Source organism: Lepidochelys kempii, chromosome 1 (assembly GCF_965140265.1).
Source record: "Lepidochelys kempii isolate rLepKem1 chromosome 1, rLepKem1.hap2, whole genome shotgun sequence".
Taxonomy (NCBI): Eukaryota; Metazoa; Chordata; order Testudines; family Cheloniidae; genus Lepidochelys; species Lepidochelys kempii.
Genome location: NC_133256.1, coordinates 19,209,689 through 19,353,867, shown reverse-complemented (window position 1 = coordinate 19,353,867; position 144,179 = coordinate 19,209,689). Strand labels below are relative to the sequence as shown.

The window sequence follows — 144,179 nt, the reverse complement described above, 5'->3', positions numbered from 1 at the left end:
GAATTGACCTCAAGGCCACACTTGTGAGTCTTAATACATCCATGCACAATAGAACTGCACTAAGGTGGTACAAGCAACCTTAATTCTGGTGTTTCCTAACATGTAAAGGCCTGCTCTACACATCGTTCTTTATACGTATATAGCTATTTTGGGTAGGGATGCATTCATGTATTTATTTTTAACCTAAATAGTTGTCCCGGCACAACCTCTAGTGTGGACACATATACATCTTTATAAAAGTGCCTTACACCAATATATAGCTTATTCCCCTGTCTGTACTAGAATAGCTATACTGGTACAAAGCACTTTTACACTGACATGACTGTGTCCATAGTAGGGGGATTGTACTGCTTTAACTACACGAGTAGAGCTCAAGCCGTACAACTTTCTAGTGGGAACAAGCCCTTGCTCACCAACACACGTGCACCTTTATGCTGAATTAAAACAAAAAAGTAAAGCTCTTAAGAGAGAGGAGACATTGCCTCTCACAGGAAAAATGACACTCAGACACTTCGCCCTCAGATACTATGGTGATGGAGATCAACTGAAAAACCTAGATAAATAGCTCCCGTATTCTATGTAGACTAATGAATGCCAGCGCAGAGGTGTCATGGGGTTGCTGGCCCCTTTAAGGGGAGCCAGGGCTCAGGCTACATGTGGGAAGCTAATTGAAAAGGAAAGAGCCCATGTAGGCAGTTGATTGTCTATCAAGCACCTGACTTTGACCAAAGGCCATCAGGTCTCAGTTGCAAGGAGGTGCTCTTGGGGACAGGAGCTCTATGTTGCTGCAGGAGAAGGAGACCTACAGCCTGTAAAACACTCTAAGCTGTCAGGTAAAATGATGCAGTAGAAAGGGTACAGCTTTAGCCCCCAGCTCAGCCAATCAGCATTGAGACTCTGAGGGGCAGGAAGCGGAGGGCTCTCACCAGTAAGTCAAATCATCAGAAGATCTGATCATTAAATGAACATATCATGGATGGATTAGCTTTGGCTGTAACGCTAGCATTTAGATGCATCATTTATAAGCACAATAATCAGATCTGTATATACTTCAAAGGACTTAGTATTATCTACTGAGCTGCATTCACTATAGTTAGTTTATGTTGCTTTCCGGACTTCTCTTCTCCTTATTTGTGGTTTAAATTAAAAGGTCAGACAGCCCAAGTTTTAAAAAGCTGTAGTCCTGGCTGCTGTAGCCCATTGGTTATCCTACTCTGAATTGCATTTTGGAATGATTCATTCCCTAAAGATATTATGATCATTTTTCAGCTACAACCACTATTCATTCATTTTCTCTGGAGACTCCTTGGTCCACTTTCAGCCTATCAAGTACACATAGAAACATAGAATATCAGGGTTGGAAGGAACCTCAGGAGGTCATCTAGTCCAACCCCCTGCTCAAAGCAGGACCAATCCCCAATTTTTGCCCCAGATCCCTAAATGGCCCCCTCAAGGATTGAACTCACAACCCTGGGTTTAGCAGGCCAATGCTCAAACCACTGAGCTATCCCTCCCCCCAAAAGGGACATGTGAGATCCCATTTCAAAGAGGCATGTATCCCTGAAATTCTTCTGCAGACTTTTCATCTACTAATTGTAAGCAGGGAACTAGTTCTCTTTTTTCAAACAAAGCCACAATTTTAAAATCTTCCCTGAGTTTAGCTGTGGTTATAGAACCATATAGTGCATTAATTGTGAGAGGTAGCAAACTGTGTCACATTTTGCTACCTCAACCAGAAAATGGGAAAGGTGAGAGGTAGCAAATTGTGACAGAGCAGCAAAAGAGAGCATACCTAGGTGTCAGTAACTGTTTCTGGAAGCAAACCCTGTCAGTGGTAGGTTTTGACATCACACCCTGGCACCTGGCAGGAGGCGATGGTTTTCAAACTGTGGGGTGTGTGTCCCCCAAGGGAGGCACACCCCTCATTTGAAAACTGTGCTAAATGGAAGGCAGAAATCTGGGGAGGTACATGCCCCCACAAGCCCCCCATGCATTACCTCTAGGGGGCACAAATATACTTGCTTGCTTGGGCGCTAAAATGCTCTGGTCATATGCACTTACATCACACTGAATGACAGACTTCATCTATGCACCAGCCATGGGAAGTTGAAATCTGTACATATACCTAACAGTCATCACATAGACATGAGGGTACAAATCCCAGAGAAGTCCTCTCATCATTAAATTGGTGGAAAAACCCTCTCCAGTATGCAAAGGAGTAGAATTTTTCCTGCCTTCCGTGACATTGGATGGGGTGCTTGCCTAGACCATCTTCAGACTCAAGGTGTCTAGACTCCCAAAGACACCTGCCTTCACATAAATGTCCTAGAACATAAGAATGGCCATACTGGGTCAGACCAAAGGTCCATCCAGCCAAGTATCCTGTCTACTGACAGTGGCCAATGCCAGGTGCCCCAAAGGGAGTGAACCTAACAGATAATGATCTAGTGATCTCTCTCCTGCCATCCATCTCCACCCTCTGACAAACAGAGGCTAGGGACACCATTCCTTACCCATCCTGGCTAATAGCCATTAATGGACTTAACCTCCATGAATTTATCCAATTCTCTTTTAAACCCTGTTATTGTTCTAGCCTTCATAACCTCCTCAGGCAAGGAGTTCCACAGGTTGACTGTGCACTGTGTGAAGAAGAACTTCCTTTTATTTGTTTTAAACCTGCTGCCCATTAATTTCATTTGGTGGCCCCTAGTTCTTATATTATGGGAACAAATAAATAACTTTTCCTTATTCACTTTCTCCACACCACTCATGATTTATATACCTTTCTCATATCCCCCTTTAGTCTCCTCTTTTCCAAGCTGAAAAGTCCTAGCCACTTTAATCTCTCCTCATATGGGACCCGTTCCAAACCCCTAACCATTTTAGTTGCCCTTTTCTGAACCTTTTCTAATGCCAGTGTATCTTTTTTGAACTCAGAGCTATTCATCTAGCCTGCACAGCAACTCTTTCCATGTTACACAGACTAACAGTCCAGGTCACGTGAGACAACACAACAGCAAGGTTTTATGTCAACAGACAGGAGCACGTTCACCCCACCTTTTGCCAAGAAGCTGTTAGTTTCTGGAACTGGTGTGATCATCACCAAATCACACCAGTAGCTCTGCAGGTATACAGCATGTCCATGTGGACCAGCTCAGCAGGCAATTGTCAAGTAACCATGAACGGACCACCAGGGATACAGTTCCACACGTGGGTTTCCCACAGTAAACCAATTCACTATAGACTGGAACAAGAAGCATCAAATGTTCCATTCCATTCTCTGGCAGATGTTTTCCTCATCTTGTAGATTCCAAGGATAACACATGCTTGTCTACCAATCCTGTTTATGCTGTGGGTCTTGAGGAGACTCAGGACTCATCAATAATGATCATGCTAGCACCAGCTTGTCCCGCAGTTCTTGTACTCAGACCTGATTTACCTGTCAACTTAGCCCCCAATAACACATTACCTGCCTTAGCCAATGCGATCTCCCAGAATGAAGATCAGATGCTTTATCTAGACTCAGCATTGTTGCATTTGACAACATGGATAGCAACATGGCTACCACAACACTGCAAACAACATGGACAGTGGCGAGTTATCTACTGTTGGTAGATGCTGCTCAGCCGACATCCACTATATATTAGTGCACAATAGGTAGGACTCTACTAGGCTGCCCTACGTAACTAAATGAAAAGTCCTCTGTTTGGACAACACACCACCACTCGTCTTCCTTAGAAACTCCAAATTCCTCTTATTTTGGACTATCTGCTATCCCTCAAGAATTCAGGATGATCAGTAAGCTCCATAAGGGTAACCTTGTCCGCAATACCACTACATCATCAGGATTACACCATCTGATCCCTCCCTACAGTTTCTAGTTTCCTCAAGGTCCTCGTTCATGTGTTTCCCCCAGTTCAGGAGTCCCCTCTTCCTTGAAATACTAATATAGTTTTTAGCCAGGTTAATGGGCCCTCTTCTTGAGCCCCTTCCTCATTGCTACATCTGTCAACGAAGACAGCCTTTTTAGTAGCTAGAACCTCAACCCAAAAGGTACGAGAAATACAGGCACTTCTGGCTGATCACCTTACATCGTGTTCCATAAGGACAAGTTGATCTCATAGGTCTCACCCTAGATTTTTACCTAAGATTGTTTTGAATTTTCTTACCCTAGCCCCATTCCAACCCGGGGGGCGGGGGGGGGAAGAGAGGGAGAGGAGAGAGAAACTGCACATCCTTGAGGTAGTTACAGCTCTTTTGTGTTACCTTGACAGCATATTGTCTTTTGAGAACTGCCCTATGCTGTTAGTAGCGTTTGCAGATACAGTAAAAGGCCAGGCAGTACTTACCCAAAGACTATCTAAATGGCTTTCTAGTTGAATTAAATCATGCTAGATTGGATTCACGCAAGCTGGTTAGAGCCGACTCCACCAGAGCTCAGGCAGCCTCTGAAGCAAGAGTCATACCCATTGCAGAATTCTGCAGAACAGCTGTATAGGGATCAGTCCACACTTTCACCCAGCACTATTCCCTCTACAAAGCTTCCATATCTGACAGCTGCTTTGGCAGAGCAATAACTGAACAGGTCCAACCTCCTGATTATGAGGTCACTGTTTGCTCGTCACCAGAAGTGGAATACATGTGGACAGGCTCTAGTTAGTTACTCAACAGTAACTGTGGTTGTTTGAGGTGTGTTGGCCATGTGTATTTCACAATCTAGTCTCCTTCCCTGCTCCTGCAGTCTTAGAATACCTAGATTCTGTATTGGTAAAGGAACTGAGCAAAGGTTGGGCCCACTCCATTTATACCTTCAGGTGAGGTGTTGGGATGGGCATCAAGGACACTGACATGGCCCCAACTGGCACTGCTTGCCAAAAGAATCCAATTGTGTGGATGGGGCTGGAATACAGGTGGACAATTACTCAAAAATGAAATACCTAAGCACCCTAAATACATCCATGGTCAATTACCCACTGTCAGGGTTCCCTCCCCACTCTGAACTCTAGGGTACAGATGTGGCGACCCGCATGAAAGACCCCCGAAGCTTATTTCTACCAGCTTAGGTTAAAAACTTCCCCAAGGCACAAATCCTTCCTTGTCCTTGGGTGAGTACTGCTGCCACCACCAAGTGAGTTAGACAAAGATTCTGGAAAAGGACCACTTGGAGTTCCTGTTTCGCCAAAGTATTCCCCCAAGCCTCTTAACCCGCCTTTCCTGAGGAGGCTTGAGAATAATCTACCAACCAGATAGGTAAACAAGGTGAGCACAGACCCAAAGACTAAACAGAACTTATTATAAAGAAGAAAAAAAGTAAAAGAAGCACCTCTGTAAAATCAGGATGGAAGATAATTTTACAGGGTAATAAGACTTAAAACACAGAGGATTCCCCCCTAGGCAAAACTTCAAAGTTACAACAAACAGGGATAAACCTCCCTCTTAGCACAGGGAAAATTCACAAGCTAAAACAAAAGATACTCTAACACATTTCCTTGCTATTACTTACTATTTCTGTAATATTAGATGTATCATTTCAGTAGGAACTGGATTACTTGCTTTGTCTCTGTCTCAGAGAGAACACAAACAGAGCACAAAAACAAAGCCTGTCCACCCCCACCCCCCAGATTTGAAAGTATCTTCTTTCCCCATTGATCCTTCTGGTCAGGTGCCAACCCGGTTAATTGAACTGATTAATCCCTTACAAGGGGATTCTGTACCTCTGGCCAAGAGGGATTTTATTTTACTGCATACATAAAGGTTGTTACCCTTCCCTTTATATTTATGACACCCACTATGTAACAGAGGCACATCAGATGTTGAAGAGGTTTTTGAGAGGGGTTTTCAATCCAGAAAGGTTGTCTAGATCTGGAATTGATAACCTCCATTAGTAATTGTACCAGTTCATATTATGGTTTAGTAATATGCTGGTAGTGTCTTTTGTCCCTAGTGATTAATACAAGTGACCATGAATAGACTGGTCTCCATGGGAAAAAAAATGTTTTTAAATGTTCACAAGTCAAACAGTGATTTGTAGACTTAAAAATTCCAAGCACTTCTACAGTTTTGATGTCACTTATATCTTTATGTACCTAGGAAAGCCTCATGTCAAGGGTTCCTTTTAAATAATGAAAAACATCACCTCAAACTCAAAGGGATTAAGGGGGCAGTGGTGCTAATCAAAGGTGGCAAGGATCATGACCTCAAGAGTTGAAAGAGGTTACCCCCCTCTTAAAAGTTGTAAAAACACTAATCCCTGTTTCACTTAACAAAACATTCCCCGCTCCCCCTCCCCAAAATGTTTTAAATGCAGCTGAAATTGTGACTAACAGCTTCAACACTGGGTTCTAGAACAGTAGAAGCTTAATTTCTCCACAGTGGAATGTACTAGTTCTCCAAACCCAATGGGGGGAATTATATCCCCCAAGTCTCAGAAATATCCTTTTTTGCAAGGCAAATTCACTAGGACTTTGCAAAGTAAACCTGAATTTGGCCATTAGTGTTTAAGCCTAGCTTAACAGTTTTAAAAGCATGCAGTGTAAGTTCCTTAATAAATAATTCCTTAAGATGTAAAATACTTCAATTTCCACTCTCACACAGGTTTCAGAGTAACAGCCATGTTAGTCTGTATTCGCAAAAAGAAAAGGAGGACTTGTGGCACCTTAGAGACTAACCAATTTATTTGAGCATAAGCTTTCGTGAGCTACAGCTCACTTCATCGGATGCATACTGTGGAAACTGCAGCAGACTTTATATACACACAGAGAATATGAAACAATACCTCCTCCCACCCCACTGTCCTGCTGGTAATAGCTTATCTAAAATGATCATCAAGTTGGGCCATTTCCAGCACAAATCCAGGTTTTCTCACCCTCCACCCCCCCACACAAATTCACTCTCCTGCTGGTGACTCTCACACAGTCAAATTAGGTAGATGTGGTATATCTTGACTTCAGTAAAGCTTTTGATATGGTCTCATATGACTTTCTCATAAACAAACTAGGGATGCAACCTAGATGGAGCTACTATAAGGAGGGTGCAAGATCCCGACGGGGGTGAAGAGTTGCCCGGCCTGGGACCTTGCTCGCACGCAGTCTTATCCTTTCCTTTGTGAGAGGTTGGAGATCGACCTAACACTGTCTTCTTGGGCTTCTTGGTTGGAGCCGTATGGGGACCGGTGCTGGCCAGTGGATGGTCCCGGTGGGGCACTGTGTACTGAGGTCACAGTGCTTGGCATCAAGTGGGAGCATTGCTCTGGTGCCAGGGTGAGGGCCAACTCCATAAGGAGCACTCCAACGAATATCACGCTCCTTAGTCCTTGGCTTGAAGGACTTGCGAATTTTGCACTTTTGACTAATGTGCCCTTTGCCCAAGCAACGCAAACAACTGCTGTGTGGATCACTAATGGGCATGGGCCTCTTGCAGCAATCACAGGGCTTAAAGCCTGGGGACCAAGGCATGCCCCGTCCCAAGGCAAAGTCCCGTTCAGGACCTATAAAGCCTCTTAACTATAGCTAAGGGATTTACAAATACTAACAGAAAACTATATACACTATAATTCAAGAATTAACTAGTTCGTACAAACGAGCAGCAACAGCACTAGCTGAAGCAGCAACGGTTCCAGCACCATCACTGGCAGCAAGAAGGAACTGAGGGTGGGGCGAGCCCAATGGCGCCCTATATACCGCAGCATGTGAGCACCACTCCAGGGGGCGCCGGAGTTAGTCCCCTACAAATACTGCTGAGGAAAAAACTTCTGGCAAGGGTGCATATGGCAAGCACACCTAAGTTGAATGGACATGAGCAAGCACTCAAAGAAGAAATTGGGTTTATTTAGTCTGGAAAAGAGAAGACAGAGGGGACATGATAACAGTTCTCAAGTATTTGAAAGGTTGTTACAAGGAGGAGGAAGAAGGAAAAACGTTTGCTTAACCTCTGAGAATAGGGGACAAGAAGCGATGGGCTTAAATTGCAGCAAGGGAGGTTTAGGCTGGACATTAGGAAAAACTTCCTCTCCGGGTGGTTAACCTCTTCCTTCTCTGGGTGGAATAAATTGCCCAGGGAGGTTGTGGAATCTCTGTCATTGGAGATTTTTTAGAGCAGGTTAGACAAACTGTCAGGGATGGTCTAGTCCTGCCCCAAGTGCAGGGGACTGGACTAGATGACCTCTCGAAGTCCCTTTCAGTCATTTGATTACCCCAAAGCCCCTCATGAAATAAAGAGATTCAAACTCAAATATGCTTCATTCTATTTATTACATGTTAGAAATATTAACATCTCATGGTATCCGGTTTACCATCTAAATCCAGTCATAACCAACAAAAGAAAAATGTTAACCATGTTTCAAAATGAGCACTCTTACATTCATTTTCTCCCCTGTAACTTAAAGAAAAAATTGTTCAGCTGTACTAAATTCTTACGTTTGACTATTTGAAAAAAGGCATTAAAAATCTGCTTTAACAAGCAAGTATACTGGTTTGTTAATCAAATGTATGTTGGCAGTTGTAACCACAATCAAGCCCACAGGTTGTTTTACTAATTTTCCCTTCTATCCAAAACTGTCTTTTTGGTTACTTTTATTTTTATATCTGGTTATGTATGCAAGTTTGTTCAACTAAATTTAAATAGAAAAGAAATTTAGGGTTTGCTGTTTGAGAAAGTTCCTGCATTGTTTTCCTTATAACCCTCCTATGAACCCAAATAACTTCCTTCAGTTATTTTATATTTCAGAATCCTACTTAGCTAGAAGTCTAAATTGAGGTCTCTGTTTAATTCCACTTAAGCTGAAAAAAGTACAGAAACTCTTCATTCGATGGTGTGCATAAACATTACACTCCATATATAGCAAAAATATCTTTTATTTATAATTTACATTTCCACAAGTGAAAATTGTACATTTTTTTTTACATATACAATTCCATTCCATTAAATTTGCACGCATCTACAGAACTTTCACACAATCGACACCTGAAACTGTGCAGGCAATAAGAAATTCAAATACAAAAATGTATTTATTAACCAAATAATAGCTGGGGCCCTGCCCCATGAGAACATTTTATTTATATAAAAAGTATTTGCCTTCTAGAGTCAACACAGCAGCTCTTCTGTTCTGTAAAAAAAAATCATACCTCTCAGTTTAGTTAAACTGGTTCAACCTTATCAGTTTCTGTTTTAATATCTGTAGATGCAGGTGTGCTCTCTTCCATACAAGTAGCAGGGGTGTCGACAGGTTCTTCTTTGACTTTAGGACTGTTACAGGGCTCCTGTATTTCTTGTTTGACAATGTTCAACATAATATTTAGTGGGTTTTCCACAGGGGTCTTGCTGGGAGATGGTGTACAATCAAATGATGATGTCTGCCAAATGAAAATTAACAATAAATATACAGTTTTACATATCACTAAGACAGTTATTTCCTTTGTGACTAAAGGAGAGGGAGAAAAGTTATAAATGTTGCTTCACAGGATGTGTTAATCTGGTTATTGAAAATGCAAGTTTCCCCCCTCACCAAGATTCTTAGAGAGCTGGTTTGTTCTGTAACATTCTTACCTTAGCAAATATAGTTTAAAAACAAACCTAATGCTCCCTAAATTAGAATTATTACATCAAACAAATAAGGGACAAACATGTAGTACAGTGATTTTCACTCAAAGATCTGCAGACTATATCTAAGGGGTCTAAAAAAGGTTGTCATTACCATATAACAGTGGTTTTCAACCTGTGATAAGCAGACCCCTGGGGTTCATAGACTATGCCTAAGATTTCCAAAGGGGTTCACACATCCGTTTGAAATTTTTTACAGGTCCATGAACAAAAAAAGATTGAAAGCCATTAATGTAATATACTGCCATAAACCACAGTACACTCCTCACTAACCCCAACGCAACAATTTGAATTCCTAAATTCGTAAACAGCTAATGGAAGTTAGAAACTAAAAACACATCAGTATCAATTTACTCCATTCAGCAAATTCTTCAGATTTAAAAGCTTTAACCCCATATACTTGACCTATATATTCTACTTATGGCTTCTATTTACTGCTGTCTGATATGCAAGATGATATGCTATGTCACAACATCAGAAATAAGCAATAAGCTTCCCAGCTAGTTCTGAATTATAACTTTTCCATTACCATCATTCTTGCAGTTCCTTGTCTAGCCACATGTGACAGAAATGGGTAGCATGCTCTGAATACATTCTCTCAGTACAAAACTATATATCACTCAACACAAAAATCAACGTCACAATAAAATATTTGAGCAGAAATAAAAATAGAGATGCACTTGCCTTTTGGTAATCTTCATAACATGATGGATGGTAAATCTAAAAAAAGAAAGACCATGTGACTTCTCTACATATTTGCACACACAAATGCATATTTTTTAGCAGTTCTACAGGTTATGAAATTAGGTTTGCAGAACAGTTTTGATTATGCACTTCATTGACTCATCCCCTAGCTTCCCTAAACATTCACTTTTGAACTAAAGTCTTCCATGCTTGGCTTCTAATGCCCCAAGGTAATCTGAGCAAAATATATTTTGTCCTTAATGCTGACCATAAATGTAATTTCTCAACCAAAACTTAATGGTAAGGTTATTAGATTGTATCTTCCACCAACACAAGGCAAAAACAGCAAGGAATGCAGTTTAAGCTGTGAATTCTCAAGACCCCAACTCCACTTATGAGCACCCCTTCTCAGCCTCAACTATCTCCCTTCCCCCATCCGGAGACTCAGAAAGTTATAATGATTAATACAGGGTTGGTGTGACTTTCATATGTTCTAACTACATATAAATTTAACTTAAGAATGGCCATACTGGGTCACACTAAAGGTCCATCTAGCCCAGTATCCTGTCTTCTGACAGTGGCCAATGCCAGGTCCTTCAGAGGAAATGAACCGAACAGGTAATTATCAAGTGATCCCGTCGCCCATTCCCAGCTTCTGGCAAACAGAGGCTCGGGACGCTACCATTGATGGACCAATCCTCCAGGAACTTATCTAGTTCTTTTTTGAACTGTTATAGTCTTGGCCTTCACAACATGCTCTGGCAAAGAGCTCCCCAGACTGACTGTGCATTGTGTGAAGAAATACTTCCTTTTGTTTGTTTTAAACCTGCTGCCTATTAATTTCATTTGGAGACCCCCCCTTTTTTGTGTTACGAGTAAATAACACTTCATTATTTACTTTCTCCACACCATTCAGGATTTTATAAACCTCTATGATATCCTCTCTTAGTCATCTCTATTCCAAGCTGAAAACTCCCAGTCTTATTAATCTCGCCTCATACAGAAGCTGTTCCATACCCCCAGTCATTTTTGTTGCCCTTTTCTGTACCTTTTCCAATTCCAATATATCTTTTTTAAGATGGAGTGACCACATCTGCACACAGTATTCAAGATGTGGGTATACCATGGATTTATATAGAGGCAATATGATTTTCTGTCTTATTATCTCTCTCTTTCCTAATGATTCCCAACATTTTGTTAGCTTTTTTGACTACCACTGCACATTGAGTGGATGTTTTCAGAGAACTATCCACAATGATCCCAAGATCTCTTTCTTGAGTGTTATCAGCTAATTTAGACCCCATCGTTTTATATGTATAGTTGGGATCATGTTTTCCAATGTGCATTACTTTGTATTTATCAACATTGAATTTCATCTGCCATTTTGTTGCCCAGTCACCCAGTTTTGTGAAGTCCCTTTGTAGCTCTTCGCAGTCTGCTTTGGACTTAACTATCTTGAATAGTTTTGTATCATCTACAAATTTTGCCACCTCACTGTTTACCCCTTTTCCCAGATCATTTATGAATATGTTGAACAGTTCTGGACATGGATTTATATCCTGGTGTAAGTGAGGTATGGTGTCAAAATATAAATGGTGACTGGATTTTTTTCATAATGTTTAGGAAAATTTATATAAAGGACTAAACTATGTTAGTGGTTATTGTAAACTAGTTACAATTTTTTATGTATAAGTTACTGAACTTATGTCTACATGTATTTTATTTATGGTGCTGCTGCATGGTGTGCTGAAGCCAAGTATATTTGTGCTAACATATCAGCACTTTAAGAGTACCCCCTATGGTGCTGATGTTTTGGTGCACCATGGAACCTAAAAAGCAGCAGAGTAAACTCTTCAAGAGTGAAGACAGAGTGGGCTGCCCTCCACCACATGCCCCTTTGCATATTCATGCTATTTCCTCATCTACCCTGGCTTTTAGTAACCCCAAAATGTCACACGTAAAAAAGTAATATGCTCAGAATACCTTTTCCTCTACCCTAATAGCATTCTTTAGATGCCACTCTTCCTCTTCCTCATCCCAATATTGTTCAAATTGCTCTTGGCAAATTTCACAGCTCTGAAAGATGGAAAAGACACAGTTATGTAAATTTACAAACACTTATATAACACTTTTGTGCTTACCAGTTTCTAGAGAAGCAGTTAACTACAATTTACTAAGAAAAGGGGACTTTTTAACAATCAAGGTAAATATACTGGAATACACTGCATTCCTATGTATGCACTGTAGAGTTAAAAGGGTAACATAAATGGACACTATTTACTAATTTAATTGCAATTTGCGAACCGTGGACTAATTGTAACTGACAACTAGATTCCACATTCTTGATTTACTGTTAGCATCACACAAAGTTACTATGTTTTCTAAATTAAAAAACCAAATCTCCAAGTTTATAAAGGCTTTCATTCAGGGGAAGGGTAGCCATCACAACAGTTTTCTGCAAGTCCTGTATGCACCCGGTAGCCAACTGTTATGAAATTCAACAGTGTCAGCTAATCCAGGTAACAAACTTTTGTCCATCTTTCTATTTTGCCAATTAAAACAGCTCATATTTGATTACATAACTTCCCTCCCTAAATAGAATTCAGAGATGTTTGTCATGATTTTGTTGCTATTCGGTTAGAGTCATAGGATATCAGGGTTGGAAGGGACCTCAGGAGGTCATCTAGTCCAACCCCCTGCTCAAACGCTTAGGTACTTAGTTCTTCTTACTCGGCCCTTAATAAGGCCAATTTCTATTGGCCTCAATGGAAATTTCTCCAAGTAAGACCTGAACGAAAACACAAGTTAGAGAGCTTGTGCTTTGGCAGACTGAGAATGTTTTTGGTTTGTTTGCCTCTATCATCTCTTCTACTGCAAGTCTGCTAAATACAAGCTTCAGCTTCCACACCGGTACATTTCTAATCTGTATTTGTTAGATATAAGGATGAAACTTTACAGTTTACATAAAATACTTAGGGATAAAAAGAAAAACTGCAAGATTGCTCAGAAATTAGACCATTCCCCTTATGTAAGCTAATCAAAGACAGTTTAAATGTGCAAATTTACCTCATCTACTCCTGCTGGTCCAGCAGGAACACTTTGAAACTCTTTTTCTTTAGCAGCTTCTTGTGTCTTCAATACAACTTCTTCATGTACTTTTTCAAAGAACTGGCTCTTTGCACGTTCCTCTAGATCAGCTATTTCTTCAAATTCTATCCAGTCCTAAGGAAGTTAACAAAAATAACATTCAAGCCTTCTTCTCATTAATCATAACTTTTACACATTTAAAAATACAATTCCCCAAATTTGATATTTGAGAAGGTGAGAGACCATTTTTAATAAAAGGTGTCAGTTTGACTGGACTGGAAACTGAAGCTCTCTCATTACAGATACAGCATGACAAGTAGCAGTGTAAGTTTCCCACACTGCTCCATTGTGCTTCAAGCCTATTCTAAAGGGACCACCCTTCAGAGCAACAGTGTAGTTCAACATCCATCCCATTCCAATCACTGCTCTCTTCTGAGATTATCAAAAAAGCTGTCAACGGTTTTAGACTATATTAGTTCCCCCTATACCTTTCTTTTATGTTCTTATAGCCACTGTCAGAAAAAAGAGGAGGGAGAAATCGGAGAGGGTTAACTACCAAAGGCCGAATTCTGTGCTGATTTACATTCCATGCAACACAACTGAATTCAGTGCAATTGCACAGGGAATAATTTTGCCTTCTATTCATTCAGGCACATACAGAGAAAGATATTATTGAATTACTTACTGTTAAACTGTAGTACCACCTTCTGTGAGTAACTTTTCTGCTAATGTCCTTTTCAGTGCGATTTTGTCGGTAATGCCAGTCCAAATGATCTGCATATACATCCGTCTGTGAAGTTGTAAACCTCATTCCACAGGAGTAACACTGAATACCAGTGTACAGTCGATTTATAACACTATCATAACGCCTACAAGAGAAAAAAAAGCAAATTGACACGAATGCTAAAAATATTTGGCCCAAATCTGCAAACCTTTGTGCACATGAACAGTTCCACTGACTTTGATGTGCATTTAAAAATATTTGGTCCAATTAAAAAAATATGCATCTTGTCGAAGAATTAAATGTTTATAAATATATTTCACATGGAAGTTTTTATGCAAATGATATGACATTAATGAATACAATGATGAAACTGACAGTTGTATCCCTTCTCCCTCCTTACTCTATCGTGATGTCTCACAATCTTGTACAATTAAGTTCTCAAGTTGTCTTGAAACAAAGACAATTAAACTACCTACATATTAGTGTCATGATCACCCATAGTGCACATTGAGCACCCATTAGTACACGTACTGTTTTAGTTCTTCAACTGTAAAGTTAGTGAGGTCTGGGATGTCTTGATCCTCACTCTGCTCCTGGTCATCCTCCTCCTCCTCAGGAGCTGGCTGGGTAGAAGTTTCATTCACTTCTAGAATATACAGATGGAACACTGTCAGTTTCCCAAGATGTCATTCTGAAACAGTTCCACTTATTCAAATAATAAAATGAACATGATAACGCCAAATACAGCATTAACCAATTCAACCCGGTGCTGTAACAGCTTAAAACAAAGGTACACAAATTAATAACTAGGTGTACAATTTGAATTTGGGCAAGCGGTTTTCAAGTGACTTCTCTAATTCATCCTAACCCTTGGTTTGGAAAGTAATCTATGAAAGCTAAAGCAATTTCAAACACTGACATATTTTTAAAAAATTGTTTTGATTAAAGCAAACAATTGGGGGATGGCACCAAGGACAGACAGACTGATGCATCTGCAAGTCTGGCTATATTAGTCAGCTAAAATCTACAAATTAAACTGGTCAATAGCGGAAATTTTAAAAGGAAGTTACCAAACAAAGTTCACTTCATCATGTGCACCAAGATGGTCACTCCCAAATTATGGGACTTCATATAAACACAAAAGAAGTTCTTGGTTTTATTTGCCATAAAAAAATCATTAAAACACCTATTACATAGAAAATTAGAGTACTTGTATATAAAGATTTTTACTGGGAGTTTTTCACTGCACTTTTGTGTTAAAATGGACGGTAAGAGGATAAATGCTACACATACGTGCTGAAGTGGAATCAGTAGTTTTTGACACTTTGAGGATTCCTGTTGAAAGCAGTTTAGAGAACAACTCATTTACATCAAGCTGGCCAAGGTGATTATCAGGATATGAAAGTGGAAGGGATCCTAAGGGAAGAAAAACAGTAATGCTACATTATTTCTGATGCATTTGAGAAAATCAAGCCTTAATATATGCCATCCTGTTTATTTTAATGATACTCATTTAAAATATTTTTTTTGAAAAGTTAATGCTTTAAAGAAAATAGAAGTTGCTAAATACAATTCTCTGTTGTTCATTTCTGACTCAGCTATATTCCATTCTATACATCACCACCAAGAATATTTTATCACCCAAGCCATTCGCTGAGAGAAAAGAGTAGCCCTCAGATAGAATGGCAAAATAGAGGTGCTTCTATTTGTCTCATCTTTTTCTCTCCCCTCACTGCTCCCCCCATTTTTCAGCTTTTCATTTACCGAATTGTTTCCCTGTCTCTCCTCCTTTTGTTTTGTGCCTTCTTGGTCCTTTTTTGTTAGTCAGCTTTCCTTTGCAGTCCCTCCCTCCCTCCCCTCATAGTATTAAGCTTTCAAAGTGTTGATCTGTCTACCACCCAAGGTACAACCATGCATACATGCTCTACAGGTTTCTGGAATGTGTTATTTTCTTAGTCTGAATCAAGTAAATATTTACGCTTCATTATTTGACTTTGTTCATTTATTACATTCTGGAAGCCTTTCATTTTGGGCTCTGATTTGCAGGGATGAATTGCACAACTTGGCATATGCAAATCAGCACTATGGTGTTTCCATTTGTCTTCTCATACCCACACAAAGGCAGACCATTTTCAGCATCATAGCATACCAAAAAACATGTGGTTACATAAACTAATCAGGACTGGGCCTGACTGATACTTGAATGTGAGACCGCCAAAAGAATTAAAGTATTCAGAAATTTTGTATTTATTACAGCATTATAGAAAAGTATTACTGAAAAATTGTATTTATTAACAATTAAATGGCAATCTTTCTTGAGTTTGTACTGAACCAAGGCCCCAGAATAGTGCTAAGTGGCAACATGCTGTTGAAAGTAATGTGCTGTCCTTTAGATGAGATGTGGACAACCTGAGTAGCTAAATTCTGTGGTTTCTGATTAACAAAGTTTGAACACTAGTTTAAAATAGCCAGCACACAATTTCCGTACATACCTGCTTGAGTCTGAACAAAGCTTCCAGGATTTTGTGCAAGTACTGGTAAATATGTTTGTCCTTGACTGTAAGGTCCAGGTTGAGAAGACACAGATAGACCAGGAACCTGTAAAAGTAAAAAGTTATGTACTTATTTCATAGCTATTGGAATTATAAATTCTTCTTACATTTTACTATTAACTCCTAAAGTGTCCCCAGTATACAACAGAAATGTAGGACTGGAAAGGACCTTGAGAGATCATCTAGTCCAGTTCCCTGCCCTGAGGATGGACTAAGTATTATCTAGACCATCCCTGACAGATATTTGTCCAACCTGTTCTTAAAAACATCAAAGGACAGAGATTCCACAACCTCCCCACGTAATTTGTTCCAGTGCTTAACTACCCTGACAGTTAGAAAGTTTTCATAATGCTCAACCTAAATCTCCTTTGCTGCAATTTAAGCCCGTTATGCCAGTAGTCCCCAAACTTTTTACCTCACGCCCACCTCTTACCTCTGTTTACCCTAGCTGGGGGCAGGAGCAAGGCCATGGCTCTGGGAGGGGAGGACATGGACGGGGTAAGGGGCTGAGGCTGGGGCCAGGGCTGGCAGCCAGGGTGCGGGGCTGGCAGCCGGGGCCAGGAGTGGAGTTGAGTGGCACTCACACCCTGCCCTCCATAGGGGCTGCCCCAGGTCCCAGCTGCCCCCCCACACCCCGAACATTGCACTCCACAGTTTGGGAACCTCTGCATTATGCATTTACCTATTTATATCCATGAAGGGGGAATGCCTCCGTACGTTTTTGAAGGCTCCTTGTAGTTTGACAACACAGCATTTCAAACTATATTTTTATTGCCAAGCATATGGGGAGGGGGGACACACAACTTAATGAAATGCAAAGGTCCTTCCATGCTTACTTGTTTAATAAGGGATACTTGTTTCTTTTAGCCATCAGGCCTGCACATTTTAAATTCATTTTCCAATACTGACTCACCATTGCTCTTTTAAATTGTTCCTTTTCACCCAAATTGGACATTAAAATATAGGTGAATGCCTACCCATCTAACTTCCAAGTAAACTCCAATATGAAGTAAATATAATCGGATTTTTAGCTGAAAATGTAAATGGTACCAGTTATACCAAAAAATAATGGAATCCAGGATGCCTCCAAAAAAGCAGTAAATGCTACTGAATTTCAGAGGGGAAAAGTAATTTTAATAATTACTTCCGCTATAACTGCCTTCTGCAATCTGATTAATAATTTCCTTCAGCATATATTTTTGGATTCATGCCTGTTGGTTTTGGTGTTCTTCTTTAAAATTTTACCACTGTAAGTGGTATGAGGACACCTAACTACTGATATTCATTTAATTAGTAATTCTTCATATCACATTCAATTTATATCCTGAGAATGAAGAACGCTTGTAGAATTCAAATTTTCTAATCAATTTGTTATAGATGGCTTTGTTATAGATGTTTGACACCAACTCCAACTACTGAAGAGAATTTTTGCAAGACAATCATCAATACTGAAGCCAACTGACCACACCCACAGATGAAAGATGTCTGCTAAACAAGCACATTTTGTCCAACAAATAGTTTGAGCGTGCCAAAATCCTGTATTTCCTAACAACCTCCCTCATGAGGGCACTAAATTTTACAGCACTAATAGGGCTAGCTGAAATAACCCTGTGTGCACTATATGCCCTACATGTATCCACACCAGCTTTGTCCTACTTATCTACACCTGTTAAGTACCATTTGGCCTTTACTTCTCTTGCAGAAAGACCAGAAGTGTTTATATGTACCTAAGTTTAATGTTTTCCATGGAATTCATTTTGTGCAAAGGGTAGTTAAAATACTGTATGTGATTTATAACTCCAATCATAGCTATTTTTGCATTCAAGTGGGTAGTGGAAATAGACCAGTTTCATTATTGTTTTGATCAGGTTACACTTTCAGGTAACACTGCAGGGGAACTTTTAAAACATGCTTGGAAATACGTGAACCTATAAAAAAAACAAAATTTTTCTTAATAGATTAGGATGTTTCTCTAAAAAAACCAATCGGGAACCAAAATTATCAGACTATGTCCCTTTAAAATTATGACTGTAGACAATTACTGATACACCTCTACCCTGATATAACGCTGTCCTCGGGAGCCAAAAACTCTTACCGCAGGTATAGGTGAAACCGCATTATATAGAACTTGCTTTGATCCGCCGGAGCGCTGCTTTACCGCATTATATCGGGTCACGTTATATCGGGGTAGAGATGTATATTCAAATTAAGATTTTTTAAATTTGAAACCATCTGTAGGGTTCCTGTCTCCTAAACCCTCTTAAAGTCATAAAATTTTGCTATACAGATGTAGACAAGTTTAATGCTAAACAATCTTACCTGCTGTGGTTGCTGAGTATTTCCTACTGACATAGAATTAGGCAAAGTATTAAAGTTTCCATATTGAGGACCCTGAAGATTCTTGTCATCAAAATAATGTCCAGATGCTCTGTTAAGTGGATTGGGAAAGTTCTGTGCTCCAGGGCCAGGTGGCCCATTAAAATTTGGTCCTTGAGAGGCATCAAACATTTCAGGTCTCTGGAACTGCATACCATGGGATGGTCCGTTGTAAGTCTGATTGGGATGTTCACTGTATGGACCAGTTTGCCCGTAAGATTCCAGTCTTGAGGCAGGAGGGTTAGCTACATTTTCAAACCTTGGACCTTGAAGACCAAGGGGCATTGCAAACCTTGAACCTGGCTGGTGTTGAGGACCATCAAATCTTTGAGGTATTGGTGTATCGAATCGTGGCTGCTGACCAGGTGGTCCATCAAACCTAGGAGGTGTCTGTTGACCAGGTGCCCTTTCAAATCTTGGGCCAGGTTGTCCATGTAAACCATCAAATCTTTGCAAAAGGGATAGCTGACCAGGTTGACTATCAAATCTGGACGAATGACAGCCATCGAATCTTGGACCAGTCTGACCCAAAGGCCCTTCAAATCTAAGTCCACCCCCCGTCTGGACTGATGGACCCTCAAACCTAGGACCAAGTCCTGGCTGGACGTGTGGACCTTCAAACCTGAGACCACCCCCTCCCTGGACATGTGGCCCTACCGACTGACCATGGGGCCCCTCAAAACGCAGACTTCCTCCCGGTTGACCATGTGGCCCCACGGGCGGACCATGTGGCCCCTCAAAACGGAGCCCACTCCCTGGTTGACCATGGTGCCCCATTGGCTGGATATGTGGCCCCTCAAACCTGAGCCCACTCCCTGGTTGACCACGAGGCCCCATAGGCTGACCATGGGGTCCCTCAAATCTGAGTCCACCCGCTGGCTGGCCATGAGGCCCCATAGGTTGACCATGGGGTCCCTCAAACCTGAGACCACCCGATGGCTGACCATGAGGCCCCTCAAATCTGAGACCACCCATAGTCTGGCCTACAGGCCCCTCTAACCTGCGACCACCCACAGGCCCCTCAAACCTTAAAGCACCCCCTACTTGCCCCAGCGGGCTTTCAAACCTTAGTGCACCCCCTGCACCTACTTGCCCAAGGGGCCCCTCAAACCTGAGGGTGCCTATCTGCCCTGGTGGCCCATCAAACCTCAGGGCACCCCCTCCCGCTGCCTGTCCCAGTGGCCCATCAAACTGAGAGGCAGGTCCTCCTCCCACCTGACCTAGTGGCCCTTCAAACCTCAAAGCAGCCTGTGCAGGTGGCCCTTCAATTCTAGGGCTTGAATTATTAGAAGGCCCATCAACAAAATGACCAGCTTGTCCATCTCCCCCTCCCCTTGCAGCAGGCTGTCTAGGTGAGCCATCAAATAGTGGTCTGTCTTCCATGAGTGCACCTAATCTCTTCTTTACGTCAATGCCTGCAAATCTTGATCCTGGACTCTCTATAAATGGTGTTTTCTCTGGATCTTCATATCTAGGTCTCTTGAAACGTTCACTGAATGGGGATCTCGGCTCCTCTCGAACACCTAAAATTTAAAAAAATAGTTACTTACTGAAATTCTGCAAGATACTTAACCTCAAGAATATAAAAATAAAATATGTACCACTCTGTCCAACCATCTGTCTTTCTTCACGATTATCAAATTTGCAGAATCCATCTCCGTCAATTTTCTGAAATTCTGGTATACTTTTCCCTTGTTGCCTGAGTGCATCTCTAAATTCATCTGATTCTCCCCAGCTATCGTAAGGATCGAAGTTTTTAGAACTTCTTGTTCCTTTTGACGGATTTTGCTCATCATGTCTTCGCCGGCTCTCAAGTGGTGAAAGATCATCAGCATAAGGTCTACTGCCACTTATAGGAGAATGCCGTCTTGACCTTTCTCCAAATTGCTCTTTTCTGTCAAATTGTCCTCCACGTTTACCTTTTGTTTGCTCACATTCTATTCCAGAAAGCAATGCATCAGTCAAATCATACCCTAAAATATCATCAGGATCTAACAGATCAAGTCTTGGAAATGAATGCTGAACTTGTGTTCTTTTCAGTTTAGCTTTATGTTCATAATACGTTAATTCAGCATCAGACAGAAGGGGTTTCTTCTTCATACCACATTTTTCTTCTGTAGGACTATCCCACACATTGCATCTGTGCTTTCCTTCCTGATATTGGAACAGTTGACGAATCTGATGAGCCACAACAAGGAACTCATCTTGTGTTATTTCCCCAGATGTCAAACGTTCATTTGCCTACAATGTACAAAAAATGTAAACAAATTTTAGATTTAAAAAACTTTTTTTTTTAATATAACTACACAAAACAGGTCTAACAAATGAAATGGTGTGGCATTACACATCAAGAATATAAAAACTTATTCTGAGGTACAGAAGGTGGTGAGAGGTAGACAGCTGAAAGTCTCCGTGTGTAAAGATAAAAGGGAGAAAAATTAGTGATGTCATGGAAGCAGTCTACTATAGACCACCAATGTAGGAAGAGGAGGTAGATGAAGCATTTCTAGAACAAACAGATATCCAACACTCAACACCAGACATCTGTTGAAAAAGTAATATGGCAAACACAAAATTTCCAGTAAGTTCTTGGAATGTCTTGGAATTAATTTCAAAAAGTAGGGCAAGTAAACAAAGGGAGAGCCATTTTAGACTTAATTCTGACCAACAGTTAAAATGGTGGTAAGTATGAAGGTGGTAGGCAATATGTGTGGAAGTGATCATAAAATAATAGATCCAGAGGAAAGAAGGCACGAGAGCAGCAGAAAAAGGACAATGGACTTTAAAAAAAAAATAAATCAAACTTTAACAAACTCGCAGAACTGGTAGATAAGGTCCCCTGGGAAGAAAATCTAAGGGAAAAAGTTGTTCAGGAGAGCTGGCAGTTTCTTTAAGAAACAATACAGGTGCAACAGCAAACTACCCCAATGAGAAGAAAAGACAGGAAGAATATTAAGGAGTCAATATGGCTCCATCTGGAGCTCTTTAATGACCTAAAGAATAGGAATAAATTGTCAGTTTTTAGAATGGAGAGAAGTAAATACAGGTGTCCCCCAGGGTCTGTACTGGAACTAGTACTAATCAACATATACATAAATGATCTTGAAAAAGAGGTAAACAGCGAGGTGGCAAAATTTGCAGATGATAAAAAACTACTCAAGATAGTTAAGTCCAAAGCAGACTGTGAAGAGTTACAAAGGGACCTCACAAAACTGGGTGACGGCAACAAAACGGCAGATGAAATTCAATTTTGATACATACTAAGTAATACACACTGGAAAACATAATCCCAACTATACATATAAAATGATGGGGTCTAAATTAGCTCTTACCACTCAAGAAAGATCTTGGCGTCAATATGGACAGGTCTCTAAAAACATCCATTCAATGCGCAGCGGCACTCAAAAAAGCTAACAAAGTTGGGAATCATTAGGAAAGGGATAGATAATAACATAGAAAATACCATATTGCTTCTGTATAAATCTATGGTAAGCCCACATCTTGAATACAGCATGCAGATGTGGCTACCCCATCTCAAAAAAGAAATACTGGAATTGAAAAGGTACAGAAAAGGGCAACAAAAATCACTGAGGTATGGAACAGCTTCCATATTAGGAGAGATTAGTAAAACTGGGAGTTTTCAGCTTGGAAAAGACGACGACTAAGGGGGGATATGATAGAGGTCTATAAAATCATGACTAGTGTGGAGAAAGTAAATAATGAAGTGTTATTTACTCTTTTTCATAACATGAGAACCAGGGGTCACCCAATGAAATTAATAGGTAGCAGGTTTAAAACAAAAGGAAGTATTTCTTCACACAACGCACAGTCAACCTGTGGAACTCTTTGTCAGAGGATGTTGTGAAAGCCAAGACTATAACAGGGTTCAAAAAAGAACTAGATAAGTTCTTGGAGGATAGGTCCTTCGATGGTTATTAGCCTGGATGGGCAGGGATGGTGTCCTGAGCCTCTGTTTGCCAGAAGCTGTGAATAGGCAACAGGGGATGGATCACTTGATGATGATCTGTTCTGTTCATTCCCTCTGAAGCACCTGGCATTAGCCACTGTCAGAAGACAGGATACTGGGCTAGATGGAGCTTTGGTCTGACCCAGTACGGCCATTCTTAAGAGGTTCCTAAAATATATTAGAAGAAAGAGAAAAACGAAGGAAAGTGCAGGTCCTCTACTTAGCGGGGAAGGAAAGCTAATAACTGGTGACATCAAGAAGGTTGAGATGTTTAATGCCTATTTTGCTTCAGTGTTCACTAAAAAGGTTAATGGTGACCAGATATTCAACACAATTAATATTAACAAGAGAGAAGGAACACAAGCCAAAATAGGGAAAGAACAAGTTAAAGAATTTTAGATAAGTTTGATGTATTCAAGTCAGCACAGCCTGACGAAATTCAGCATGGGATACTTAAGGAACGAGCTACAACAATCTCAGAAATGTTAGCTATTGTCTTCAAGAATTCGTGGAAGATGGTTGAGGTCCCAAATCACCAGAGAAAGGCAAACACAGCATCTATCTTTAAAAAGGGGAACAGACAGGACCCTGGGAATTATAGACCAATCAGCCTAACTTAGATACATAGAAAAATACTGGAATAAAAGTATTAAACAATCAATTTGTAAGCACCTAGAGGATAATAGGGTTATAAAGAAAAACCAGCATTGCTTTCTCAAGAACAAATTATGCCAAACCAGCCTAATTTCATTCTCTGACAGTGCTAATGGCCTAGCTAGTGGATGGGCGGGAAGCAGCAGATGTGCTATATCTTGACTTTAGTAAGGCTTTTAACAGTCCCAGATGACATTCTCATAAACCAATTAGGGACATGTGACAAATGAAATTACTGTAAAGTGGGTGTACAACTAGTTGAAAGACAGTAAGTACTCCAAGAGTAGTTATCAATGGTTCACTGGCATATCAAGTGGAGTTGCACAGGGATAAGTCCTGGATCCGGTACTATTTAATATTTTCATTAATAACTTGGATTATGGAGTGGAGAGGATACATATAAGATGTGCAGATGACAACAAGCTGGGAGGGGGTTGCAAGCACTTTGGAGGACAGGATTAGAATTCAAAACAACCTTGACAAATTGGAGAATTGGTCTGAAATCAACAGGATGAAATTCAATAAAGACAAATGCAAAGTACAACACTTAAGAATGAAAAAATCAAATGCAAAACTACAAAAGGGGGAATAATTGAATAGCGTACAGTACTGCAGAAAAGGATCTGAGGATTATAATGGATCACTAATTGAACAGAAGTAACAACGTGATGCAGTTCCAAAAAAAGGCTAATATCTGGAATGTATTAATAGGAGCGTTATATGAAAGACAAGGGAAGTAACTGTTCCTCCTTATTTGGCACTGGCGAGGCCTCAGTTGGAGTACTAAGTCCAGTTTTGGGTACCGCATTTTCAGAAAGATATGAACAAACTGGAGAGAGTCCAGAGGAGAGTAACAAAAGTGATAAAAGGTTTAGAAAACCTGACCTATTAAAAAACTGAGAAAATTTAGTCCTGAGAAAAGATGACCCAGGAGGAACCTGAAAATAGTCTTCAAATAACTGTTACAAAGAGTACAAGGATCAATTGTTCTCCATGTTCACTGAAGGTAGGACAAGAAGTAACCGACTTAATCTGCGGCAATGAAAATTAGATTAGATATTAGAAAAAGATGCTAACTATAGGGTTAGTTAAAATCTGGAATAGGCTTCCAAGGCTGGTTGTGGAATCCCCATCACTGGAGGTTTTAAAGAACTGACTGGACAAATGATCTAAGTTTACTTGGTCCTGTCTCAACATGGAGGGCTGGACTTAACCTGTTAAGGTCCTTCCAGCCCTACATATGATACTAATTATAACGTTACCTTTTTAAGTAGCTCTCGTTTGCTTGCAGAAGTCAATTCTTTGGGAATCTGCAAATTGGCATCCACACTTAATCGATGCTGTTGCTTTGGGGCTCGAGGTGACAAAATTCCTTTACTGGCCGCCCAGATCTCCCTGTGCCTCTGATGAGGAGATTTACTAGATACTTGATGTTCGTCATTCTGCTGTGGACTGAAAATAATAAAATCAGGTTACTTAAAATATACATTGTTTCTTTATACAAGAAACATTATTTATTACATTCACATTAGAACTGATTCCATCTAGATCTGATGTGCTACAGCCACAACAGAAACTCAGCATCAATGATTACACTAGTTTGCCAGTAAAAATGTTTAAAGGCCCCCGTTGCTTTGATATCTGAATATTGCACGCCAATCCTGCTTCTACTAGAGTCAATAGCAAAACTCCCACTGATTTCATCAGCAGGATCAAGCTCAAAATCAGTAACTTACTTTTTACTTTCCTCCCAACCAGATTTCCATCTTTTGCTTGATTTGGAACTTTGCCAATTTTCCACATTCTCCTTTGGTTCTGGAGTGGACTTTGTAGAATGCTGATTTGCAGTTTCCTGTGGTCTGTCTTCTTGAGTTTTTTTCAATCTCCTTGGATCTCGTGTATCCTGTTTAAGGTTCCTCTTATTAGAATTTCTTTCTTCCCTTGTAGTTAGTGTAAACTCTTCAACATGAGATTGCTTAGGCCCTGACTGACGGAGCTTTCCAATTTTAGGAGTTGAGGAAGTAGGAGACAAACTCCTCAGTCTTCTTTTGGGTGATCTCCTCTCTCTTCTCTTTGGTGAATGGGTAGATGGCGATCGAGACTTAGGAGAGCGTGATCGGGACCTTTTTCTATTACTTGATCTCCCAAGTTTTCCACCCTGTTTTTCTGACTCTTCTGTAATAGAGTCCTGTTTTTGAACAATACCATTAATTACTTTATTTCTGCTGCCAACAGGTCTGTGTTCAGATGTCTTATGTTCCTCTTTTTCTTTTCGCTCCATACTTTTCCTCTTTTCCTTTGTGTCATCATCTTTACCATCTGGCTTCTCCTGAAGATGCTTTTTTAATCTTGGATCTCTTTTACTAATTTCAGATACTTTTATACCCTCACATTCTTGGCTTTTAGCATCTTTAGTATGGGATAACTTGCTTTTCAAAGGGGATGGTGATTTAGATTTTGCATCTAACTGATCAAGTTCTTTCTTCTGTGTTTTCTCACTTGATTTTAACTTTTCTTGCTTTGACAAATTTTGTTTTTCAGCCTGCAGTGTTTTGTTTGCCTTGATATCAGACTGACTTGTGGTAGACAGAAATTCTTTCCTATGACTTTGATCTTTAACATGAGAAGAATGTTGAGCCATCCTATTAAGACGAGGATCTCTGTTTACTACTTTGATATCATGAAACTGAGAAGATGGAGATGGTCTGTTTTTTTCAGATTGCACAGAAGTCTGGTGAGGAGCTTTGACTGTCATATGAGGAGTCTGTGAAACATGTTGTTTGGAAGATGCTTGAACTGTACCCATGGTGGTTGCCCCTTGTTGAACACTAAGAGAAACTGCCTAAAATGGGGGGAAAAAAGAGTTAGCATGTAAAATATAAGCCCTAAACCAGTGTTACTCAGCCGCACTGCACCTTGAAAATCAACTACAGAAGAAAAAGCTTCGAAAGTTAATGATTAAACCAGTTAAATACAAAATAATCACGCCTAGGACCAGTCCTCTAAGCACTTGTACTGAAATGCAGTAGCATTACAGAAAACAGAAATGAAGATCAAGTGGAAAAACAATGCAATATCAATGCTACATAAAAGACTACTTATATATATATATATATATCTTTCAAAACGTGATGTAAAGTTTTTCACTATTGTATTTCAGGGTTTTTCCATCTGATCCCAAGAAATCATGAAAAAGTAGAAATTCAGGATACGAACACATGATAGGCATGGTAAGACTGACACATTTGCCTTTTGGGAGACAAACCTGACATGTGTGTTGAAAATATTTATATAGGCTTCCTGCTCCAGTCTATGTTAGAAACAAATGTTTTGTTTTCAAAAAACGACTGGGATAAAAATTGCTGAAAATACATGGTTTGTGTGCTTTTAACATGTATATAGTATAGTGACTACTACAAAAATGGGAGGGTTGGCTCTGTGTTGCCAGACATATATCACTTTGGGAACGCAAAAACAACAAAAATTGTAAATTGTAATAAAAAGTCAAGTTGCAATAAAAAGCCTTCCATCACTCCAGTTTTGAATAAAAAAACCACTAAGATATTTGGAAGTAATACATATTTAATCCTAAAACCCCTAATTTTACAATTAGCTCCACGTTGGAAAATACCACTGCAGGAACATGGCCTTATTCTACGACAACTTGGCTTTCCCAAAAGAGAGAAAACTGCCATACTCCACTACATATACAGCGAACAGTACAGCCAAGATATTGTTTTATAAATACTTCAAACAACAAAAAATTTCCATTTGTTTTGTTCAATGTATGACAAAACTAATTCCCTACTCACCAACTGGGCTTTAGTCTGTTCCAGCTCCAGCTCTAATTTTTTCTGTTGAAGTTCCAACAACTGTTTTTGCTTTGCCAGCAGTTGTTGTCTTATTAGTTGCTCTTGGGTCAAATTCTTCTGAATTTCAGGAACAGCTGGAGGAGTTGAGGTACCAGATGAACTGACTGTAGAAGTAGGTGCAGGAGATTCCTCAGCCTACAAAGAAAAATAATTTGAAGGACATTACAACTCTTGGAGGGAGAAACAAGTGGAAGAGGTTCAAAATTGTAACCGAATCTCATTTAACTGCTGTATGGATACTTTATTTCATTTGTATTACAATTTACCAACTATAAATTAGTTTTTAAATTTCATGAAAAAAATCATTAGAACATTTTAAAATGTTGCGCAATTCAAATTTTCAAACAGTGATTGCTTAAAAACTATCATTTAATACAATTTATAAATAGGCAATGAATATTCAGCATTTTAGTTAAACTCCAATTTTGACATGTGAAAGATAAACCCAATTAATCTTTAAATAATTGAGAACTGTGTCTTACCTGGCTGCCTATACAGATCATCTACTTCTTCAAAATTCTTTAATAATGGCTTACAAAGTGTCAGCAAAATGGGACACGTAAACAATAAAAACTGTGTATCACCATCTGCTCATGCAGAAATCACATTAAAACTTACCGATTTATTTAAAAACTTAGGATTCACATGGATGCTAGAAGTATTCACATTTGGGGGTAGAGGTTTAATTGGCCAAGCAGGATCTAATGAGTTGACTCTGACATCAAGGGCATACAGTTTCTTCAAAGGGAAAATTTCATCCCATGTGGAGCGTAATTTAAATAAACTTTTCCTAGTATTTTCATCCACCTAAAAACAACAGAACAATTCTATGGCTTGTTAAGTTAATATAAAACAACTTTAGCACATGCTTAAAAAAAGATTATAATTTCAGATATTTTATTCTATACCTGCACTAACTTAGAAACTTTATCCTTTCATAAAATCTTTAATGAACACAGCTGAGTATTTAGAACTAAGCAAATTGTTCTAAGAAACATACAAATATACCAACAGAACCAAGTACAGCACCTGTCCAATGTAGGTTTTAATTGAAGAGCATATGTCAGTTATTCTATGAAAACCTTAAAACAGCACAAATGTATATGTGGATTTGCTGCTTGAAAGGCATTTGAGGGTTTCATAGCATGTTACCATCCTCCTTAACAGGCTTTTCATTTTGTATATCAAGATGCTCAAATTTCTTAATTTTGCCCAATTTCTGTAAAAAAAAAATTTAAATACTGACAGCCAAAAAACTATACAATATATAAATCTATAGCTATTGACAAAGTGGAAACTGCTAGCAAATCAGAGAACTGCCTTCTAAATATTCTGATTTACTGAGCTTTCACATCATTATTTAGACATTTGGCTTGTACATCACAACGTTTTGACTCTGTTTTTACTCAACTACAACATATCATTGGGAAACAATTTGAATAAATGTAGCAAAAATAAAATTACCTAGAAGTCAATTAAAGTTTTTTTTCAATTGTATAAGGACATGGATCCATAAACTAGAGTGCTAAATCTCTAGTGTATCTATCTTTTTATAAACGCTTTCAATAGTTTCAAATATCCTATCATGAGGTGAATTAGAAATTTATATTAAAAATATTCAACTCTTATTTGCTTTATTAATAAATGCTTATAATATGAAGACCCTTAACTCAATGTACCTCAACAGCTGTCCATAGTTCATGTTATTTAAGCCAATAAATTTTTGTTTAGACAATTTTTACTGCAGTGCTAAATTTATCAATACAAATTGATAAAAAACATACTATAATTTGAAGTTTCAAACTAAATTGAAGCATTCCAAAGAATTCCCATCAATAGTGTGCTCTGTAATCCTTAAAGGAAAGATCTACCTATTTTTTCTTAAATACAGTAGTTTGAAATTCACAGCAAAAATAGCTGCAAGGATTGAACTGAAAATCTGACTACTCTTGCTAGTGACCATCTTACTAATAAGCAAGATTTATAACAATAACAACACTGGAATCCAAGACAGTATCAACTGGCTTCTATCCATTTTAATGCCAATTTAACTATTAAACGTGACATCCATTTAGTATTTAGGTATTAAATAAGCATTAAAACAGAATATAATTGGGAGTGGTTCAAAGTAAGGGATGGTAAACCTATGAAGCTCAGAAATGTCAATTATAATCCACAGTTCTAGATCCTGTTGCACTGGAAAAGCATGGACAGAGCTTTTACTGGTCACCTGTTATCATGATTTAATTCACAAGGCTTTACAGAACATGGAAATGTTCCTTTAAATAGTCTACGTTCATCAATTCAATCTATTCAACAACTATTCACAAAGTAAAAATTAACATTTAAAAAGATACATATGAATTGAAGTGTTAAAAGAAACATTGAGATCCTTAATGGGATGTAAAACCTGAACAGAAAATGCTAAATATCCACCAAAAATTTTAATTAATTTTATCTGCTAAATTTATGGGATGATATTTTATCTTGATATACAGAAAATTACATAAGGTAACTCATTTCCAGTTTGATTTAAATCCATTAAGACCCAATCCTTCAAAAACTTTACTCAGGTTTGCCTTTTTTCCTTGGAAGAATAGTCCCAATTATTTCTTGTGATTAAGGATGACAAACATGAACAAAGAGTTTGCAGCTCTGGACCCATAACTTGATCACAACATTGAAACAAAACACTCATGTGTAACATGCTAGTTTTACTTTCTTAGAAAGCCTTTCACCATAGGCCACTAAATGAATGTCAGCGTGTCACTGACTTGCATTCTTCATAGTTAAGCACTCATTTTTGCCACTCCAGGTGCAAAAAATTTAAAATGAACAACAAAGTCAACTTCAGCTACAAAAGGCAAAAATAATCGCCCTCTCAAAAAGAGAGAGAGAGAATAATGTCCAAGTACTTTCTTTGCATAAAGGGCATTCACTATCTTTAAAAAAACAAAATAAAAACAACCACCATTTAAAATAGATTAACCTGTACCACAGCAATAGATCTTACCAGGTAAGTGTTATATTACATGACAGAAAAAATGCTAATATGAACTTCTTTAGTGAGATATACTACAGAAGTATGTTAATTTAGCAAAACTTCACTTCATAATCACCATGATCTGATAACCTCTCTCTTAGGTACTTCTAACAGCTTTTCTTTTATATGTAACAGTGTAGTAAAAGACAAATTAAAAAACATATTCATTGTTATACTTCACCATGCAAGAAAACCCAACGCTGAAAGGCAAATATTTATTTATACAGGAGACAACTTTGATTAGACTACAGAACTTTCTGAAAGCATATGTACCTTTTCAAATACACAAATAAATGTTGCAACTAGGTTTTTAGTAAATGCAGTAAGATACTCTCTTCCAACGTTCTTGACAATGGAATCCATAAGGTACATAACAGGAAGCTTCTCTGTAGAAGGAGCCTGAAGTAATAAGAAGAAACTGAGAAGTTTAGTATTACAAACACATTTGAACATTTTTAAGATTAAAGGATAACCAATCCCAAAAATACAGGTCTCTATTTTTGGCTGACATTACAAAACAAAGGATTATTTTGTACAACTGAACTTGGGAAGTTTATTATCAACAAGTACCGTGCTGTGTGTCTACCAAACAAAAACACAAACAGTTTAGTTATTTGTTTTAAGTTTGTGTATGAAATGACTTTGGCAAAAAAAATTAGCACACCAGACAGTGTTACTATTAAGTGTTTGAACGTAACTGTTTCAGGTACATTTGAAAGATTTTAAATTAACATGAAACCACTATTAGTTAGTGCTGGAACTTCTAATAATTGTGACTTGTAACTTAAAGCTGTTTATCTAAATTTCAAGTTAACAGAATTCAGACTTCTGGCAGAAAGGCCCCAAAAATGTAACTCTGTAGATGTAGATTATATGTTGAATACGACAGTCTTTTTGTAACCTACATTTGGAATAAAGTTACGTCACCGCAATCCAAACGAACGAGGAGTCTCGGCCTCCTATAGCAGTTGTAGTTATTCAGTCAGATTTTCAAGCTGTATGCAAAACATGCAGCTAAAACAAGAAGTTCTAAACCCAAACAAAATTCAACTATGAGGTTGGTCATGGGAGTACGGATGAGCTTGTCTGGAAACCAAGATTTTCACTCAAGGTAGTCTTCAAACTCCGGACTCTCCATTGTCAAAGGAGCAGGAATTTTTTTTTAAGTTCATACACAAGACTGTTACTTAGTTTGTGCAGTAGGACTAGTGTGGTTGTGTTGAGACTGGTACAGCAACTTCCAAAGCAAATGAAGCCTTGTTGGCCTAACCCCCCAAAATGAATTTTAATGTCTACTATTGGCTTTCACAAGCAGAAGGCACAGCAAACTTCCAGAAAGCATCAGCAGGTACACAGACTTGTTGAAAGGACAACGTAAAAGGCACATGTTGTGTTAACTTTCCTCCTCTTCCACAGGAACATCCATTGATAAAACTTTCCCCATCTACCATCCCACAAGTCCATGTATAAATGTCAGTACATTTACTCATAGCTAAGTTTAGACGGGGTTATCCAGTGGGTCCATAAATCATTCGACACCTCACTTCACAAAACCCATTGTCCAGACAAGCGTGTGGAAGTGCTCTTGCTTTACAGTTTTATATTTAGTACCTTTCCCGTTAGAGTGGCTTAAGAAAACTGCAGACAAAATTAATATAGGTCATTTTGAGTCTACAAGTCTTGTATGTGGGTAAATCAGAGCCAAACTATGTTGTGTTTTCACTCTTAAATGTATTTTTATTTATAACATTTTCAAACCATTCCACTACCATGACCTGAAGCTTGCTCAAAGAGGCAAATAAGGGGTAATTTCTTCTTAAACATTAAATCTGGTAGCAGCCTAAAGTAATTTGTATACATACTGAAAAATTAAATTAGTATATGGCATGTCTTAATATGTAATAGGAAGGTGCAGTTAAAATATAAAAACTAATTGTGGTAAATGCACAATATGGCTTACATCATCAGTACACTCTCTCATCTGGGTATTGAAAATGTGCATATTTTAACACTATTGTGTGAAACAGATACACCTCTGGCCGTAGTAAGCCAAAGACTAAGTGTCCAATGCTGCTGGATATTAAAATGGCTGGGATGGTTTTGGTTTCTTCTTAAGGTAGCTTATTAAAAACCTTTTTAAATTCTGAATGGCTTGTTTAAAAAAAACAGGAAGATTATAATAATCAAAGTCAGATTTCAGTGAAACACACACAGCTGTCTGACCAGCCCTTATTCCCAAGAGCTACTTATACAGTAGGAGCTATACATTTTTCCATTTCATCACTGAGTGTGTTTGCACACAGGCTCAGTATACTCAGCTACGCTAAAGTCTGAGATCTTCTGGATCCTTTTAACTAATAAAGTCATTTTAAAAAGTGTCACTTGCATTACACACCAGGTTGTGAAGTAATCACACGTGGAAGTACTTCAATCTGGTAAGGAAGTCAGCCTGTTTTAGCATTGACTCATGTAATTTAAAAGACTTATATAGAAAACCCAACGCTGAATACTTCAGTCATTCAGGTATTATATTTTAAGAACCAAGGCTTAGATAAGGCTGGAATTTTTAAGTCTTCATTTCCGGAAGTGTTTATTAGGTCAATATAGTTATCAAGTTCTCCATTAACCACAAGAGTGAATCCTAGTTTGGAATGTACTATGGTTTTCAGATGCCAATACAGTTAGAATACAGCACAGAACTCTTTCTATTAGCTGAAAGATACCCACAAGACACTACCCAAAAGCCAGGGGAGTGCAGCATAATAACCAGAACATTGAAGAATACTAACTATAAGCTTGTTTGCACAGTGGGGTTTGGCCTTCATTAGAGAACGCTTGCTGTTCTCTTTCAATGAATGTATGAAATTTGTTGCTGAAGATGTGCGTCTCTGTGGGGTTTTTTTTATTAGTTTTCTGAAGAATATGAACCTTAAACTCATTTTGATATCTGAACCCCCAGCCATGTCACTTTTAAACACTTAACAAATAACCATGTAAATAATATTGATTTTGGAAACAGATTCTGCACTAAACAATGGTAAATAAAAAGACAAATACATATTTCACACGTTTTATTTACAAATTTTATAATACCAGTCACACAGTTCAAAACCATTTATTAAAATGTAAAGCAAACCACTCAGTTTTACACTGAACAGAAACTGTCTCCAGGCAACACTTTTTTTTTTTTTTAAAGTGGCTTAGTAAAGGAGGTCAATTTCCCAGGAAGAACTAAAAACTTGCCTTATGTAACCAGTCACTAACAGTAACTAGGCAAAACTAACCATAGATACAGGATTTAAAACATCTTTAAAAAAACAGGGAGGCTCTAAAACCACCCAAAAAGGAAAAAATTCACAGCATTGGTATTTATGACAAATTATTTAATATGCACATCCATTGCCCCGTATTAGAAATAATGATGAAATCTATCAGATTGAGAAAGCACCCCCCCAAAGAAAAGGCAAAGCCCAGCCCCTGAAGACATTTAGAACTAGTCTGGACAACGGTCTGGAGAACCCACCGTAGGTAGCCATCCTGCTCTGACTGTAAGATAAATAACTTTAGAGGCCTTTCCCTCCCCATCTAAATTTTACAATTTTCCCTATGATAAACCTCAATTTAAAGCCACAATACAAAAGCCCTAGACCACCTAATAGCAGAAGGAACAGGGGAGAAAGAGTCGGTTGTGTTGATGGGGGCGGGGATGAAAAGGAGCTATTTTACTGGAATTAAATTCAGGGCTAGTTAAAATCCTCTGCTTAAAAAAATGTAATAAACCCCCATGTGCCCATGGCTGACTGATGTCAGCAACTGCCTGGATTGGGCTTTGAGGAAGCATCCTCTTTCCCCTTTGTATCATGTGCTCTCAGGCGCCATGTTAGGATCCTACAAGCTGCATTTCTTCTCCCCTGCCCCGACCAATAAGCTTCTCTAACCAAGTTAGATTACACACACCCACCACACTAAGCTTCTAGTGAAGCAGATAGTCTATAGCCTGAACAGACTCCCCACACCAAAATAAACTTCTCTAAGGAAACAACCCCATCACCACCACTGGAACTTCTCTAACCAGAACAGATGTTCGCCCTCGCTCTGCCTAAATAAACTTTTCCTCATCAGAGCAGATTCTGCCCCAGCCCCACCCCACGGATGTCTTCAAAAAGAAGCAGGGGAAATAGTCCTGTCTTTCAAACTATGAGGGAGTTTCATTTAGAAACTAAGAAACGGGAAATCTTTCTTCTACAAAATTCCGATTTATTTTCATTTATTTAAACTACCCAGAAAAAAGCTACGATTTTGTGTCCCCCGCTCCACCCGCCCCAGAACGTGGTTATAATTGCACTACAAATGACTGAACTGATGGGTTTAAGCGTCAAAACAGAGCCACTGAGTATCATCCCCACAGCCAGGGGACCCCGGCTGCCGGGCGAGGTGGTCCTATGGCCCCGTCACTGCCAGGCCGCCATGTTGTCTCTCGGATTTACACGGGCCTTCGTTCCCAATATCTATGGTCCGCTCGGAGCGGCTCCGGGGGCCGATTCCCGACACCTCCCCGGACGCCAGATTCCCTGTCACAATTATCCCCGTGCTCGACAGCACGCTAGTGTCGGGGCGGGGGCGGGGGGCTACTCCTCCCCTGCCTGCAAGGGGCCTACACTCGGTGTGGAGAAGATGAATCCCCGGTGCCTCGCTCCCTGCCCGCGTTTGGCACTATGGCTCCCCGCCTGCCTGCTCTGGGCCCGTCCTTCCTCCCTCCCCGAGCTCCCCTGATGCTGGCCCCGGAACCCTTCCCCAGCCCCCCCCCCCAAGCCGCCCCCCCGCCCCCTCCGATCCGTCCCTTCCTCAAATCCCCAGTCCTCCTGCCTGCCCCCACCTCCGTGGGCAGTCACCTGCCTCTAGCGCCCCGCCACCCCCCGCGTCCTGCTATCCCCGCCTCCCTGCCTTCGCCTAGTCCCCCTCCCCCGGCTCCGCCAGCCCCCCGCCCCGGGCTCCCCGGGCTCCCCTCCACACACACAGGCGCCCCCCACGCCCCGGCCTGCCTCGCCCCTGCCCGGCCTGTCCCCCCAGCAGTATAGGTAGGAGTAGTAGTCGGTGGAATATAAAAACCTTGGCGATTTGCGCCTCGATCAGGGAGACGATGTCCTTGGCGAAGGGCACGTTCTCCTCGGCCAGGATGGTCAGCATGTTGATGTGCGGCTTGCTGTTGAACGTCAGGTCCTCCAGCGACGACTGGTAATCGCGGCACGCGTCCTCCCGGGCCTCGGCGCCGCCTGCGCTGCTCTCCGGGCCCGACATCCTCCTCGGACCGGGGCCAGCGACAGGACCCGACCCACCGACCGAGAGCCCCCTCCCCGCGATCCCCCGCCGCTGCCGCCGCCGCCGCCGAGCGATGCCGCCCCTCGCCGATGCCTTCGGGATCTTCTACCGCATCCTCCGGGCCGGGGCTCCCGCTGCTGATGGTGCCGCCGCCGCCGCTGGTACTACTGCCGCCTCCCCAGCCGCCGCCGTCTCAATCTTACACACACAAAATGGCGGCGGCCGCGACTCGCGAATTTCTTCTTCCTCCAACCGTTGCGTCATGTGAAATTGTTCTAAGGGGAGGGGGGCGGGCCCTTGGGAAGCCCCTTTTGTTCCCTTACTGTGTTCTGGTTGGCTCAATGTTAGACCTCGCTTTTTCTGATTGGCTCCCTGGTAACGTAGCTACTTGTGATTGGCTATTTCTTCACGTGATTGGTTCTCGCACTAAACCCCGGGTCCTCTTCGCCGCTCTGTGTTACAATTGGTTGGTTTGTTTCTTCCCTCATTCCTGATTCGTTGTGGCTTTTAATCCCGCCTCTCTTTACTGGTTTAAATTTTGATTGGTTCTCTCTTGTAAACCCGCCCTTCCCCGAAGTTCTAAATTATGATTGCTTCTTCCACGTAACTCCACCGCCTACACCCGTACTTTTCTTCAGCTGCCTCGTCAAGCGCTGTGTACCATCCGAGACCTAGTTTCCTATTGGCCAGTCCGTTCGCTCAGCTGTTGGCATGGCAACTCGGGCTGGTCTGAGGCCTACTTAACCACCCTGAAGCCTGGTGGCTTGCAAACAACGCCAATAAAGGCAGCCAAGTTTGTGCTAGACGCTCTGTTGTCCTCACAACATCCTGCGTGGTGTCAGACACCAGTGCTAAGGGAGACCCAGACTATACAGCCTGCTCTGTCCTGTTGTTCTTTCAGAGCCCAAGCAGGCTGGGCTGGCGCCTGTACTGCTTCCATGTGGCACTAAGCACAACTCCTTCTTCCATCCTCATTCACGCCTTCCCAACAGCCCCTCAGGCTGGCCAGAGGTGCTGCACACGCCCTGCAGTTGTCCCTGTTTCAGATGGACAATCTGTTTTTCAGATCATCTTTTACTATAATAACTAAGCACTGTAAACGATCATCTTTTACTGTAATAACTAAGCACTGTAAATGATTGTAAAAAACTACGAGAACAGCCCATAAATGAATCAATTCTCATACAACTCTTGACCCCTCTCATTTTGAACATAGTTTTGAGCTACACTATTAAATCATCTGATGAAGTGAGCTGTAGCTCACTGTCATAAATATAAAGGGAAGGGTAAACCCCTTTGAAATCCCTCCTGGCCAGGGGAAAGCTCCTCTCACCTGTAAAGGGTTAAGAAGCTAAAGGTAACCTCGCTGGCACCTGACCAAAATGACCAATGAGGAGACAAGATACTTTCAAAAGCTGGGAGGAGGGAGAGAAACAAAGGGTCTGTGTCTGTCTGTAGTCGTCTTGGCCGGGGATAGACCAGGAATGGAGTCTTAGAACTTTTAGTAAGTAATCTAGCTAGGTATGTGTTAAATTATGATTTCTTTAAATGGCTGAGAAAAGAATTGTGCTGAATAGAGTAACTATTTCTGTCTGTGTATCTTTTTTGTAACTTAAGGTTTTGCCTAGAGGGGTTCTCTATGTTTTTGAATCTAATTACCCTGTAAGATATCTACCATCCTGATTTTACAGGGGGGATTTCTTTATTTCTATTTACTTCTATTTTTTATTAAAAGTCTTCTTGTAAAACACTGAATGCTTTTTCATTGTTCTCAGATCCAAGGGTTTGGGTCTGTGGTCACCTATGCAAATTGGTGAGGCTTTTTATCCCACATTTCCCAGGAAAGGGGGGGTGTGCAAGTGTTGGGAGGATTGTTCATTATTCTTAAGATCCAAGGGTCTGGGTCTGTAGTCACCTAGGCAAATTGGTGAGGCTTTTTACCAAACCTTGTCCAGGAAGTGGGGTGCAAGGTTTTGGGAAGTATTTTGGGGGGAAGGACGCGTCCAAACAGCTCTTCCCCCAGTAACCAGTATTAGTTTGGTGGTGGTAGCGGCCAGTCCAAGGTGTAATATTTTGTACCTTGGGGAAGTTTTGACCTAAGCTGGTAAAGATAAGCTTAGGAGGTTTTTCATGCAGGTCCCCACATCTGTACCCTAGAGTTCAGAGTGGGGGAGGAACCGTGACACTCACGAAAGCTTATGCTCAAATAAATTGGTTAGTCTCTAAGGTGCCACAAGTACTCCTTTTCTTTTTGTGAATACAGACTAACACGGCTGCTACTCTAAAAACTATTAAAGTTATACAGCTATAACTTGGACCGTGTCTACACGAGCACTATACTGTAATGAGGTGGGTGAAACCTTGTTATGGGTTGAGTTAAAACCTCCTTCAGGGGCAGGCAGATGTATGAACGAATCCTCCATTTAAGATAGTTGTAAGAGACAGTTACGAACATAAGAATGACCATACTGGGTCAGACCAATAGTCCAGCTAGCCCAGTATCCTGTCTTCCGACAGTGGCCAATGCCACATGCTTCAAAGGGAATGAACAGAACAGGGCAATCATTATGTGATCCATCCCCTGTCGTCCACTCCTAACTTCTGGCAGTCAGAGGCTAGGGACACCCAGAGTATGGGGTTGCATCACTCATGGACTTAAACAAAGCCTAATAGAGACTGCCCAGAAACTAGCATCATAGGAGCAGACTCAGGGTTCAATGTGTATTGTGACCAGGAGGGTGTGGGTGTGTGATAGAACACACAGAAAAGAAGCTGGGAACACACAGGACTGTCTGGGAGAGGTAAAAAGGCAAGAAAGCCAAGCACCAGCATGTGAGCATGGTGTGACCCTGGAAAAACCCAGAGACTGAGGGCTTGTCTACACTTGAAATGCTACAGTGCAACAGCTCTTGGCTATAGTGCTTAAGTGTAGAAACTACCTACGCTGAGGGGAGGGTTTCTCTCATTGGTGTAGGTAATCCACCTCTCCAAGAGGTGGTAGCTAAGTCATTGGAACAATTCTACATGGGGATTTAGGTTATCTTAACTACGGCACTCTGGGGTGTGGATTTTTCTATGGATTTTTCACCTGGCCAACATACTTAAACCAACCTAATTTTCTAGTGTTGACCAGACCAGTATTACATTAAAGTTCACTGAGGCTATGTCTACTCTACCACTTATGTCGGTATAATTTATGTTGCTCAGAGGTGTAAATAAGCCACCCCCTGAGAAACATAAGTTACACCAACCTAAGCTTCTCCCGCCAACATAGCTACTGCCACTCGTTGGGGGTGGATTAATTAAATCAATGGGAGAGCTCTCTCCCATCAGTTTAGAGCGCCTACACTGGAGTGTTTACATCTGCAGCTGTGGTGCTGTAAACTTTCTGGTGTAGCCATAGCCTAGGAACCTTCAGTCCTTAACAGCAGGATCTGCACATGGAGGGGGGGAGGGTAAATTTAAAGTGGATTAATTAAACCTCATTAAACCCCTGCGTGTTTAATGTGGTTTAACTAATCCAATTCAAAAATTAGTTTGTATTAATTTTCCTGAGTGTCCATGTAGTATAGACAAGCAAGTGTGTCAACACTAGGAAGTAGCATATTAATCCAAAATTGGTGTGCTGACTAGTTCTGTGAGAGCACTGCATCGGTTTGTTCATAGTCTGAAGTTCAGCTTTGCAAGCAGATGTATTAGACATTTATTTTTAAAAAGAAAACTAACATTCTGTAGGAAACGTCAGAGATACCAAAAATTAAATCTTCAGACTGCAAAGAAATTGCTGATTTCTGGTTATGAATGATTCGTCTTTACAAGAAGAGGCAGACAGATAGCCTTCAACCTTGGGTCATGGTTGTTGGCAAACAAAATCCCAGATGGGAAAAGACCAGTTGGATTCACTTGTCCATGCTCTTGTCAGTCCAGAATTGTCAGTCCTACTGTATATTCTCTTCTCCAATCTCAGAACACTTAACATCCCTTTTTATTATTTCTGTCTTCACTGCTATGTGTTATATCTCTCAATTTAGCACCATCTGTTTGTTTAATTACTGTGCTATTTGCATTGTCGTCCAGATTGTTAATAGAAATATTCGTAAAATATGGTCTGAAAGTGATCTCTGTGAAACCTCACTGTACATCTTCCTTCTTGAATCCAAAGCAGCCCATCATTCATCTTTAATCACTTCTTTTTGGCTCTTGAGAGGATGGGGAGGGGGTCAAGCCAACATACATTTTCCCTTGGGACTTCTATGGAACTCCCAGCTGTGCATGTAAATATTTTTGGCTTTTCTGCATTACCTATGACAAGTCAGATGACATTTTGCTGGGCAAGGATCTGTGTTGCTACAGAAACTGTCTTTACAAATCCATTCGATCAAACGAGGTTCTACTAACACCACTCATGCTTTCAGCAAGAAGGCATAAATAATTCACATTTTCCCTGAGCCGCTCTTCTCTTCACATTGAGGTTAAAGCCTTAGAGGAAAACACCAGTGGTTAGATGGGCACAGGACAGAACAGGTATGCACCACAGTAGTCTACCCTGTATTTATTGAAGACGCTTTTGGCTCACTTTCTAACTGTGAGACTGCAAACTTCAAAACAGTGCTTTGGGACACAGGAATCCAGGGGGCCTTGAGTGAGCTATTGCTGTTGCAAGGGGAAGAGTTGTCCTCCAAGATGTGAGGAAGGGCTATCAGGAGTGGAGAGGGTGGCATGGGTTAGGAATGAATAAATATTTTGGGTGGACTGAAAAAAGGGCCACATTGGAAGCATCTCAAAGTTACATAGAGGGAACACCATTTTGAACTTCTGCTTTGGGGGATCTTGAATGTTGAGTATGCTACTGAGTCAAAATGGAAAGGTATCAAGTTTGTAAAAAATTTTGCCAGGAAATAGTCAAAAGATTTCATTTTCCCACTCATTTTTATAATGTTGAAACACTTAGTGTTGATAAGGTAAAAAACTGTTGTTTCAGCTTAATTCTTTAGATCATTTTCATTTCTACTTTTACACCATATTAAAATATATTAATACATTATGCTTATTTTATATAATACATTATATGTAATATTTTACATTGTAACATTTCAACATTCCTGAAACAAATCATTTTTACATTATTGAAATGAAAAGATTTGACACTGAAACAAAATCTTTAATTAGAAATTTTGACATTTCAACTTTCCCATGGAACAGAAATTCCATTTTCTGATCATCTCTAGTCCTTACCTTTTTCTTATTTCTATCTATCATAGGCTGGTTGTCCCTTTAAGGCATACCTATTAATTTAATCAGGTGGCCTCTGGTTACGTGAAGGGGTAAATAACACTTCCCTATTCACTTTACTTTCAACATAATATTCATGATTGTATAGACCTCTCTCATATACCCCCTTAGTCATCTCTTTTCTAAACTGAACAGTCCCGTTCTTTTTAATTTCACCTCATATGGAAGCTGTTCCCTACCCCATATCATTTCTGTTGCCCTTCTCCATACCTTTTCCAATTCTAATATATCTTTTTTGAGATGTGGTAACCAGAACTGCATCTAGTATTCCAGGCATGGGCATACTATGGATTTATATAGTGGCATTATGATATTTTCTATTTTAGTATCTATCCCTTTCTGAATGGTTCCTAACAGTCTGTTAGCTTTTTTTGGTTGTCACTGCACATTGAGCGGATGTTTTCAGAAACCTATCCAGGATGTCTCCCAGATCTCCTTCTTAAATGGTAACTGCTAATTTAGATCCCATCATTTTATATGTGTAGTTGGGATTATTTTTTCCAATGTGCATTAATTTGCACTTATCAGCATTGACGTTCATCTGCCATTTTGTGGCCCAGTTTTGTAAGATCCCTTTGTAACTCTTTGCAGTCAGCTTTGGACTGCACTATTTTGGGTATTTTTGCATTGTCTGCAAATTTTGGAATCTTGCTGTTCACCCCCTTTTCCAGATCATTTCTGAATATGCTGAGCAGCATAGGTCCAAGTAGAGATCTTTGGGGGACCCAGCTATTTACCTCTCTCCAGTCATAGCTTTGTGGAATCAGGGCTCTGTGTAATTTCAGGAGGTATAGCTGAAGAGCAACTACTCTTCGTGTCATTCTGCCTTTCAGAACTTGTGGATATCCAAGCAGACATCTATGCCTAAATTAATGCTCCTATGAGCAACTTTAACTTAGTCTCTGTGTCTGCACCCTGCCCTTTCAGAGAATAGAGTTTTACACAGGCCTGGTGTGGGTGGCCAATGGGAAAGAGGTCAGGTTATGGCCAAGGGGAGGAGAGGAGCCAATGCAGGCCTGGAGCTTCTCTTTCCCACAGATCCCCGGTATTCTGTGACATTGGCAAGCCACACCTCCTAACTTTACTGTCATTCAGTTAGTTTGGAATGAAACTATGGGGAGAACCTGATATTCCCTCATGGACATTTCTGTGGGAAGGTTCACTATGGCTCTTGGTTAGACATTCTTCCCCTCAGTGCATGTACTCCTGGGAGAGCTAATTACAGGGTCCTGTCGACACTACTGAAATAACCATATCTACATGAGATGGTGAAACAGGTTTGTGAGTGTGCTATGTTCTAAGAACTTTCAACCCTGTTAGAACAGACTCTGTTGTGGAGGTGGAGGACTATATTTTAACTCTTAACTATATTTTAACTATATAAGCATGGTGGAGGACTATATTTTAACTCTCATTTTCCGCACATGATTATAACACACTTTCTTTCCTGTCCACACAGCCAAGAAAAACCCATGCTTGGGCCATAACCATGGATTATGACACTGTTGAAACACGTTTACTTTTGTAAAGGCCTGTGTCTGTGTAGGCATTAAGCAAACTGTTTATTATCTCAGTAGTATAAGAGCTTCTAAGAAACCTGATCCCGTATTGGGCCTACTTCTCTGCCAAGAGCCCTGATGATTCAAATTCTGCTGCTATTTACACATGGGTCACCCTATTAAAGGCACAGATGTAACTGAAGGCAGAATGTCTCTGTGCTGTCCCTCCCCTTGTTTTCCAGGATGGGATATTTACTTATTCATTCTTCAAAACAAGAGTTTCCTGTTACTCTGCCTATGCTGGAGGATTTAAGCACAGTCTGACTCTTCCTATTGCTCTGATTGCAGTCGTCTATCATGGATGCAGAGACATATTTTTTCCAGATGAAACAGGATCAGACTCAATGACCTCCATGGAACCAATGGTCTTATTACAGGTCCTACTGGAAAAGCGGCCATATTACAAAAAAATCACTACACTAAAAAACATTTTTGACTCATCTATTTTGGATCTTTTAAGAAGATTTAAAAAGTCAAACAAAAAGAAGTTGGACTTTACCTGAAATGGTGAAATAATCTGTGACCTTTTTAGTAATAGGCTTGTGGCATATAACTTAGTCTTCATAGAATCAAAGAAGGTAGAAACATCAAGTAAGGATAATTGGCCAAGCTTATAGGGCTTACCCTCAACTCAATGGCATTCCTCTGTCTGTCTGTCTGTGTGTAATGCAATAACTTTTACTTGCTGCACTGATCCGTTCCAAAATTTCAGGGAATATTCTAGGCAACAATGGCCAGAACCCTATTCAGGGGACAATTGGAACATTGACAGAGGTAAAATGGGGGACACCTGGAGCCACTATCATCTGTTGATGGCACCCATTCACATTTTGCAGCATAACAATACCTCCACTCATCCTCCCAATAGAATGTAACAGGTTGACACTCTGAATGACCCAAGAAAAATAACAAGGAGTACTTGTAAAAAGAAAAGGAGGACTTGTGGCACCTTAGAGACTAACCAATTTATTAGAGCATAAGCTTTCGTGAGCTACAGCTCACTTCTTCAGATGCATGAAGTACTTGTGGCACCTTAGAGACTAACAAATTTAGTGATCTTGTTATAGTGTGTATGGAAACACCCATTTTTTCATGTTCTCTGTGTGTGTGTATATATATATATATATATATATATGTATATATATATATATATATATATATATATATATACACAATCTTCCTGCTGTATTTTCCACTGCATGCATCCGATGCAGCGGGTTTTAGCCCATGAAAACTTATGCTCAAATAAATTTGTTAGTCTCTAAGGTGCCACAAGTAATCCTCATTCTTTTTGCTGATACAGACTAACACGGCTACCACTCTGAAACCTGTCACCAAGAAAAATAATTGGTCTCCCTACTGGGAGCCTTGGGGCAGTTACTCACTAGCAGGAGCAGCCGGAAGGAGAGGAGAGAGAAGCTTCATGTATTCCTTCTTCTTTCATAACATTCTGTTTTCTTAAAGCCTGCTCTAGCTGGGGAAGAGAGGGCACCAGCCACCTGCCCTTTCCAATCTGGGGAGAAGAAAAGTACTTTGGTGGAGCATGGAGGAAGAATGCACACCACCTTTGGCATGCTATGGGGAATTGGGGACACTAGTGTGGGGAGAAGAGAAATGTGAGAGGAACAAAGCCTCTGGCATGACAGGGAGAATGGGGGATCCTGCTGTGAAGAGAGGAGGGAAGTGGAAGGAACAGAGCCCTTGGTATGGTGAGTAGAAAATAGGACCCTGACATGCAGGGAGAAGGGCATCCAAAACTAGCAGTGTGGGTTGAGGGGCCCTTGTACAGGGGATGGGGAAAGAGGGGCATGTGAGGCACCTTTAGTGGTGGTGGGAACTGGGGACCCTGGAAGTGGGGAATGGGGGCATACAGAACCCCTGGTAGGGAGTGGAGACTGAGGAGAGTTCCAGGGAGACTCTGAAATAGAGGGTAATGGGAACATTGCACGCAGGTATCTTGTGGGGTGGAATGGAGGCATGCAAGCAGCCCTGGGTGTGCTCAGTAAATTTAGCAGCCTGCAGAAGCTATGAAGTATGCACCTGCCTGCTAATAATCCCTAGTATGATGAATTATAGAATAGCTTTAATTACATTAGGATCATCGGATGAATCTGAATACATTATTATAATCATAGTATGGATACATTCTAAATGAGATGGGATCTGGATACATTCCTAGCCGGATCCTGAGTATTTGCTACTTTGAGTACGTAGGGTTTATACTTGACCATATTTTATTTGGGTAGTTTGGGTTAACTTTTAATGTACGTGAGTGAAGGATAAAATGGGAATTCCATCTGGTCTCTAATGAACCACTTCAGTGCTGTGGAACTTGCTAGGAGCCGTCCATGGAGCAAAATCTGCCCCCCATTGGTACCACATGCACATTACTACTGGAGAGCTTTTGGAGGATTTTTGATGCTTTAGTGGAACTCATCGGCAAAGCAATCACCTTACTATATTTTTAAAACTTAATCTCTTAATGTTGTCAATAGCTGGCTCTTCCTTTGGTTTACAGAAACTCTTGATTCTCCTTTTTACACTTTTTATTTTTACCTGTTTCTATTTTGATGCTGCCAAACAGAGATAAGCAAGTGCAGATATTTGGTCCACCCACACTATGTGGAACATGCACAAGTGAGGTACAAATACATTAGTAAATACATGGACAAGTACTATATTTGGCATCTTTGGGATCATCACGTGTAATAATGGGTCTAGTACCACACTTAACTTCCACAGGGACTTTGAATAAAGACTGCTGGATATAGCCCATTAACAGTAGGTAGCACTTATATAGCTTTATAAACATGTTTCTCCTCTGTCTTGCATCTTTTATAATCTTTTACACCTGTGCAAAGTGCATATAAATCCAAATGATAATGTTTCATGTTCTACAACTATTCTGCAGCACCAGTCTGTGACTACACAAGGTATAAGGCAGTGGCAAACCAGGCCCTACATTTTCAAATATTAACTAACTAGTCCTCACAACATCCTTATGAGGCAATTAAGGACAGGACAGGTCATTTTGCAGGTAGCATATCGGTACTTTATGGATATAGGTGGATGTTTGGTATATTTGATGTGTATACATATAACACTTTAGACAGGTAAATATAAGCATGCAGCTCTGTATGTATCACACAGTACAAGGGTATAATACAAATATATAACTGATAGATAAATCTTTAGTATTGCAAGAGGGATATACTATCTTTGTATCGTTTGTGATCAGTGATGGGTTTGTATATATTGTTATGGTAGGCTAGTCTTCCAACTTCTTTTCTTAGTGTGAGCAAATGTTCAGTCTTGAGATGACATATGGAGTTATTATTAATTTTTGGGAAGAGGGAGCTGTGTGAGCTGCAAGAGAGTTTGTTCTCTTCCTTGACCTCTAATTGGAGTCAGTTGTTGGGGAAGAGTTGCTCCATAGGAACCAGGCACTGGCCTTGGGCTGAGAGTCCTGAAAGATGAGATCGCTCTGCATGCTGCATAAGATCACCACTGTTCCAGGACTTGTATATGTGTGTAAATAAAACAAATTACACTTAGAGCATATCCAAACTCTATGTGACTGATTTCTCCTCCACTTGGAAGACAATCTGCAAGGCCCCGCACATCTGCTAATGTTCATTATATAGGAAACTATATTTTAGATGTGTTTGTCATGTCACTATGTGTTTTTTCTCTCTTTTATTTTAGCAACTTTCATATGTGTATTGGTTGTTTTGCCCAAAGTCTATAATAGCTGAAAAGATCTATTGCAGAAGAGTACTTGAAAATCAGTTAATAACAAATGATCATTAGAATACTGAGAGACAAGGTGGGTGAAGTAATATCTTTTATTAGACCAACTTCAGTTGGTGAAAGAGACAAGCTTTCGAGCTACACAGAGCTCTTTGTCAGGTGACCTGTGTGTAACCTGCAAGCTTGTCTCTTACATCAAAAAAAGTTGGTCCAATAAAAGGTATCATCTCACCCACCTGGTCCCTCTAATACCATGGGACCAACATGGCTACAACAACACTGCAAACATTAGAATCCTGGTTTGTTGCATTGGGTGTTTTAGCTCTGTAATATAAAACTATTGGATTATAAAATATACACCTATAAGACATTTCTGGTTTGGTAAGTCCTCATGTGAAAGGCCAAGAAAAAGAGAAACATCTTAATTTTGAGGAAAAGGCATCAGCAGAGAGCATGAGAGAAGGGTAAAACTTGTTTTGGGGGTAACGTGGATAACAAATTCATTTTCTAAGCAGAACTAGCCCTTCCAAAATTCTATTCTATTATGTCATAAATCCCCTATTGCTAAAACTCACTCTTATGACTCCTTCCTCACTGACTTTGGCAGCAAGTTTCTCCAATCAAGTAAGATCCTGCTGTGAAAGTTGAACGTGGCTTTTAAAAAGAAAAAGCACCATGTCATATGCCTATTTCCCGTTGTCAATGACGCTGAAACTTCCACATTTCAATAAAGTAATTTTGAACTAAACTAAACTAAACTAAATGAATTTACATAGGGTTTTGCACAAATTTAACTAAACTTTTTAAAACTTAATTAAACTGTTGCAACTTTCTCACATAGACAAGTCCTTAGGCTTGCTCCAAATTGGTTTATAATAGATGACATGATGTTGACAACTGTCAGTGGCTGGTGACTCACCTGTACTTCCAGTGTTGCTAATAGTGGTACAGCTGATATCAACTATCAGTGTTATCAACTATAGGAATTTTTTCAAATGTTTCCCTGGTGCAGACAAGGCCTTAGTGAAATGAAAGCCCTATACAAGGATCTGAAGTCATCTGGAACTTGCATCCCATTTTCCCTTTATCCAAATTAATTATTAGTAATGGATTCCACAGGATTCAAGTATGGGCAAAATAAACTGTCACTGGAAATGAGATAGTGTGAGGTCCTGCACACTGCCAGGAGATCTAAGTACATGACTGAAGCGATCTTTCCAGGTGCTCTTAGCTGCTGTGCAGGTCTCCACAGGTGAATTGGCTATGTTGAATAGAAGGGTCAAGATATTACACTGCATTATAAAACAATGCAGTTTGTCTATGCAGATGGTACAAAGTCATGTTATAATCATGTTTTAGGGTTGGATTTCAATCCTAAGAGCAAGTTCATCATTGATATAACTCCACTGATTTGAATGAGTTTAGTTCTAATCTTTACAGGCCTGTAATACAATTCTGAGTCATAATTCCCACATTTAGCTTTAGCCCTGTCTACCAAGCCAAGACAATCTGTGCTAACATGATTGAGGTGCTAGAACACAATTCCCTGACACACTCAATCTGGCTGTGTAGAGGGATCTATGATTCCATGACAAAACTAAAACAACATCTGTAAACAAGAGTCTGCCTCCTGAAAGAAAGGGGAAAAGATAAAACAGTGGCATCATTTAACTTTGCTTGGAAAACTAAAGACCAGAGCTTGTAATGAACGCAAGTAATTAGTCACAAGAATTTAGTAATTCAAACCAAACTGCACACAGCTCATTTCTAAGCAATTTATTATAGTTAAAATCAACAGTAGTGTAACCCATACAATTTTTCCTGGGAAAAGGCAATCATTCATTCCAAATTCATAACACTGTGGCTTATTCAAGAAAAAAATTGTGGTCCATCATCATTGAATCAAATGTTATAGGTCTTAATGTACATAAGGAACAACCTGAACAGGGAGAACTAACGGGTTCAGAATTGACCATATAAGTCACTTCATAATTGCCAATGAAAAGCAGGAATTTTATAAATCACAGACCAGCTCAATAATCTGAAAGTTGATGTATATTAGCAAATCATCAGGGCGAGGGCACACAGAGAATATCCTCCAGCTTATGAACAGGGAACAAAAACAAAGCGCAGAACCAGTTAAAATATTAAATGAATACTGTAAATACTGCTGCTTATTTTCCATAGGTCTCTTTGGAAAACAATTCTGGAGGGGTCATTGCAAATTTGGAAGCAAATTATACCCAGTGTATCCCTGTCACACGCACTTGTCTCTACTATAACCTTGATCTCCTGTCTCCTGGTCCTCCCATTTGTCTATTTATTCACATTTTGTATTTTGTTGTCTAAATCTTTGATTGTGAGCTTTGTGGAGTGGATCTGTCTTTGTGTAATTTGTTTCATACAATGAGGCCCTAACCATTGATTGGGGTCACTACAACAACAGATATGAATGATCAGCCAGTTATTTTCCTAGCTTACCTCTGCTTCCCATGTAACCATCTGTATCCCTATGTTCATCCTTTTTACAAGACTATGATACATTTTGTACAAAGTGTGCCTTGCGAGGTATCATTTGAAAACTCATCATTTGCTGATCATTATTGTCCTGGTAAAATATGTGTGGCAACACTGTATATAAAGTTATAAAATACTTTTGTATAACATTATTGAGACATGCTCCAAATTTAGAAAAGCAGCCATAAACCAGTTCCTTAGAGACAAAAGGCAAATTGACACCTCAGCCAGTCAACAAAATCAAATGGATCATCACCTTTTTAAGTGGCCATTTGTTGGCAGGAAAAACAGTCTGAGTAAGAAATCTACATTTTGGCACAGAAAAAGCTGGCAGTTTCCATTGTCACAGACTTGCTGTCTCCTGAACCCCAGCTGGAGATGATTCTCAAAGAAGAGGGAAGGATATACAAATGTGGAACAGATGCCCCAAATCACTCAGTGCTCACAGGATCAAAAACATCAGAAGGACAAGGAAATTAACACCAAATTGGGGGAGGGATCCTGGCTGAAAGGAGTACAGCCAGTAAGACTGCTAAAGCATGTGGTGAGAGAAACCTTTTCTTTGAATTCATTTAACTGTTAAGTTAGATATAAATTGCATTTTATCTTTTATTTTCTAGTAACCAATTCTGACTTCTATGCCTTATTACTTGTAATCACTTAAAATCTATCTTTCTGTAGTTAATAAATTTGTTTTATTATTTTATCTAAACCAGTGTGTTTGGATTGAAGTGTTTGGGAAACTTCATTTGGGATAACAAGATTTGTGCATATCATTTTCTATTAATGAAATGACGGACTTTATATGAGCTTGTATTGTCCAGGAGGGTGCTAGGCACTATAAGATACACGTATCTGGATGACAGTCTAGGATTGGGAGTTTGCGGGTGTTGTCCGACAGTGTAATTCATGGCTGGCTGGCTATCGCACCATAAAATAGAGCTGGGAGTGATTTACATGCTGAATGTTGGGTGTGTGTGAGCTGACCAGGAGTGGTTGCTGTCACAGTGAAGCAGTGTAAAAGGCACCCCAGAGTGGAGAATTGAGGGGACACTGCTGTTCAACAGTCCAGATTGTACCCTGGGGAATATCACAACCCACAATCCCAAATTGTGGTCCACTAACCATTGGCAGCTTGTGGAGCATTCACTGATGGTTGGCAGAAAACTAGGTAGTCACATGGGGCTGGCTTCTCCTCCTTGTTTCAGCTGCTTTTACAGGTGTCTGCTGTCTTTAGTGCAAAGACATCCCTGAGAAGAATGCAGATCTTACCTGCACTATTTCTACCTGGTGCACTCTGTCTGTACAGATCTTCAACTTGCATATGAACCAGCAGTAGGAAGCAAGCAGAGCAACTGGGCTGCTGAAAAGATACAGCACAGGATGGCAGAGAGTGGAATGAAATGGAGACCTAGTGGGAGATTATTTCCAGTTACTGTGAATGAGATGCTGCCAGTACACAGAAGCAATGGGAAACTGGGTGCAAAGGGGTAGAAATCCACTGAAGAGGGAAAGCAGTGACTGCATAGCTTGCTTCCTTTGAAATCCCATCCTTGTATAAGCAGTTGATGCTCCTCATGTGCTCTGTCTCTGCATGTGGAATGCAGAGACAGAGCACATCTGCTGTATGCAACTAATGTGGAGGGGGCATTGTCGTCTCCAGTACGGTGCCTGAACTCTCTGTGTTGACGGACCTATTCCTGACAACTGATGTGAATGTGATCTGCTACAGGAAGCTTAATGTTAAGGGCCAATTTTTGCTGCTATTATAACCGAGTCCATAGTAGTTGCACACAATGGGAACCACTGGATGCTCAGCCCTTTTGAAAATTAGGCTGCTTATTTAGATACCTAAATATGGATTTAGGAGCCTAACTTCTTGTATGCAGTTTTGAACACCTTGGCCTCAGCTCTTTGGGTAAGCATGCCAATCTTACAGCTTCTTCTGCCCCCAATTATAATGGATTTTAATGACCACAGTTGGTATCTAGTATGGAAAATTCTGCAAATTTATTGTCCCTTCCATGCTGGTGACTAATAACTAAAGTGAAATGTGGTGTAGGTATCTTTGAATCTTTGCTTGAACTTTATTAAAATACTTAAATTTTGTGGAGAAAAATCCTCAGTGGAACATAATACATTATATGTGATAAATTCTCCAGCAATGTTTCCTAATATAAAATGCTTTAAAACAGAAAACCCAACTTTCTAACAGCTCACTAGCCACAAGGAGCCAAATCCTAGAAACAGTGACTCATGCATGTGCAGTTACATCCTTCTGGAATCCCACTGATTTCAAAGGTGAATAATAGCAATATGGGCATGAGTAACTGTATGGAGGACTGGGCCCTTGCATGATAAATCTGGCCTCAGAAGATGATTTTAACAGTACTTCCTCTTGGACTACAGTAACAATGAAAAAGTATTTATGGTGATAGATCACCCAATATTATTGATATTATAGATGGGCTGTGTGTATAAATGATTTAATAATAAAGTACTAGTATCTAAGTTTCATTTCCTTATGAGCTGGAATACTGAAGATTTATTTCTTTGTTGCATGGACATATGTCATTCAGTTGTTAGCCCTGCAATAAAATAACTGATGAACTATATCACTGATCTCTCAACAATCTCTTTCTAAATTTTCAAGTCTAAAATGTTTAACTTGAGAAAGTTTCTATTCTTAGCTTAAAATGTTACTGTAACCATAAAGTCAAAAGTAACATGAACATTAGAAAAAACAACACTAAAATGTTACACTTAGAAATAATTTTTTTTCCTTTAAAAGAATAAGTAAGGTAATGTGCAAAAACTTAATACATCCTTACAGCTCCACTCCGACAATCATCCACTGGTGTAAAGTCCCAAAGGGACCATATACCAGTGGTGTAAGTTACAGCAACCACTAGACTATTCTCATGTCAGGGCTGGCTTAGGCTGGCTCCCTGATACCCGCTTCCATCCCTTGCACTGATCAGAACTCAGATGCAGGAAAGAAACTAGCATCATCAGTTTTAAAACCTAATGACACATCTCTGGGATGTGCTTTGGCCTGGGGAGTTGTAAAGCTCTATGGGAAGATATTAAAAAGAAGATTTATGACTCTTAAAATGATCCATGTGCTCTTTGCTCTGTGAGGCTGGAGCTGGTTCCTTGCCACTCTGTTAAGCAAAACAAATTTAATAGTAAACAACAGCCCTGGCCTTAGAGCACTGGCCTTGTAAACTAGTGGTCACAAGGTCAAACCTTCATCTTACTTGAAAATGCATCACCAGCATCCCTAGCTTTAAAATGTCAGGGCACATTTTACGAATCTTACTGCATCTTTTTAAGACCCCAGATTTAACAAATGGTGTGAAGCTATGCTATGCCTGTTCTCATACTAAAAGTCACATTCATAGTCATTGTCTATAGAAAATGAATTTTATGGGGCTAGGTCCTGTGTCTCAATTGTTGGTTAACTTTTTATTTTGGTGAGGAAAAACACCATTGATCAAATTCATCCCAGGCCAGTGTGTCCATTGACTTCCCTGTAGTTACCCCAGGGGTGAATTTGGCTCTGGGGGGACATGAGCTGACTAATGAAGACATTGACAATTGAGAGAAGGATGATACAACAATTTTAAGACCTTGAAAAAGCAAACACTATGTCTGTAGTGGTGCCACAAGCCCGCTCTGAAAATAGATCTCTGGCTAGTTAAAACTGTGACATTACAGGAAAGCCCATGCAATACAATTCTTATTTGGGGGAATGGGATTGCTTCATGATAAACTTTTAATAAAAGGAGGAGCTGTAGTCATGTACTCTCATTACTGCATTACGATAATACCCAGTCATTTTATTATTTTAATTCCCTTCTCTTGGCAAATTATTTGAAAACATTTGTAAGGACTGCAGTTTTTATTCCTAATGTTGTTTGCCTGAGCCCACATTAAAGAGAAGCAACTATTAAAAGCAAGGCAGAATTTGTACAGTCTAGTGAAAACTGACGCACTGCATTGCAGCATCTATGGTTGGTGAGTTCCCAGCAAAGGTAGTTATACTGGATCTTGACATTATAAACAAAGGTTTACAAATCCTTTTTAATCAAGTATATGTAATATGTCATCTTCTTTCCTTTTTGGGCTGGTGGAGTAGGAATGCGTAGAATAGAATTTTGATCTTGCCATGTGTTTTAGTGGCATATTCATGCTTCATCTTTGGTAGAAAACCAGGCATCCAAAACCTAAATCTGAAATAATTACTCCCATTGTATCAAAAAAACCCCACCCAGACCTTATTCAGCAAAGGTTGCCTCAGCATAGCTTTAGAAAAAGAACATTTAAATCTCTATAAACTGCCACTGATGATCAAGTGTGAAACTAGCTCTGAAATATAAGGCCAATTAAAATTCTCATGGTCTATGCAGAGAAAAGAAGCCAAGTGAACATTAGACAAGAAATATTGTCTTCTAGAAAAGTGGGAGAATGATTGAAGTATTTATAGTGGATGTGTTATGCCTCTGGACACTGGAGTGATTGTTCTACTTCGTGTTTGTCTTTCCTTACATGAAGCATTTGAAACAAATGGCACCAGAGTTCTATTTAACTTCAAGAAAACAAGCTGCTTCTCCTCACACAGGTATCTCCACTTAAAAAGCTGGAGATGCTGTCAAGGTTCCTCCCCCACTCTGAACTCTAGGGTACAGATGTGGGGACCTGCATGAAAAACCTCCTAAGCTTATCTTTACCAGCTTAGGTCAAAACTTCCCCAAGGTACAAAATATTACCCCCGTTATCCTTGGAATGGCCGCTACCACCACCAAACTAATACTGGTTACTGGGGAAGAGCTGTTTGGACGCGTCCTTCCCCCCAAAATACTTCCCAAAACCTTGCACCCCACTTCCTGGACAAGGTTTGGTAAAAAGCCTCACCAATTTGCCTAGGTGACTACAGACCCAGACCCTTGGATCTTAAGAACAATGAACAATCCTCCCAACACTTGCACCCCCCCCTTTCCTGGGAAATGTTGGATAAAAAGCCTCACCAATTTGCATAGGTGACCACAAACCCAAACCCTTGGATCTGAGAACAATGAAAAAGCATTCAGTGTTTTACAAGAAGACTTTTAATAAAAAATAGAAGTAAATAGAAATAAAGAAATCCCCCCTGTAAAATCAGGATGGTATATATCTTACAGGGTAATTAGATTCAAAAACATAGAGAACCCCTCTAGGCAAAACCTTAAGTTACAAAAAAGATACACAGACAGAAATAGTTATTCTATTCAGCACAATTCTTTTCTCAGCCATTTAAAGAAATCATAATCTAACACATACCTAGTTAGATTACTTACTAAAAGTTCTAAGACTCCATTCCTGTTCTGTCCCCGGCCAAGACGACTACAGACAGACACACAAACCCTTTGTTTCTCTCCCTCCTCCCAGCTTTTGAAAGTATCTTGTCTCCTCATTGGTCATTTTGGTCAGGTGCCAGCGAGGTTACCTTTAGCTTCTTAACCCTTTACAGGTGAGAGGAGCTTTCCCCTGGCCAGGAGGGATTTCAAAGGGGTTTACCCTTCCCTTTATATTTATGACAGATGCCACTATGGAATGTTTTTGATAGCCTGATACCAAAGATGCAAGGTCTTAAGATACTCAAGTCCTGGTCTACACTACAAACCTATGTCGGTATAACTACGTCACTTAAGAGGCGTGGATTTTCCACACCCTGAACAATGTAGTCATACTGACCAAACTCCCAGTTTAGACAGCGCGACATCGACAGGAGGGCTTTTCCCATCAACATAGCTACCATCTCTTGGAGAGCTAGAATACCTATACTGATGGGAAAAGGTCTCCCATCGACGCAGGTAGCGTCTTCACTAAGCACTACCATAGCAGAGCTGCACAAGCCCTTAGCACATACATAGCACTTTTCATCTCCAAGTTTTTTCAATGTTTAAGCACTATTAGATCCAGTTTACAGAGAGGGTTAATGAAACCCAGAAGCCAAATTCTTCCATTAGAGAGACAGGTGCAAACTTGGAATAAAACAACTGAGTTCAACAGAGTAACTCTGGCTTTACATCAGTGTCACCAAGAGCAAAATTTGACCCAGCAAGGTTTAAAGGACTTGCCCATAGTTATTCTATGACAGTTGGGAATTGAATCCAGTTCTGATTACTCTCAGCTTTGCACTTCACTGCTCCTGTAATAGGAATGTTCAGTATCCAATTAGCCCTGATCAAAACTACAAATTTATGTTAGTATAACATCGCTCAGGCATGTGGAAAATCCACACCCCTGAGCAACACAGTTATACCAATCGAACTCTGTGTATACTACGCTGTGTTGATGGGAGGGCTTCTCCCACTGACATAGCCACCATCTTGGGGAGGTGGAGTACCAACATCAATGGGAGTTCTCCGATTGGCATAGGTAGCATCTTAGCTGTGATATAGAACATGAAACAAAAATGCCTAACTACTCAAAAAATCAAAAATATTATACAAACCCATTTGCATGAAAATAGCCATGTGGCAGGGTAAACCAGGCCATGGGGGCCCCTGCTGATGGCCTCACTGTCCTGCCACACCCTGCCCCAGAAAAGGGCAGTGGAAAGGGTCCTCCAAGCTTCCTAGAGTGGCTTTGTGGAACATAGCCAATCAGAAAAGGGTGGCAAGGAGCAACCAGTAAGAGCCTAGCTGGCCTATATAAAAGGAGTTGCAGGGGCAGTGTGAGATCAATACCTTGCTAGAGTTGGAGGAATATGAATGATGTGCCTGGCTGAGGGAGCCACAGGTTCTCAGACAGCAGTGTTGGCGGAGATTGAAGGGAGCAAGAAGGAGCTCTGGGCTGGTGGCAGGAACTCAACCAGGACAAAGCCCTGAGGTAAGGGTGAAGAATGCCCTGGGACTGTAGGGAAGTGGCCCAGGAAATCATAGCAACAATGTGCTTGGTTAAATGAAAATGGCAGATGGTTGCATCTTTAGGTTTCCTGGGCTTGGACCTGGAGTAGAGGGTGGGCCCAGGTCCTGTCCCTCCAGCCTCTGGGAAAGTGACCTGAATTTGGATGCACCCTAGAAGTAGAATTGAACTTTTAGTGGTGCAGCAAGACAGCTGGGGCTTGAAAGGGCCAGAGCAGGTGAGGACTCCAGGGAGGGAGTGATGGAGTATTGCTCAATAACAGGGCTGAGACTATTTTAAAGCCTGCCAGACTAATTAAGGGCCTGAACCCTGGAGGCCTACAGGGAAAGAAAGGCCAACTGAGGGGTACTGGGATAGGACTCCGGTCAGACTTTCCTTGGAAAGGGTTTTTATTTCACATACAATGTGTGGCTCAACTGGAGGTCTGAGTCACTGAAGACCCACCACAAACAGACAGTGCATGTAGGCACACACTCTGATGGGGGTACTCATGAAGTGAGTGTTTCCTGATTACAGGTTATAATATATTTGTAGAGCATGTAGAATTTATATTCCTTATAACATTTATAGTCTATAGGAGTCCCTTGGAGGAAATTAGTTAGCTGAAACTTTGGGAAATTTGTTCATTTAAAAAAAACAAACAAGTCTGGACATGGGTCAAAACCAAGCCCTCAAATTGAAACACCCCTTTGGGGACACTTGGATTCCAATTGAGATTCAAGCTCATTTCTGGCTTATTCATTGTCTAGTTTCACAAAGTGCTATCTAATCAGTCTTGTTTTGAAACAGGAATTACCCACCTTAGGTTTGCTATGGTTGGAACTACTTGGGGAATTTTATTGTCACTTCTTGCTATTATTCAAGAGTCTAGCAATTTAAGACTTTCTTCCACCCATCAAGCATTGGTTAGCAAAAGGAACTACTAACTGTTTATTGGATTTGTCTTACACAATGCCACTGCCCCAACACAAAGTCTACTCCCAAGGAAAACTGCACCAGTTTTATCTAGCACTGTACTACTTAAAGTTCATATAGATAAAAATCAGTGTGTGCTGTGTTCATATTTAATTACACAATAAGGCAAAAGGCCTGATTGTTACACCCCTTACCTCAGGGTAAAATAGGGTTAGCTCACCTGAACAAAACAGATGAATCAGGCTCAATTTTTTAAAATTACAATGGGTATCTATGCCCCTTAACCTCTGGAGACTAGGGGCAGATCTACCCTACAAATAACCATACCCCTAACCAATATGTCTATGCTGGTGCAAAAAACAAACCCTGTATAGATTCAGCTATTACAGCAACACAGCCTTGAGCATAGTTTGTCATACAGGGGAGGTGGTTTAACTACATCCGCAAAATAACTTGTTTTGCCAGTACGTGTTCTCTTCGCTAGAGGGCTTTGGCTATCTGGCTATACTGGAATAGCTGTACCAGCAAAACCTTTGTAGTGTAGAATAGTCCTAGCGCTCATATCCCACTTCAGACAAGAGTGAAGCTCTTCTGGTTGGCCGAGGTCTTGTCCTCGGTCAACATTTTTCTGTCAGAGAATTACCCTACAATTTGGCAAAATTGTCAGTCTCTTCCTGTTTTGGACTGGGACTTTAATACATTGGAGTGTGGGAATGCCTACACAACACAAGCCTGCCTGAACTACAACTTTGTCCAGTACCCACTTAACTTTTTAAGATTTAATTGTTCCTAAATGGAAGGCTTTTCACAACCCAGTCATTTAGCAGAGAAGTAAAATGCACAGTAAAATTGGATTATCCAGTTACCGTCAGAACAATATGTTAAATGTATAGTCAAAATACATAAAGAGACTAACAACCTTAATTCCACTACCTGCCAACACTTCAGCCTCTTAAGAGACACATTTTTCTGAACCAGAGTCATAAGCTCCAGCTGGCAATCTGATACTGAGGGGCCAAGACCTTTTTTATCCAACCCCTGGTGGCAAGCATTTTTGGAGTAGACTTTCACAGCTTTCCTTTTACAAAAAGGAGTAAAAAGTGGACAGTGGCCCTTTGTCTACAACTTCACTAGACAATGGGGAGAAGCAGGTGAAGAGAAATAATACTTCTCAAACTCAGGTCAACTAACCCCTTCCACTCTTGGCCTTTCTGTGCCTGTCTTTTACATTATAAATTCCTTAGGAAAGCAACTGTGTAATAACAAATATCACTTAACACAATGATAATATGCTGCAAATTTTACAGTTTTAATAGTGTGCTTCAAATGGATAATTTCATAACTTAGTTAGGCCTAAACTTGGACCAAACAATGTTATAAATGCATTAAGGAACTATGCTGTAGGGGTATGCATTTAAAGCCCAGTTTGGTCCCATCATCTACAAAGTCAATCCATGTTGTAAGATGGCAGCAATACTGCTATAGTTAAATACAGTACCATTTAGCACAGATGGGGCATAAGAATGGATGAAGATATTTCTTAGGGCCTGTCCACTCTAATGTCTTTGTAACCAGTTTAGGGCAAACTCATCTGACCCAAATTACAACAAGCACAATTTTGTTCACATGGCAGGCTTTCCCACAGCAGTCATATAACACACCTAATCAGGTAGTGCACAAGGACTGACCTAGGATCTTTGGATCTAAAGGCATGTACCTCTGCCTGAGCTCAACAATCCGGTCCATTAGCACAAAGCCAGTAGCAAACTCGAACTTCTCTGAGGCCTAGCTACAAGAGAAGGACAAAAAGCTACACTGATAGTCTGGATTACATGTTCACAAACCAATTTTGTAAGTTTGTAGCCCATGGGTAAATGTTACATCCCCTTTGTGCCCAATTCACAGAGGATATGAGTAATTAAAAGCCCCTAATTACAGAACTTTAGCTCTATCTGGAGCAGCTCATGCTTTTAGTGCTGAAGTTCCCTGGTTCCATGCCTGGTGTCTCAGCTAAGGGGATATCCATCACATGGCCACAATTACATAGCTGCTGAATTATGTTTCTATCAGTGCATTGAGGAAAAATCTGGGCAGTTGTGCCATAACGCCTCAGAAAGATACAGACTGCCTGGAGGACATGTCCGCAAAGCAACATCAATAGCCTATGGTTCAATGGATTCTGGGAAGACCTGCTGCACCTGAGAGCTGGGAGGAAAGAGGACTAGGCAAACTGGTTACACAAAAATGAGGGGGTCCAGTTTGTACAGCAAATTAGCAGTATTATGAACTAGTTTCAGGAAGATAATCGTATTCTAGTCCAGGACTCTAGAAAGGCATACCATGTAGCTACCAAGGCCAGTAACAGAGTATTCACCATGTTGCATGTAAATCCAAACATATTACTTAGCAGTAGTAGTAAGCTTAGTAGTACAGACAGAACCTAAGTAGTTCAGACATAGATTGCATTTAGAGCTTGACTGGAACTTTACTATCTCTCCTGAATAAAGGGCAGGGTGTAGCCGCTCCGCTACGGGAGCAGACCTGAGCACAAACCATGACTCCTGATTTCTCCCTCCCCTTGCTCTGGGGAAGGAGTAAGCTAATTCAATTCTTTTCATAGAGCCCTTGGTTCCTCCCTAGCTGCCTAAGTAGCAAAGGGTGGGGGTGGAGCCAACTCCAGGCTTCCTCTCCAGCTACCTGTTTGCAGCAGGTTGTCTCACACCAGTAGCCATGGTGCTCCCCAGAGAGTGACAATTTGAGCAGGCTTAAGCAAGAGATTGAGAAGGGCCCTGTACCATTTTGCTCCCAAGAGGCCTAGTAAGGGCTGTGACCAATGTTCCCTCTAACTTTTGATGGGCTGTGTGAGCAAAAAATTTGTGCTTCTGTGCAAATTTTTATGCATAGTGTTTTGCTGTTTGCGTGGGGCTTAGGATCTGTGTGCACGCGCACAGCTTAGAGGGAACAGTGGCTGTGACTACATAACCTTTGGTGCACAGTTACTCTAATTGATGCTCACTAAAATAGTAAAAGCAATTCCAAAGAATTTTATGTGTTTCATTCTGAAGCTGCTACGGCCACAGATCTGTATTTCCTCAGCACACTTGTTTTGCCAGACAGCTTAATTAAAGGAGTGTTCAAAACTCACCAATGTTAGAACCTGGGGGAGGCAAAATAATATTTGCTCTGTAAGTTCACAGGTAGAATCCTTCACACAAAGATGTAGCCCTTTGCCCATCTTTCTTTACATGTGACATTTCTTCTCCTCCCACCCCCACACTTGTGCAAATTCACTCTCTCATCAGGTGGAAAGTTACAGTTGCACAGAACCTAGAGGAAACAAAATACATAAAACTGTACTGAGGCCACAACACCTACACTCTACCTTGCTCATTCTGTAGATCTCTGGGCATATCTACACTGCAGCCCTAAGTTGACCAATGGTAGGTTGACTTACAGCCACCACAGTAAGTGATGTCCACACTACCCTCCCTCCTTCTGTCAGTGGTGCGCGTCCTCACTAGGAGCACTTCCACTGATTGAAGAGGGGCAGTGTGGGGGGCTGAGAGCTCATCTGCCCCCTAGCTTTCACATCTCCTGCCAACAGCACTGTCCACACCAGCGTTTTGTTGGCAAAACTTATGTTGGTTGGGGGGGAGAACCCTCCTCCCCCGACAAGTTTTTACTTTAAAGTGCTAGTATAAACCAAGGGTTCTAAAACTGGGGATCTCAGGGGGTTGCAAAGTTATGTGGGGTCATGAGCACATGCCAGCCAGCTAGCTAGCAAGTCTGCTGTGAAAAGTGCTCTTAACAAATATAACTGTTAAATGTAAAAAAAGTTTAATTTATAAACAGAGGCTTGCTGTGTGAAAGCAGTTGCCAGTACAAAAAGTCTGAGAACCACTGGTGTAGACAAAGCCTTAAGTAATAGTTTCTACACACTGCATCACCCTCATTACATTGACATAAGCCCTACAACTCTTGTGGAGGTGGTGGACTTATGGCTGTGTAGTAAGGCACTTACATCGTCAGGACAAGGATATATTGTACACTAACCTAACTAAATAGAAGCAAGCTGCCTCAGGTCAACTTGTGTAGTGTAGACCAGGCCTCAGACACCTTAATTTGGTAATGAAGTGCCTGTAAGTTCTCACCTAGTTATCTGCCTTTAATAGAGCTGGAGTACTTGTGGCACCTTAGAGACTGACCAATTTATTTGAGCATGAGCTTTTGTGAGCTTCATCGGATGAAGTGAGCTGTAGCTCACAAAAGCTTATGCTCAAATAAACTGGTTAGTCGCTGAGGTGCCACAAGTACTCCTTTTCTTTTTGCGAATACAGACTAATACAGCTGCTACTCTGAAACCTTTAATAGAGCTGTAGCCAGCAGCCTCCAACACTGCTTGCAGACTCAATTTTAAAAGGTGTAATTGCAGGCTTGAAAACCACCTGCTGGAAAAATGCTGCCAAACAGTCCACTGGCTCATGAGTCAGACTTACAAGATGAGCATTAATGAGCCAAGGATGGGTAAAATGTTACCTAGGGTAGGGCAAGCTCTCCTTTGCCCCTCCTCCAGAGAGAGGTTTCTAAACCCTGGTCTAAACTAGAAAATTAGGTTGGTTTAATTGTGTCCATCAGACTGTGAAAAATCCATGATTAAGATGACCCAAATCCCTGTGTGGAGAGTGTTGTGTTGATGGAAAAACTCTTGTCAACCTAACTCCTACCTCTGGGGGAGGTAGATTATCTACACCAATGGACGAATTCCTCCCATTGGCAGAGGCAGTACCTACACTGAAGTGCTACAGCAGCATATGTTAAGTGTAGACAAACGCTAAGTAAATATCCATCAGCATAACCCTACCAAGCAGCAGAGTTCAGTAGCTGTTCCAGTGTTTGCTCACGTAAAGGAGACTGTCACAGGTACAGAACAGCATTTTGCTGTAACCAAAAATCAATTTACCACACAAAAATAGGGTTGTGAGAATTACATACAGCCTGCACTCCTTGAATAAGCACATGGCAAGAATAGCCATTTAGCTCTCTGCTCAAACTGTTAAGTGTTTCTTAGATTGGGAGAAAAAAAAATCCTCTACTAATGTTGATCAAAAGGCTAGTGCCCTAAGCCATACTTTTTTTTTCACTTCTGAAACTTTTTTTAAATTGCACGCTGTTTAAAAGTGTCAAAGCTTTACTCTTTTTAAAAAATGGTATATCTGCTAAAGGGCAGAACAGAAATAAAGGACCATTGTGCCTCAAAACATTGAGAACACCCCCGCATAGTATGAAAGCCTAGCCAAAACAGTTGAGAATCAACCCACATCATTGGCCTCCCTAGCATACACAGCCAACTCCTTCCCTCCCAACCTAGTGGAAGGTCTTCCTAGGGAAGGAGAGAATTGAGAATTTCTAAATCCCCTGCTGCAATGAGGTGTGTGTGTGTGTGTGTGTGTGTGTATATCTAGCTCCTGACTGCTATCAGGGCCTGATTTTAAAGCTCATTGGAAAGACTCCCATTCATTTTAATGCACTTTGGACCCAATGCTTAGATGGAGGAATAGCACGACACAAAAAATTCTAGGTCCTGCTGCTCAAGTGTGAGAATATAAGGTCACCTTAGATCTGGTAAACTATGGCTTTAAAACAGAGTTGGGATATTAGCTTGAGTAGGCCCAAAACATGTGACCAAAAAGAGACCAGGAGAATGTTAAACTTAGTGACCCTTCAGAATACCAGTGTTATCTATCTTGAGGTTTGGCCTGAAGTAACAAGTTAATTGGATACCAGGTGCAATAAATGACTATATAAAACTCCCATCTGATCTTAGCTAACACCTGATAATTGGCAATGAAATTACTTGTCTGTTTAAAGGATATAAAAAGCTCAAATTAATTCCTAGCACTGATCTGATCAAGTTGGAGCTGACCAAAATGGATCTAAGCAGCCCTGACTTTACCCAATTTAAGTATCCTGATCAAATGCTTGTTATATTACTGTTGAGGTAATTACCTTTTTGGGGATATTTAGAGCAATTGTATAAATAACCATAAATTCCTTTATTAAATCCAAAGGCTAAATGGTAAACTAGTGTCATGGTAATATTCTGTATAAATTCCAAAATCAAGAGGTGGGGTAAATAAGCAATCCAGTTACTTCTCTCCCACCCTGTATTTTTTTTTTTTCAAATCTTTGCAAGGGCAGAACAGTAGCCCTCTACATAGAGGTAGTGCAAACTGAAACCAACTATTGTTAAGAGTAACTACTGGATAATATCCCTGTTATGTGATAGCAGCATGACCACATGTAAAAGTGACTGAAGTGAACTGGTGCCAGGAATTAGCCTCTTACTCACACTCCTCTAGGTTACATGCTATTACATGGTATAACACTGCCAAATGAAACCACCTGAACTCCTCAGCCTGGAAGGGAAGCTGGCAGAGAACCCAAGGTAGTGTCAGCAGTGCTTCCAAGCTTTCCTGGAAGCAAGGTTTTTATAAAGACTGGTGTGCAAAGAATCAAGCAAGGGAAGGAAGCAGAAGTGGAATGGTGGGAAATAAAGGAGTGCACAAAAGTAGAGACAATGACATGACTCATAGAAGTCCTGTCTCCCTAGTCCCCTATAATGCAGAACACTAGAAGGTAAACGGAAGGGATGCACAGGACCAGCAACTATGTGTATCAGCCTCTTTCTGCAACCCCCCCATTGCCTTTCACTCGCTAGCTCCCACTCTTACACACATCCCACAGATATACTGAAGCCTGCCAGAAACCCACCTATTTTTTTCAATCTTACCTTTAGGGAGGTGGGTGTTTTTTGCAATTTAAAAAAAAATCACTTTAAGTTAATGGCCTGACTGTCACAGGTGCTAGGATTCTGCAGCTCCCATGATCATTAGTGGGATCTGAGGGCAGACAGGACTTCTGTAAATCAGACCATAGATGTGTAGTGAAGGTACCTAATCTTATCAGGTACATGTTTTTTCTCAGTGTAATGTGCTGCTGGAGTTGAGCAACAGCAGACAGGTGTTATGTAATATGAGTTATGGTATTTTATGTAAGTGTATGGAGAGCATGCAAGTTTAAAGCTATAGCATATAGCAAGAAGCATATGCAGTTTAGTGGATTTTTTTTAAAACATGTTGAGACCTGTGGCCTTAATCTGGCAACTGGACCTGACTAGGCTGAGCAATATGGAAGCTAATGGAACTTTGGCAGAGCCTGTGCTCTCCAAATGCAGATAAAGGATTCTTAGACTATATGGAAAGTTAATCCCTCGAATAGGAAATAGGATTAAATTTTTGCCTTTTTGTATACGGCTATCTTCCCCTTTACATGAATATCTTTGCAAATTTCAGGGAGCTGAGTTAAGTTCAGTGGGCAGTAGAGGAAGACTTGCACGGTAGTAGTAAAATGATTAGCTCTCAACAGTTCATTTCCAGACTAAAACATTTGGCTTTAAGTTGTGTGTGTGGGGGGGGGGGGTTGTTAACTGGAGTTCCATGGGTTACTTTCAACCTTCTTCAAAATAGCTTTGTGTTTAGGAAGTGTTTTGGGCTTGAAAATATTCTCAGCATATCAAAACCACGGAATAGTTATAAGGTGCTAGCTCAGGCTGTATCCATATCATCTTGTGTGATCAGACTGTTAAAGAGTAAAAAAAGCTCTGGAGAGTAACACTAGATTACTGCTTGGCTAGGGGACCTTTCTAGACCACAGTCAACTCCAAGAAATGTTGACCAGTCAGCATTTGGCACTCTTCCTGCTGCTTCAGATCATCTGGCTTGGAATTAAGGGAGGTAGAGTACAGATAAAGATAAGCCATGGGTCACATGCTGCTATTTTTTCCTGAGGGCACACGTTAACTGATCATGAAGCCTGCCCTCACTTTTAGAAGTTACATATCACCTGTATTACTCTCCCTGAAGTGTTTATTGGATAACATTGTAAGGAGCTGACTTGCATGTGCTCTGTTTGCTAGAGGGAAAGTAACTTCACTCTACAGGATAATTCCTCTACTACAAACATTCTCCTCTAGCTAAAGTGAGAGGGGCTTGAGTTCTAGATCAGGAAGATCTCCGTTGTATCCCCACTGCTGCCAGGAAGTTCCTAGTAAGGGTCTGCTGCAGCAGCAATAGGATTTCTAGGAACTTAATGGCTAAGATTTGCAGTATATTTTACTTCCTGTTCTGTCATGTAACTGGTATTGAACTGAGGAGAAAGACGTCCATGATACATGAAGAGATTCTTCTGTAGTTAAAGCACTGTGGTATCCTTAAGCTGAAAGACACAAGATAATTAGTTCAATTCCAGCAGCTGACAACTATAGTTAAATTTAAACAGAACATGGATTTTTCCCATGCAAGATAACTATAGTTAGTCAGAAACCAAAGCTTTTTCTGAAGTTTTACTTCAAAAATGATGCCATTTTTCATTGACTTAAAATGTCATAGTTCCATTTTTTTGTCACGTATTCAGTATTCCCTTCTTCCACGCTAGAAAAAAGGGGGCAGGGGAGAGATGACAGGGAAGAGGCAGCAGCTAAAGAAGTTTGTTAGGATACCTCTTCTCAGTTTTACAACTGGAAAAGCAGTGTTGGGTTTGTTCTCTTCCCTGCCTTTTTCAGTTTCCAAAAACCAAACTGTCAGCTCAGGTTGATTTTAAAACTTTGCTTCAAAATTTCCAGGTGAGAAAACTGACACATTGTCCCTTGAACATTTTCCAATTTAAAATGTTATGGAAAAAATTGAGCAGTTCTAACTCCAAGTTCTATGTTCCTTTGATATCTGGGACTCTGCACTTTAGACTTGGCACACAAATGAGCTGATTGTATGTGGGTTTTTTAAAGTAGTTGTACCTGTATTTTTTTAAACCTTTCATATACCTTACAGCTGTATCTACCATGACCATGTTATAATTCAAGTAGGAACCACATCTCTGAATTTTCTATTTTTGTGCACAAAGTCTCATGTGTGAGCTATTGTTACATTGGGTGTGGATTTGCTTCCATTACATGAGCCTGCAGTGAATTGTTACAATTCACAAAACAAGAATTTCCTGAAAGACAGACAATAAGGCTTTCATTCTGAAGAGCTGCAGTCTCATACTTGCATTTCTACAGATGAACTTGGTTATGTAGATTTCTGCTTACTTTTTCATCTTAACCTAAATACTGTAAAGCCTGGAAGGAAAAGATTATACATGTTCAAATACCTTTGTTTCCTTCCCAGAAAGGGTCTACCTCCACACAGACCATTCTGTTCTATTAAGAACAGAGTATGCTCACCAGAAACTTAAGTTTTATTTTCAAGGACACTTTTTCTTCAGCTGCTCAGTCGGATGAAAGATATGGACTACCACAGTGGTTTTCAAAGTTCAGGTCACAACCCAGTCCTGAGTCACAGAATGCAAGGTAGCCTTGTTCAGCACCCAGGGACCCCAGTGGCTGGCCAGTAAAAACTAGTAGTCCTTACCTGTTCTGACACCATGCTGTGCTCTGGAAGCAGCCAGCAGGTCCAGCTTGTAGGCAGGTGGGCCACAGAGCTCCGTGTGCTGCCCAAGCACCAGCTCTGCACTCCCACTGTTCCCAGAGGTGGGGATGGGGGGAGAGCAGGCAGGGAGTGCCTGCAGGTGAGAGCCAGACAGAGCCACTTGTTCCTCTGCCTAGGACCTGGAGCTGCTGGCTACTTCCAGGGCGCAGCATGGTCTGCGGTGCCAGGACAGGTGGGAAGCCTGTCTCTGCACCCCAGCTGTGCTGCTGACCAGGAGCCACCAGAGGCAAGCCTGTATCCCAAACCCAGAGCCCCTCATCCCCAGGCCAGAGCCCTGACCCCCTTCTGCACCCATCATCTCCAGTCCCACCTGAGCCTGCACCACCAGCCCACAGCCCTGACCTCCTTCCCACACCCCAACCCTCTGCCCCAGCCCTGAGCCCCCTCCCATGTCCCAAACCCCTCATCCCCAGCTCTGCTGGGTCATGGGCATCAATTTTCTTCAACTGGGTTCCTAGAAAAAAGTTTGAAAACCACTGGACTTAGTCATTTTCACAATTGTGACAATCTAAAGTGTCTTCTGTCATAAAAGGTTAGATTACACTAACAGTGCAAGTACAGGCAAATGTAACAGGGGCTGAGGTGTTTAGACACTGGAGTGCGTTTACTGACAAAAGCAGTATTAGACTAAACAAAGGATTCACCTCATTTTGAGAAGTGTCAAGCTCCATCTTCAACTACAGCACCTGAAAACTTTTAGCATGTTTACCAAAATGACAGCATTTCCACTATTACAGCACCATCTCTTGCAACACTAGGGTCAGCACTACAGTGTCCACATGTGAGCCTGTTGTGTAACTTGAAATTATACCCAGTGTTTGAAAACCTAGAAATTACTTCACAGATTCACAGTATGACAAAGTGAAACTTCTGAAGGCCATGGCAAATTGTGATTAATGAACATCAGATGGCAGCAGATTGACAGTAATAAAGATTGGAAAGCTCCATGGGCGAGGGGGGGTGAATTATGTAATACAACAATCTATTCTATACCACTTCTTATGCACCAGACTTACAAGCCAACTTGATGTTGCAACTGCCCCCTGCTTTAAGTTAGCCTTCCCTGGCAACTGCTGTGACAAGAGCATCAACCTTCTTTGTCTTCATGGGAAGAAGAAACCTATTTTCTTTAGGCAACCAAAACATTGGAATCAAAGTAAAACTGTGTATTCCTAAAAATAGGGGACAGCCATGAAGGTGTACAAAGCAGCTTCCCACACATCATCCATTGAAGAAAGTGGTTTCCAGAATCTCCACACCACACTTCACTGTTTGCTGGTCAGGAAGCCTGTCTTAAAGATGAAAAAGCAGTCTGATTCATCTCTGACAACCCTGTTCTGTATGTTATCTGCTAAAATCTTTTACAGAAGGAAAAAACAAACATTTAAGTACTCCATCAAAATACTTACCACTTTTGCCTTATATGAAGAGGTTCCAGCTGCACAGATCTAGGCCAGATTTAATTTGAAAAGCTTAGACAGCTGTTCTTCAATTATATATCCCAACCCTCTTAAAAAAACCCTTTTTTCTCCTCCTTAGCACAAATTATTCCAGCAGATACTGACTCAGGCAGTGAAGAAACTAGGAAAAGACTGCTGCACTTGGTAAAACTGCTTTTTTGTAACATCCACATACATCTGAAAGAGGAACCATGAGGTGTAAGACATTTTTGCCATTTTGATCCAACAACATACACCATCATTTACCTTTTCTTCAGTGACTAACATGGCAATATTTTTATTTGACTCCAGCTAAAAGAAGGCCTAAAGTACATCCTCTCCATCAATCCCAACTGGTAGTTTTGTAGGAGGAGGGAGAAGGCAGAGTGTTGGCTCAAAACTCTGATCATGGGTACCTGCAGCTTAAAAAGAGGGGCAGGGAAGGAACAGTTGCATTCCATTTCCTCAATATCCGTATATCCTGAAAGAGAACAAATGTAATAAGTGCCTGATAAAGTTACTCAAGAAATCTGTTTTGTACCAAGACTTCTCACCATACCCAGTCCCTCCCACTGTAGTGCTCACACTGTGGCAAACAGACAAGATAAAACTACCAGTTGCTACCATGAAGGCCTGTCTTAAACAGATGCTTGATGTACTCTATCTACTTCCAAGGGCAGCCCGAGTGTTCTTCTGCCCCCCCCCCCCACTTTTTTTTTTAAGCACTTTAACACCACTTTACATGGTTTGGTATGCCAACCTAAGAAGGGATTATGAATAATTTACAGGAGACCTCTACAACTGCCTCCCGCACCCCCACTTGCTGTGAGAAAGCATAGAGATCACCTGCATCCCTTATGGCCTCTTCATCCACCAAGAACCAGCTGAGAGCAGGACCCAAAACTACTATTATTCCTTTCAGGAATTAGACAATCACATGTCATCACGAGTCTAAGTGCAGACAGGGCCTCCTTCCTGCATGGTAAAAACAAAGAACAGCCTGGACCCCTAACTAACAGATGCTATAAACCCTGCCTTTGAGGGGAAGGAGCACTATCCACCCTAAAGCCTGCAACAGTGGGCCTAATATTAGAAGGAACCTGTGCTTGAAGCAGGAAGTCTCACAAATTACTACCCAACATCTAACTTCCCTTTCCTAAGCAAGCTAATAAAGAAGTCTCCCAACAATGCCCAACTGCAATCACCACCTGGATGAAGAAGAGCTGAATCCAGCCAAGACTGAGAGAATGCTGGAAGAAAGAGGGGAAAGTCTTCAGGGATCTGATCACACGCACAGCCTGGGGAGCCTCTGGCCTCAGATGACGTTGTCCATTGCCTTGGGGTCTTGAGGGACTCCTGAGTGCTACTAAATGCCCACACAGGTACGGTGGGAAAACACCTACTTCCGTGGACGAAGGGCAGGAACAGTCCTACGGGACACAGGCCTAGCCACGCGTCTGTGAACCCCGAGCTCGATTAGTGCCGCTCCTCAGACGCCAGTGGAGCCGCGCCCCCCGAACGCAGCAGCCCCGAACCACCGCTTGCCGTGCGCCCCCGCCCCAGCTCGAGGTTTCTGCCCCCACGGCCACAGCGGGCGCCCCCTGGAAAAGCCCCCCCCGCAGCCCGGCGCCCCAGGAGCACGGTCACGCGGGCGAGGCCCGGCGCCCGAGCGGGACGAAAGCCTGGGTCCGACTCCCGCCTCGCAGCGACCCACGCGCAGCTCGCGCGCCTTGGCCGGCCTGCAGACCGGCCGTTACGCTTCTTCCCGCTCCGCCACGCGGGCACCACCCTCCGGCGCTCCGCGTCGGGCCGCTGGGAGCCCCCGCGCGCCACCCTCCCAGCCCCGCCCAGCGGGGGCAGCCCTGGGGCTTGCGGGGGGGGGGGGGGGGGTCTCCCACGCCGCTCGCTCGCTCGCTCGCTCACCCGCGGGCCTCGCTCTGATGGGCCAGAGGCCTCGCGCCGCTGCCGTCCGCGGGGCAGAGGGAGCCGGGCGCAACTAGGGCTCCGTCCGGGCCGTTCCGCGCACGCTCCTACTCGGCAACCGCCCCCCTCCCCCTTCACCACGGTTGACCCCTCGCGGGGGGGGGGGGGGGATTTAAGCACGCCGCACCGTCAAGGCTGGGGGAGCGGGTGATAACCGAACGCACTGCGCGGTCTACTGGCCGCCGCGCCCACCCGTCCGTCTGGAGGGAGAGAAGCGGCGCGACCCCCTCGCTGTTTCCTCCCTTTCCTTACTCGACCCTGAGCACTCAGCTCCCGCCCTCCCCTTGCCGACATTTTAATCCGATTTCCCCGGCCTTTCCTCCGCCCGAACGGCGAACCCAACACCACCAACATGGCCGCCCAGCGCCCCCTCTCCGTCTCTCCCCACCCCGTTTTCTCTGCGGCTGCGCGGCGCAGAACCTTATAGGAGTTGTAGTTCTCCGTGCGCCCGGGGCCTGCTGCGAGGCATGGGAGCGAACTACAAATTCCAGAATGCCGCACCGCCGATCTAAAGGGGCCAATGGGAGGCTTCCCCCCCTTCCCTCCCACCCTGGCCATAGGGATGATGTCATTGCAAAACAGGCAGGGGAGGTTTCTGCACTGCAATTCATTGTGCTACGCTGTAGCCTCCTCCCCCTGCTGCTGAAGCGCTCGGGCAGCGACTAAATCCCAAGCAAAGGGGAGGGGGACCATATAGACATCCCAAGGGAGGTGCAAGCCCTGCCCCATGTCTAGGTGATTGAATCCCACGTTGCGTCTTGTTTTATGGTTTCGCAGGGGAAGGGGGGAAAATCCCAAATCCAGGTGAGTTCTGTGATTTCTTGCTATCAACTTGTCTGTAATATGTATTTTTAAGTCAGAAAAGTGCAATTGATGGGGGAGGTTCTGTGCAGGGCTATTTGGGGGGGGGGGCAGGGGTACCACTGGGGGGGAAAAATAAACCTTTTTTTTTTTCTGTGCATTGAGTTGTCTATAAACTGGATTATTATTTGTTAGAGGGGCGGTTGCGTGTGGAAAATCCTTACAGAGCTAGACTTGCCTGCAGAACGATTATCAGACAGTGTTGATTCCCGTTCGTATACAGATGTTGGAGGGGTTGTGTGTCTGGTGTGGAGAGGAAGAAGCAATTGAGATGCGGATTTATTCTACTTTCAAGCCTTTTTATAAAAATGCTTGATGCATTTCAAAAGAGCTGATTTATAGGGGAATAAAGTAGTGACTTAAATTTAGTTTTGGAATACTTTATTGCCTTTTTTTCTTGTGTTTAAAAGAACAAATGGGTGATATATTTTAAATAGCAGACTTACTACTGATACGAAATGCTTTCTTTCCCTTTCTCTACACCTTCAGGATAACATATTAGAAATAGCCACAGTAGTAGGCTCAATCATGTTAAAATGTGTGTGTAAAAATAAAAGCACAACACACACTTCACATTTCTGTGTCAGTATTCTTTTTAGCCAGTCACAGGACGTTTAAGTCTGACTTGTTTTTATTAAGAATATTCTCTTTTTAAAATATGGTTAATTTTGAGTGTTTGAAAAAGTGAACATCTGTCGATTTTTTTTTAAATTTTTTTTAAAATTTTTTTTAAAACTCTGTTGCAACTTTAAGCACACAGTAATAAATAAGTAGTCATTTGATTATACTTCCCTAGGATACAGTTTTTAGTAACAAATAACTGGAGGGAATCCTGGTACAATTTGCCATCTCAATGTTGAAAATAGCAGCAAATGGGATTGACCTTAATTTGCTATTGCTTAATGGTGCCAAGGTGCTATGAGATAGGAGTGTTTCTGGTTGGTGAGGGACATGGGACTGGTGATGGAAAAGGGAAAAAATATTTGGGGGGGGGGCCCTGGGGCTATTGTGTGTGCATTGTGGATTTTTGTTAGATCTATTCCTTGTCTCTTTCAGGGGAAAAAGTCACTTGAAGTGTGTGACTGGCTCTTAGCTATTTCAGCTTTTTCAGATTTATTTTTGAGTAGTGTGAGTGAATATATACTTTTAAACCAACAGCTGGACTAAATGCTATAAAATTAACTCTAGAATCCAACACAGTTTCACAATGCAGTCCTCACTTTCTTTGGAGACGGTGCAGTGAAGAGTACAGGATTTGGGGGTGAGGGATCTGGGTTCTTTTCCCAGTTCTCTCCTTAGCTCTGTGGGGAAAGTCACTTGCTTCAGTTTCCACATCTGTAAAATGGGGTTAATGCCTGCTTTTGTTACGTGCTTTGAGATGTTTGCATGAATAGTGCTACCATAACAAGTTGCAATATATTATTTATTCTTTTCTAAAACTATATCATCACTGCAATTACAAGTATACTCCAGAGAAATCTACTTTCTTTTGTATAACACTATATTAGCAGCACACACACAGTTTTGCGTCACTGCAGCATTTGCAGCATCTCCCGTCTGGGTCCCTTCAAAGTTTATCTACTCCAGTGACTGAAACCCCCCCCCCCCCCGCATATTTGCTTCTGCGTTACTCTTGTGTAACTGTGACTGTTTTGTCCTTTGGCAGACTTTCCTTGGAATTGCAATGCTAAGGGATGTGTGACATGAGTGCAATGTGGACAATGAAACTCCCTGTATCTTTTGATTAAAGTGGTTGTAAACACTAACACAATGGTTGTGGAGTCAATGTGTAATGCAGAACATTTCATGTGATCTTATCTTGCAACTAAATTCCTGAGGGGTAAACATTCCTCAGCTAAATCAAATCTCATATTTTTTTTATCTCTTCTTTTTCCTTTCTTCCTTGTTGTTGCTAAGTTAAAGGAGAGGAACAGCAGTGCATGCAGTCCAGTTGCCTTTTATTTTTTAGACTTTTATTTCCTGGAATGGCGTCCCTCTCCCCCTCTTTTTTTGGTCAAGGGAGTGAGTGCGTAATTTAATATACGACTTCTCCTGTTGGCTGTAAGAGAGGAGCCTTTACAGCAGTGATTTTGTAGGCTATGAAGAGCAAGCGCTGGAACTGCAGTTTGAAAGTGTATTTGGTAAATTAATGATATGCGAAACCTATATAGTAGGGGATTCATTGGGGGGGATGGTGGTCCCTAATCTAATTACTGTGCCTGTATATTTATGCCCATCTTGCAGTCTTATTCATTGTTTTCACATATGCTTGTTTAATCATGTTGCTGAATTAATGAATTTCTCTAAATAATAATGAGTTTGTCTAAAGTGTTAGCATTCTGGTCCTATATAATAAAATAGCAATAATTAGAGTTAAAATGTACTTTAGAAATTCAGACACCAAGTAGCATGCAGGCAAATGCAATATTTACCAGGATGTGTTGTAGTTTTTGCCTTGGAGTAACAGAAATGTAAAAAGACTTAAAAGTTGGGCATTCAGGAGGTCATCTGTCACCATAAATGAGAAACAAGGTGAGTGAGGTAATATCTCTTATGGACCATCTTCTGTCGGTGAGAGAGACAAGCTTTCAAGCTTGATCCGGTAAAAGATATTACCTCACTCACCTTGTCTCTCTAATATCCTGGGGCTGACACTGCTACAACTACACTGCATGCAACCATGAATAAGCAAAGTCAAGAACTATCGGGTCACTCCTTCTAAATAGCTGGTTTGTAGAAACTTCACGTTTATTTAGTAACTTACATCCTGATCCCACAAAGACTTAGGTGTCTGCATTTACTCATGCAAATAATCCCACTAGATTTAATAGGACTACTTGTGTGAACAAAGTTATGCACAAGTCCACATAATTGCAAGATCAAGGCCTTATTTGCTAAGCATCAGCAATGAGGTATACACTGTATTGGAGGCAAAGTAAGATGGTCCTTCACCTGCAAGTGCTTTGGGACAGGGAAGGTCCCAGTCCCACACTGGGATCTACTGAATCCTACCCTGATATGGAATTGGGGTCTAAAATACAGACACAAATAAGAGAAAGCAGACTTGGAGACCCAAGGAAAGTGCTGAAATAGATTTGTTTCAAGTTTTGCTCTCTCCATCTTCTCCTCTGCTACAGTGCTGGGTGAGAGAAGTTATTTGACTCACTTGGGGTGACGGGGGACGACTTGTGGGAGACATGAGCCTTTAGGAAAGATTTGAATAAAGACAACTTGGTGCCCTGGGACTTAAGTGGTCATCCATATAGGGGCAACTTGGAAGAAGATAAGAAATCAGGAGTGGGAGAAAAATGAAGAGGGTGCTGAGTCTGGCATACCTGGTGTGCCCTTTTCTATTGTTTCTCCCATTAAACAGGTTTTTCCTCTTTTTTTTTTTTTTTTTTTTTTTTTGACCAGTGTAACTCACTTGTGCATGTGTATTACATCCCCCCCCCAGTTCACATGAAATGAGTCATGTATGGCTTGAGTGAGGGAGCCTTGCCTCTTTAACTCAAGCAGTAGCAACTCCTGCTCTTTGTTCTGGAGGTCCCCAGTTCTGTCTTCACTGTGTTAATCAAGATGGCATCTGTCATTGAGAACTTCAGTCATCTAGTGTAACTGTAAGTTGTGGTCTGTCTTACGCAGATTTATCTGTAGCTGTATTGTTTGTGTGCCAGGGAACTGCTTTTTTTTTTTTTTTCGTAAAATAAAATTAAATGAACAGTTACAACAGGCCTGATTCTACAGTCGAGATTTGGGTACAATCCTTTTTGTTTTTAGGGAAAGATTTGCTTTTTTAGTAAATGGGTCCTAAAATTTGAAAGCAAATGTTGCTGCTAATAGTTGCAGAAATGGCAGTCAGGAAACGTGTCTGAACCTAGCTGGCTTGCACAGGTGTGGTTTGTTTTTCTGTGTGTCCAGATTACATAGATGTATGTGGCAATGTGAAAGTTAGAGAAAGTATGCATCATAATATAAGTGTATTGATTATAGTAGGACAGGAATTGCATAGGATGGTACAAGGTAGGTTAAAACTGGGAGTAATGGGATAACATTTAAATCAGGGAAAATTGGGACTGGATATCAGGCAAAACCTCTGAGAGTAATACTTTTTTAGATTATTCCAGTCTCGTAAATGGTGACAGCTCCATTACTAAATCACTAACTCAGTTGGAGAAAGCATGAAAAGTAGATTATAGGAACCATTCTGCATTGGTTGGGGGGCATGAACTAGATGACCTAAAAGATCCTTTTTTTAGTGTCCAATTTCTATGATATCATCCTGCAGTAAATAAGTTAGTCAATTATTGACATAATTGGTGAGAGAAATTGTGTTGGTTTTTAATGCATGTTTTATAGTATGAAAAATTGTTCTGTCACGTTTGTGATCTAAATGTTTCCTGGACTGTGATGCCTTTCAATTGGACCATGCTTTAAATTTAGGTGAAATCGAACAAATCGAGGCAAATACATCCCTGATAGAACTCCATTTAATTCGTTACAATTACATGAGCAATCAGTTTGGCCCATTAAACTCAATGTTACTATTTAAACATAATTAGGCTTGGAAGGCTTTGATTTTTATTGGTAAATGTTGGTAGATGTAAACTTAAACCCCCCCCCATTTCCATTGATAATTTAAATTTACAAATAGGCAAAATAAGAAAAATGGTGCTTGTGAACTTAGTTTGATTTAAGGCTATTTGCTTTGTGTATTGTGACATGATGTTGACAATATGTGTTTTTTTTAATGATTATGAAATTTTAACGTCTTAAATCTCACTGTCATTAGATTATCTGACTCCTTCTGTTTGACCCCTCCATAATTTTCCATAATTGTGAACATTTATATTGATAAAAATCAAAATAAATGCTTACAAATAAACATTGATATTATCCATCAAATTTTATGTAAAAAAAAATCACATTCTGCCAAGCTCAGATGTAACTGAGAGCAAATTGAAGTGTATCTTTATTTCAGTTGGTTCTTCACTGCTCCTCATCTACGCTACTAAAAACTGTTTATACAGCATGTCTACACTGGAGCTGAAGATGTGTTTTCCAGCTGGGATATACATATCCACACTAGCTGTGATTGAGCCAGCATACTAAAAATAGAAGTGCATCCATGGCAGCACAAGCGGCAGGATGAGCAAGCGGCTCCGAGTATGTGCCTATGGTTTCACAAGGGATCATACTCTGAACAGCTAGCTTATCCTGCTGCTTTGTTTTGCCATGGTTCTGCTTCTGCTTTTCCATGCAAGCTCAATCAGAGCTAGCACGGGTATGTCTGCCTGAGCTGGAGATTACACCTCCATCTCCAGTGTAGACATACCCACAAATTTGGGGCCTGTGCAAACTAAGTGCCTGGGGATTGTGTTGTAATGTGACTTGGCCTTGCCTGTGTAGGTGGGACCACATGGTGGGATTAACAATGAACTGTGATACTCAGTCATGCTTCGGTCCTTTTAAAGTTGTGGGTAGCATACATCTAGTTTGTGTACTTTGCCTGTAGCAGAAATATTTTCCTCTAGCTTATTGAGTTTAGTCCTATTAAATGCAACAATAAGTTTCCTTGCATAATGACAGGTTTCAGAGTAGCAGCCGTGTTAGTCTGTATTCGCAAAAAGAAAAGGAGTACTCGTGGCACCTTAGAGACTAACCAATTTCTTTGGGCATAAGCTTTCGTGAGCTACAGCTCACTTCACGAAAGCTTATGCTCAAAGAAATTGGTTGGTTAGTCTCTAAGGTGCCACAAGTACTCCTTTTCTTTTTGCGAATGTTCCCTGTACTGAGACCCCTTTTTTCCTTGGAAGTTGAGGGGATTGGGGAAAGCTGTGTTGGCTTGGAAAGAAATGATCTTGCATGTGGCTTTTGAAGAGACTGTCTGTCTCCCACAGAATGAGCGCTGTGCAGGTAAAAAATAGCATCTTAGACACAAACATGTACAAGAGTCAAATAGGCCTCCAGTAACTCTGTCCTAATTAAAGGCAATTGCAGAATGGAGCATTGATGCAAGCCCCTTGTAGTTGAAGCCATCAATGAACGTGTTTCAATTACAAAGTCACAGGCCCATTCAGGAAAATTTTATAAAGTCCTTGTTAGTGCAGAATATGTACTGTGTGAAAAAGTCACTAATCCAAAGTGCAATGTGCATATATAAAAAGGGAGCAGAGTCTATCAATGTGAATTCATCTCTCCTGCATGGAAGCACCAAAGAATCCCAAGACCCTATAGAATAGTAATAGGCCTTGACTTAACTTTATTTGTGAATACTGAAGAAAATCTTGTCTTATGTATTTACCACCCCCACCTGATACTGGATAGGGATGACTGTGTAACAGCCTCCTGTATGAACATTCTGTGAAGCTTGAAACTCAGACCTTCAGAGCCATAGAACAGACCATTATCACTTGAGCTAAAGGAGTTAACTCCATTAACTGGTTGCAATAGTTAGGTGTTTATTGACCAGCCACAGGGTGGGGGATGTGACACATGCTGTGTCAATGTGTTACACCTTGATTTCCATTCTGTTTCTCTACCTTGCTTTGCAGTAAAGAAGCACTTTCCTATTTTCCTCTTAAATATTAACATTCAAGTAGCCAGATAATTTAAAATGTACTGGGGGCTGTGTTACAGAATCCTGAGAGAGGTCATGGAAAGGGACTTCTGGTTGAATATGTTTGAGTTAGGAGTGAGGATTGTGACAAAAATATACCATTTTAATCCCTCACCCCCCTGAAATACTGCTACTGAACCATATTGCTGCACTAATCTGGGGTGCAGTGAGGCAGCTGCCTGGGGTAATAAGACTGTCATGTAGGGTGCCACATCTGAGGAGTCACTGTTGGAACAGCATCATCCAAAATAGCTGAGAGGCCAGTATCAAACTGCTCCCTCCCTGTAGTGGAGTTTCACCTTCGTGATTCTTTCTTGTCCCCATTCTACTATAGTGTCATTGTTTATATAGTGATGTGTCTCAGGCTCCTTTGGGGCCTCAGATACTGGGTGCAAATGATTCTGTGTCACATTAGGAAATGAATGAGCATAAATGGAGACATCAGTCTGGAGGTAGAAGTAACACTAATAAGGAATAGGACGGGTTGCTGGAAAAAAGGAAATAATATCTGACTAAAGAGCCGGTGCACCTATGCACTGCCCGATGGGTAATGAAATTAAGGCATAACGTCTTGGCAGGCACTCCGCTCCTGCTGTCAAACTCCCTTGGATTCTGCAGAACTATGGAAGAGATCCTTATTCAGGTGTTAGACTAGCAACTACAATTTAAAGGTGAATTCCTTTCTTCAAATAGACACATGTTCAAAGAGTTAGTGATCGAGACCCTGTCAGGTTAAAAGTCATGATTTTATTTAAAAGCAGATTCTCTTAAAACCTAGGTTCTAAATAACCTCTTGGATTATAAAATTGGAAAATTAATAAAGAAAACTTACACGTCATTACATTATATCATTTATCCATTTTTGAGCTTGAATAATGAAATAAATCAATTAGTTTAATATTTTGTTTTAGGGTAAAGTGTAACCATTAATTTTATAGTACAAATCCAATTTCAATCCTAACTTGGGATAGGGTCAGATTCAGTGCTCTCTATAGTGGTACTCAGCTTTTGGGTTCTGGTACTCAGTGCTATAACTAGGTTGCAAAGATATTTTTAGTAAATATCTATGTAAATTTAAGGGTGCGGGGAGTGGAGAGGTAAGGCAAAAATTCTGTGGGTCTTATAAAAGTTTTCTTATAAAACCTGAGTTCTGGGATAGTGACCTAATGGAATCCCTTCATAGGTCTCCTGCAAAGATAAAATATTGGGTTTACCTTCTCTTTTGCTGCTTTCTAGTGAGTGAAGAGAGGTTTAAATTCAGTTTCTTTTTTCACACTAGAACTTCAGGCTTTGTCTACCCTGAAACACTGTAGATGACAGGAGAACTGATAGGATTGTGACATCTCAGACGTCCTAAAATCTCTTTAATCTGAATAATCAACAGGTGAAATGACTTTTTCTCTTTAGATGGTTTAAAATTGTATCTTGTGAGGGTTTTTTGTTTTTCTTTTCTTTTTTTTTTTTTTTGCTAACAGCTGTTTAAGACCTGAATAATAAATGGTTGGGCTGAAAAAGCTTTCCTTACACATATTAGATCTTCAGTAGACCTTCCAGCAGAAGCTGTTGATTCCTGCTTTGACATTGCTGATACTTCAAGGTGAAAATCAAGCATGGTTTTTGTTTTTAAAATGTGAATTCAGGAGATAAATATTTCAGACTTTTGGTACCTCGTGAGAAAAAGTAGGAGAAATAACATTTCCCTTTTCTTTTGCAGCTCCTCTTTAAGTGCATGCTCATGTGTGTCTTCATAGGAAAAAAGATGCTGGCTAAAATGAGGTAAAATCCTAGTGAAGACAAGGCAGTTGTCGTCGTTTTCACAAGTTGACAGGTTGAGATGAAGGGTCTGAGGGAATCTAGAGTTTACTTTGATCTGCTAACTCATGTTAAAAACTACAAACTTGTCTTTACTAGTATTTTACCTCATGTTAATTACCACTTGTTGGTAAGAACACTCCAACTGCCGCCTCCCCCCCCCGCCTTACCCCCCGCCCATTGAAGACAATGCCCTGTAGGTTGTATTTCTCAATAGTGCAACAATGGGCTAATTCTTGACTCCAGATCTTCTTAGAATCATAGAATATCAGGGTTGGAAGGGACCTCGGGAGGTCATCTAGTCCAACCCCCTGCTCAAAGCAGGACCAATCCCCAACTAAATCATCCCAGCCAGGGCTTTGTCAAGCCTGATCTTAAAAAATATCTAAGGAAGGAGATTCCACCACCTCCCTAGGTAATGTATTCCAGTGTTTCACCAACCTCCTAGTGGAAAAAGATTTTCCTAATATCCAACCTAAACCTCCCCCACTGCAACTTGAGACCATTACTCCTTGTTCTGTCATCTGCTACCACTGAGAACAGTCTAGATCCATCCTCTTTGGAACCCCCTTTCAGGTAGTTGAAAGTAGCTATCAAATCCCCCCTCATTCTTCTCTTCCGCAGACTAAACAATCCCAGTTCCCTCAGCCTCTCCTCATAAGTCATGTGTTCCAGTCCCCTAATAATTTTTGTTGCCCTCCTGGACGTTTTCCAATTTTTCCACATCCTTTTTGTAGTGTGGGGCCCAAAACTGGACACAGTACTCCAGATGAGGCCTCACCAATGTCGACTAGAGAGGAACGATCACGTCCCTCGATCTGCTGGCAATGCCCCTACTTGTACATCCCAGAACGCCATTGTCCTTCTTGGCAACAATGGCACACTGTTGACTCATATCCAACTTCCCGTCCACTGTAATCCCTAGGTCCTTTTCTGCAGAACTGCTGCCTAGCCATTCGGTCCCTAGTCTGTAGCGGTGCATGGGATTCTTCCGTCCTAAGTGCAGAACTCTGCACTTGTCCTTGTTGAACCTCATCAGATTTGTTTTGGCCCAATCCTCCAATTTGTCTAGGTCCGTCTGTATCCTATCCCTACTCTCCAGCATATCTACCTCTCCTCCCAGTTTAGTGTCATCTGCAGACTTGCTGAGGGTGCAATCCACACCATCCTCCAGATCATTAATGAAGATATTGAACAAAACCGGCCCCAGGACCGACCCCTCGGGCACTCCACTTGATACTGGCTGCCAACTAGACATGGAGCCATTAATCACTACCCATTGAGCCCAACAATCTAGCCAGCTTTCTATCCACCTTATAGTCCATTCATCCAGCCCATACTTCTTTAACTTGCTGACAAGAATACTGTGGGAGACCGTGTCAAAAGCTTTGCTAAAGTCGAGGAACAACAAGTCCACTGCTTTCCCCTCATCCACAGAGCCAGTTATCTTGTCATAGAAGGCAATTAGATGAGTCAGGCATGACTTGCCCTTGGTGAATCCATGCTGACTTTTCCTGATCACTTTCCTCTCCTCTAAGTGCTTCAGAATAGATTCCTTGAGGACCTGCTCCATGATTTTTCCAGGGACTGAGGTGAGGCTGACTGGTCTGTAGTTCCCAGGATCCTCCTTCTTCCCTTTTTCAAAGATAGGCTAATGTAGTGCCCTTTTCCAGTCGTCCGGGACCTCCTCCGATAGCCATGAGTTTTCAAAGATAATGGCCAATGGGTCTGCAATCACATCCGCCAACTCCTTTAGCACTCTTGGATGCAGCGCATCTGGCCCCATGGACTTGTGCTCGTCCAGCTTTTCTAAATAGTCCCAAACCGCTTCTTTCTCCACAGAGGGCTGGTCACCTCCTCCCCATGCTGTGCTGCCCAGTGCAGCAGTCTGGGAGCTGACCTTGTTCGTGAAGACAGGCAAAAAAAGCATTGAATACATTAGTTTTTTCCACATCCTCTGTCACTAGGTTGTCTCCCTCATTCAGTAAGGGGCCCAAACTTTCCTTGACTTTCTTCTTGTTGCTAACATACCTGAAGAAACCCTTCTTGTTACTCTTAACATCTCTTGCTAGCTGCAACTCCAGGTATGATTTGGCCTTCCTGATTTCACTCCTGCATGCCCGAACAATATTTTTATACTCTTCCCTGGTCATTTGTCCAGTCTTCCATTTCTTGTGAGCTTCTTTTTTGTATTTAAGATCAGCAAGGATTTCACTGTTAAGCCAAGCTGGTCGCCTGCCATATTTACTATTCTTTCTACATATTGGGATGGTTTGTCCCTATAACCTAAATAAGGATTCTTTAAAATACAGCCGGTTCTCCTGGATTCCTTTCCCTCTCTTGTTGTTCTCCGAGGGGATCCTGCCCATCAGTTCCTTGAGATTGTCAAAGTCTGCTTTTCTGAAGTCCAGGATTCATATTCTGCTGCTGTCCTTTCTTCCTTGCGTCAGGATCCTGAACTCGACCATCTCATGGCCACTGCCTCCCAAGTTCCCATCCACTTTTGCTTCCCCTACTAATTCTTCCCGGTTTGTGAGCAGCAGATCAAGAAGAGCTCTGCCCCTAGTTGGTTCCTCCAGCACTTGCACCAGGAAATTGTCCCCTACATTTTCCAAAAACTTCCTGGATTGTCTGTGCACCGCTGTATTGCTCTCCCAGCAGATATCAGGGTGATTGAAGTCTCCCATGAGAACCAGGGCCTGCAATCTAGTAACTTCCATTAGTTGCCGGAAGAAAGCCTCATCCCCCTGGTCCAGTGGTCTATAGCAGACTCCCACCACGGCATCACCCTTCAGTCATGCCTCCCATGTTTCTGATAGTGGAACTTCAGAAGGGGAAGTGCTTTCACTAAAAAGGGGTTATTTTCACCTGCTAACAGAAAACGGCTTAAGTGAAGCAAATTTCAGCAGCATCAGTTATTTCTTCCCTTAGGTGGAATAACTCTGTCTCTCTAGCCTTGTCACATGGTAGCAAGTAGGGAGACAACTGGGTGCCTGTAACTTTTACATATATATCTGGAATGTAAAATTCCCCAATGAAAATATTGGTGCTTGAGAACATTATGTAGATTTAGGGCATTTCCTGGAGGATTTTGGATCTGTACACAAAAAATTACTTTGGTGCATTGAGACTGTGTCTGTGCTGCACATCCAAGAAGCCTGAGATTTCAAGAGTTGGCCTATACATTTTGTTTAAAAAAAAAAAAAAAAAGTGTAATGTATGTTTAAAGGGGAACTGTGCTCATTTTCTTTATCCAAGCATTTTTTCACATTTCCAAATCATGGTAATATCTTTCAGCATGAATAGAGGGGTGTGTGTGTGTGTGCGTGCATACAAAAATTTGCATTAACTATCGAACTTTCAGACTAATGAACAGAATGAGTAGAAATTTCTGCTAACTGTCTTGCAAAGAAAAGTTTGAACACCTAACCAAATGGAAATTGCTGTATCTGAACTGAGAGACCGGAGTTGCTGCTTGTGATGTGATTTGTTGTAATATGTGACTTGTGTTTAAAACACTTTTATACCCCATGCTCATCTCTTAAAGGATAATTGCTCCCATGTTAATTCCTGACTCTCTCAATGTGAGGTACATTGTGGGTCTGGGTAATTAATCACCCCCAAATTGTATTTAAAAATAGCATTGGGGAGAAACTGCCAGGGCTCCACTTCTCTCCACCTGAACCCTGCTTCAGTATAATAACTTAAGTACAGACTTAAACAATAGATCCATATTCAGGTGTTGCAAAACTCCCCCTATACCTTCAAACCCAAAGACGAAACTTCTTAGCGTGGGCCTTGTCTGCGCTAGCAAGTTGTAACAGTAAAAAATTCTGTTTTCATAGTGCCACCACAAACCTCGTTCAGCAGAGCACATATGCAGTTGGCCACTTGTGTGGGCATATTGTGCCCACACGGTCTCAAAATGTATCAGCAAAACTGTTGCTGATAGGTTGCTGTTGTGGGTCGGCATCTAGTGTCCTACGCCCTGCCTCCAGGTCCACGACCTTGTGGGAAATCACCACTGTGTATAGTGGGGCAGCCGCTGTTTAATGTCAGATACCCCACTGTCCTCTCAGGGAATTGTGGATCAAAAGCCCACAATTCCCTCTCTTCTATCTTAGAATCAGCTACTCTTATGTACCATTTACAAACTTGTCCCATGAATAGCATGAGCAACAGCACTAAAAAATACTGTGCTGCCATCAGAAATAACTGACCCTCAACCTTCTGCCCCTTTCTCACGCCTCCCATGTGAATCGGTTTTATCTCCTTGTCCTTTTTTTGCAGTGTTCCTCTTCTCAGCCTGCTCCCCAGGCTTTCTGCTTGCCCTTGTGAAGAGGGTTTTCAAGCCATGCACATTTTGGACCATTAAAGAGCCTCACTTTATTACAAAGGGCTGGATTTTCTCCTTGCAATCCAGCCTGAGTTCAGGGCAACACTTAGCCACGCTGCCCAGGGCTGGATTTACATCCTACACGCTTCTAGGCACAGCATCTTCAGTGACCCCGCTGCCTACAGCTGACCTTGTTTTCCGTAAGACATGACACTTTTAACCCATTTTTAACTGTTAGGTGCCCCATGGCACATGTCTACTGTCCCTAATTGGAATTCCACCCCTGACACTGCCCCAGGTACAGGGCAGGGAAACAGATTGTGACTGAGGACCCACTTCTGCAAAGCACCTAAGCAGGTGCTCAGCTTTAAGTACGTGAGTGGTTTTGACAGGTATTTAAACTAAAAACTATTGCTTCCTGAACTAATATGCAGTTATGAAGAGAGACAGTGGAAGTAATGCACTGGCAATCATAAAAAGGTAGAACGTCACCTTAAGCATGGAAGAAAATAAACCTTATTCAAAAATGGAGTAGTTTTAATTATTCTCCTTGTTGCAAGTTTCAAAATTGGAATGATTAAATCCAAAATAAATTGAGCACAGACTCCCACAACACAGCCAACTAACAGAAAACAAACAACAAAAATCCAGCCAAAAATCCATAATCACTTTGGCTAAGATAAATGAGGATGATGTCTAAATAAATATTAAACGCAGTCTCTCCTTAAGGTCTGCATTTCTGCTGAATTGGTCTCTGAAGCAAAATAACAAAACCGGCATTAATTGTTGTTTACTTTGACTGTTGCTCATCATATCAGTAAGTCTATTACATCAATTCCAAAAGTAGCTATTAAATAATCAGGTCAGCATGTTAAATGTCAGACTCTGTTCTGAAAATTAAAATTAAATTTAAAACTTAAAATGTAAATGACTTCTTCTTTTTGACCTGTTAATATTCCTTTTGATAATGCTCTTCATTTAGCCTCATGACTGATCTTCTGTGGGCTTGGTTCTGCAAACAGATGTGCCTGGAGTTCCATTATCACTGGGCTAGTTGAGACCTCTGCAGTCAGAGGTGACTCCTTTGTGAGTTATACAGTTACTGTCTATTTGCAAAATACGTATTTTGTTAAAATGTGCTTTTGGCCAAGCTGTAGCTTATTGGGTAAGAGCATGTTTTTGGCTTGCTAGAATAGCGTGAATAAAAGATTCACTCCGTTCTAATTTTTGGTATTCTAGGTACAGAGAATTCAGGCATCAAGAAAAACAAATGCTTTTTCTCATTTAAAAATACATTGACAACCAATGGCTAAACTAATGCTGAATTTTCAGCGCATATTTTTCAGCATCTGACTCTTGCTCATTTATTATTGTAATTGATTCCTACCAGAAAGATTATGATTTATTTCTTTAAAAGTTGTTTTTCAAACATTACTGTGACATGTACAACCAACCAGTCCCATTCTAATCCTTTTATTATTTGTGCTTATGACTTTAATTGTGTGTCCTTTCAAGTAGGAACTGTTATTTGTGCAGTGAATGAAATATTGGTGTGAACTTTCCATGTACATGTTAATGAAGCTTTGCCTAGTAAGGTGTTACTGGGACTTGTGATAACTTAATCTAATGCTAATATGTTGGGACACATATGCTGATGAGGAGCACATTGTTTTGGAAAATGTTGCATTCTGAAGCTGGCTATGGTTATCAAAGTGGTATGATTCCTGTCTTGCAGGGAATACAAGTTACTTGCGAGGTACAGTAACCAGAGTTGAGTACCGATGTGCAGGATCTTCTCATAGTCTATGCTCAGCATTTTAAGATTCAGTATTTTACTTTCTATTTGTTCTGCTACCACTTTTAACAGATCTCTCTCAAAATCTTATCTGACTGCCAGATGCTGAGACTGGATGCCAGGGGATGGATCACTTGGTGATTGATACTGGGCTAGATGGACCTTTGGTCTGACCTAGCATGGCCATTTTTAAGTTAGTCAGTTTTTACAGAATGACAGACTGAGGCTTTGGTTTGCCCAGGAGACTGGTTAGGAGTAGAAAGATAAATCTGTGAGTCCTCAGTATATTTGTGAATGAGATCACCTACAGAGTGTGTGTGTAGAGGGAGAAGAGGAGGGGGCTAGGTGTAGGACCCCCCTGAAGAAGATCCTGTAAATGAAATGTTGAGGGAATGATTGGAAGTTGGAGGAGAGCTAGGAGAGGATGGAGTTATGAAAGTTGACAAAGGACAAAATTGCCAGAGGGAAAAAGCATAGTGGCCTGTGGGGTGAGTTGGAAGATTTCCTGGGTAGGTGCCATCAGCTTCTTGAGAAACTAAGCTTTTATTTAAAACCAAACAAAAAAAACATCTAGTGGCTATGGCTGTGAAAGCCTTCCAAATAGAGTGAAAACCAATGCAGTACTGCCTTCCAAAGCCTGCAGACAGCTCCAGCTGCCTCTGCTGTTCAGAACTTTCCCAAGCTATAGTACAGGAAAAACTGACTAGCATCTTTCCCTTCATCTGCTGCTATTCAGAATCCTGTAGACAGCAGTGGGGCTAAGAGTCGGAACAGTCTCACTTTGGTGCTGTGTGGAGAAGGAAATGGCACTATAGTTATTCACTACAAAGGAGGATTCAAACTGCAGCTGAGTTATGAGTAGAATCGTGGAGATGTGTGACACTTTTTGGGGTGACCCTAGGTGTCTGGGGTTAATTTCTACCACCTGCTCACAGTGGGAAGTAGCCTGTCTGTGCTCGCTAGGGGAAACACTCTCCAGTTACTGGCAACACAGGAGCTCCACTCCAGGCTCTGCAAGCCCTGCTCTTTCCCTCTGCAGACTAGGAATTTACATGCCCCATTTTGTTCAACTTGAGTGCCCAGTCCCTTAATCGTCTGGATGCTCACAATGCACATAGATCCACTGCCTCAGAGAAAGCAGTGCACCCAAGTGGACAGGTTTCATCTCTGTTCAGCATTCTCCTTAGCACAAGGCACTTAAATAGGTTTATAGTCAAACCAGATTGAAGTTTATTTACCAGAGCTTGAGTTGAAGATTCAATGAAAAGCATGTATAAGGGTTTGGAAACAGAAGGTTACAGATAAAAGAAGGATATAACGTGCAGTTGATAGCCTATACTTATTCACAAATTACTTTTCCTGTCTAATGAGATCTCTCACATGAAGGTCATTCCTTGCAAAATGGCCCAAATTTTCATGATAGCCCCATGCTGTTGGAGTCCCTGCTCCTATAATGGGGAGGAATTCTCTTATACAATTCCAGCCCATTGTCCCCTGGGATGGTGCATGCCCCATCTCGATCAGAAGACTAACCAGCTCCTCTGGGCTCCAACCCATAGGCGCTGACTCTGTGGGTGCTCCAGGGCAGGAGCACCCATGGGGAAAAATTAGTGGGTGCTCTGGACCCACCAGCAGCCAAGCTCCCCTCACCACCGCCTCCTCCCCTGAGAGCACTGCGTCCCTGCTTCTCTGCCTACCTCCCTGTGTTTGCTGCCGTGAAACAAGCTCCAGGGGGGAGGAGTGGGAGTTCCGCGTGCTTAGGGGAAGAGGCAGGGCTGGGGCAGGGATGTGGGGGAGGAGTCCAATGGGGCAGGGAGGGGGCAGAGTTGGGGCGGGGACTTTGGGGAAGGGGTTGGGATGGTTGCGGGTCAGGGGTAGAGTTGGGGAGGGGGGCAGGGGGCAGAGTGGGTCAAGCACCCACTGGCACCAGCAGAAGTTGGCGCCTATGGCTCAACCAGTACTAAATAGGCACACCTATAGAGCCTGCTTCAGCTTAAACTTAAAAATGAGAGCTGGTCACAGGAAGGGGCAACCAAGAGGAAAGGCGCTGTGCCTCAGAAGTAGCTGATTCTTGCTACAGAGCCACTGAGTGAGAAACCGCTGACCATGGACAAGCTTATCGCTGCAGGGCAGGGGTTAAAATCAACCCTGACTGGGTCAGCCAAACCAGACCTTTATAAGGGGACGTTCAGTCTGAGTCTCCTTATAAAGTGGAAAGGCTGGAGTAAAGTTCCCAAGTGGGGAAAGGGAATGAGACTCTGAAACTGCCTATCACATCCCCCGACATGGGGTATCCTGTTCAGAGATTTTTATTGGGGGTTCTTTTGTCTTTGCAAATGCTGAAGCCTGCATCTTACTCAGTCACTGGGGTCTGTCTCCACAGATGTTCATTATTCTTACGTTGGTTGAGTCAGCGCTCAGACTGCCTCCTCTCAGGTGATAGGTTTGACTCCGGACAGCTTTGGAACATAATATCCTACATGTTACATAACTCTAGAACTGACTTTCTATACAAACATCTCCCAATAACCATGATAATCAGGTACACTTTACCTTTCCTCAGAAACCACATACAACCCCCTTTGGTGAAACACTGAGAAGATGGACTGACACAGGGCCTGTCTGTCATGAAGTGAGCTGTAGCTCACGAAAGCTTATGCTCAAATAAATTTGTTAGTCTCTAAGGTGCCACAAGTACTCCTTTTCTTTTTGCGAATACAGACTTACACGCCTCTCTGGGTTTGTCTGTGTCGTAACATGCACTGCCTACCTCTTGAGGCAGCCAGAAAACAGATGGAGTGCTACAGAATGGTGAATACTTCCCCACCTCCCATTCTCATCCTGTTGCCTCCTACCTCCTGGCATGGGAAGTGAAGAGAATTTTCCTTCTCCATTCCAGCAGCTATAACTTCATCTGGCACTTACAAGTCAAAATACAAAAGCTGGATCCCCTGATCAGGGTCCAGGGACAACATTCGAAAAGGAATCCCATCCCCTGTGCCTTTCCTGGCAGTGCGGAAGAGGTGGGAGAATAAAAGAGGCCAACTATAGAGGAGGAGGTAGAAGATGTAGTACAAGGACTGGGCATCACAACATGGGGAGTAGATGGCCAGCCCTCTGTGGAGAAAGAGGTGGTTAGGGACTATTTAGAAAAGCTGGACGTGCACAAGTCCATGGGGCCGGATGAGTTGCATCCGAGAGTGCTAAAGGAACTGGCGGCTGTGATTGCAGAGCCATTGGCCATTATCTTTGAAAACTCGTGGCGAATGGGGGAAGTCCCGGATGACTGGAAAAAGGCTAATGTAGTGCCAATCTTTAAAAAAGGGAAGAAGGAGGATCCTGGGAACTACAGGCCAGTGAGCCACACTTCAGTCCCTGGAAAAATCATGGAGCAGGTCCTCAAAGAATCAATCCTGAAGCACTTACATGAGAGGAAAGTGATCAGGAGCAGTCAGTATGGATTCACCAAGGGAAGGTCATGCCTGACTAATCTAATCGCCTTCTATGATGAGATTACTGGTTCTGTGGATGAAGGGAAAGCAATGGATGTATTGTATCTTGACTTTAGCAAAGCTTTTGACACAGTCTCCCACAGTATTCTTGTCAGCAAGATAAAGAAGTATGGGCTGGATGAATGCACTATAAGGTGGGTAGAAAGTTGGCTTGTCGGGCTCAACGAGTAGTGATCAATGGCTCCATGTCTAGTTGGCAGCCGGTGTCAAGTGGAGTGCCCGAGGGGTCGGTCCTGGGGCCGGTTTTGTTCAATATCTTCATTAATGATCTGGAGGATGGTGTGGATTGCACCCTCAGCAAGTCTGCAGATGACACTAAACTGGGAGGAGTGGTAGATACACTGAAGGGCAGGGATAGGATACAGACGGACCTAGACAAATTGGAGGATTGGGCCAAAAGAAATCTGATGAGGTTCAATAAGGATAAGTGCAGGGTCCTGCACTTAGGACGGAAGAACCCAATGCACAGCTACAGACTAGGGACCGAATGGCTAGGCAGCAGTTCTGCGGAAAAGGACCTAGGGGTGACAGTGGACGAGAAGCTGGATATGAGTCAGCAGTGTGCCCTTGTTGCCAAGAAGGCCAATGGCATTTTGGGATGTATAAGTAGGGGCATAGTGAGCAGATCGAGGGACGTGATCGTCCCCCTCTATTCGACATTGGTGAGGCCTCATCTGGAGTACTGTGTCCAGTTTTGGGCCCCACACTACAAGAAGGATGTGGATAAATTGGAGAGAGTCCAGCGAAGGGCAACAAAAATGATTAGGGGACTGGAACACATGACTTCTGAGGAGAGGCTGAGGGAACTGGGATTGTTTAGTCCGCGGAAGAGAAGAATGAGGGGGGATTTGATAGCTGCTTTCAACTACCTGAGAGGTGGTTCCAGAGAGGATGGTTCTAGACTATTCTCAGTGGTGGAAGAGGACAGGACAAGGAGTTATGGTCTCAAGTTGCAGTGGGGGAGGTTTAGGTTGGATATTAGGAAAAACTTTTTCACTAGGCGGGTGGTGAAACACTGGAATGCGTTGCCTAGGGAGGTGGTGGAATCTCCTTCCTTAGAAGTTTTTAAGGTCAGGCTTGACAAAGCCCTGGCTGGGATGATTTAATTGGGGATGGGTCCTGCTTTTGAGCAGGGGGTTGGACTAGATGACCTCCTGAGGTCCCTTCCAACCCTGATATTCTATGACTGAGGGAAATAGATATGAGGGGGCTGAGATGGACCCGTGAAAGTGCACATTATGAGGCAGGAAAAAAGTGAAATAGAGCCAGGAAGAAAAGGGAGTGGTCTAGTGGAAAGAGCACTGAAGTGTAGGGGACAGGAGACGTGGATTGCTATTTCCACCTCTGCCAACAACCAACTCTGTGACCTCAGCAAGTCCCTTTCACCTCTGTTTCCTCTCTTTCTCTGTTTTGCCTATTTGGATTATAACTGCTGTGTGTGGCAGATATTGACTCTCGCTATAAAACATAGGATGATACAGACCCTTCCTCTATGAGCTTACAGTAACTTCACCGATCATGCCTGCACTGTGTAAGTACTTATGCAGCCCTTGGTATATTCCTCAAAATCTGCAGATCAGGTGTTCCACCTCAGTAGTCTCTTTCCATGGTTGCTCCAGTTTTAGTCAGGAATCTGCAGGGAAGTTATTACTTGCCAACAAAAGATATGCAAACCAATTTCAATGAGAATTTGGGAGCCACCAGCTTCACCCGTAGGCGGTATCGAGGCTACTACAGAGAAGCCCTAGTCAACCAAAGGAGCAGGTTAATGAACAGATAGCAAGAACTTTTTCTTCAGTAGAGATGAGGTTTTCCATCCCTACGATTATAAAAATGCCTTTTTCATGTGGAGAGTTCATTTGGGCTTCATTAGGTAGGCTTATGGCAAATATTGTATTTAAACCTGTCCTCTGTTATCACTACATAAGCAAGGCTCTAACATGAGGAATATAAAAGTCAACTGGGATGCAAAATATCTGTGACACTTGACATTTAAACAATATATTTCCATGACTCATCGTCTCTTCACTGTGACTATCCTATGATGTTTCCTAAACTCAATGGTGAATCCAAAGGCTATGTGTAGTCGATAAAAGGATGTTTTGTTTCACAGTGTGTGTATGAGATAAAATATTTTTATGTATTATGGAGGCGTTGGTAGTGACTCCCTTGTCGAGGTTGCATTGAGATTTGTATTAAAATCTTTCTGATTCATGCTTTAATAATTGAATTGTCTCCTGGCTTTAGCACAATTATTCTTCAGAAGATGACTGAATTTTAAAATATGCACTAACTTTGTGCAGAAACAACACTTTTTTTAAAAATGTTCTTTTGAAGTTTTATACTCTTTTTGCTTGCTTTCCAATACCTTGGACATAAGCCAGGTCAAGTATAGCCATAGAAAATAGTTTGCACTAGTCTACCCTGCATTCTGTTCTTCAGCCTCTGCTCACTCTCCCATTATTACCTTCTGTCCCTTGCTACTCCACACAGTTTATACCCTCCCAACTCACTACCCTTGGCTCATCACTTGCTGCCCCCAACATCCCCTCCATAGTCACCACTACCCCAAACGTTCCCCTGTCTTCCCATCCTATATCCTTTATTGCACCCCACTGCCTGACATGTTTTTTAAAAAAAACTAGGAAATTCCTATATGAAAAATTTTAAGTTTGAGGTAAGGCTGTAAAAGTGTTTCTTTTCAACACAATCCAATAAAAATGAAGGAATCACCAGTTAAGACTAAGTGAACACCCAAAAAAACCCTCAGTTCACCAGTTCACAACCTACATCTTGTCATGCCATCATGCACTCTTGGACTCCAGGATAAATGATAAAACAGAACCATTGAGGAGTATTTTGTTTTATCACATGAAGATGACTTGTGATAAATTTTGATATAAAATTCTGCTGTAGTTATTGTGCATAGTATTATAGAATGCAGTTTAAAATTGCATTGTACCCTTCTTGGATAAATACTATTACTTTGTTTATTTTAGTACCATTATTTCATATAAATGAATTCAATGCATAAGGATGTTGCACTCTGAAGTTTTTCTTCGGGAAAACAGCTAGTTGTGGAAAACTCTTTCAGAAATGTGTGTGTGTGTGAATGTTTTAAGAAGCTGCTGCTGCTATTTGTATTATCAGAGTGTCTAGGAGCCTTGGTCATGGACCACGACTCCACTGTGCTTGGTGTGGTACTTACAATTTGTGTTAACATGTTGTTTTTGTGATTCATGCAGTTAAAAGCTATTTCAGCATTTTGTCTGAGTATAACTGACCCATATTAGCCTGAGGATTAAGTAGGGTTACCATACGTCCGTATTTTCCCAGACGTGTCCAGCTTTTTGGTTTTTATATCGCTGTCTGGGAGGAATTTTTAAATATCTAAAAACATCTGGGATTTTGCCATTATTGTTTTTCCCCAGAGAAGAGTTGATCATTCAAGAAAGAGAGAATGTCGATCATTCGAGAGAGTGCCCACTTTTTCTCCCAGCGCTTGTTCTGCAAAACGACTGTTTCACGCAGTTGGAAGGGAGGGGGGAGGAGGGGGAAAGCGGCGCACTCAGGGGAGGAGTGGGGGGCTGGGGAAGAGGTCCAATGGGGCAGGGAGGAGGCAAAGTTGGGACTTTGGGGAAGGGGTTGGAATGGGGGGCGGGGAAGGGGTGGAGTTGGAGCGGGCCTGGGGGGTGGGGGCACAAGCAAATACCACCCCCCTTGGAGTGTCCTCTTTTTTGAATGTTCAAATATGGTAACCCGAGATTAAGTCTACTAGCCAGGGTGAAAAATAGTTGTTCTGCCACGTCACCTGTACAGTAATTTAAAGGAATAGAATAGTTGTGTGACGTTTACGCTGGACAGCAACGTTGTCAATGGAGTGCTCTAATGAGGTAACAACACTAATCTCTCTTTTGGTTTTGTCCCCTTCTTCACCTGGCTTCATTTCCTTTCTTTCTCTCTCTGTATCAGAGATCACAATATATTTTCCTCCTCCCTTGCCATTTCTCTTTCTCCATCCCCATTCTTCCCTGTCCATCCCCAGAATCTCTAACAGTTCCTCACCCCCCAACAATGCATCTGCTCAGGTAGGTAAAATGCACCAGACACCACACCGCCAGAGGACTAAATGTACTAGCCAAAGACTTGTGTGGAGGAGGATGGTGTACTCTCCTGGGGCCACACCTAGGGAAGAAGTCAAGCCCACCCTCCCCTGTTGATAAGGGAAGGTTTGGGGATTCCTATCAGCTTCTGTCTTTGGACCCTCCATGGGGACTCAGTCTTCTGTAGCCTTTGACTAGCAAGTGTCCAAAGCCCCCCACCTCAACCTCCTCTGAGCCTAACCCTTTCTGTCCTTCCAGTATCCATTCTCTCAAGTCTCTGCTTCTCCCCTCTGTCTCCTGACCCCCCACCTCTCTTTGCTGCCTTCCTTACCATCTGTGTTTAGATCCTTCCCCCAGTGAATCTTCACAGTCTGCCTCTGTTGCTTTCCCAAGTGACAGCTGTGTGAAACTGACAGATTTTGAGTAGCAGCAGTGAAAACTGGCAAGGATCTGGTAAAAGTTCTGAACAGCAGTAGAGTCCCTGGAAATTTCCTGGCTGCAGACTCTGGCAGAGAGCTCTGCATTAATTTACACTTGGTTCCACAGATTTTAAGACCAGAAAGGGACCGTTGTGGGCAAACAATATGATTTCTGCTATAACACTGTCCATAGAACTTTGATCCAATAAATTACAGGCCACATAATTTATGGATGAACTAGAGGTGGTCTTCTAGAAAAGACATCCGGTCTTGATTCAAAAGACTTCGACTGGTGGAGAATCCACTCTTCCAGTGGTTAATTACCCTTGCTAAAAAAAAAAGGGGGAAATATTTTTAGTTGGAATTTTTCTAGCTTCATGTTCTAGCCATTTTATATTTCAGAGTAGCAGCCGTGTTAGTCTGTATTCGCAAAAAGAAAAGGAGTACTTGTGGCACCTTAGAGACTAACCAATTTATTTGACAATAAATATATTGTTATGCATTTGTCTGCTATATCAGATTGTTCAACTATCAGAAATCTTCTCCCTTGCTTAGGGATTTATAGATCATGATCAAGTCTCCTCTTAAACTTCTCTTGGACAAGCTATAATGATTGAGCTCCTTAAACCTTTTTTGTTTGTTTCTTTTGTATTCTCATCTTTTGAAGATTACTGATTAATTTCTCAGTTACTATGTGATCTGAAGAGTCAGTAAAGCTCTCTGGGCCTTAGTTTCATTATCTATACAATAGGGATAATATTACTACTTGATCTCACTGGTGTTGTGAAAATTAATTAATGTTTTCGAAGTGTGGAATGTGCTGTAAAATGCGTTTTAATACTTGATCTGTTTGTTGCAAGAATGCTATGACTCGGGAGACGTATGCAAGTCATTTTGTAATCGCTTTGGCTGGTAGGACTCTTTTTTGTTTTGCTTTTAAATTTTCATAATGGGCTTGGAATTGAATTTATGCTGTAACTCCTGGTTTTCTGAACCCTGCAGTAATCTGGCAGGACTCTGCATTTGTATCTCTCCTTCCCCACACCCTCTTTATAGTAGATATAAAAACACTGATGCTATAAGGCCTTATTTATAAGGAAGAAAAAAATCTTATGTAGAAAAAACAGAGCATAATAAAATGGGCATATAAGGTTTGACTTGGAGATTCAGGATATTTCATGCAAGTGCAAAAAGCCTTTTGTCCCAAGGAATCCCAAAATTTATTTGTGAACTGTATACAGAGAGTAAGTAGCACTGAAATGTAGTAAACGGGATGCCCAACAATAGATAAAATTTGCTCCCTCCAAAATTCCCAAAGGATTTTGAATGTCCGTGTAGAGCAGGAAGGAGGACCTTGTGTGTTTTTGTTGTGGGTGTTTTTTTGTTTGTTTTTTTTTTTAAACGATCTCATGGTAAGCTGCATGTTACCTATTTTATCTCTGTTAGGATGAAGGGCCGAGTTTTGACATAGCCAAGGTTTGCAGCTATAGTCTCAGGAAGTCTAGGGATTCCAAATTTATCTGAGATCCTCCAAGTCAGTAATGGTTGCAGATGGGAAAGGGGGTCACATATAAGGCCCTACCAAATTCGTGGCCATGAAAAATGCTTCACGGATCATGAAATCTGGTCTCCCCCTGTGACATCTGGTCTCTTGTGTGCTTTTACCCTATACTATGCAGATTTGACAGGGGAGACCAGCATTTCTCAACTTGGGGGTCCTGCCCAAAAATGCATTGCAGGGGAGGTCAAAGGTTATTTTAGGGGGGGTTGTGGTATTGCCACCCTTACTTCTGCGCTTCCTTCCGATCTTGGTGGCTGGAGAGCGGAGGCTGCTGACGGAGGTCCCAGCTCTGCAGGCAGCGGCGCAGAAGTAAGGGAGGCAATGCCATGCCAGGCCCTCCGTCCTTCTGCGCTGCTGCTGGCGGCGGCTCTGCCTTCAGAGCTGGGCTCCCGGCCAGCAGCCGCCGCTCTCCAGCTCCCCTGCTCTGAAGGCAGCACCGCTGCCCGCAACAGCACAGAAGTAAGGGTAGCAGTACTGCAACCACCCTACAATAAACTTGCAACCCCCCCACCCCCCCCAGCTCCTTTTTGGGTCAGAACCCCTGCGTTTACAACACTCTTGTACGAAATTTCAGATTTAAATAGCTGAAATCGTGAAATTTATGATTTTTAAAATCCCGTGACCGTGAAATTGACCAAGATGGGCCATGAATTTGGTAGGGCCCTACCCATGTACAAGGACTAGAATAGGATTCAGTGTGGCTTTACACTGGAAAAAGATTGTGCAGAAATTTTTTTTTTTTCACGGAGCTTCATATTTATTACTAGGTGACTCGAGATCAAATGTGCTCACTTTGCAAGGGAAACAGTGGTTCTAAGAAGCAGGCCTGCTAACACCGGTTAGGCCCTGAGAGCCTAGCAGGGCGGGCTCTTTCCGTTTTTGTGCATCATCACAAGTAATAAAAGGTCACCAGGCCCAGTTATGCTGTTAATTCTAGCTGTGGAACCCATTGTCTTCAGCACCAAGTGTACCTGATTGGAACTTAGTAAAGAATTTTGTGTTCAATAAGGAATAGAATACAGCTGGCTTTCTCTAGTTAAGTGAGCTCTGCAGGACTAGCAGGAATGTATAGCAGTAAATGCTTACCCTTGGTTATTCAAGTCTACAGAGAGGATCCTAAATGCATGCACAGAGCAGATCTGCTAAGTGAGATGGTGCTGTTTTGTACATAGTTGCTTGTCACTGCACTTTAAGTGGAGGAGCTTGTGTTTCTCATTAAAGCACTGATTCTTTCCAGCCAATTGTGCATGTGTGTGGTTGTGAAACTTCTGCTGGTCTCACACGTGCAATAAAGAGGGGGTGGGGACACTTGCCTGAAGGAGAAAATTAACCATCCAGAGGAGGAGGAGTATTGGCGACTCCATCATATAATAAACATTATTCCTTAGGGCTTTGTTGTTCCATCAAGACAAAAGGCCTTGAATTTAAGCCCAGTAGTGGAGAGAAGGTTCGCAGAGGGGGCAGGGCGGAGAATGAAAACAACTGAGTACGTCCTTGTGGTGCAATCACTGACATAAATCTGTCTTTTGTGAATATCCTGAACTTCCCATGCATTCAGTCTGCAGCCAAGGAACAAAAGGCCAGGCAGTTTCATTGGAAATAATCAGCTCTCTAGACACCTGCAGATGAAGTTATATCCCAGTTACCTCAAACATCTAATCTGAAGGTCTGTGCTGGGGAAGATGTACAGATATTTACCATTCTTACACTATTTTCTATTGCCACTGCCATTCTAGTGCAAGTAGGGTTGCAGGGCAGAGTAAAGGAGCAATGGCAGCAGGGAAAGCTGCATGTCCCCACATCTGCCCCACCCCTCAACTGGAAAAGTCTTCCTGCAGCTGCAAGTAAAGGGAAAAGCAGCCAACAGTGGGAATGGCTCACGCGGACAGGGCTGCGGGCTCAGGCAGCAGCAGCAAAATGACGAACAAAGCCTCTTGTCTTGTCTCTGCTTTCATGGCTTTCCGTTGTGTTGCAAAAGCATCATGTGGGCCTGGCTCCATGGCACCACCAATGGACCAGTCTCCCACTGTATGGGGAGTAGAGGAGGCCACCAGAGGATTGGGGAGCAAAGCAGATAAAAGTAGAAATTCACAAATAAGATAAAACCAGAAAGAACAACAGACAAAAGGGAGGGAGAGGAGAAAATAGCGCAGTGGTGGGCGGCCTGCAGGCCACACGCGGCTCATCAGGGTAATCCACTGGCAGGCTGCGAGACAGTTTGTTTACATTGACCGCCCTCCACTCCCAGTGGCTGCAGTTCACCGTACTCAGCCAATAGAAGCTGCGGGAAGCGGCGCAGGCCGCAGGGACATGCTGGGAGCTGTGGGTGGCCGTGCCTGCGGACGGTCAATGTAAACAAACGGTCTCACGCCTGCCAGCGGGTTACCCTGATGGGCTGCGTGTGGCCCACGGGCCGCAGGTTTCCCACCACTGAAATAGAAGGTAGTAACTGTACCTGGAGGTAGGACACTGAGTAGCTTCCATTGCAGGGCATGTGAAGGGTTTCTGACTTTCGTTTTTAAGCGATAAATACTGATTTGGGGGTGTTTTAATAAGAGAGAGAAATCTGTGTTTATCCAACAAACATTGGAATTGATTACTTGTGTCTAAGAGCTTGTCTACACGGAGCAGTAATGTAAACTGCGGGAATGTGATTTCTAAAGTGCGCTAATATGTTGCACATTAACTGGTCCATGTAGACCCTGCTGTGCACACTAAAGGTTCCCTAGTGCTCTTTAACATAGCGCTGTTTGAAACAGTACTATGTTAAAGCGCACTAGGGAACATTACAAAGAATTTACTCATTACAGCAGTGCATATTGTATGTATTCTAAATTACTCATTACAGTATATACAAGGAGAGAGCCCTGAAAATCCCCAATTTCTGGAAATCTATATAAAACTCAAATTACTAAAAATAAACCCTGAAAAATGAAATTAATAATTCCCCCTCCCCCCGCAAAACCAGAAGCCCTAGACGGATGCCAGGAACATATGGGGAACACTGCATTAATACACTGACTTCATGTGGGTGTATTAGTGATTCATGCAATGTATTGGAATGTGAAATAACACTTATAGATCACCATCTCTCTTGGTGGTACTGTCTCATCAGCTCCTTTGGTCATCCAGTGATATAGCCCTAATGTAGCATAGGTCCGTCTGATTAATTCAGCACAGTCTTTCTTGATTTCCATTACCACTGCCTGAATGTCTGCTCACGCTGAATAGCCTATATTCCCGGACTCTCAAATAGTCATTATTAAGTCAATCAGAGAGAATATGAACATTTTCATATGGAAGGTGCAGGGTTTTTTTGTAAACTATCTGGTGGTTTCACCAGCCGTTATTAGGAAATGTTCCCCTCTAGTCCATGAAAAGAGGTATTTTGTTCTGTCTCTCTCTCTCTCTCTCTCCAGAACATACACATTTGAGAGCGAGGGATTTTCATTTACCATGACAACCAAAGAAACTGCAGAACCATGTGGTTGCTTTGTCCTTCATATGATTTATTCTTTTATTTTAAAAATTCATATTGCTGATTGAGTTAGGAAACCTCAGTGGTTTTTTCACCCCTCTCTCATGAATTATATCCCTGTCTTATCTACATGGTATTTTGTAGGGAGCCGTAGAAAACTTGGTAATGCTAATATTTTCATGATCCCTTTTAAGAAAGTGATCTTACCTAATAACCATAGAACAACAACAACAACAAAGTATCACACTGAAATAACAATCTTAGCACAGAGCCTAGCACAATGGAGTTCTGTCCCAATATAAATAATAGATGGTAATAACAATGAATCACATTAATCTTGTTTAACAATCAGAGTCATAATGACTCCAGCATGGGAGGTAATAGTCTTTTAGTTCATGGTTTCCCCCCACCTCATACAGCAGTGATACTCAGACTGAGGTTTGGGAGCTGCAAGTGGCTCTTCAATGTCTCCCCTGCAGCTCTTTGCAGCACATGATATTAAAACACCATGCCATTTAATTATTAACCAGTCAGGATGCTTTTACTATATTAACCAATTGTAGAATACTTGCACAGTCATTTTGCTGTGAGAATATATAAATAGTAAATGGAACAATGAATTCACACTGCTGTGGCTCTTTTGGGTAATATTGATCTCTAATTTGGCTCCTGGACTACTGAGGTCTGAGTGTCACTGTTATAGACTGGTGTTTCTATAGAATCTTAGTGGCCAAGAGATAGAAAGATCTGTTGGGTCATAAAGCCTATTCCCATGCCAGGGCAGGCTCTAGCAAAGACAGAAGATAGTGCTCTTGGTAGGGCCTGCTCCCATTGAAATCCGTGGTAGAGCTCCCATTGACTTCAGCGAGAGAAGGCTCAGGCCTTCAATCTTAGCTGAAAGGCAAGAAGAAGCACTGATACTGTCAGCCTGTGTATAGCACCAGTATTAATCCTGCCTCTGAAAAATTGCTGTAATCTTAAAACAAAAACAAAATCAAACACTTCTCGGTTATTAAGGCATAACAATAAATGGCCACCGGTATGGTGCTGACGCGCCAACTTCCACCTGTAAAGCTGTGTATGGGCTCCCTCTCTAGCTCCGTAGCTGAACTGTCACGATTCCCAGAGTTGTGCGCCGCATGCTGACATCAGTGCTCGTGCCGGGGAGAGGAATGAATTGGGTAATGTTGGCTGTTTGGGTTAAGTAAACAAGATGGAACCATTTAATTTTGGCCAGGCAGCTCTATAAATGCTGACAAATGTTTCCCAATCTGGTGTAGGCTACTCTAAAGAATGCGGAATTAGTAAAGGGAAAAGTCTATATAAATGAGGCTGTGATGTTCTATTTATGTAATGCTCTTCATCCAGGAAAATCCCTAATACCTCAATATGCATAATGTGTATTTGGACACCCAGTTCCGTCTCCTATCTAATGAGAATTGGGCTTCCAAATCCGATGGCTTAGAAAGCCTCAGCCCTAGTTCATAAGGCCAAATATTGGCACATTGTGAGGACCACATAACATGGGTGAATTTCAGTGCCATGAAAGCAGAGCTATTGTGCCCCTGTGTTCCTGCCAGCAACACCCATAAGTAGACTTTTATATGTATAAATTAATCCTACCAGGAGTGTAAATTAATCTCTGTGTATGGAAATGCATAATAGCTGAGCTAAGAGTATAAATGCACAAACGTGAAGATGTGACTTACTTAGATTGTACAGCCTCTAGGGTAGAGATTATCCTTACGTGTGTTGTGTGTGTGTGTGTGCACATACAGTGCCTAGTGCAGGGGGGCCTCGATCCCCGATTGGGGCCTGTGAGTGCTACTGCAGCACAAATCCTAAATAATAAAAATGATCGCTGCCCCATAGGCCCTACCCTGGAACATCTTTCCTCTACTCCTCTTATGAGAGTCTATAGAGTAAGATTTCTGCAGCGAGTTGGACCCAGAGTGGAAAGCTTCCACCCTGTGCTCCCTCTTTGCCCTCAAATTTTCTCATGTGCACAAAGGCAACCAGACTTTGACCCATAAGATACGCTGAAATGCAGCCATCTCTGAGCTGAAGCAGGACAGCTGTTTCACAGCACACAGCAGCACTACATGAGTAACAGCACAGTGGGTTAGGACAGAGTGAAGAAGGACCATAGCAAAGTGAAATTATAAGGGGGGATTTAAAATAACACAAATATAATTACCTGAGCTGAAATTTGACTAGAACATGAGGAGGTTGGGTTAACTTCCTTTTGCTGTTGTGAAATGAGCCCTAGCATCTTTTATAACTAGCACCGTTAGATATCGCCTCCCACAGTAACTGTGATATGTAATAACTGTAACAGAAGTATTAAATATAAAATTCTGGGACACAGTAGTGTAGATCAGAAAATGCAAAGTCAGGTATGACTCTGGCTCAAATCCTGCTCTGGATTTACTCCCACTGAAGACAGTGAAGTCACTCTGGATTTACACTGGTATAACTGAGAGCAGAATCTTCTCTCAACCTCCATAATTTACACTATTTGTAAAATTAACATATATGGATACAATATGACTTATGGATCAAGACTCTGCTTCAGCGTTTAATTTCCTAGTTTTTCAGTTTGCATTGCACCCAGTCTATTGGGTATCATTCAGTTACTCTTTCTCATTTTAATTTGGTTTTTTTGGAAGACTATACAGCGTGTGCTTATTTGAGAGATACTGACAATTGCAGTTCTCTGGCTAAATATGTGCTTAGATAGAGCTTTGAAAAAAGTGGCTACTCAAATATTCACTGGCAACTCAATTTCTATAAGAAATGCTGGCTTATTGCCAATAAAGGCTTTCCTTTCAAATAAGACCTTTGGATATAAAATATAGTCTCCTCTCTGCTAGTAGCAGATTTTAGAAGTAGAAGAAAATCTGCTTCTTGTTGAGGGAGAAATCAGTGGTGAGGAGTTTGGAGATTATCTTGGTGTGTAAATACGAGTTTGACCAGTCCTTGAACAGAAGTGGTCACAAACAGCACCCAGGTAATCCCCTCTTTCAAGGATTTCAGCCAAATACCAGTGCCTGGTTCCCGAGGAGTAACTAGTTAGAATAAGGCAGTGATCAAACTTGCTTGCAACAGCTCTACCCCTTGAAAAAGCGCATCACAAAACGAACAATGCATACTTTTTTTCAAAGACTGAACAGTGCTAAAACACTCAGAAAAAGATCTTGGAAACTGTAACTGTGCTATATAGTGACTCACCATAACTATAGAGTGGGGGGGGGGGGGGAGAGAGAGAGAGAGAAAAGAGAGGGGGGGGGGAAAGAAGACCTTTTTATGGTTATTGAAGGCTTCATAGTTCTTGCTGTGCTCCACAAAATAGCTAGTTGGAATGCCATGGTGACAGCACAGACAGAACTCAGGTCCTCCTGCTCTAAAAACACAGGCCCTTCCCACTTGAGTTAATGGAGCATGCTCGTTGCAGTTAGCAGTAAAAGGCTGACGACACCCAAAAGTCCATATTGCAACCAGTAGAGGAGAATGGTGCACGTGCACCAACCAGTTCTTTGAATGTATTATTTCTCGCTCGCTCTCTCTAAATTCCGAGAACTAATCTGACCATTTACGTGTTTGTCAAGAATAGTCTAAGAGAGGCCAATAGGCCATTTTAACGCACAGCGTGAGGCTGCTCTCCTTTTCGTCATTGACAACTGATTCCAGTACGCAGTGTGGTCTGCAAGTCCCAGCTGTAAATTCCTCTCATCTCTTGAAAAACATTGTGCTAGCAGACTTGACTAAGCATATTTTAACTAGTGTGATGTTAAACACAGTTTTACCCTTCGTGTAGGCAGAGACATTTAAACACAATGATTTGTGTTTAAAATCGTTAAGGTTAACCATGGCCTGCTAATGTTTTTAAATACAACTGTCCCTATTTACCCAAAGGGCAAAATTGTGTTTAACATCGCATTAGTTAAATGTGTTTAGTTAACACGTTTGCTAGCATGACACTTTCCCCCAGCATAGACATGGCCCAGATGCTGCAAAGGTGGGCAGGGGATGGATATGCTGCTCCATTTCCAGAGGAATGTAATGATTGGCACCCATCTCTTCATAATAACCCTTCTTTGCCATTATTGAGCAGCCTTGATATGTTATGTAAAAGGAATTCAGTGCTTGATGGATGCCCATGATGCAGCCTTGCATCTGCTCAACAGAATGTGAGTCTGAACACAACACTGTTCTTGGAACTTGAGTTCAAATCCCATCTGTTACAATGATGCTCTGTGACCTTGACCAGTTCAGTTAATCTCCTTGCCTCTGATGATGATATGGGTTGGGGTGCTAGTACCTATTATTTGTTAGGTTTAATTTATTATTTGTATTTCACTAAGTGTGTGGGGTGGGGGGGCTAATGAAGGATCAGAGACCTGTTGTGCTAGATACTCGGTAAAAAGACAGTCCTTTCTCCAAAGGAGCTTGTAGACTAGGTTATAAGAAAACACAACAGGTGAATGATACAGACACACACAGGGCTGCAGAAAGGAGAGGATAAGTTAATAATAAAGTGAGCAAATTACCATTCAACCAAGTATCATTCAGTTACTCCATTTGCCTCTGCTTCAATTTCTAAATGCAGGAATTTGAATGCCTCCTTCCCTTACAGGGGGGTTATGAGGCTGAATTAGAACTTCAATAGCTTTTCTCATCTTGGAAGCACTTTACATTGTCAGTTGTATTCTTCTCCGAACCCAGAGTGATGTAGGAGAGCTCTCATCGCTGAGAGAGAAACCTAGCTATGAAAAATACCTAAATATAGAACAGAGGTTGAACAAAGCCCTGGCTGGGATGATTTAGTTGGGGATTGGTCCTGCTTTGAGCAGGAGGTTGGACTAGATGACCTCCTGAGGTCCCTTCCAACCCTGATATTCTATGATTCCTTTTTACAGGATGAATGAACTATGTGCTATAAATTGCCATCCCTCCTATCCCAATTGCAAGGAGATGGCCTATAATTATGGTTGGCTAATTTCCTATAGTTGCACTGAGGGAGGCTCTTGTGTTAAAACATAGCCTTGTATCTCTGTTTCCTCACACAAGAGAATAAGGCAGTGATTTCCCTACCATTACTGCCTCGACACGGCATGTTGTATGCACACCTGAATTATAGTATTTAACTAGTAATAGCATACATGAAGCTTGCTTTTTCCTTCTTGTACAAACTGTAAAAGCAGATACAAACAAAATATAGAAACAAGTTTGAGCGATTTTTAAAAGTGAAGTACATCTTGAACTAGTCACTATTGTTCTCTGTCCACTGTAGTAACCTTGGACCAGCCCACCTTGCAGATTAAATATTTTGCATCTCCATAGTGTCTGCCATTTAGGAATCTCAGAGAATTCTACAAACATCCTTATCATTTACCAAGCTGTAAAACCATTGTTGTTCATGGATGGATTATCAAAGTTCAGAGCAGTTTCCCAAGGTTATGAAGTGAGTCAGTGGCAGGACTTGTGTCCTTATTTCCCGTTCCTGTTGTTCCCACCAGATGTTCCTTCTGTACATGCAAATGCAAGAGCCTGTGGTTCTCCGTGTTCCTTGTGTCAGAATGCACTCGCATTGACACCTGTGCTAGTGAACGCTGTGCTGATCCAGAGAGAGAATTTCCCAGAGGGCTTGTCTTGGAAAGGAGTCATTGCTGCACTTCAGGCTATGTTATAAAATGTATGTGAGTGCTGCTAATTAAGGGGTCCAGTTCTGCTCTCACTGAAGCCAATCACATAATCAGACTGAACATTTCAAAATAAAATGGCTTTTTTATTGTACAGTGCACCTATGGTTCTTACAGCTGTAGCATCTTGGCTTTTGCAGTTTCGACTTTGATTTTTGTTTCTGGAAGAAAACTTAACACACGTGCATGTAATCCTCTAATAAGGCAACCTAGGAACTCTATTAAAGCCAATGTCTATTTCTCTTTGGAGAACTAAAGATGCAGGAAATCAGGCCGCATTTGGTGTCAGTGAATAAGAGGTATTCTGGCTACTCTTCAGGAGGTGCAGCTGTCTAGACACTCTTGTTATTAGCAAGATCAAATAAGGAGATAAGATGTCGTCTGGAAGAATCAGTTACAACGTCCAGAAGGGTGTTTTAAGGCAGGGATGCCTCCTTTTACCTTGCCTGTTCACTCTCCTCCTTACCAGGGGCCACAGGTTTGTAGAAATTTTGGTGGTGCCCAGAAACTCCCCCCCCCCCCCCCCCAAACTCCGCACACACACCAGCCTAAGGCTCTGGGAGGGAGTTTGGGTGGGGGAGAGGGTCTGGGGTTCAGGTGATTGGGGTGCACGAGGGGGTGGGGATGCATGCTCTGGGAGGGAGTTTGGGTGCAGAGGGTGTGAGGGGTCGGGCTCTGGGAGGGAGTTTGGTGGGGATGGGGTCTGGGGTGCAGGCTCTGGAAGGGAATTTGGGTGCAGAAGGGGTGAGAGGTCAGGCTCTGGGAGAGAGTTTGGGTGTGTGGGGGGGTCTGGAGTGCAAGCTCTGGGAACAAGTTTGGGTGCTGGGTGCAGGCTCTGGGCAGGGGGTGGGGGTGCAGGAGGGAGTGGGGGTGCAGGCTCTGGGAGGGAGTTTGGGGAGAAAAGTAGCTGCAGGAGAGGGGTGGGAGTGCAAGAGGGAGTTAGGGGCGGAGGGGGTGCAGGGTGCAGGAGGGGGTGAGGGGTGCAGCCTTTGGGAGGGAGTTCGGGTGCCAAAGGGTGCGTTTGCGGAGGGGGTGTGGGTGCAGGCTCTGGAAATGGATGCGTGGGTTCGATGCTTACCTGGGGCACCCCCTCTGGCAGCGGCTCCTAGGCGGGGCAGGCCGGGAGGTCTCCTCCCGTTGCTGTCTCCAGGTACCACCCCAGTAGCTTCCCATTGGCCACAGGGGCGTTCAGGGCGGGGGCAGCGCGCAGCGGCACAACCCCCTCACACGGGCTGCAAGGACCTGCCAGCAGGCAAGTGGAACGAGCGCGCAGGAAGCCGCTCAGCCCTGCTGCACTGCTGGGTGGTGGCGGGAGCCCCAGGGCTGTTTTAAATCGCCCGGGAGCAGCAGGTGGGGCCAGGGGGAGTGTGTGTGTGTGTGGGGGGGGGGGAGTGGGAAACGTTGCTGGAGCCGGGCCCCTGGGACAGGAATATTCCTGGTGCCCAGGCATCACGGGCCCATAGAACTTGCCGCCCGTGCTCCTAGCTGTTATTGCTAAAACTAGCCAGTAATGTTTGTCAGGCAGGCTCCAACCTACAGTCTGTGAAAAGTAACTTCTTTGGTTTAGCAGGCCTGAGAGCAAACTGATGAGCCTCAGCCAGGACCTATTTTGGTTTTTTTGTTTTGTTTTTCTGCCACTGCTCCTGTTGCTCATTTTGAACAAATGGCTTCTCACCTTAATATAGCAGCTGTGAATTTTAACCTCTCGGCCCATATAAAAAGGGCAGATTGATTGCTGGTCTCCACCTGGCCATCCATTTGCTGATGCTGAATTTTTAGTCTATGACTAAAAGATCACAGTGGTGCCGCATTTTAACTGCTGTCAGAGAGTTGCAGCGGTGATGGTGAAATCTTCCCCCTGAATTACCAAAGGTCAGTGAAGTTAACTGCAAAGACCATGGCCGTCCTACTGCTCCAAGGCTGGTGTTTGTGTAACTCACTGTTCAGTGTCTGTGTCTGTCCCGCTATGTGCCCAATCCACAGATACCTGCTACAGAGTGTAGTCCTTTAGCTCCAGTTGTAGAGGGTGACGCTGTTTGTTCTGGAAGTCCCTGGCTCAATGCCTGTTGTCATGACCAAGATGGTGGCCATGCTATCCATCTGACTTCAGGAATCTGATGTTCTGTCTCTGGAAGACCGATACCTTCCGCATGCATTGCCTTGTGGGCCAAATTTCTCAAGGGCATACGCTCCATTGACATCAGCTCCTTCTTCTGTGGGGTGAATTTGGCCTTATGCCAATGTTTGTGGTTAGTGCTTGCTATTAAGTTCTGTTCCTGATCTTCGGAAAACCCCGTTGTACTGAGCTGGGTGCATTATCTAATTGAGACCTCCCAAAGAGAGTCTGCCATGGTCAGCTATGATGGTCCTCATCGACACAGGAACAAACCACCTTCACTCGGAAGAGAGTCTGGAGTGTTGTTTTTGTTTTGTTTGTTTTTGTTTTTTAAAGATGTGAATGCTGCCTCAAACAGCCAGCAAGACCCCAGCAGCTACTGGAGTTGAAAGGAGGATTGTAGTCAGAAAAGGAACGTCCATCTTGGAAGAGACCAGATGCGAGAATCTCAGGCAGAAGGAGATTTTTGTTCATGTTTGGGCATGCCCGTATCCTTTTCCATCCCCTTTGTGCCATGCCTAGTAGAACTATAGCACAAAGGGGTGTTTCAGTCCAGTGTATCTTGGAGGCAGTGGACTTTGAGTAGCTCCTGTGACATACTTCCCAAATACCAATAGGGGAATGGAATCGAGAGACTGAGGAGATAACAGTAGTAAGCAATGGCCGTTTCTCTGGCTCATTTACGTGGGGCAGCATGATAGCCCGTATTCAGAAATCTACAGCTTTTTAACGGAAATTTTACTATTTGTTGAAGAGCTGCCCACATGAGATTCTGCTGGCTTTCCACACAAGAGACATTCCAGTTAGCTTATGCTCAAATAAATTGGTTAGTCTCTAAGGTGCCACAAGTACTTCTTTTCTTTTTGCGAATACAGACTAACACGGCTGCTACTCTGAAACCATTCCAGTTAGTGTTTTTGGCTGTAGTTTTTGAAACTCTCAATTTTTTTCCTTTGGGGAGGAGGGGACAGCTTTTGAGTAGATTAAAAGCCATTTTTGGCTGGCGTTTGGCAACACAGTTTTTCCACAATTTTAAGGTCTGTCCTTCTGACATATGGGTTGGTTTTTTAACCCTTTGCTATATTGCTGTACAGCGTACAGCCTTGTGACTGTATTTTTGTTTGTGTACTGTACATGAGTTGGGTATTCTGAAAAGTCTCACTAAAATTCCCACATTTGTGACCATCTACCCAAGGGCATCATATCCGGAGTAGGGACTGAACCCTGGATCCAAAAGCATGAGCCTGTTCTCCCTGAGCTAAAAGCCAGTTCTGATAACTCAAAGGCCTTACTGACTTATGACCCTGTATATGGTCAAGCCACTAGAGGGGGACAGAGTCACACTGTGTAGGGTTACATAAATAACAGTTATTGCTGGTTCAAGACTTCTGGAAGTGCTGGCTCCTGACCACTTTGCATTCTGCCACACTGAACAATAGTAATTTACTTGTATTACTAGTAGCTGAAAGCTCATGTTGTCAGACAGTTGTAGCAGTTGGACCAAGTAACCCACCATCTGTGCAGTCTCCCTCATATAACCAGTGAAATCGTTGCATGCGAATTAGCTGTTGCCTAAGGGTGGTGATTGGTTGAGTTACCTCTGATATCACAACGGGACTCTTGGCATGGCATAAATACATGCTATACTCTAGCTGAAAGCCAGTAATGTTGCACAGGTGTAATTTATAAAGTCAAAATGGCTGAGAATGTAAAAATTGGATGGTAACAGACAGTAAATCCCAGTGATGGTTGAATCTGGTGATATTCTAAACAAAAAGAGCTCTGAACCGTGCTGGTAACTGTTTTGATCGCTTCACACTGACTCAACAGATATTTTAGGCTTCAGAGTGACACACAGAAGGTGACAGTCCTGGAATTTTATTATATAGATGCTAGAACCTAGAGGCTTTTGTCATGGATCAGGGGCCCATTGCACACGGTACTGTGCATAACAGGAATAGTAATAATAGTGCTTTCCCTCAGTAGATCTCAAAATGCTTTACGCGGGAGGTTAGTATCACCCCCATCTGTAAAATGGGGTTAATTGAGGCATAGAGAGAGGAAGTGACTTACCCATGGTCACTCAGCAGGTCAGTGGCAGAGCTAGGAATGGAAGCTAGGTCTCCTGAGTCCTTCTCCAGTACTCTGTCCCCTACAGACCCCACACTGTCTCCCATAAATATAAATAAATGCATTTGATTTTATATATCCGATGAAGTGAGCTGTAGCTCACGAAAGCTTATGCTCAAATAAATTGGTTAGTCTCTAAGGTGCCACAAGTACTCCTTTTCTTTTTGCAAATACAGACTAACACGGCTGTTACTCTGAAACCTATATACAAGTGCTATCAAATACATAAGTTAAAGAAACTGGTGCAGGGAAACAAGAAAATGTTTGTTCTAATCTTTCTTATAATGATATTAGGTTTCATTTGTTATAATAATGGAGAAAAATTTTCAGGTAGAAGTTAGATTCTTCCCCTCCATCCCTCACTGTATTGCTTTTATAATTTTTTTTTTTGTATATATATAGGGTTTTGAAAAAGTTGGCAGTTCTCCTTAAAAAGATTTAATAAGTTGTAAAGCAAAACATCTGTGCTCCAGAGCGGAGATTTGAAACACCAAGTTGCTGCCTGGAACTAGTGTTGATTGAATTACATCTTCCTCAATGTAGTGGGGGTTCTAATGGAACTGCCAACACAGCATTTGACTGCTATAATAGAAGAAAAAGGGTGTGTGTATCAAGAGGAGGGTGTGCATTGACATGCAGAGAAATGGGTGCTGATATGGCAAACGCTTCGGCACGCACTTAACTTTGTTCACATGCATAGCCCTGTTGAAGCTGGACTCCATGTAGGAGTGATTGCTGTTGTTTTTTGATACAGATACTTAAACATTCTGTGACTAGATTGTAATTGTGTTCCAACTAGAAGGTCAAATTTTGTCCTCCCAATTAGTGAGGTTTTCTGTAGTCAATACATATAGTCTACAGTGTATTATTATAAACCCTTGAAGTCCCTTCTGATCCTATGGTTCTATGATTCTAATATTGGACAGATATAATGTAAATGTGCATCTATAACCTTTTAATTTATATTGTCTATCTGTTTAGCTGTGCTGTGTTGTTCAGCCCTTTGTCAGTGGTGGGGGATGTTTAATAAAATTACTTACCCATGACACTTCTGTCAATAGGACCTCTTAATACTATTTAACGGACTCTGAAGAGTGATATTTATCTTTTTCCTGCCCTTTGCCTGGCAGTGCCTCCCTCCTCTTGTAGGCTGTGCACCATCACCACCCTCTTTCAGATCTCCCTTCATAACTCACTATCTCTGTGCTACAGCTGTGCCATCTACTCTACTCCAGCACCTAATCATCTAAAAGCCAATGTTACAAAAAGGTACTAAATAAAATAAAACAGCTAGTATGATTGGCTGGGCCCACAAGGAACAGCCCTCCTCAAAGCTGTGACAAAGCGGCCTTTGGCAGGACACTACTGAGAGTATCAATTCAGGACAAATTGCTTAGAGCAGGGCAGTCTTTCACTACTAGGATGCACCAAACCAGCCAAACAGAGAGGACTGCGGTTTTACCCCACTGGCTAACCAGAAGTCATACAAGCAATTCCCTCAGACACTCCAGTTTCCCAGTATCACCACCAGCACCACTCCTTATGGGGATGAATGGTTATGAAAACCAATACCCCAGTAAAAGAAAAAAGGTTCTCCTGATCCCAAAGGACTAAGCCCCAGATCCAGGTCAATATACAAGTCGGATCTTACCCACAAATTAAGCTGTTGCCAATCCTTTAGAATCTAAAATCTAAAGAAGAAAAGGAGTACTTGTGGCACCTTAGAGACTAACCAATTTATTAGAGCATAAGCTTTCGTGAGCTACAGCTCACTTCCTCAGATGCATATCGTGGAAACTGCAGCAGGCTTTATATATACACAGAGAATATGAAACAATACCTATTCCCACCCCACTATCCTGCTGGTAATTTGTGCAGGAAATAGCCCAACTTGATTGTCATGCACATTGTGTAAAGAGTTGTCACTTTGGATGGGCTATCACCAGCAGGAGAGTGAATTTGTGTGGGGGGGTGGAGGGTGAGAAAACCTGGATTTGTGCTGGAAATGGCCCACCTGATGATCACTTTAGATAAGCTATTACCAGCAGGACAGTGGGGTGGGAATAGGTATTGTTTCATATTCTCTGTGTATATATAAAGCCTGCTGCAGTTTCCACGATATGCATCTGAGGAAGTGAGCTGTAGCTCACGAAAGCTTATGCTCTAATAAATTGGTTAGTCTCTAAGGTGCCACAAGTACTCCTTTTCTTTTTGCGAATACAGACTAACACAGCTGTTACTCTGAAACCTAAAATCTAAAGGTTTATTAATAAAAAGAGAAATATAGACGAGAGTGAAAATTGGTTAAATGGAATCAAATACATACAAGAATTGCAAAGTTCTTAGTTCAGGCTTGTTTGAGGCTTGATGGGATTACTGCTGATTTAAACCAATCAAGTCTCTAGAGTATAAACATCCCATCTTGGATGGGTTGTTCAGTCCTTTGTTCAGAGCTTCAGTTTCAAGCACAGTTCCTCCAGAGGTCAGAAGCAGGATTGAAGACAAAATGGGGACGTCCCCCAGGGGCATTTATATAGTTTCTCCCATGTGGAGGATCACCATTGTTCTTACTGTGGAAAATCACAGGAGCAAGATGGCGTTTGGAGTCACATGGGCAAGTCACCTGTCCATACGTGACTGACTTTGCAGGTAGAGCAGCCATTGCTCACATGCTGCCTTGAACGTTCCCAGGAAGGCTCCTCAGATGTGGATTGGAGTCTCCCACGAATCTCAGTTAAGCGATTCTTGATTGGGCACTTAATCTGAAAAATCCTTTCTCAAGAAGCTGACCAAATACTTCATTAATGCTACTTAAAATCAAACACATTGAGATACAAGTACATAGCCAATATTTATAACTTCAAATACAAAAATGATACATGCACACAGACAGCATCATCTTAAGCAGCGAATTACAACCTTTTTATAGACACCTCACTTGACCTCCATTGTACAAGATTTGGTGCAACTATAGGACCTTGGTTGCAACAATGATCTGTACAGTCACAGTTCAGGTGAGTAACGTCACAAAAGCTCAGTATTCCCTTCCTTTTGTTTTCCAGTGTATTTGCGCACTCTCTCCTGCAATTCCTTTACCCATCCTGGAGATGGATCTGTAGTTCAAGAACTACAGATTATTATGTTGTCTAAGGCACCCCAATCCAGCAGAGTGATCCATGCATGTTGATTCTTAAGCTTAGGTTGAATCCTATGGATTTTAATTATTCTCTATGTTGGCAGATCTCTCTGCAGGATCAGGGCTTAGTTTTTGGGACCCAAATCTTTAGCAGTTGAAATATTATACATTTTTTGATTGAGGCCCATGGGAATTTTGCTATTGAAGCTCTTTAGGACAGAGACCTATTTTATTGTCTTGTCTTAAAGCTCTGAGAACATTGTTATTGAGGACAAGTTCATTGTTATTGAGGACACACTCTGTCTTGATTCCTGGGGAAAATTTTATTGCCTGATCTCCAGAGTGTGTAAAGCTTAGGATAACTCCTCTTCTGGCTGATCTGAGAAATGCCTGGCCTTTGAACCTTGGTGTATTCTCTTGAGGCTTCCTTGGGAAGAGTAGTGGGTGCAAATCATTGCCAGTGTACATGCTTACACCAGGTCTGAATTTGGCCTCAAATATAAACCCTGCCCCAAGCAGAGTTGCTGTACCTCAGAGAGGGAGAAGAGCCAGAGGCTCCATGACGTCTATTCGGGACCCTACCCTTGCCTTACCCATTTTGCATGGGAGGTGCTCAGGTACTACAAAGATCAAAAATTGGTGTTACCATAAAACTCTAGGATAGGAAGATAATGTGAAAAGCCCATGGGGCAAATACGTGAGTGTGAGGGCATGTCATGCTTGCAACGTCACTCCTTTTAAAACGAGAACTCAATTGCCCAAAGCAATTAACATTTCCCAGCTGGCTTTTGAATCGTTACCCTGAACTTACGGTGCTTGTTCTGTTACCCTGAGTGACTGCACATTGTATGTTCAGTCGTCAGGATGTCAAAGATGAGGAGGAATCTTCTGTCTGCACTGCTCTTCCATGTGTCTGTTTGGATGCGAAGAGCAGATAAAAGAAACTATCCAGGTTGTAGGAAGCACAATGGAAAACTACTAGAGTGGGAAACCAGGCTCAGCTTGGGAGAGCTAGTATTTGAAGTGAGTCAGATTTAGGGAGAATAAAACTCACTTGGAAAGAAACTAAATAAAACTGGAAATTAAATCCCCTGGGGAATAAATCCCAGGGCACTTACATACTGCAGATAAATTCTTTGCCCATAGCACATGCCGAACAAAATACGAACCCAGAAAAATATCTTAATCATCCACAAACTCTGCTGTGCCTCATGCAGACTATGTGGGGGGGCAGAGGAGATTCTGCTGGCTTTACTCCCATGAATAAGTCCCACTGAGGTTCCTGGCAACAGTACCAAGCACAGAACTTCCCACAGGAGGTGGGCAGTAGGTCTCTGTCAGAAGGGAGCAGTCTGGGGGGCAAGCACACCATGCTATCCCACTAATATGTTTCGGAGACGATAGAGCTGCCTGTGGCCCCTTGTGCTGGGGTACCCCCTTTAAGATATTTCTTTGGGAAGTGGAGGATCTGGTTTGGAGAGGGTGCATGGAGGGTGTTGAAAAGAGATGCATGCACTGGTACTTAAAGCGAGGAGGCCCATAGATTTCCCCCGCCCTCTTTCCCCCCCAGGCATTCCCCTACACCCAACCAGCAGCCTGACCCCCTTGATCCATGAGCCCCTACACACACCCTCTCCAAATTTCAGTGAGTGGCGTTGCGACTTGGTGCATGGGGTCCTAGTGCCACTCATGTTTGGCTAGATTCAAAAGTGGTTGGATTATGGTCCAAGTGGTACCTCTGCTCCCAGCTTCATGGCTCTGGCTATCTGTAGATAACCCAAGGGTCCAAATGTGCTTCTTTGGGAAGAAATAAAGTCTCTCTCTCTCTCTGATTTGTGGGGCTTTTTTCTTCCCTTTGTGCCTCTTCTGGATTTCACTATGGGTGAGTGTGATCCAACTCCTACTTATTAATTTTAAGTAATAATGCTTAGCAGATCACAAGTGAATAATGGGGAGTTATGTTACTCTGAATCAGTATTTGTTTAGTTACTAAGTGCCGTGTCAAAGTTCCTCTGAGATCCACTATTCCCTGGCCAGTGAGAACAACAATTATAGTGGTTAAAATACACTTGCTCAGTTAAGAGAGAAAGAAGAAAGAAAAATTTATTAATATGCGACTGAGTCATCCGAAAAAGTCCCTTGGCTAAAAGTTGCAGAAGCAAGAAAACTTTATAAGAGTAATGTCACTTTTTGATTAGTCCAGTGCGGACAGTTTTAGGATCTGTGCTCTGTGTTTATATATAATGTGCATAATCGAAGGCCCCAGTCCTGCCAGGAGCTCTGTGCAGGTGACACCCCACACCATGGGGACCCCGCTGACTTCAGGGAGATTTGGTGCAGAGGTCTGCATTCAGAGCTCATTGAAGGTTGTGGGGGTTGGAATTACTTAAGGCCGTGCCTCGGCACAAAAGCTGTTGTACTACTTTAACGAGTTCAGTATCGTTAAATGGTACAACTTCCCTAGTGTGGCTGCAGCTGTTCTGCTATAAAGGTGCTTCGACTGGTATTGCTTACACCTGTAAGGGAACAGGATTAAGCTATACCAGTATTTTACCTCAGTACAACTGTGTCCACACTAGGGGTTGTACGAGTATAACTATTCTGGTAAATCATACTCGTAACCAACATAGTTATACGGTACAAAACTATGTATAGACCAGACCTAAGTGAGTTAGGAGTACAAATCCCATTGACTTGTTTTCTTAATAAAACTTGTGCTCCTAACTCATTGAGGCACTTTAGAAAATTCCACCTAGGGCCTAAAAGTTAGTCAAGTTGAATTCAGGACACACTGGGAAACCTAGAGGTGCCCTTCTGATTTTTATAAGTGGGAAATGAATGAAGAGAGAAATGGTTTGATAAACTGAGAGAAGGCCAAGATTTTTAACTCCTCACGTTTTGCTCAATCCATTTTATTTTTTCTGTATTTCTTGCTTGTTCCATCCTTGCTTATTCACACCCTTTATGTTTAGTTTTAGTTCTGGTATTTAATTTCTTTGTTTTGTTTGTATATGGCTTTGGCAACTGGCTTGTCGTCTTGTTTCAGTTTTGGGTCATTATCTCATACGATTAGTCCTGGAGTCTAACAAAAAGGATCAGACATAACTCTAGGGTATGTCTGAGCTATTGAGCATTCATAAATGTAAACACGAGAAAGCTACAAACAAGTTTAAGTTTCCTGAGAAGTTAAGTTTGAATGTTGGATGGCTTCGGGGAACTGGCAATGGGCGTCAGATGGGACTGGGTGAAAGTATATCCCAGGTTTTGAAGGACCACAGAGATCTCTGGTCCAGAACCAGTGCTAAGGAAGTTTTTACTGGTCCGAAAAGAACTTGCATTGGTTGACCAAAGTTTTCTAGCTTTGGCAAGTCATGAAGCATGAAACATTTTAACAGTGGTGTCACTCATTTAATTTTAAGAGGGATGTCAGTTTTTCTTGGTTTTGTTGCTGTTTGTGACGGGGTCTGCTTACCCTGCACTAGGCCAGACAGGGTTAAGCCCATACTATTGACAGCGGAAGTCCCGCTTCCCAGGCAGGACTGGGCCTGCTCTAGCAGTATAAAGGGAGGGAGCCCAGCTCATTCTGGGCTGGAGGCTGCAGGGGAAGGACCTGTCTGAGAAGCTCCTGCAGAGGACCAGCCACAGCCCCTGACTGTGCCGGGAACCAGAGCCTCCCTGGGCCTGCCTGTGACCCCTGTGACCAGAGGAGACACAGGAGGCGACCGGCACAACAGACCATGGAGAATCCGAAGCCTCGTGGGAGACATCAACGCGGATACTGATAGGAAGTGACCCAGGAAGGGTGACGGAATGGTACCTCCCACTTGGGAAACCTCAGTGTGTTTTGTTGGGATACCCCGCACCACTAATGAGTGGCAAATTGCTCTGCCATTGTTAGGGCCCTGAGTCGGGGCCTGATGAAGTCGGGTGGGCCCGGGCCCCCCTACCAGGGCCACCAGACCCCTTGGTGGGTGTGCCCCCCCATTGAACTCTGGCCGCTAGGCCACTTGCCCTGCACCCCATACTGCATTTGTTTTTTGACTCAGCCCCTCCTCTGGGTCCACCCATCCAGGCCATATATAAGCGTTGCTATTTCTACCTGCATAATGTTTCTAATAGTCAAGCTCTTCCACCTGTCCAGATTCCCAAGATTCTTGTTCAGACCTGCATCTCATGCCTTGATTGCTGTAATGTCCTCTTCTGCTGCCTTGATGCCGACCATGTTATCCACTGAAAAAGTAGGGGCAAGAATCCTCTTCCTGTCTCATTACTCTGGCCACATCACCCTCCTGTTTGCATCCCTCCACTGGTTCCTCCTCCTACCCCACCAGATACCATTTAAGGATGCTTATAAGGCCTCTCCCTATTTGGCCAATGCAGTCTCTGCTCTACTAGCTTATTAGGCTGCCAGCGTTGCCTTCCCCTTGCCGGCTTGATTGTTGGCTTCTTTGCTGATTCCCACTGTCCCCTGTGCCTGGGGAAACTCCCTGACAAACATAAGAAGCCATCCGTCCTATCCTGTTTTTAAAACCCTCTTTTAAAATGTTTCCCCAGCCATAGTGCCACCAAGTTGCTACCTTCTGGAATTACTTAGGCAGGTTGTGAGCTAAGATTTTGGTTTTATGCCAAACCATGTTCATTTTATTGTGAGGTCATTTTCCTATTTACTAATCCCCCCGCCGCCGCCACATTCTCCCATTTTTTTTTTCCCATTTCATCCACTTGTTACATCCTGCCAGACGCAGATAATGCACTCCATGGGGCGGGGACACCTCCTGTGCCATTGGTCTGCACAGCACCTAGCACAATGGGGCCCCGTTATCAGAATATGAACATTAACATGTTCTCTTTAGAAAGAGAAAATTAGTGGCTTAGTCCAAACCAGATGCATTGGGAGCAAAATGTTTAATGAAACCTAGGACCGGTCTCTCCAAGGCTTATGACGTAGTACGTATAAGGCTCCTTACGGAAACTGAGCAAGGCAGGCTCATAAACCAACATTTGTAATTCAGTCCAGTTGGCAGCCTGAACACTGAGGACCTCATTGAATGGAATTAAAGTCCACACTCAGTCATCTTTTTACAATAGATTTTTTTTTTGCCAGGCAGGATGGCAAAGGTTGAATTGGCTCTGCGGGCTTGTGGTCAGGTTTGTGAGCATGCAAAAGGCCTTTGTGTCAGGAAGATAGGAGTTCTCTCACCTTTGTAAGTGCAATTCCCTTATCTTATCAGCAGTGCAAACTCTGTAATGACCTTTGTCCTGAGTATTTGGAGAAGTAAAGTTCAGCAGTAACTAAACTGATCCCAAAGGTGAGTACTGGTTTCCCTGTTGCAAGGGAATCTGAAAAACGCATTGATTTGTTAGTGGTGCCCTGCAGAAATATCACATGCTGGGCTCTTGAGAGTAAAGCGACAATGCAGAGCTAACACTCTTACCAGCTGGTTGAACCTCAGCTGATGCTTCCCCTTTGGCTTATTTATATTTCTCTTTCCCTTGCAGCTGTGTAAATGAGTATGGAAGATTATGATTTTCTGTTCAAAATTGTTTTAATTGGCAACGCTGGCGTGGGGAAAACCTGCTTAGTCCGACGCTTCACTCAGGTAGGATGTTTCTTCTCTTAATGGGGAAAATGCTTCTGTGCATATTGGGGAAGTTTTTGGTTCGTGTGTGTAAATCCATTTGAACTAGTAGCTGTCTCTAAAATAGCTTGGAATCTGTAGCTATGAACTGAGGTGCACGCCCACAACGCAGATCAGCTAAAGCACTTTGTTGTGATATCAACATCCCCAGCATAAGTCCTAGTGCTGTAAGTGTACCTGCAAGGGGTGATGTCCTGCAAAACTAGCCCCCTTGTTGGCAGATCTAGCTGAGAGAAAAACGAGGAGACTATAGATGGGCATGATTTTGATGGGCTCTGGATCAGGCCTGAATGGGTCACAGAGACTGAAGTACCCTCTTGCTGCATCCTGTCCCTCTTCTACCCTGAACCCTGCAGAGGGCTGGGAAGCTTTTAAAGCTGCTGGAAACTGCTATCTGGATAGAGAAATTCAATGTCTGGGGTTGTCAATGCAGCACCTTCCATCACACTCCCTTTAAAAATTAGGCTTTGCAAGCGTTCTAAAGACCATTTAATGATGACTTAAAAAGACGGGGGAATGAGACCATGTGTTGCTCAGCAAACCTCTCAACCTCCTGCTTTTGTTTTCTTCTGTGACCCATACAGCTAAATCCTTAAAATAGAAATGGGGGTTGGGCAAGTCCCTGCTTGCCTTGCAGAAAATTAAATTACAAGTGTTGGGCACTTAATCTGCACTTTTCTGCGCAATGATACTGGGGAAAAGGAGGAGCAGGATTTCTGTAACCGAGGTAAAGGGGAAGTTTGCATGATACTGTATGTAACACAAGTTATGGTTTCTGGGCAAGTTTCACTTTAAAGTCTCAGCACTTTTTCTCTGTGATTGGTTTTAAAATCAAGCCTCTGGAAATCTTAAAACTCTCTCTTTTCCTCCCACTCCAGCAGCAAGCAAATAGCTGGCAGCACTAGAGCTAAACCCAAGGGGCTAAACTGTAAAATCGGCAGCCAATTCTGCTGCTTTCCAAGCTTTGGCTTGCTGCTACTGGTAGCAGAGGCAGATATGGCCAGAAATCAATGTGGCTTTGTGTAGGTCTACAGGCCTGGAAACCAATAATTGAAAAGCTATTATTATTTTATTGTTGCTTGGGTCCCTCTATTTAACTATACCAAGATATAATACTACCACGAAACGTGAGTTGAAGCCTCTTGACGTTGCTACTGTCAAGATAACAGCTGACTGTCTGTTCGCTCACAGAAACCTTTGTACAAGAATGTGAGAGGATTGCTTGGAAAGTGGCTTTCAGAGAGTTACACAACAGTGTTGGGGAAATGGAAAGCTGTGATGACAAAATGTTCTCTTCTAATGAATGTTCCTAAAGCTTTTGCCACCACTCACTCCTAGGAACTGAGAAATTTGACATAGTGAATCAGCTAAATGGCCAATCTAGTCCAGTGCCCTGTCTCTGACATCAGTCAATACCAGATGCTTCAGAGAAGGGTATAAACATCTATAGTTCTTTTTTCTTTTCTTCCTCCTCTTTCTCGATCCCCCTTTTCCTCTTGTTTGCCCTCCCCACCCCTGCCTCACAAGTCCAGTTGTCACATTCCTTACTCTATGGAAAACAACTGGAGTTGAACTGGAGACACCTTTGTACAACAAGAGACATGATCAGTTGTTCTTTTGTCCCAGGTAACGTAAGAGTTGATTTTGCTGCCACTCCAAGCATTGGATTCCCAGTGCAATCAATTGGAGCTTTGTATATGGAGTGGGTGAAGAGTCCAGTCCTCCATGAGCTAGGGCAACAGAACAATTGATTGCATTTCCTGTGGTACAGAGATCTCTATGAATTCATAGATCATAGATTCTAAGGCTAGACTGACCTGTATAGCATGGGCCATAGAGCTTCCCCAAAATAATTCCTTCAGCATGTCTTTAAAAAAATCTATCCAATCTTGATTTAAAAACTGCCAATGATGGACAATCCACAGCAACCCTTGATTATATTGTTCCAGTGGTAATTACCCTCATTGTTAAAAAGTTGCACAATATTTTCATTTTGAATTTGTCTAGCTTCAACTTCCAGCCATTGGACTGTGTTAGTCCTTTCTTTGCTAGATTGAAGAGTCCATTATTAAATATTTATCCTCCATGTGGGTACTTATGGACTGTGATCAAATCACCCTAAATTGACTCTGAGTTGTTTCCCCATCTATTGATACTTCTCTCTGATGGGAGAACAACTGTTTTGGGGAGAGGGGAGTAGAATTAGAGGAAGCAGGATGGGACAAAAGCCTGGAGGGGATTCATCAGCAGGTGAAATCTTCTTTCTCATCTTACTGCAGAATCTGCTTTAACCAAACTGCTTTCTTTGTAGGGGCTTTTCCCACCAGGTCAAGGAGCCACTATTGGAGTTGACTTTATGATTAAGACTGTGGAGATAAATGGTGAAAAAGTGAAGGTAGGAAACTACCAACTTGCTTTGTTGTGTTCAGGAGCGGATTTACCATGAAACAAATCATGCAGTGGCACAGGGCCCCAGAATGCAGAACAAATCTCATCTGACACCCTGCACCTAGTCCTGGCCCCGGTGACACAGCAGGGCTCAGGCAGGCTGCCTGCATGCCATGGCCGGTGGCCCCACACTACTCCCGGAAGCGGCCAGCTGCTGGCACATCTCTGCACGCCCCTGGTGGGGGGGAGGCAGCTCCGTGTGCTGCCCCCTCGGGCAGTGCATGGAGACCCGCTGCCTCCTCCCCCTAAAGGGCGCGAAGAGACGTGCCAGCAGCAAGGCTAAGGCGGCTCCCTGCCCACTCTGCTTTCTTCCTGGGAGTGGCACATCGCAGAGGAAGCGGCTGGCATATCCCTGTGGCCCCTGGGGGAGGTGTGTCTCTGCGCGCTGCCCCCGCCCCAAGCACCAACTCTGCACCTCCCATTGGCCGGGAACTGCGGCCAATGGGAGCTGCAGGGGCAAAATCTGCGGGCAGTGGCATGTGGCGACCCCCTGGCCCTCCCCGCCTAGGAGCCGCTGCCAGAGGGCTGAGTATGCCAGTCACTTTGGGAGCTGCGCTGCCTGAGGTAAGCACTGCCCCCCTCCCGCACCCCAGCCTCCTGCCCCAGCTCAGAGCCCGCACCCAAACGTCCTCCCAGAGCCCGACCCCTCCCTCACCCAAACTCCCTCCCAGAGCCCAGCTCCTGCACCCCAACCCTCTACCCCAATCAAGGTACCTCACCTTTTCATTTACTTCCCATTACTTCTAATATAGGAGGGGGATGAAGGAAAAAAAGAATGAAAAATTGCGGGGGGGGAGATAAGAGAGAATGTTCTTTTTCTTGGCTGGGTCCCAAGGGGGGGCCCCCAAAAATGAAGCTGTGCACAGGGCCCCACTAACTCTAAATCTGCCACTGGTTGTGCTACTGTCCAGGTTTCGGTGAATTAGTGTTAATTTTTCTCTTTATAATCTGTGATGGAAGCAATTGTTGGGTGTTTGAAGCTCTGTGATGACATATAGGAGAGAGAGAGCGTGCTTGTAGCCTTCTTGCCTGGAAAAGTCTGGACTCTTGAGTCCTATTCCTGGCTCTGACTTGTTTAGACCTTGGGCATATCATTTCAGTGCTGTGCCTCTGTTCATCTGTGAGGATAATAATAGTCTACCTTTGAAGAAGGGTGTTGCAAAACTCAATCCATATTTGTACAGTGCTTGTGTATTAGGGTTTATGGATGTGCAAAGAACTATTTCAGTTCAACCTCCATTTACTGAACTCCTGTTAATTCGGAGGTGGAATGCTGTCTCCTCCGCCAGCTGTAGTCATTGCAGCTCTGTCCCTACAGAGCTCCTAAGGTTCACTGGTGTAGACCTGCAGGCTTGTGGAGTTCTGCAGGACTGAAGGGCCCTAGAAATACCTCCAGTTTTGGTTGAGCTGGCCGGCCTTGGAGAAACTGGATGACTCTAGTGTGACAAGGTGGGTGGGAAGTGTGGTGATCCGTGCATTCAGTGCTGTGAAAGTTTCAGTTGACCCGTGAAGTTTTCCTAGAATTCAATTCCCTGCTATACTAGTACAAGCTCACAGATGGAAATGAAAAACTAGTTGATTTCTCTTCTCTCCCTTCTGGTATTCTAGTGGGTACTCCGATGAGAGAGCCACGGTGGTGCAAATTACTTGCTGTGTGGATTAAACACACAAGGCAATATTTTCAAATGTGGGTGCCTGAAGTCGGGTACCTAAATCTATTTAGGTGATGAAAAGTGGCCTGATTTTTATCAGATATTCTGAGAACCTGCAGCTCCCTTGGGGTCCTCGGGTCATCTGAGAAAATCAGGCTATAGTTTGCCTATATAGGGATTTAGGCACCTAATGATTGACTTTTTTTAATTATAGGAGTGTCTAGAGTCCCCAGCCACATTGTAGTAGGGCTTGTACAAATCTGTAGTAAGAGACTGTCCCTGGTATAGGAGCTTACAATCTCTACAGACAAAGGGTGAGAGAAAGGAAGTAGAATTGTATTATCTCCATTTTATAAACTGGGAAAGGAATTGCAAAAAGACTAAATGAGTTTGCCCAAGGTCACACAGTCGGTCTGTGGCAGAGCTGGGATTTGAGCCCGGACCCCTGAAGTCTGATGCAGTGTGCATCAGCCACAAGACAATCCTTCCTTCCTTAGTTTGAAAAGTTTTGGCCTTGATGTCCTGTCTGCTCTCTAGAGGGATTACAGTTCTCATGGCACATTTTAGAAAGAGGAAGGGCATTTTACCACTCACCTCCTACCATGCAGAGGTGTCTTCATTCCTACCCTCAAACTATGGGTGGCTGCAGGCCAGTGGTGGTCTATGTGTATAATTTGTGATTTGGGTTCTTCATAGGGGTGCTGTATACATGTACATTCATCCTCTTAGAGAGACACAGAATTCATGAGTGGGGCTGAGTAGACTCTTTGCTCATATAAGGTGAAGGAAAAAATGGAAATCCACAGGAGCAGCGATCAGAAAAATCAATTGATATACTTGGGGAAGGGGCACCAGGCAGCTCTTACTCATATAGCTTGTACTTCTGTGTCAATAAGCCCAGCACGCACTGACCTTGGCTGCATTAGAAGGGACATAACCTTTATGGCAAGATAACATATGGGAAGGAGTTGTTTGCAGACCACACAGAAAGAGGGGTTTTTCTTCCACTTTAATTCTCCCAAGGACAATTCCAGGCCAAAATTTTCTTAAAGTGGGAGTCTAATGTTAGGCTGCTAATGCAATATTTAGGCATCTAAATAAATGGCCTGCTTGGAATAGAAATGCTGGCTGCTTAGCTCTCTTGAAAATCATACCAGTTATGGATGCAGGAGCCTAGTTTTAGGCAACAGATTTTGAAAATCTTGGGCCCATTCTTCTCTAACTTGGGAGTTTTCTGTTTCTCTCTTCCAACTTCTTTTTATACTGGAAAGTCACTCTGAAGGTTGTCAGTGAGGTGCTCGTGCAAACCTGTATCTTGTGGAGGTTCTTTAGTAAATACTAGGCAGCTGATGATAGCAAAATATGATCTGAGCACAGGCTTGAGAACCAGCAATCTCCAGAGTGCTAATTCTGGCCTTGGTGACGCCCCCATTTTGTGGCCTTGATCAAGTGACTGTCCCTTTTTGTCTCCATTTTTCTATCCTTAAATGGGGATAACACTTACTTACCATAACAAAAAGAAAAGGAGTACTTGTGGCACCTTAGAGAGTCTCTAAGGTGCCACAAGTACTCCTTTTCTTTTTGCGAATACAGACTAACACGGCTGCTACTCTGTTACCATAACAAGTGCGTTACCACCAGGATTAACTCAATGTTGCGCACAGTGCTTTGAAGCTAGGGAGGGAGCAACAGGAGAGAAAGCATTACGTACTAAGGTCTTGCCTGCATTTGGGATTTTTGCACCCTGGGTTAAGTCACACAATCCTTGCTTTATACCAGTTTGGCACACTGTTGCAAAAATCCTTTAACGTAGACCAGCCCTAAGTAGCCACCATTGTACAGTGCAGAAGGCTTATAGGCCGAGAATCTTTACAAAGCAGACACAGCCCTGTCTATCCAGATAGGGTCACCTGAAACATTTGAATGTGTGCGTGTGAGTGTGTGTGAGAGAGAGCGCTATCTATCTATCTAATCAATCAACCCTTATTTCAAGCAGCCTACAATTAGATAGGGTTGTATTATATTTAGCAGTGCTATTGACAGGTGACATTTAGGAGTGAAGAATTTTCATGTTCATTCTCTATATCAGTGGTTCTCAACCTAAGGCCACCGCTTGTTTAGGGAAAGCCCCTGGCGGGCCGGGCCGGTTTGTTTACCTGCTGCATCCACAGTTTCGGCCGATTTGCAGCTCCCACTGGCCGCGGTTCGCTGCCGCAGGAAGTGGCATGGGCTCAGGGATGTGCTGGCCACCCTTCCTGCAGCCCCCATTGGCCTGGCATGGCGAACCGCGGCCAGTGGGAGCTGCGATTAGCCGAACCCGCGGACGCGGCAGGTAAACAAACCGGTCCGGCCCGCCAGGGGCTTTCCCTGAACAAGCGGTGGCCCTAGTTTGAGAACCACTGCTCTATATGGTCCTGATCCAAAGATGCTGAGCCAGATTCTTCTCTCACACTGGTGTAAATCAAGAACAACTACGTTTAAGTCAGTCAGTGAAGTTAAACCAATGTGAAACTTGTGTAAGTGAGAGGGAAAATGGGCCCTGCAGATTTAACTGCCAGTCACTACTTGGGGTCTGAAAGTCAAGCTGGGTTCTTTCTGCCTCTTGCACCAGCACTGGTGGTGAGAGATTCTGCAATCGGAACCTAATTGATTTTTCTTGATGTGTGAGGCAGAATAGAATCCACCTTACTCTCCCACAGGTGTATTTGCTCAACAGTGCTAACAGGAGTAAATACTTGTATATTAGCAAGCAGGTGTGACTCAGGCATGCAAAGTTGAGATATCAAAATGACCTGTCACTCAAACTAGGGACTTCTCTGCCTATAAACTCATTGCAAAGTTCCCACATGGTGACTCCATCCACTCCACCCACCGCCTGCACCATGGTTAAGGGCTAAGATGAGAGAGCAGCACTATTTATGGAGTAGTTCTTGGTATTCAAGACTGCTTGGGAAAATGTCCTTAGAGCTTTTAGGATTGCATTCCAAAATCTATGCAGACAGACTTGCTAATGTGAGACGTCTTTGCAAGTCATCTCCGTTTGAAGAATAGTGAAGAAAACTCAGGGAGAGACCTCAGTGTAAAAATCAAGACAAGAAAGTTCTGAATCTCTTCATATCCTTTTGCATGATACAGCATATGAAATTCTGTGTGATCCAGGGCTAGTTTTTTGGTCTGCTTGATCTTTTCTGACAAAATCAAAATTAAAAAAACACTCAAGCCACAGCTACTCTATGTAGATCTGATTAATGCTGTCATAAATATAAAGGTTTCAGAGTATAAATGTAAAGGGAAGGGTAAACACCTTTAAAATCCCTCCTGGCCAGAGGAAAAACCCTTTCACCTGTAAAGGGTTAAGAAGCTAGGATAACCTTGCTGGCACCTGACCAAAATGACCAGTGAAAAGACAAGATACTTTCAAAAGGTGGGGGGAGGGAGAAACAAAGCCTCTCTGTCTGTCTGTGTGATGCTTTTGCTGGGGACAGAACAGGAATGGAGTCTTAGAATTTAGTAAATAATCTAGCTAGATATGCTTAGATTCTGATTTCTTTAAATGGCTGAGAAAATAAGCTGTGCTGAATGGAATGGATATTCCTGTTTTTGTGCCTTTTTGCAATTTAAGGTTTTGCCTAGAGGGATTCTCTGTGTTTTGAATCTAATTACCCTGTAAGGTATTTACCATCCTGATTTTACAGAGGTGATTCTTTTTCTTCTATTAAAATTCTTCTTTTGAATGCTTTTTCATTGTTCTTAAGATCCAAGGGTTTGGGTCTGTGGTCACCTATGCAAATTAGTAAGGATTTTTATCAAGCCTTTCCCAGGAAAGGGGGTGTAAAGGTAAGGGAGGATTTTGGGGGAAAAGACGTTTCCAAACGGGCTCTTTCGCTGCTGCCACCAAACGTCTAACCGGTATTATTATTATTATTAGGAAAGTCCAAGGGCAAAGGGTAAAATAGTTTGTACCTTGGGGAAGTTTTAACCTAAGCTGGTAAAAGTAAGCTTAGGGGGTTTTTATGCAGGTCCCCCCATCTGTACCCTAGCGTTCAGAGTGGGGAAGGAACCTTGAGAAATGCCTAAAAGGTTACAAAAATAAATTCAAGCTAAGTGGATAGCAGTTGAAGGGGTAATCGGACATAATCCCAATCCTGCAATCGTTTAAGGATGTGCTTAACTTTACGCACAGGGGTGGTCTCATTGAACTCAACAGAATTATTCCTATGTATGAAGTTAGAGATTGAGGCCTGTAGCAGAGGTGCCGACTTCCCCAATTCCAAGGGGGTGCTCGACTCCTGCTCCGCCCCAGATCCCGCCCCCACTCCACCCCTGCCTTTTCCCACCCCGTTCTGCCCCCTCCCCCACCTTTTCCTGACCCTGTTCCACCCCCCTCTCCCCGCCCCAAGCACCTCCTGTATGCTGCTGAACAGCTGATTGCAGAGGGTGGGAGGCGCTGGGAGGGAGGAGGAGGAGCTGATCAGTGTGGCCCAGCAGGAGGGCTTGTGGGGATGAAGGAGCTGATCCACGGGGCTGCCGGTGGGTGCTGAGCACCCACAGTTTTTTTCCTGTAGGTGCTCCAGCCCCAGAGCACCCACAGAGTCAGTGCCTACAGCCTGTAGGATAAAAGAAAAGGAGGACTTGTGGCACCTTAGAGACTAAGAAATTTATTTGAGCATAAGCTTTCGTGAGCTACAGCTCACTTCATCGGATGCATTCATGATGAAGTGAGCTGTAGCTCACGAAAGCTTATGCTCAAATAAATTCCTTAGTCTCTAAGGTGCCACAAGTACTCCTTTTCTTTTTGTGAATACAGACTAACACGGCTGCTACTCTGAAACCAGCCTGTAGGATATTTCCCCAAGAAATAACATCCAGGTAACTTTGTGTTCTCATGTGTAAGTCAGGCAACATCCTTTGACTTCCCTGGGAAGACCATAAAATGGAAAAGTATAGATGGTAAATTCACTTACTTTGGCAGAGAGAAGCTGAACTGTGATTAAAAACAGACACACACTTTGTCTGAAAGCATATCTTTATCAATTAACACAAATTCTAGGGCTTTTCTTCTGACTTAAATATCCAGCAAGTGGGTTGAATGACAGCTAAATCCAATCACAGAAGCTTCTGTCCTGTTGTTCCCCAAAGCAGTTTCTTCCAATTTCAAAGTTCATCATGTTGGTGTGATAGAACATCCTCATCAAAAAGCCATTTTGAGTCCAGCGAGATCATCCCTAGAATATCCTGCAGAAATACAAAGTGTGTACACATCAGTAAACCATTATTAAAGTAACAGAAACATCAAACCCACAGAAACAAAAACAAATTACAGAGACCCTGATTTTTAAAGTAGATTCAACCTGACACCTGACTTGCACCCACAAGGAATTGTGCTTACTATTTTGCAGTTCTAAATACTTAACCATCTAAACACCATGTGCCAACAGATCAGGCAGTGTGATGCCTGAGTTCTGGGAACTGATACCACAATTAATTTTCTCTCCACAAAATCAGAGGCAGCTTTTCAAAGTCGGACCCTAAGGCCTGGAATCAGATAATGGGCTAAGTGGGGCTCTCATCTCTCGGAAGCTAATATAATATAGATTACCTGTAATGTCATGATTGACACAATTTAACTTTCATGTTCCCCTTGAGCTAGAATATTTTAAGTTTTGTTCACTCTGTCGTGATCTGCTGAGAACAGGGAAAATTCCCATTGACTTTAACCTTTCCACCAAAGGTTGCCAAAATGTAGTAGTTCTTTCTAATCAGATTTCAACCATTCAGATAGGCACTTTAAAAACCAAAGCCTGAAATAGAGAAGTGCCCCTTTTGAGTTAAAATATTGAAATTTGAGACATTCCTTCATTATGAATCATTGACCACATTTTAACAAAATTGTCTTTTATTCTAGATGACCAAAAGTTCATCATTTTAACAACCGACAAAAGTTTTATACATTTTTGTTTCATGCAGCAGTTGTATTTAGGCATGAGACCAATGATTTGGAGAATTTTTAAGGTCATCTGATATCTCTAGATGTACTTATTAGAATTTAGTCAAGAAATGTGTTGTAGGTGGTAGACAAATGTGCTGCAAAGGCAGATGTTGATGGCCAATTCCATCCAAAGGATATCCTGTAATCTCAGTATATACAGCAGAAAAGAGCCCACTGTGGGCTAGGGGTGGCAAACAACCAATGCGCAGTACCCTGCACACCAGTGGCGGAAAGGAAATATGGCCATTAGCACCCTGGCACTACTTCTATGAAAAGTGGCAGGAGATCATCCTTGTTTGTGTAGGGCGGACAGGACTTCCAGTGTTTTACGTCTCTTTGCAGGAGAACATACTATAATCGTGATTTCTACAGGGCCTACAACGTCTCTTCTTTCAGTAATAATGTGGCTTTGCTAATGTAACCCTTCTGCCAGGCCGAGTTGATAACAGCAAGGGCCGGGTTCAGTACATAGGGGTTCCCTCTCAACAAAGCAAATGCAAAACCGGCTCGAGTCCCCACCCAGTGACCTGGGAAAATCTTACACACACCCCTGGGCGCCTCAAAGTGGCAATACTTCCCCTCGCACAAGCACAGAGTCTCGGTATAGTAGAAAATCTTTAATAACATGAGGTAAATGACATCAGCATTAAATTGGGAAAACACCACAACTAGGGTTCATCAACCAAACCATGAGCAAAGACCCACCCCAGCAAATTGAGCCATGTCCTTTCCCTTTGGTTCTTGAGTCCAACAATCCAAAGGTCTCTTGAGTCCAAAGTCCCAAAAGTCTAACAACCCAAAAGTCCAGCCCTAGAGTTCAAAAGTTCATCTGCAGAGTGTTACTCCCCAGTCTGGGTGAAAATGGAGTGTGGGGGGGAAAGAGGTAAAGGACACCTTACATGATCCAAAGCCGACTGCCCCGCCTCTCCATGGGGCTTCACTCCGATCCGATCCACCAGCTGCTCCGCTTCGCCAGCTGTCCCGCAAGCTGCTCCAGCCGTCCCGCGAACTGCTCCACTTGGCCAGCCGGTCCGCTCCGCCAGCTGCCCAGCCATATATCTTCAGGCTCCCCACTACTTAACACAGTGCTCAGTGATTTCAGCTCTTAGTAATTTTTAGCTCTTTAGTGATTTCAGCTTGTAGTAGTAAGAGCCTCAGTGCTCATGCACTGTAAGCGCAAAGCAAATTCCGCTCAGCACCTGTAACTAGATTCCTAATAGACCCAAAATTAGCTCTGATATTCCACAGTGGTGAGAGAAGGAGGTGCAACTGATGATTCAGGCCCTTACAAAGGGCCCACACCACCAGGTACAACTTAAATAATTTTTTCACTTCAAGGTGTAAGAGACACAGACAAGGTTTTCATCTCAAGGCCAAAAGACCCAAAACATCAAGACACTTGATCACAGCCTTAGATAGGCCAAGAGACTACCTACACTTGATACCTGTCCCAAGCCTCTCTCAATTCACTGAGTTTTGGAACCCATGTCCCTTGCCTAGCGAGTGCTACTTAGTTGATGGCGAGTCCCTCCATCATAATAAAAGGCCAAGTACAGTTCCACTGTCCTTGATTCACATAATCAGGATAACAATTTATTCTTCCTGCCCCAATAACAGAGAAACTGGGGATCCCACAGCAGCCAAAGTGACCATTTGGGCAGCTATGGGCTCATCCTAGGTGGGGTGGGTTTGCCTATGCAAATGAGATCAGCCCCTGAAGTTCTTTTCCACTTGCCACAACTCACCACCAGATGTCAGGGTGGAGTTCATCCTGACTCTGCTTACACTAACAAAACCTTCCTAAATTTCTGCTAAGCCATAGGAAATTCTTTGTAGCTCTGGCTGCATCTACCATTCCACACGTACTTGTTTGTTTTTTTTGAGCTCCTTCTTGCCAATGGCATCTTGCTACAGAGCACTTAAGAATTCAGAATCTTAAAAGCTTTGCATAGAGTGGAGAAGTAACTTACCCCAAACTTCAGACTGGTTTGAACGCTGGTTCAGCTGTAGGCTGTATTGATTGGTACCATTTTGATTAGACTGGCATTTCAGCAGATTTACTAAACCTCTGTGAAAATGGTTCTGTCATCTGAGCCATGTTTACATACCTTTCCCCCAATTTAATACCAGATTAGCTGAACCACAAGTTAGAACGATTTTGAAATTGTTGGTTAATTCTCCCAGTGTAAACATGGGCTGCAGTGTGTCCTTTTTGGTCATGTTCCAGTTAAGCACTTCTCTGTTTTAGTATGGATTGAGGTCACTTGTTATCTTTGTAACTAATCTGAAATGCCATTGACCAGCGAACATGATTTTAGGGACCCAATCCTGTAGTGATTTCTATGTAGGCAGATGCGTGGTCGGACACAGAACTCCCTACAGGATCAGGGCCAATGTTATTTTAAAAGCTCTCTCTCCTCCCGCACCCCTGATATGATGGTGTAAATGATAGTACTTTGCACTTCTACTCTATATTGCCTTTCAAGATCTCAAACAGCTTTAACAATCCCTTTGATGTTGGTAAGTGGGTATGTACCCTTCCTTACAGTTCCAGACTGGGGACAGAGAGCAGTGAGGTGACCTGTGCAAGGCTATGCAGAGCAAGAACCTTGAGATGCTTGGCTGAAAGTTCACACACAAGTCCAAGCTGTTGATTCTTTCTTATGGTTTCTCTCCCCACCCTCCTCCCTCGCACTCTTCATTTGAAACAGGGTAACTTCATTTGCAGCTGGGGGAGATGTTTTGTCGTCGTTTTTCAGCTGATGTCATTGTCCTCAATGCCCGGGGCATTTGTTTTCTCCCTGTAATGCCAGCATTAGAATTCCAAGCCAGCATGGCTTACTTCTTCCACTGCTGATTGAAATGCTCAGTCACATGAAAGCTTACAGGCCTGCTGCTTCCAGGGAAATCAGCTGGAATGCCAGCTGACTTAGTGCCTTGAATTTAAATCTTTAGATGCAAGAAGAGAAACAAAACTGGGGGGTGGGGTGGAAGAGGGAGCCAACGGGATTAAAAGTTACCTGATTTCCCACCATTGGGTTTCCCCTGAAAGCATTTAGGTGCTGCCCTGATGCTAAGTAAAGGATGGTTTTTATGGGGTTTTTTTTTAATATGTATTTTCTCCTCCCCTTTCTCCCCTTCCTGTTGTGCCAAAAGCTGCAGATCTGGGACACGGCAGGGCAGGAGAGATTCCGGTCCATTACGCAGAGTTATTATCGCAGCGCTAATGCATTAATATTGACCTATGACATAACCTGTGAAGAATCCTTCCGATGCCTTCCCGAATGGCTGCGAGAAATAGAACAGTATGCCAGCAATAAGGTCATAACTGTGCTAGTGGGTAAGTGAGGACTGTGCTTTTATAAGAGCTCATTTCTCCAAGAGAGAATAATCAGCCATGTCCATCTGGAGTTTGACTAGGGTCATTGGCAGATAGAGGCATTAGCAATGGAAAATACTGCATTTATTTTATCTCATAGTGTCAGGATCTCCTTCAAATATGCTGGACTGGACACCCCTTGATGCCAGTAGGTTCTGAACCTATATCTCTGTAGCATCTTACCACAAAGCCATTCATCTAAGTGAAATTGTCAAGACAAAGACTGTGTCTGAATGACTCCTCCAATACATAAAGCCAATGCACTAAAACACAACTCAGAATAGCAACTGCTGCTTCTCAAAGTGTTGGCCATCTTAAGCCATGTAAGGTTGTTCAGCATGGAGGGCCGTATTTAGGTAGAAAGCCCAAACAAACCAGGAACCATTTAATGATTGTTTCACTTTCCCTTCCACTGAATGAATTATGTATTTGGTTATTTAGCCCCATGGCTTTGACTGTGCAGTTGCAGTTTAGAAAGAGTAACTGGAGCTTTACACCTCTAGGTTCCCAGTTCATATCTAGATCAGGTTGGTAGTGGCTGAAAGTTATTATGCTTTGATGGCCTCAGTCCTGTTGCAGTGGCATGTGTCAGCATCACAAAAACTAGTTGGCATTCCAGTTGGCATTCTCAGCAGAGAGGTCAAGGACTCAGTGGGCATATGGAGCCTGGAGTGTCTTCCTCCTCTCCCTCATTAATAGGCACAGTGCAGGGCCGTGGAGAAGATCATCTGCTGCAGTCTGTATCATCCCTGTCCTGTGAATAAACAGAAGGTTTCTGTCTCCAGGGCCATGAGGCTACACCTTTCACTGGTACTAAATCAGAATTTCACATGGATTTTTAGAGAATTAAAAAATATTTAAATGAAGAAAATGCCACGTTGAGTAATGTCCTTTGCTTGAGATGAAGCAAATCCAGCCATCAGTTTGCTACCAGAAGAGTGCACCAAGGTATACACAGTGATGAGGCCCATTAGCATTCTGCAATGGTGGACTTTGTTTTCCAAATCGGGTAGTCAAAACATCACTTTTCAGGGACTTGGTCAAGGGACTAGGTCTCAGCATAGTCGAAGAATGATGGACACATAATTTGAGGAAAGCGTTAGTCAGATGGTTATTCAACAGAAAGATCTCTCTCTCGCTCTCTCTCTCTCTCTTTTAAATAGCTTAATATTTAAAGAGTAGATAGTACAATTCTACAGAAGAATCTGGTGTATTTAGTCTTTATTTGGATTTTAAAATTAAAAAGACCCTTATCCCAGACTCTAGGTGCCCTAATGCACACTAACAATGCAATCTAAAATGCTTAGAGGTTCTGTGACAAGAAACCATTCACACTGTAGATTAAAGGTACAGTATATTTTATAAATAGTTTATAAAAGATTAATAAACAATAATGTGCTAATAAATTGCTAGAATCCAGTAGGTTGCTTATAACCATCTGTAGCACCTTCTACTGATGTGCTTCTTACCAAGTTATAGATGGTTATATGCTTCTATACTCCAATAATTGCTTATTAACTTTCTATAAATCTAACTTCATATAGAGTATGTTCATGAACCATTACATTGTAAAGGAGAGGTTGTTGGATGGAAATGATGGCAGTGGAAAGGGATCCTTTTCTCAACTCCCACTTCTTCCCAAACCAACTGCAGTTAATATCAGATTAATCATTAGTCGGTTTATTCCCTACACAAATGTTGATCTGTTCTGCCATAAGCTGAAAATGACATCTCCCTATGGGGGAGGGTTCCTCACCTCACCTAGTTCTATCAGCTTTCTTACACCCATTCATTCCCCGTGTTCAGTAACCATATAATGAACAAAAACATGTAATTAAAACTGGAGAGCAGGTTTCTTTTTAAAGCTCATAATTATGTGAAAAAAATATTGTATTTGGCGCCCCCACATGCAATAATTGACATTTTAAGTGCTCCTTGGAGCAAGAACCAATGATTGTTCAATAGACATTAAAAGGGAAATCCTTTAATGCCAATTGATATTAAACAGGTGCATTAGCACAAAATTAATGCTAAATGGCTTGCATGTTCATGGGGAAAATTCCATTAAGCGAGCTAATATTAAAAAGCCTTGGTTATCTATCAGAGAATCCACTTTTTGGGGGGACAGGAGAGTGAGCATTTAGTTTTGTAGCTTTATAAGATGAATAGTTTGTTTAAAATAAAGAACCTAACGCGAGACACATGGTGACAAATGGTTCCTTTCTTCCAGATCAATTTCTGTTGGTTTTGTTTTACAAGTCAAATTAATTCCCTTTCTTAAAATATTTTATTGATGCAGGTAATAAGATTGATTTAGCCGAGAAAAGAGAAGTCTCCAAACAAAGAGCTGAAGAATTTTCAGAGGCCCAAAACATGTACTATCTGGAAACTTCTGCTAAAGAATCGGATAATGTGGAAAAACTCTTTCTGGACTTAGCTTGCCGGCTGATCAGTGAGGCAAGACAGAATACGCTTGTGAACAATGTGGCATCCCCGTTACCAGGAGAGGGGAAAAGTATCAGCTATTTGACTTGCTGCAATTTCAATTAAGGGCTGGCCCAAGATCCACCCCAAATGGGCCAAGAGGTTTTTTGCAGAGATGTATCTCAGTGAAGGCAATTCCTGCCACTTTGACCCATCTGACTCACACCTAAGTCAGGTTCCCGATCTTAAAGCATGGCAGGCTGGCCGCTCCACCTGCAGGTCAACATAGCAGAATATAATATGGTTTAATCTTTTTTGCAATCTCTGGAGTTGGTTAGCAAAAATAGTTTGCACAAGGCGCTCATTCAAATCCAGAGCATGGGCTGCTACATCACTTTCCGTTGGAGACTAGAACAGCCTCCCTGGATGATACAGAAGAATGCAGGATCTCTTTTGCAGCACGCCTTTAGTCCTTTTGAAAAAAGATGAACTTTAAGCCTTGGACTATACAGTACTGGCATTGTTCCAGGCTGCCAGCCAAATGAATGCTTAGGATGTGTATATGCCCACAGCATCCTGATGCAGGACTCAATTGTATGTTTTGAATTAGTGTTATATCTCTCATCTGCAGGCACTTTCATGAACTTGGAATTAAAAACGTATATATCAACGTTTCCAAACAAACAACAATTTGAAAAAAGATATGGATACTGGCTTAGTCACTCCGTTTGGTGCTAGCACTCTGGCTGAATATTTCATAGACCAAACCTAGTTTTATTACATTACTGTCCTCTGAATGTGTAACTTAGAGTAAGTAGTGAAAGTATGCTAATAAGCACTGTCCATAAAATATCATTACCTCTTTTTCTCAGCCTGAACATAGTGGGTAAGGACTGTGCTTCTTTGATGTCAATTGTGGGGTGCAAAGACTTTTTTTCTTGAGTCATAAAAGCTCTGTAAACAGTAATTTCCTAGTGTAATGAACTAGCTTTGAGAATACTGACTGATGGAGTTCTAAACAGATCAGATCTGACCAAAATATTGTGTTTGCACTGATCATGTATAAGGGTTCAAAGGCAGAGCACAGTTTTAGATGGCAGTCCAGTGTGTTTGAGTAATGAAAGCTTGTAGTTACAGGTCTTACTTGAGAAGCAAGCATACAATTTTGTATGTTTTTTTTTAAGCTTAAGTGAAAATGGCAGCAAGTGTTGTTATGAATCATTTTGTGTCTTACTCATCCAATGATCATCTTATGAACCTGTACCTTGGAGAAGCAATTCAAGGTACCAGTTTGGCATTGACTGTATTCTAATAGCTTTTGGATCCATGACCATAGATTCATTTAATTTTCTTGTTACTTTGTACTCTTAAGTCTCAGACACCAATGTATGTATAATTATTTGCTTAGGTAATTTCTTTATATAAAACCTCTAATGTGGAAGCACTATGGTATTTGTTATATTACACCTCTAGTGCCATGTTCTAATAATACATTGGACTTTGCACACTGATGTTAAAGCAAAATTGGAAAAAGAGGTTGGACGCATACGTAGAAAATCATTCTTAAATGTTTGGTATCCGTTTTATTGACCTGAATGAGGCTAAAACTCTTGGTAACTTTGTGGCTGTGATACATTGTAACTTAGCATTAATCAGCTCGATATCATGTATTATTTGCTGAAGATGTTGACTGGCCTTTTGTATTAACATGAAAAAAGCTGCCAATAAGTAAATATTGAAAATAAAAATGGCCTTTTAAAATGCTTTGTCACATTTTCCTAAACAGATTTTGGGGTCTCTCTTACTGTGCCTTTGATTTTCAGTGGGAAGTGTGTGTGTTGTGGATCAAGAGTGTAATATAGCCACTTTGTAATACATATTTCCTGCCGTAGCATGTCAGTTTTTTCCCTTAGAACGGGAAAATTTTGTTTGACTCAGCGGTTTCTCTTGTGCTTGGTAATACAGTGAAGCCAGCACTAAGGAGCATCTCCACTACGGAGGATTTCTTTCTTAACTGACTTCCTTTAAAAATACCCCTTAAATTTCCAGTACAGTTTTGTTTGACCTCTTAAAGACCATTCAGCTCCTACATAGCTGATTTTGCAGGTCACTTAGGTATTGTGGTAAATGCCTTGTGGGATAATGCTGCCATCTCACTAAAATATCATAATATTTTTAAAAAATATTCTTACTCTTCAGGTCCTGGATTTTTCTACATAGTATATCAGTTGCTAAGGTAGAGGTACTCGGTAAAGTTGCCAGGAGGAGTGGAGTAATGAAGGGCTACATGTGCCACATTACGCTTGTTTTTCATTTCCTGTAGTCAAGGATGAAATGCTCAAGCATTTTCCTCAAACCTCTCTTTTACATGGCAAGTCATAACCAGTGCACTTTTTATTGGATGATGTTAAGGGTCGGGGAAAATTTTATTTTCATGCACTGAACACATTCTGACCAGGTAAACCCCAAAGTCACTACTGGGAAGAGAAGTATTTACTGTGTCTGTAAAGGGCTTTTTTGTTAAAAATTAAAAAAAAAAAAAAAAGTTTTCACCATCAAATTGAACAACATCAGAGCCAGTTGAGAAAGGAGCTGGGAACAAATTACTTAGGTCTTTCTGTGGATGCCCTTAACAGTCTGCTCATCTTTAAGTGGCCAGAATCAAGGATAATTGAAAGTAAATTAGGAAGTGTTATTTACTCCTTCTCATAACACAAGAAAAAGGGGTCACCAAATGAAATTAATAGGCAGCAGATTTAAAAGAAACAGAAGGAAGTATTTTTTCACACAACGCACAGTCAACCTGTGGAACTCCTTGCCAGAGGATGTTGTGAAGGCCAAAACTATAACAGGGTTCAAAAAAGATCTAGATAAGTTCATGGAGGATAGGTCCATCTGTGGCTATTAGCCAGGATAGGTAGGGATGGTATCCCTTGCCTCTGTTTGCCAGAAGCTGGGAATGGGCAACAGGGGATGGATCATTTGATGATTACCTGTTCTGTTCATTCCCTCTGGGACATCTGGCATTGACCACTGTCAGAAGACAGGATACTGGGCTAGATGGACCTTTGGTGTGACCCAGTGTGGCTGTTCTTATTATAAGTTTCTACTATTTAGGAAACACATGTTTTAAAAGTGAGTTAAGAACTTCTGTTTTCTAAGCCATCTGCATGTTCTGGAGGTTTCAGGCTCTAGAGAATAGCCAGCTTATGATACAGTCCTGGCTTGTAGATCCAGCAGGTTTTGAAATCCTTAGAGGGGAAGATGTTCATCATCCTGGCTACAAAATAGTGTTGCATAATAGGAAATGCTGCAATTAATGGAAACAGGTCGCCAAAAATGAGGTAATATTCAAAGAATGTTGTTTCTTCTTGGCCCATCAGTTCTGGAAACGATTGCATGTCTTTGGCACTGTAGCTCTCCAGAGAAAGAGATGCCCCATCCCTGGGGCAAAAGGAGGAACTCTCTTTTCCTCCTCTATGCCACTCACAGTGTAACTGTCCAAAGTAGGAGCTGGTTAGAAAACCAGTTACTTTTTTTTCCAATATTGAGAAATGCTGCCCAGCTGTAAGTCATTTTAGAGACATTAGGCCTCTATTCAATCTTTACAACCACTTACTCTTATCCTCCGATGTGTGAGCCACATTTGTCAATTTATGGACTAAAGGCCAAACCTCAGTGCTTTCTCAACTGTGACCCTTGCATTGATGTTGGTCCTGGATACACTGGTGCTGGAAGGCCATTTAATTGGCTCTCCTTGAATCATCCAGCTGGGTGCTTGTAAGTACAGCCTAAACAATTGTGTGAGCTACACCCAAATAAGACTGGTATTAAAGCCTACAATAATCACATCACTAAAAATAATACAAGAGAGACTCTCTTAAAAACAAGACAGAATTAAATGGAAAAAAGAACCACAGCAGGTAATGATGAGACTTCTTTTGAATCCTGGTGCAAATGGCTGCTGCCCTTTACTGAGAGAAGGGGAGCTGATGGATACAGGAAGGTACATAATAGAAATCTTCTAGCACAGTCCACAAAACCACACATCAAGTACCTAATGACTTAGCTTGGAAGGCTCTTCACTGAGCTATAAATCACTTGCAATGTGGCACAGGATCAGGGATCCCTATAGAATACTTTACACACTGCTTAATTCATAGAGAGCTGCTGGGTCTCAAGCAGACCATGCTGCATGGAGGACGCCATTTTGCAGTGTGCGCTGCTCTGCCCCAGCAGCATGGCCGCATGTGCTCAATGCATGGAGGACACTGTGACGTTGCACCCCATAAGGCTTTATGGAAATATGCTTATGAATGTATATATAACATAACTGGAATATGTTTTATTCTACATATGCCATGTAACATATCTCTGTTAAGGTTATGATCTAGTGAATCTATTCCTATTTGTATGCATGTATCATGTTTGTATTCAAAGTTATGAATATTGGCTGTGTACTGGTTTGATTTTAAGTAGCCTTAGTAAGGCATTTGGGCAGCCTTTAGAAAGGAATTTGCAAGTTAAGTGCCCAGTCAAGAAACACGTAATGGACAATGGATCTTGGAAGGCTCCAATCCACATAAGTATACTTGAGGACGTTCAAGGTAGCATGTCAACCATGGCTGCTACCTGTAAGTTCTGAGTCATGCATGGACAAGTGACTTGCCCATGTGACTCCAAAACTCCATCTTGTATCTGGGATTCTACATGGGGAGGGAGGGGTGTCTACCCACAAGAGACAGTCTACTTAAACCTCTGGGGACCCCTCCATTTGGCCTTCAGCTGTCTCAAGCCACTCCACCCCCAAAGGATACCTGAAAGAAACTGGAACAAAGGACAGTAACCACAGGGGGTGTGAGTGATTGCTGGACCCAGACTAGAAGGAGACTAGTCTGTAAAAGGAAGCTTACTGGAACTCCTCTGAGGGTGAGGTTTTATCTGTATTCAGTTTTCTTACTGTATTAGGCATAGACTTGTGTGTTCTATTTTATTTTGTTTGGTAATTCACTTTGTTCTGTCTGGTTACTACTTGGAACCACTTAAGTCCTACTTTCTGTATTTAATAAAATGACTTTTTACTTATTATTTAACCCGGAGTATGTATTAATACCCGGGGGGGGGGGCAAACAGCTGTGCATATCTCTCTCTGTGTTACAGAGGGCAAACAATTTATGAGTTTACCCTTTATAAGCTTTATACAGGGTAAAACAGATTTATTTGGGGTTTGGGCCCCCTTGGGAGTTGGGCATCTGAGTGTTAGGAACATTTCTTAAGCTGTTTTCAGGTAAGCCTGCAGTTTGTGGGACATGGTTCAGACATGGGGTCTGTGTTTGTAGCCGGGGAGCATGTCTGGCACAACCAGGCAGGGTTCTGGAGTCCCAAGCTGTAAGGGAAGGCAGGGGCAGGAATAGACTTGGCACATCAGTTGGCAGCGCCAAAGGGGTTTCTGTGATCCAACCCGTCACAGACACCATGGCAGAAGAGGTGCTAGAGCTATGCCCCAGCATGAAAAGAGGTGCTGGGACCGAGCCCTGGCACAAATTCTGACTTTACAGAAAGAAATGTGCCACCCTGAGCAGTAGGAGTGAAGGGATGAGCACTATTCACCACTGCTGAGTGGCATGCCACGGGAATTTTAAAATGCTTCTAATGTCACTCCGAGAAGTTGAACAAGTATAGGTCCTCTTTCTTGATCATGCTGACTCAGTCAAATAGCAGGTGATGCTAATTCTGTTTTCTTGAATATTCAATGTGAAGTTTCTCAAGACTGAACCTCTTCTTTTCCAGTGATTTATTTTTCTTGATTTACAATTTTGCCTTCCAGCTGCATCTCTCCTGTCAAGTATCAGGGTTTTTTTTTTTCAACATTAGGAAAGCTCTATATAAGTGCTCAATATTTAGACCTCGATGATGTCTGTTTCAGTGTAACAGAATGTACTAAAGGAGCTACTGTTGCAATAAGGGATCTTCAGCAGTTTGGGGTATCAAACCCCACATACTTCCTCCCATAATCCATTCTGGCCCTGAACACTTTTAAAGTCTGGCTTGAATGAAGGATATATTTGCAGTCTGTTAGAAGTTGAACATAAACAACGTTGCTTTGTTAAACATTTATGCAAAGTGATAAACCAAGAAGGTGGCTTGCTAGCAAAGTGCTAGATAAGTGTCTGATCCCTTATAGTTTACTAAACAGTATTTTATTGTAATAGCTTATTGCAGATTTATTCCCTTTTAATACTCTGCGGCTGTGAAGGCGGATGAGGGCTGCAGGGCCCTGGCTGTCTTGGATCCCCTTGCCACTGGGTCAGGGTTTTCCTCCTGCCGAGTCTCGTGTGGTCACTGCCTGTGCACTGGTTTCCCCACGTTAAAAGATTTCATGTGCAGGCCTCTGCCAAAGGGCCCACACAAAGCCCTTCGGTGATGGACAAGTGGCAGGGAAGACAGGAGCACAGTGATCTCTGGGAGTCTTTAGTCACAAATCTGCATGCAGGCGGCAGCTGTGTGATGGTCGTCTTGTGCTGGGATGAGAGAAGTGCATTTTGACAGCCGCAGCTGTGACTGAGCAGGCCTTTTCGGGCTCCCCCTCTGCTCACACCAAATGGGGAGGGGGCTAGAAAAGGTGCCCCAAACAGGCTCTCTCTCATTCTTCCTACTGGATGGCTGTATCCTGTGGGTTCACTCAACTTTGCAGCCAAAATAAGAGCTATAAGACAATGAATTTCACCACCTGGAGTGTCCGCACCCTTATGGACTCTCAACACGTGAATGCCCAGAAAGAAGAACTGCCATAATTGCCAGAGAACTGGCAAGACTCAATATTGACATTGCAGCTCTTAGTGAGACCCACTGGGCCGATGAGGGCCAAGTAAAAGAGGATGGAGGTGGCTACACCTTTCGGAAAGGAAAGCCAGCTGGAGACAGACGCATTCACAGGATTGGCTTTGCCATCAAAAAGAGGATCACCAGTCAGCTTTTGGAGGGTCCCATGGGGATCAACGAGCATCTCCTGACTCTTCGGCTCAAGCTCAGCAACAACCAATATGCCACAATCATCAGCGCATCTGCCCCAACACTTGATGATGAGGAAGGCAATAAGGAGCAGTTTTATAGCGATCTCGATGCAGTCCTCACCTAAGGCAGACAAAGTCATCCTCCTGGAAGATTTCAATTCCAGAGTTGGATGGGGCTCCCAACTCTGGAGCGGCACAATAGGCAAAGAAGGGGTGGGAAATTATGTTCTCTTCCTCAGCCAATGTGTGGAGCATGACCTGCTCATCACAAATACCATCGTTAGGCAGAGTAACAAATTTAAGACCAACTGGAAACATCCTCGGTCCAAACACTGGCACCTTCTTGACTGTTATAATCAGAGCTGGAGATTACGCCAATGTCCGTATAACACAAGCCATGAGAGGTACAGATCACTGTTGGACAGACTATTGATTAGTAAGGTCAGTCATGTACCTGCAGCTTGCTCCACCACACTGCAAACACCCAAAGACTAAGCAAAAGCGGTACAATGTCAAAGCACTTCAGGACCAAGCCAGCTGCGAGATATTCCAGCAAACCCTGTCTGAGAAACTCTCTAACTTAGCTGATAACATCATGGACATTCAAGAGCACTGGGATCAACTTAAAAATACCATTCATAATGCATGTGCTGAAACTATAGGATACTCTACTCATCGGCACCAAGACTGGTTTGATGAAAATAAGGAGGAAATCCTAGCGCTAATTCAACAGAAAAGAACTGCATTCTGGAACTGGCAAAATGATTCCTCTAACCAATGAAAACATGAGGTTTATCACCTGCTCAAAGCCAAAGTCCAAAGGAGGCTACATGACATCAAAAATAAATGGTGGCAAGAGCAGGCCTCTGAGATCCAGGTTTCATAGACCAAGATGACATGAAAAGCTTCTTTCAAGCAACAAAAGCTATATATGGGCCACGCTCCAAAGGCCCCACCCCTTTACGTTTCCAAGATAGCTCCACTCTCAAGGGCAATGTGACCATTAAACAACACTGGAAGGAGGCCTTTGGGAGCTTACTAAACTGTGAATCCATGGTCTCTGAAGACACCATCGAGACTCTGCTATAGAATACCTGACTCTCTAAATCCCTTGGGCTGCCTGTGCTATTCATTGCTGTGAAAACCGCTCTTGCTGTACCCATTGGCTCCTGCAAGTCTGGGTTTAGTGGCTAATGGCTATTGAATTTCTTTAGCATTGGTAAAAATGGTTGCAGGCTGAAGTCCTGGCTGCAGACAGCGCTTTGCAAAGATAGAAAGCGGTGATTAGGGACCGAATGGCTAGGCAGCAGTTCTGCAGAAAAGGACCTAGGGGTTACAGTGGACGAGAAGCTGAATATGAGTCAACAGTGTGCCCTTGCTGCCAAGAAGGCCAATGGCATTTTGGACTGTATAAGTAGGGGCATTGCCAGCAGATCAAGGGACGTGATCGTCCCCCTCTATTCGACATTGGTGAGGCCTCATCTGGAGTACTGTGTCCAGTTTTGGGCCCCACACTACAAAAAGGATGTGGAAAAATTGGAAAGCGTCCAGCGGAGGGCAACAAAAATGATTAGGGGAATGGAACACATGACTTATGAGGAGAGGCTGAGGGAACTGGGATTGTTTAGTCTGCGGAAGAGAAGAATGAGGGGGGGTTTGGTAGCTGCTTTCAACTACCTGAAAGGGGGTTCCAAAGAGGGTGGCTCTAGACTGTTCTCAGTGGTAGCAGATGACAGAACAAGGAGTAATGGTCTCAAGTTGCAGTGGGGGAGGTTTAGGTTGGATATTAGGAAAAACTTTTTCACTAGGAGGGTGGTGAAACACTGGCATGCGTTACCTAGGGAGGTGGTGGATTCTCCTTCCTTAGAAGTTTTTAAGGTCAGGCTTGACAAAGCCCTTGCTGGGATGATTTAGTTGGGGATTGGTCCTGCTTTGAGCAGGGGGTTGGACTAGATGACCTCCTGAGATCCCTTCCAACCTTGATATTCTATGATTAGTAATGTAGAAATGGGGGTTGGGTGTGGGGGGTGTCTGTGTCCCCAAGTGGGACAATGGGCCTTCCAGACTTTCTGTTGATGCGACTCACAATTATAGTCAAAATAATTGACTTATGTATTGTTCACAGAAGTCACTTTATCCCTAAGGACTGATGCTTGTTCGGCTTTTTCTCATGCTGAATGAAGAAGGCACGTGGAAATGCTGGCCATGGCATGGCACGTTGAGTATTCTGGATCTTTTTTGTGACTGGGAAAGAAGACTGCAATAGAGTGGAGCTGAAAATGCAAAGTGTCAGCTTGGCTCTCTTCCTTTAGAACAGTGGTTCTCAATTTATTACATGTGCGGCCCACAATGTGTTACCTGGGCCGCCGCGGCAGCCCCCACCCCCGCCGCTGTGGGCTGGCCTGGTGACCCCGGGGCCCTGACCCCACTTTGCTGGGCAGCGGGACAGCCCAGACCCCTCACACTGGCCTGCTGGGAACCTGGTGGACCCCAGCACGCCGGCTGGCCTTTAGCAAGCAGCTGAGCTGGGCCGCAGCTGTGTGCTAATTGGGCTGCGGGCTGAGAACCGCTGCTTTAGAAGGATCCTATTCCTCCGTGCACAGTCCAGTTTTCTTAAAAAATGTATCCTGTCTCTGACTTCTGATTGCTCTGGGCTTCTAACACTGTGATGGCTTGAATTTGATTCTTTAATCTTTTGTGTGTGTTGGCTTTACTGGCTTGTTCACCCACTATCCATCACAGATGGATGTATGACCTAGTAGACCACAGGGGTCGGCAACCTGCAGCTCTGGAGCTGCATGCGGCTCTTTGGCTGCCCCCTTGCAGGCAGCCGTTTTTTGAGGTGGTGCGAGGTGCAGGCTCGGGCCGGGAGGCGCTTACCACAGGCGGCTCCCGGCTGGCGGCACGGGAGGGCTCTGGCCCCACGCCACTCCTGGAAACAGCTGGCTCCTGGCATGTGCTCCTTGCAGGGACGGGGGCAGCAGGTCTCTGTGCACTGCCCGCGCCCACAAGCACTGCCCCCGCGGCTCCCATTGGCCGGTTCACAGCCAATGGGAGCTGTGAGGATGGTGGTGGGGGTGGAGGCAGTGCGTAGAGCTGACATGCCAGCAGCCAGCCACTTCCAGGAGTGGTGTGGGGCCAGGGCGGGCAGGCAGCCTGCTTGAGCCCTGCTGTGCTGCCAGCCTGGAGCCGCCTATGGTAAGCACCTCCTGGCCAGAGCCTGCACCTCACACCCCCTCCCGCACCCCAAACCCCTGTCCCAGGTCAGAACCTGCTCCTGCACCCAAACTCCCTCTCAGACCCCGCACCCTCTCCTGCACCCCAGTCCCCAGCCCGGAGCCTCTTCCTGTTTATATTCAAATTCAAACTGCAGAAGTCCAATTAAAAGTATTGGTGAGCAGTAATAACTTTTAATATGTTCAAATATTATGAGTTGATAAATTCTAACTCAACAAGTAGCTTTGTGTGTGATGCAGCTCTCGAAATATTTTGGTCAAAGACAAAAACAAAAAAATGGCTGCTCTCCTTGGAAAGGTTGCCGACCCCTGTAGGAGACCGTCTCGTGCAGGGGTCGGCAGCCTTTCAGAAGTGGTGCGCCGAGTGTTCATTTATTTATTCTAATTTAAGGTTTTGCGTGCCAGTCATACATTTTAACATTTTTAGAAGGTCTCTTTCTGTAAGTCTATAATCTATAACTAAACTATTGTCGTATGTAAAGTAAATAAGGTTTTAAAAATGTTTAAGAAGCTTCATTTAAAATTAAATTAAACTGCAGATCTTATCAGTTTAGTGTGATCCGTGCCCTTGCTTTTCCTTGCTGAGTTTTCCAATGTCTGGCATATATTTGGATACTTTAAGCTGCACACAGGCTTCTGAGTGATCAGTTGTTAACCAGCTCCGAGAGGGACAGAGGACAGATTTCATGTGTGAAAATACCTGTTCACACAGGTATGTGGATCCAAATGCTGAAAGCATTGCAAACGCAATTTCCTTCAAACAGTTAAATTTCACTGGCAGGGACATCCAGCAGGTCAGAATAGAGGCCCCATGATCTCTCTCGATAGCTTCAAGTGCACTCCGCAGATCTCCAAACTTTGATGCCCGCTATTCTGAGCTTTTTAACTGAATGAGCTGCATTTCGAAATCTTCAACACCCATCCACTGAAATTCAGACAAATCCAAGTAGCTTTCGTTGAACTTTTCAGGTTTAATTAGAAAAGAAAGCATTGGGCCAAATCGCTGGAAATCTTGAAATCTGTCAAAATTCTGAT

General features: G+C 42.4%; 2 protein-coding genes and 1 long non-coding RNA gene across 8 annotated transcripts; 1 reads left to right on the top strand and 2 right to left on the bottom strand.

The window, feature by feature from the left end:
• Positions 1 to 8,834: 8,834 nt before the first annotated feature.
• Positions 8,835 to 36,146, bottom strand: PCF11 (PCF11 cleavage and polyadenylation factor subunit). Of its 2 annotated transcripts, XM_073335929.1 has the most exons (16): positions 35,666 to 36,146; positions 30,830 to 30,955; positions 28,132 to 28,320; positions 27,454 to 27,648; positions 25,378 to 26,483; positions 24,904 to 25,093; positions 20,622 to 21,261; positions 18,964 to 20,543; positions 16,585 to 16,690; positions 15,386 to 15,508; positions 14,624 to 14,738; positions 14,054 to 14,237; positions 13,348 to 13,503; positions 12,265 to 12,357; positions 10,282 to 10,317; positions 8,835 to 9,350 (listed from the first exon to the last, which is right to left on the bottom strand). In XM_073335929.1, the coding sequence occupies exons 1-16, from the start codon at positions 35,852 to 35,854 to the stop codon at positions 9,135 to 9,137; spliced, it is 5,244 nt and encodes a 1,747-aa protein (XP_073192030.1). In that variant the 5' UTR covers positions 35,855 to 36,146; the 3' UTR covers positions 8,835 to 9,134. The 2 variants fall into 2 exon arrangements, with proteins under 2 accessions (XP_073192030.1, XP_073192040.1); XM_073335939.1 differs by lacking the exon at positions 28,132 to 28,320.
• Positions 36,147 to 61,158: 25,012 nt separating this feature from the next.
• LOC140908549 (uncharacterized) lies at positions 61,159 to 70,305 on the bottom strand. Of its 3 annotated transcripts, XR_012157909.1 has the most exons (3): positions 69,728 to 70,305; positions 67,382 to 69,054; positions 61,159 to 65,094 (listed from the first exon to the last, which is right to left on the bottom strand). It is a non-coding gene; the product is annotated as an uncharacterized lncRNA (long non-coding RNA). The 3 variants fall into 3 exon arrangements; XR_012157908.1 differs by lacking the exon at positions 69,728 to 70,305 and having other exon boundaries at positions 67,382 to 69,715; XR_012157910.1 differs by lacking the exon at positions 69,728 to 70,305 and having other exon boundaries at positions 68,072 to 69,715.
• On the top strand, positions 69,914 to 135,744 carry RAB30 (RAB30, member RAS oncogene family). 3 transcript variants are annotated; one of them, XM_073335888.1, is made up of 7 exons: positions 69,914 to 70,591; positions 106,435 to 106,586; positions 116,599 to 116,673; positions 116,864 to 116,964; positions 119,315 to 119,398; positions 130,249 to 130,432; positions 132,771 to 135,744. In XM_073335888.1, the coding sequence occupies exons 4-7, from the start codon at positions 116,872 to 116,874 to the stop codon at positions 133,019 to 133,021; spliced, it is 612 nt and encodes a 203-aa protein (XP_073191989.1). In that variant the 5' UTR covers positions 69,914 to 70,591; positions 106,435 to 106,586; positions 116,599 to 116,673; positions 116,864 to 116,871; the 3' UTR covers positions 133,022 to 135,744. The 3 variants fall into 3 exon arrangements, with proteins under 3 accessions (XP_073191989.1, XP_073191978.1, XP_073191999.1); XM_073335877.1 differs by lacking the exons at positions 106,435 to 106,586; positions 116,599 to 116,673 and having other exon boundaries at positions 69,916 to 70,591; XM_073335898.1 differs by lacking the exons at positions 69,914 to 70,591; positions 106,435 to 106,586 and having other exon boundaries at positions 115,629 to 116,673.
• Positions 135,745 to 144,179: the final 8,435 nt, after the last annotated feature.

Bases quoted from the DNA above. Each gene is read 5' to 3' on its own strand.
- PCF11 (XM_073335929.1), bottom strand. From the start codon at position 35,854: ATGTCGGGCCCGGAGAGCAGCGCAGGCGGCGCCGAGGCCCGGGAGGAC. The intron at 30,956-35,665 runs GTTTTTATATTC...TTATTACTTCAG, and splicing joins TCGAGGCGCAAATCGCCAAG to GCTCCTTCTACAGAGAAGCT. The intron at 14,238-14,623 runs GTACGTGTACTA...TTTCTCTTGTAG, and splicing joins ACAGTTGAAGAACTAAAACA to GCGTTATGATAGTGTTATAA.
- RAB30 (XM_073335888.1), top strand. From the start codon at position 116,872: ATGAGTATGGAAGATTATGATTTTCTGTTCAAAATTGTTTTAATTGGC. The intron at 119,399-130,248 runs GTAGGAAACTAC...TTGTGCCAAAAG, and splicing joins TAAATGGTGAAAAAGTGAAG to CTGCAGATCTGGGACACGGC. The intron at 130,433-132,770 runs GTAAGTGAGGAC...TTATTGATGCAG, and splicing joins GGTCATAACTGTGCTAGTGG to GTAATAAGATTGATTTAGCC.